At 40.3% G+C, this 144179-nt stretch overlaps 2 protein-coding genes across 10 annotated transcripts in view; one reads left to right on the top strand and one right to left on the bottom strand.

The window, feature by feature from the left end:
• Positions 1-33352: 33352 nt before the first annotated feature.
• Positions 33353-103059, top strand: KCTD3 (potassium channel tetramerization domain containing 3). Of its 9 annotated transcripts, none has more exons than XM_044943201.2 (18): positions 33353-33384; positions 40362-40415; positions 40652-40697; positions 42846-42919; positions 48635-48693; positions 48965-49045; positions 50012-50152; positions 50596-50686; positions 64822-65012; positions 75321-75436; positions 87145-87232; positions 87351-87467; positions 89331-89501; positions 93368-93523; positions 97290-97386; positions 100231-100415; positions 100496-100634; positions 101362-103059. In XM_044943201.2, exons 1-18 carry the CDS (start codon positions 33368-33370, stop codon positions 101921-101923), a joined length of 2385 nt encoding a protein of 794 aa, XP_044799136.2. In that variant the 5' UTR covers positions 33353-33367; the 3' UTR covers positions 101924-103059. The 9 variants fall into 9 exon arrangements, with proteins under 9 accessions (XP_044799136.2, XP_044799135.2, XP_044799133.2 ...); XM_044943200.2 differs by lacking the exon at positions 33353-33384 and adding an exon at positions 34689-34892 and having other exon boundaries at positions 100231-100403; positions 100502-100634; XM_044943198.2 differs by lacking the exon at positions 33353-33384 and adding an exon at positions 34689-34892 and having other exon boundaries at positions 100231-100403.
• Positions 103060-107720: 4661 nt separating this feature from the next.
• USH2A (usherin) overlaps positions 107721-144179 on the bottom strand; it is a 940802-nt gene continuing 904343 nt past the window's right edge. The window contains exons 70-75 of the mRNA XM_044943197.2: positions 137483-137659; positions 135862-135945; positions 130554-130798; positions 110323-110544; positions 108823-108925; positions 107721-107858 (exon numbers count right to left, since the gene is read on the bottom strand). Of these exons, the coding sequence (XP_044799132.2) occupies positions 108836-108925; positions 110323-110544; positions 130554-130798; positions 135862-135945; positions 137483-137659 (818 nt within the window). The 3' untranslated portion in view covers positions 107721-107858; positions 108823-108835. The remainder of the gene's footprint in view (positions 107859-108822; positions 108926-110322; positions 110545-130553; positions 130799-135861; positions 135946-137482; positions 137660-144179) is intronic.

Below are 144179 nucleotides of genomic sequence, written 5' to 3'. Positions count from 1 at the left end.
GGGCAGCAGGGTCCTCCAGGCCTGTGAAGCTGGGTCCGGGCTCCAAACTCCAGCAAAGCCTCCATGGTGAAGGGCCCCAGCACCCCCAAAATCATTCTGAGACTGCAGCTGCAAACCACCATCGACCGACAGTTTTCCTGTGAACTTTCTGTGGGATCAGCGCGCCAGCTTCTCTAGAAACCAGGGCTCCCAGGAGTCTCTTACCCGGCAAACTTTGGTTAGCTTGTGGGACCCAGGCCTGAAAAGGTAGTGGAGTAGCCTTGTATTTTGCCAGGAGGGTAAATAGTCTCCACTGAGTAAGTGAAAATTAATCAAAGGCATGGGATACAAACTGATAGCCTTTAGTCTCATTTGAACCTCCTGCCAGGTCTGGCCCTGGGCTTCTCCAGCAGCCAGTGTTCTGCTGCCAGCTCCCAGCAGCCTCTGCGGCACCCGGCCAGGTGTTCTCCATCAAGACAGTGCAGCCCCCACCTGCTCTGCCTTAAGGATGAATATGCTCACCAGGGTTTGGAAATTCCGCAGAAACCTCGTTACCCTCAATCCTCTTGCTCCTGTGAGCCAGCCTGGGCAGCAGTAGCCCCCCAGGTCTGTGGAACAGCAGCTCGGCCCCAACTACAGGCATAGCTACCAGGTGGAGGGCACTCAGGGCGTAAAAATCACTCTGACGCGGCAGTGGTAGACTGGCCACCGTCAGTCCCCATTTGGACTTACTTCTGGTCGGGTGCTGGGCTTCCTCCAGGACTTAAGGCTTCCAGGTGTTTCTTTCTTTTTTTTTTTTTTTTAATTTAAATTTATTTATTTTAATTGGAGGCTAATTACTTTACAATATTGTATTGGTTTTGCCATACATCAACATGAATCCGCCACGGGTGCATACATGTTCCCCATCCTGAACACCCCTCCCACCTCCTTCCCCGTACCATCCCTCTGGGTCATCCCAGTGCACCAGCCCCAAACATCCTGTATCCTGCATCGAACCTGGACTGGCAATTCATTTCATATATGATATTTTACATGTTTCAATGCCATTCTCCCAAATCATCCCACCCTCTTCCTCTCCCACAGAGTCCAAAAGACTGTTCTATACATCTGTGTCTCTTTTGCTGTCTCACATACAGGGTTATCGTTACCATCTTTCTAAATTCCATATATATGCGTTATATATTGGTGTTTTTCTTTCTGGCTTACTTCACTCTGTATAAGAGGCTCCAGTTTCATCCACCTCATTAGAACTGATTCAAATGTATTCTTTTTAATGGCTGAGTAATACTCCATTGTGTATATGTACCACTGCTTTCTTATCCATTCATCTGCTGATGGACATCTAGGTTGCTTCCATGTCCTGGCTATTACAAACAGTGCTGCGATGAACACTGGGGTACACGTGTCTCTTTCCCTTCTGGTTTCCTCGGTGTGTATGCCCAGCAGTGGGATTGCTGGGTTGTATGGCAGTTCTATTTCCAGTTTTTTAAGGAATCTCCACACTGTTCTCCATAGTGGCTGTACTAGTTTGCATTCTCACCAACAGTGTAGGAGGGTTCCCTTTTCTCCACACCCTCTACAGCATTTATTGCTTGTAGACTTTTGGATAGCAGCCATTCTGACTGGAATGAAATGGTACCTCATTGTGGTTTTGATTTGCATTTCTCTGATAATGAGTGATGTTGAGCATCTTTTCATGTGTTTGTTAGCCATCTGTATGTCTTCTTTGGAGAAATGTCTATTTAGTTCTTTGGCTCAATTTTTGATTGGGTCATTTATTTTTCTGAAATTGAGCTGCAGGATTCTGGGTGTTTCTTATTGGGGAATATTCGTCTGCCAAGACAGTCAAGTAAACCTTGCATTTCCGTCTTTAGCAGGGATAGTGCCCACTGGATAATTCAAGCCTGTGATTAGGCTTAACCCTGTGAACCCCCTAATGCTCCCTACTGTGGCCAGGCTTCTGTTCATTTATGCTGAATTCCAGGCCCCGGTTCCCCACTGCTGCACAGCAGGCCGATGTGCATTTCCCATCCCTTCAGCCGTCCTGGGGCCTGCCCACCTCTAGGTCCCCAACACGGAAGTGGCGCCATGCTAGAGGGTGCCCACCTACTAAAATAACTCATTAGGTGGCAGGTGCAAATTGGCTACCACTGCCTTTTCCAACAGACAAAGTTCCTGAGTGTCTCTTATTGGAAAATGTACTGGCCAGGCGGCTAGGCCCCACCCTGGCCAAGCAGTTTAGTGACCTTTCGTTTTGCCTTCAGGAGGAATATCCTTCATAAGGGAGCTTAGACCTTCACATAAAGGAGATTGGTCCTGGCTGTTCATTCAGTTCAGTTCAGTTCAGTTCAGTTGCTCAGTCGTGTCCAACTCTTTGCGACCCCATGAATTGCAGCACACCAGGACTCCATGTCCATCACCAACTCCCGGAGTTCACTCAAACTCATATCCATCAAGTCGGTGATGCCATCCAGTCATCTCATCCTCTGTCATCCCCTTTTCCTCTTGCCCCCAATCCCTCCCAGCATCAGAGTCTTTTCCAATGAGTCAACTCTTCGCATGAGGTGGCCAAAGTACTGGAGCTTCAGCTTCAGCATCATTCCTTCCACAGAAATCCCAGGGCTGATCTACTTCAGAATGGACTGGTTGGCTCTCCTTGTAGTCTAAGGAACTCTCAAGAGTCTTCTCCAACACCACAGTTCAAAAGCATCAATTCTTCAGTGCTCAGCTTTCTTCACAGTCCAACTCTCACATCCATACATGACCAATGGAAAAACCATAGCCTTGACTAGACGGAACTTGTTGGCAAAGTAATGTCTCTGCTTTTCAATATGCTATCTAGATTGGTCATAACTTTTCTTTCAAGGAGTAAGTGTCTTTTAATTTCATGGCTGCAGTCACCATCTGCAGTGATTTTGGAGCCCCAAAAAATGAAGTCTGACACTGTTTCCCCATCTATTTCCCATGAAGTGATGGGACCAGATGCCATGATCTTCGTTTTCTGAATGTTGAGCTTTAAGCCAACTTTTTCACTCTCCTCTTTCACTTTCATCAAGAGGCTTTTGAGTTCCTCTTCACTTTCTGCCATAAGGGTGGTGTCATCTGCATATCTGAGGTTATTGAGATTTCTCCTGGCAATCTTGATTCCAGCTTGTGCTTCTTCCAGCCCAGTGTTTCTCATAATGTACTCTGCATATAAGTTAAATAAGCAGGGTGACAATATGCAGCCTTGACATACTCCTTTTCCTATTTGGAACCAGTCTGTTGTTCCATGTCCAGTTCTAACTGTTGCTTCCTGAACTGCATACAGGTTTCTCAAGAGGCAGGTCAGGTGGTCTGGTATTCCCATCTCTTTCAGAATTTTCCACAGTTTATTGTGATCCAAACAGTCAAAGGCTTTGGCATAGTCAATAAAGCAGAAATAGAAGTTTTTCTGGAACTCTCTTGCTTTTTCCATGATCCAGCAGATGTTGGCAATTTGATCTCTGCTTTCATTGCCTTTTCTAAAACCATCTTCAACATCTGGAAGTTCACGGTTCAAGTACTGCTGAAGCCTGGCTACTTTACTAGCGTGTGAGATGAGTGCAATTGTGTGGTAGTTTGAGCATTCTTTGACATTGCCTTTCTTTGGGATTGGAATGAAAACTGACCTTTTCCAGTCCTGTGGCCACTGCTGAGTTTCCCAAATTTGCTGGCATATTGAGTGCAGCACTTTCACAGCATCATCTTCCAGGATTTGAAATAGCTCAACTGGAATTCCATCACCTCCACTAGCTGTGTTTGTAGTGATGCTTTCTAAGGCCCACTTGACTTCACATTCCAGGATGTCGGCCTCTAGGTGAGTGATCACACCATCGTGATTATCTTGGTCATGAAGATCTTTTTTGTACAGTTCTTCTGTGTATTCTTGCCACCTCTTCTTAATATCTTCTGCTTCTGTTAGGTCCATACCATTTCTGTCCTTTATTGTTCCCATCTTTGCATGAAATATTCCCTTTGTATCTCTAATTTTCTTGAAGAGATCTCTAGTCTTTCCCATTCTGTTGTTTTCCTCTATTTCTTAGCACTGATCGCTAAGGAAGGCTTTCTTATGTCTCCTTGCTATTCTTTGGAACTCTGCATTCAGATGCTTATATCTTTCCTTTTCTTCTTTGCTTTTCGCTTCTCTTCTCTTCACAGCTATTTGTAAGGCCTCCCCAGACAGCCATTTTGCTTTTTTGCATTTCTTTTCCATGGGGATGGTCTTGATCCCTGTCTCCTGTACAATGTCATGAACCTCATTCCGTAGTTCATCAGGCACTCTAGCTATCAGAACTAGTCCCTTAAATATATTTCTCACTTCCACTGTATAATCATAGGGGATTTGATTTAGGTCATACCTGAATGTTCTAGTGGTTTTCCCTACTTTCTTCAATTTAAGTCTGAATTTGGCAATAGAGAGCTCATGATCTGAGCCACAGTCAACTCCCGGTCTTGTTTTTGCTGACTGTATAGAGCTTCTCCATCTTTGCCTGCAAAGAATATAATCAATCTGGTTTCGGTGTTGACCATCGAGTGATGTCCATGTGTAGAGTCTTTTCTTGTGTTGTTGGAAGAGGGTGTTTGCTATGACCAATGTGTTCTCTTGGCAAAACTGCTTTGCCCTGCTTCATTCCATATTCCAAGGCCAAATTTGCCTGTTACTCCAGGTGTTTCTTGACTTCCTACTTTTGCATTCCAGTCCCCTACAATGAAAAGGACATCTTTTTTGGGTTCAAAGCATAGCTCCTGTCTAGCTCTAGGTGAGTGATCACACCATCGTGATTATCTGGGTCATGAAGATCATTTTTGTGCAGTTCTTCTGTGTATTCTTGCCACCTCTTCTTAGTATCTTCTGTTTCTGTTAGGTTCATACCATTTCCTTCCTATTTTTGAGCCCATCTTTGCATGATATATTCCCGTGGTATCTCTAATTTTCTTGAAGAGATCTCTAGTTTTTCCCATTCTATTAGTTTCCTCTATTTCTTTGCATCTGTTGCTGAGGAAGGCTTTCTTATCTCTCCTTGCTATTCTTTGGAACTCTCCATTCAAATGGGTGTATCTGTCCTTTTGCCCTTTGCTTTTTGCTTCCCTTCTTTTCATAGCTATTTGTAAGGCCTCCTCAGACAGCCATTTTGCTTTTTTGCATTTCTTTTTCTTGGCATGGTCTTGATTCCTGTCTCCTGTACAATGTCATGAACCTCCGGCCATAGTTCTTCAGGCACTCTGTCTATCAGATCTAGTCCATTAAATCTATTTCTCACTTCCACTGTATAATCATAGGGATTTGATTTAGGTCATGCCTGAATGGTCTAGTGGTTTTCTCCACTTTCTTCAATTTCAGTCTGAATTTGGCAATAAGGAGTTCATGATCTGAGCCACAGTCAGCTCCTGGTCTTGTTTTTGCTGACTGTATAGAGCTTCTCCATATTTGGCTGCAAAGAATATAATCAATCTGATCTCGGTGTCGACCATCTGGTGATGTCCATGTGTAGAGTCTTCTCTTGTGTTGTTGGAAGAGGGTGTTTGCTATGACCAGTGTGTTCTCTTGGCAGAACTCTATTAGCCTTTGCCCTGCTTCATTTTGTACTCCAAGGCCAAATTTGCCTGTTACTCCAGGTGTTTCTTGACTTCCTATTTTTGCATCACAGTCCCCTATAATGAAAAGGACATCTTTCTTGGGTGTTAGTTGTAGAATTTCTCATAGGTCTTCATAAAACTGTTCAACTTCAGCTTCTTCAGCATTACTGATAGGGGCATAGACTTGGATTACCATGATATTGAATGGTTTGCCTTGGAAACAAACAGAGATCATTCTGTCATTTTTGAGATTGCATCCAAGTACTGCATTTCGGACTCTTTTGTTGACTATGATGGCTACTCCATGTCTTCTAAGGGATTCCTGCCCACAGTAGTAGATAAAATGGTCATCTGAGTTAAATTCACCCATTCTAGTCCATCTTAGTTTGCTGATTCCTAGAATGTCGATGTTCACTCTTATCATCTCCTGTTTGATCACTTCCAATTTGCCTTGATTCATGGAACTAACATTCCAGGTTCTTATGCAATATTGCTCTTTACAGCATAGGACCTTTCTTCTGTCACCAGTCAAATCCACAGCTGGGTATTGTTTTTGCTTTGGCTCCATCCCTTCATTCTTTCTGGAGTTATTTTCCACTGATCTCCAGCAGCATACTGGGCACCTACTGACCTGGGGAGTTCATCTTTCAGTGTCCTATCTTTTTGCCTTTTCATACTGTTCATGGGGTTCTTAAGGAAAGACTACTGAAGTGGTTTGCCATTCCCTTCTCCAGTGGACCACATTCTGTAAGACCTCTCTACCATGACCCGTTGGTCTTGGGTGGCCCCACACAGCATGGCTCTTTTCATTGAGTTAGACATGGCTGCAGTCCATGTGATCAGATTGGCTAGTTTTCTGTGATTGTGCTTTCAGTCTGTCTGCCCTCTCATGCCCTCTCTCAATGCCTACCGTCTTACTTGTGTTTCTCTTACCTTGGACGTGGGGTATCTCTTGGGTAACTTAGAGCTTTAAATTAGGCAGATGCTTTGTTCCCTAATACCCTGCTCAGTTGACCCGGCCTCTCCTTACTAGTGACCAGAACCCTGGCTTCACTAACATGCAGAGTATGACCCTCTCTCCATGCCTTGGGCAGCTGGGATCTGCCCACCCACCCACTCAAGTCCTGTGGGGCCATGGCCAGGTGTCACCATGAGGATATCTTCCTGGGTGGAGGTTATGGTCCAATGCTTTGGCTGCAGAGGTGGTGAGAGTCCCCCTTCGATTTTCCTACTTGATGAGCCCTGGCTCTCTCTAAGAATCAGGTCTCCAAGGTGTCTCTCATCCAGGATGCCACAGTTCAACCATGCGAGGTTTTGGAGTTCCCAAGTGATCTGTCTTAAAACTGATATCTCCCTGCCTCCTGCCCCAAGTCTCATAAAACTTCAGGAGTCTTTTGCTTGGGGTGTGGTGTGTGGGTGGGGGGTTTCCTTAGCTGGGAAACTACTCTCTCCAGAGCTGTGCTAATTCACTTACCCTATGCTGGCTCCATTTCAGTGGGGGGAATGGAAACTAGAGTCAGTTTTTTCTCTGGTTTAGCCTTTTGCTCATGCTATCACAGTAAGTGATTAAAGGCTTGATTACTGTGTTCATTTTGGTTCATTTTTGTAGGCAGGGGGCACATAACAGCTCCACTCAGCTGAACCCTTCACACCTGTTTTTTCATTGGTGTGTGCATGCATGCTCAGTCGAGTCTGACTCCTTGTGATTGCATGGACTCTAGCCCGCCAGGTTTGTCTGTTCCTGGGATTATCTCAGCAAGAATACTGGAGTCGGTTGCCATTTCCTCCTCCAGAGAATCTTCCTGACCCAAGGGTTCAAACCACATCTCCTGCGGCTCCTGGGTTGGTAGGCGGATTCTTTAACATTTGAGTCAGGTAACATCTCAGCATGGCCCACAGGGCTATGTGGTCTGAGCCCTGCCTGTCCCTTCAGTCTTAGTTTGTAAAACACTTTCCCCCAATCAGTACTCCAGCCATGGACTTCCCTGGCTGTCCAGTGGTTGAGGGCATGGGTTCGACCCCAGAACAGGGAACTAAGATCACACATGCTTTTCAGTGCAGCCAGAAAAAAATAAAAAAATCCAGGCACACTAGCTGTCTCTCAGTTCCCTGATTATACAATACAAAGCTCTTTCCAAATGCTTAATGTAAGTTTGAAAAGTAGAGCTTTAGGCTGAGGTTGGAAAAGCCTTGGAATGGAAGCAGAACATGGTTGGGCCAGGCTGGAGGTTGAGGGGGAGTAAGAAGTTTGCCTCCTGACCTAATAGAGTAGCCTCTACTCATGAGAACTTTAAGACAAGTGGTGTAAGGTGGGTGGGGGGGCGTGGAAAGGGCAGAACCAGGCATCATTTAGGGCAAATTGGTAGACTCAATTAAAAAGTTACAGGATTGGCCTGTGTATTTTCAATGGAATGCAGGTATAGGAAGAACTATGGCAAGGACTTTAATGGAAAAATTGACTGGTGGCGTGAAAGTTCAGAGTGTATTGATAATAGAGTATCTTATGTTTCTTTTTTTTTAAATTAATTTATTTTACTTTACAATATTGTATTGGTTTTGCCATATATTGACATGAATCCACCACGGGTGTACATGTGTTCCCCATCCTGACCCCACCCCCCACCTCCCTCCCCATCCCATCTCTCTGGGTCATCCCAGTGAACCAGCCCTGAGCACCTTGTATCATGCATCGAACCTGGACTGGCGATTCGTTTCACATGTGATATTTTATATGTTTCAATGCCATTCTTCCATATCATCCCTCCCTGGCCCTCTCCCAAAGAGTCCAAAAGACTGTTCTATACATCTGTGTCTCTTTTGCTGTCTCGCATACAGGGGTATTGTTACCATCTTTCTAAATTCCATATATATGCGTTAGTATACTGTATTGATGTTTTTCTTTCTGGCTTACTTCACTCTGTATAAGAGGCTCCAGTTTCATCCACCTCATTAGAACTGATTCAAATGTATTCTTTTTAATGGCTGAGTAATACTCCATTGTGTATATGTACCACTGCTTTCTTATCCATTCATCTGCTGATGGACATCTAGGTTGCTTCCATGTCCTGGCTATTATAAACAGTGCTGCGATGAACACTGGGGTACACGTGTCTCTTTCAATTCTGGTTTCCTTGGTGTGTATGCCCAGCAGTGGGATTGCTGGGTCGTATGGCAGTTCTGTTTCCAGTTTTTTAAGGAATCTCCACACTGTTCTCCATAGTGGCTGTACTAGTTTGCATTCTCACCAACAGTGTAGGAGGGTTCCCTTTTCTCCACACCCTCTGCAGCATTTATTGCTTGTAGACTTTTGGATAGCAGCCATTCTGACTGGAATGAAATGGTACCTCATTGTGGTTTTGATTTGCATTTCTCTGATAATGAGTGATGTTGAGCATCTTATCATGTGTTTGTTAGCTATCTGTATGTCTTCTTTGGAGAAATGTCTGTTTAGTTCTTTGGTCCACTTTTTGATTGAGTCCTTATGTTTCTTTAAGCACTTACACAACTGAAATTCTATAGTTCTATGTAATTATTTGGTGGTTAGTTTTTTCACCTACCCCTTTACCAAAGTTATACATTCACAGAGACAGGAAACATGTTGTCCTTATCATTTTATGTCCCTCCAAGCTATATGCTAGGCACATAGCAAATGCTCTGTAATTTTCTCTCTTTTTTATTTTTTGGCTGCTCTGTGTGTAGGATCTTAGTTACCCAAACAGGGATTGAACTTGGGCCCTCAGCAGTGAAAACACGCAGTCCTAACCACTGGAGCACCAGGGAATTTTCTCTATAAATATTTTTTGAATGAGAAAGAGTAATAGAGAAGAAGATAGGTCCCTAGGGTCACAAATTTCCAGAAGGCTGAGAATCATTGGAATGCATATTGGCCTTCACAGGCCTCACCCAAGTTTTGGGGCCAGAGATGTTTGCCTCTCAAGAACTTAAGAGACCAGCAAGAGGGATAGTGTACAATGATGACAGAACGTAGTACAGATATACACAATATATAAAATAAGCCTAAAACTCAATGGATATTCAGCTGAGGAATTAATCTCATCTTTGCTCTATCAGGAGTAGTGGATAGAGAATCAGGAAGTCTCCATGAAAGGGGATTCCCAGGTGGCTCAGTGGTGAAGAATTCACCTGCTAATGCAGGAGACACAAGTGACACAAGCTCGATCCCTGGTTCGGAAAGATCCCCTGCAGAAGGAAATGGCAATCCACTCCAGGATTCTTGCTGAGATAATCCCATGGACAGAGGAGCCTTGCGGGCTACAGTCCATGTGATGGCAAAGAGTCAGACACGACTGAACAAACACTCACACTATGTCAAAGAGCTGGAATTCAGATGAAGGTAGGACTTTGCAAGTGGACACAGGATGCTGTGTGAGGTCCAAGTATGGTGAATAAAAGCATCAGTATATACAAATACAGGGTATTTTCAGAGAATGTGCTTTGGTGGACACATGTGTTGAAAAGTAATAGCATTTGGGCTTGAAGGAATACCAAACTCCCAAAGAACATTAGAAACAAATTTCCAGGTTAAGGAGTTTAAACCTAATTTATTAAGGATTACACTAAGGATCATGGTCAGAGGACCTTCTACATATATTTGGATAGCAGTATGAGGAATTAATTGGCAGGGAAAGAAGACAAACAGCGTGAAGACCTTAGTAAACCATTATAATCAACCTGCAGAACACCAAGGATGCCCAGTTTTGGACGGCAGTAGGGGACCATAAAGAGGACATCTGTGATAGATTTGATACAACAGCAGAACAAATATATTTGATAAAATGGATGGGTATCCTTTGTTAATGATTTACAGTAAGCAGTGATACTTCACCATCACTCCTTTGGCATAATCAGTTGCTGTGATATATTTCGTATCTTCTATGTATATTCAGAATGTTATTGGGCAGTATAACCCTCATGGGAGCCATGCTTAGTTAAAGAAGAGAAAGCAAGAAAGAAACTGAAAAAAGTCCTATAGTCTTTATTATGCATGACTCTCTTGGAGTGAAAGTTAACATTTAATAGTTTCTCAAATGTTCTATGACTTCTTTCATAGCTCAGTTGGTAAAGAATCTGCCTGAAGTGCAGGAGCTCGCCTGCAATGCAAGAGACCAGGGTTCAATCCCTGGGTCAGGAAGATCCCCTGGAGAAGGAAATGGCAACCCACTTCAGTATTCTTGCCCTGGGAAATCCCATGGATGGAGGAGCCTGGTGGGCTGTAGTCCTGGGGGTTGCAAGAGTTGGACATGACTTAGCTACTAAACCACTACCACCAAATATTCTACAGGTACTCTTGGCTCTGAGCCTTGAGATATTCTCTTCTCTCTGCCTAATATATCCTGTATCACACCCACAGTCTGGCTGAATCCTGGTCTCTCTCAAGTCTGTTCAAATTACACTTTTGGGGGGAAGTAGTATCTAAGCCTCTCACATTGAATTAGATGCTCATTTGATGTCTAACCTGGATTTTTTTCAACAGTATTCTCACACTTCTCTTCAAGCCACCTCTCCCAAACCAAATTCTATAAAAGAGGGGTCCTCAACCTCCAGGATGTGGATGGGTACCTCCTGTCAGATCAGAGGTGGCATTAGATTAGAAATAAAGTGCACGATAAATGTAATGCTCTTGAATCATCCCCTGAAACCACCCCCTCAGCCCCAGTCTATAGAAAAATTGTCTTCTATGAAATTGGCCACTGGTGCCAAAAAAGTTGAGAACGCTGCTGTAAAATATTAGTGAATAATGCTAGATTAACTGGAGACTTCATAGGAGAGACAGAAAAGATGGTGTTTGCTGCATAACCATCCCCAAACAACCTACACCTACTAACTGTTCTATCTTATCAACTCTAAAATGGATATACTATGACCTACCTCCTCGCCTTGTTGGCAACCTGATTTATTTGAAGAGTACTCAGCACCATAGCTTGGCACAATAAATAGCTCAGTGAAAGAAATCCTGTTATATACTTTGCTGCTTCTCCTTCTTGCTGTCTCCTCCTATCTTCTACCTCTGGCAGGTCTGATCTCTCCCTCCTGCCTTAGCTCCCCTCTCCACCTCTCTTGTGGAGAGCAATTCCACTCTTCTTCAAACTGCCTGCTGCATTAGCCCCAGGGCTCAACAAACACAAGGCCCTGCAGTTTACAGACCCACCTGACTATAAGTCTGTGTGGCAACCATATACTACAGATGGAAAGTGTCTTTTGAGCTTCCCCTTCCACATCAAGTGGTTTACCCAAGTATAGCTTTCAAGTGCGTGTTGTAAGATACCCAGAGGAATTTTCATACCAGCATCTAAAATGATAAATAACATCTTTGCATTAATCCTCATGAGTTCTCATGGTGTCCTAGGCTAATAGGACTGCCTGTTTGTTTACTTGTCTAGCCTCCCAACTGGCCCATAAATCTCTTGAGAGCAGAGACTGTCCTTGTTTTTCATTAGCTTCTCAGTGCTCTACACAGAGTAGGTGATCTATAAATAGTTTTGAATGAATACATTTTGCCCTCCAACCATATTGGCATGAAAAGTGACATACTGTTATCATCTTTTTATTTTTTAAAAAACTGGAGACTCCAAAAATTACAGAGCTAATAATATGACAAAGTCAGAATCAGAACCCACATTGGAACTTAGGAAGCTTGTTTGGTAAACTTTAGCCCTTTTCCTTAGGTGGGATAATGTGAGTTATTTTTCTGTACTGATGATTCTGATTTTTATGAAGTAGTATATAGGCAAAGCAATATATTTCTTTAAAGAAAGGTATTATTTGAACACAAATGTAATCCTTACATTTGAACACATGTAAGAAGAGAAATTATTCTACTCTGTCATTCAGTCACTGAACAACTCATATGGACAAATATACATGGTATGTAATTTCATGACAGAAGCTGACATAGGGGCAGTTTCTGAAGTTTGTATATTATATATTGGAAAATAACAAGTGTTACAATCCAGTATTTTATGTTTTAATACTGAAGCTTCTCAAAATGATTGATTCATCAATTTTTCAAGGTGTTAGTTCAATATGGTGACATAATCCTAGTATCAGAAGGGATTTCTTACAAATATATTTTGACTGAAGGTGGTAATAATACAATACTGCATTTTAGAACCAAGAGAAGGTTTCTGTGTATAGATGTTTGTGTGTGTGTAAATGCTGCATGAATTTGTGTGTAATGTATTCATGAAGAAGTTGTTCAGTTGCCGCATTGTGTCCCACTCTTTGTAAACTCATGGACTGCAATACGCCAGACTCCTCTGTCCTTCACTGTCTCCTGAAGTTTGCTCAAGTTCACGTCCTTTGAGTCAGTAATGCTATCTAACCATCTCATCTCCTGCTGCCCCCTTCTCCTTTTCCCTTCAGTCTTTCTGAACATCAGGGCCTTTTCCAATGAGTTGGCTTTTCACATCAAGTGACCAAAGTATTGAAGCTTCATCATGTTTTTCCAATGAATATTCAGGGTTGATTTCCTTTAGAATTGACTGGTTTGATCTTCTTGCAGTCCAAGGAACTTCCCAAAGTTTTCTATGTTATGCTATGCTAAGTCACTTCAGTCGTGTCCGACTCTGTGCGACCCCATAGACGGCAGACCACCAGGCTCCCCCGTCCCTGGGATTCTCCAGGCAAGAACACTGGAGTGGGTTGCCATTTCCTTCTCCAATGCATGAAAGTGAAAAGTGAAAGTGAAGTTGCTCAGTCATGTCTGACTCTTAACAACCCCACGGACTGCAGCCCACCAGGCTCCTCCATCCATGGGATTTTCCAAGCAAGTGTACTGGAGTGGGGTGCCATTGCCTGCAGCACCACAATTTGAAAGCATCAATTCTTTAGCTTTCAGCCTTGTTTATGGCCAATTCTCATATCCACACATGATTACTGGAAAACCATAGCTTTGACTATTCAGACCTTTGTCAGCAAAGTGCTTTGGATAATGTTTTGAAATGCGAAGTCAAGTAGGCCTTAGGAAGCATCACTATGAACAAAGCAAGTGAAGGTGATGGAATTCCAGTTGAGCTATTTCAAATCCTAAAAGATGATGTGAAAGTGCTGCACTCAATATGCCAACAAATTTGGAAAACTCAGCAGTGGCCACAGGACTGGAAAAGGTCAGTTTTCATTCCAATCCCAAAGAAAGGCAATGCCAAAGAATGTTCAAATTACTGCACAATTGCACTCATCTCACACGCTAGTAAAGTAATGCTCAAAATTCTCCAAGCCAGGCTTCAGCAATACGTGAACCGTGAACTTCCAGATGTTCAAGCTGGATTTAGAAAAGGCAGAGGAAAGTGAAAGTGAAGTTGCTCAGTCATGCCTGACTCTTTGTGACCCCATGGACAGTAGCCTGCACCAACCTCCTCCATCCATTGGATTTTCTAGGCAAGAGTACTGGAGTGGGTTGCCATTTCCTTCTCCAGGGAATCTTCCCTACCCAGGGATCGAACCCAGCTCTCCAGCATTGTAGACAGACACTTTACTGTCTGAGCCATCAGGGAAAATCTAAGGCAGAAGAACCAGAGATCAAATTGCCAACATCAGTTGGATCATTGAGGAAGCAAAAGAGTTCCAGAAAAACATCTACTTCTGCTTTATTAACTACACCAAAGCCTTTGACTGTGTGGGTCACAACAAACTGTAGAAAATACTTAAAGACATGGGAATACCAGATCACCTGACCTGCCTCCTGAGAAATCTGTATGCAGGTCAGGAAGAAACAGTTAGAACTGGACATGGAACAACAGAGTACGTCAAGGCTGTATACAGTCACCCTGTTTATTTAACTTATATGTAGAGTACATCGTGAGAAATGCCAGAGTTGGTGAAGCACAAGCTGGAATCAAGATTTCTGGGAGAAATATCAATAACCTCTGATATGCAGATGATACCACCCCTATGGCAGAAAGCAAAGAAGAACTAAATAGCCTCTTGATGAAAGAGGAGTGAAAAAGTTGGCTTAAAACTTGACATTCAGAAAACTAAGATCATGGCATCTGGTCCCATCACTTCATGGCAAATAGATGGGGAAATAGTGGAAACAGTGACAGACTTTATTTTGGGGGGCTCCAAAATCACTGCAGATGGTGACTGCAGTCATGAAATTAAAAGACTCTTGCTCCTTGGAAGAAGAGTTATGACCACCCTAGGCAACATGTTAAAAAGCAGAGACATTACTTTGCCAACAAAGGTCCATCTAGTCAAGGCTATGGTTTTCCAGTAGTCATGTATGGATGTGAGAGCTGGACTATAAAGAAAGCTGAGCGCTGATGAATTGATGCTTTTGAACTGTGGTGTTGGAGAAGACTCTTGAGAGTCCCTTGGACTGCAAGGCGATCCAGCCAGTACATGCTAAAGGAAATAAGTCCTGAATATTCATTGGAAGGACTAATGTTGAAGCTGAAACTCCAATACTTTGGCCACCTGATACGAAGAGCTGACTCACTTGAAAAGACCGTAATGCTGGGAAAGATTGAAGGCTGAAGGAGAAGGGGATGACAGAGGATGAGATGGTTGGATGGCATCACCGACTCAGTGGACACGAGTTTGAGTAAACTCCGGGAGCTGGTGCTGGACAGGGAGTCCTGGCATGTTACAGTCCATAGGGTCATAAAGAGTTGGACACGACTGAGCAACTGAACTGAACAGCTAAGTGATGAAGAAGATATGCTGTTTATTGTGATTAGTGGCTTATTGTGTTTACTAATCAATTTCCAGATTTTTAATAAACTATGCTGTTGTGGTACTTATGTACATTTCAAGGAAAATTTGAGACATATAGTTCTGACTTGCTTAATCTTAATTCATTAAAATATTGTTTCATAAAAGCTGTTCCAATTTTAAACTGCTTTGAAGATCCTTTTTTGGTTTTTATTCTCTCAACTAATAGTTTTCTAAGAGAAATAAAATTCAAAAAAATCTCATCCAAAATGTGGTAACCACAAAACTCTCCAACGTGGCTTACAAGATCCTTTATGATATGCATCCTACGTGTTTCACTATTTTTCCTTTTTACTCTACCCATCTATTCCCTTTGTTCTTACCCTAAGTACCACACTACCTAAGACAATCACCATGTGTGTAATAATAGAAATATATATATATATATAAAAATACACACACACATATACGTTTCTGCTCCAAGTTCCTGGCAGAGAACTCCTGAAACCCTTGTAATTTCCTGAGTAATAGGAGTGTCTTTTGTTCTAATGAGGTGACTCTCATAGGCCCTTGAATAGCTCCCAAATGAGCGGTGGTCACCAAGAAGACCAAGCTATGATTGTGTTAGTCACTTAGTTGTGTCTGACTCTCTGAGACCCCATGGACTATAGCCCAACAGGCTCCTCTGTCCATGGGATTCTCCAGGCAAGAATACTGCAGTGGGTTGCCATGCCCTTCTCCAGGGGATCTTCCCAACCCAGGGCTTAACCCAGTTTTCCTGCATTGCAGGCAGATTCTTCACCATCTGAGCCACCAGGGAAACAAGCTATGATTAAAAGCTTGAAATTTTCAGCCTTGCCCCTCATTCTCCTAAAAAGAGAGAAGGGCCAGTAATGGAGTTGATTGATCATGTCTCTGAGATGAAGCCTCTGTAAAAATCTCAACAGTATGAGTTCAGAGAGCTTCTGGATCTGTGAACACATTCATGAATCCAGATTCATGTACCCCAACTTCACAGGGACAGAAGCTCCTGCTCTCAGGAGCCTCACCCTCTATATCCTTTCATCTGGCACTCTATGGACTTTACCACTGCTGCTGCTAAGTCACTTCAGTCGTGTCCGACTCTGTGCGACCCCATAGATGGTAGCCTACCAGGCTCCCCCGTCCCTGGGATTCTCCAGGCAAGAACACTGGAGTGGGTTGCCATTTCCTTCTCCAATGCAGGAAAGTGAAAAGTGAAAGTGAAGTCATTCAGTCGTGTCTGACTCTTCGTGACCCCATGGACTGCAGCCCACCAGGCTCCTCCGTCCATGGAATTTTCCAGGCAAGAGTACTGGAGTGGGGTGCCATTGCCTTCTCCAGACTTTACCACAACCTTTAATAAACTGGTAAACTCAAGTAAGTGTTTCCCTGAGTTCTGTTAGCCAATCTAGCAAATTAATTAGACCACAGGAGGGGGTTATGGGAATCTCAGATTCATAGCCCAGTCAAATAGAAGTTGTGAGTGACCAGGTGTGTGGTCACGCCATATAAGATGGCTGTTCTCTTGCTTTTTATGCAGCCCCCCTGCTCAGCCAAGCCCTGCTTCACTCACACGACTACCCAATCCTCTTAATTATAAGACTTAATTAGTCCCTGGTAACTGATGAGCCCTTGCCAGGCTGTGCCAAGTTGCTTCAGTTGTAACTGACTCTATGCGACGCTATGGTCTGTAGCCTGCCAGGCTCCTCTGTCCATAAGATTCTCCAGGCAAGAATACCAGAGTGTGTTGCCATGCCCTCCTCCAGGGGATTGATGAGCCCATGTGACGTCAATTTCCATGTAAATGGTAGCCTTTTCTCCCTCAAGTAGTGAAGGCTGTTGATCAATTTACAAATTATCGATTACAGATATTACTCCATTCACAATGTGTAGACCATGTTACCACCTGGTTATTTTCTTTATTTAGTTTTTATTGGAGTATGGTTGATTTACAATATTGTGTTAGCTTCAGGTGTACAGCAAAGTGAATCAGTTATACATATACCTGCTCTTTTTTAGCTTCTTTTCCCATACAGGTTATTACAGAGTATTGAACAGAGTTCTCTGAGCAGTAGGCCCTTCTTAGTTATCTACTTTATAAAAGGCTGTGCGTGTCAATCCCAATGTTGCATTTAAATGGCATGAGAGAATTACTACCAATGTATCAGATAAGGGAGATGATGCTGAACAGCAGAGGTTTTCATTCTTTGTGACCATAAATCAAGATGATATGTTGCTAAAACAGCTGTCTGGGTGATGGAAAGCAGATTGTGACTGCAGAAAGCAGCCAGCTTCTACTCAGAAGTTGTCTGTGTCTAGTGAAGTTGCTCAGTCGTGTCCAACTCTTTGCGACCCCATGGACTGTAGCTTATCAGGCTCCTCCGTCCATGGGATTTTCCAGGCAAGAGTGTTGGAGCGGATTGCCTTTTCCTTCTCTCCAGGGGATCTTCCCGACCCAGGAATCGAACCCGGATCTCCTGCATTACAGGCAGACGCTTTACCATCTGAGCCACCAAGGAAGCCCTTTGAGAAGACAACAAATCTGTAACTGAAGGGTAAAGTTAACAATGACTCTAACAGAGTACCATTCCCTTCAGTAATGAGCTTATCACCCACTCTCCCAGGAAAGACTATTGGACATTCTAGTCACTAGTGGATCTTCTGTCTTTAAAGACCAGTTACCAGGTTTGATAGAATTCAAGGTAAATAAGTGGGCTTGTGTGTAAACTGTGCATCTGTAAGCGTTCTCAGTCGTGTCTGACTCTTTTGCAAACCCATGGACTATAGACTGCCAGACTCCTCTGTCCATGGAATTCTCCAGGCAAGAATACTGGAGTGGGTTGCCATTCTCTTCTCCAGGGGATCTTCCCGACCCAGGGATTAAACCTAGATGTGTAACCCATGATGAACACTAAATGTGGCAGAATATATGACTGGAAGCTGAGGCCTTCAGCAATGTTCTCTAATGAACTAACTAGTTCTCTAATGAGCCAAATATAAAACATAAAAAAAGAATGATTGTCCCTGAGGTGTGAACGGACAGATTAAAAACAATATGACACCCCAAGGGAAGTAGATGGAGAGTATTATATGATGACACCAGGAACTTGATGTGTGCAAAACCTTTACTCCAATATCTGGATACGGTCTTTCCACAAACCAGATGTGATACGGAATTCAGTGAACAATGGCCACCCAGTCAATAGAGATATGTGCTATCTGAAAAAGATCATCTCTGTTGAGAAGGAATGGCAACTCACAGTATAATTTAAACTACAGTGTGTTTGATGCGTCATTTATTATTTTAATCTTTGCCAAAGCCGTATGGTGAACAGAGAACTTTTAATTCATTCAGTTCAGTTCAGTCTCTCAGTTGTGTCTGACTCTTTGCGACCCCATGGACTGCAGCCAGGCCTCCCTGTCCATCACCAACTCCTGGAGTTCACTCAAACTCATGCCCATCGAGTTAATGATGCCATCCAGCCATCTCATCCTCTGTCGTCCCCTTCTCCTTCAGCCTTCAATCTTTCCCAGCATCAGGGTCTTTTCAAATGAGTCAGTTCTTCTCATCAGGTGGCCAAAGGATTGGAGTTTCAGCTTCAGCATCAGTCCTTCCAATGAATATTCAGGACTGATTTCCTTTAGCATGTACTGGCTGGATCTCCTTGCTGCGCAAGGGACTCTCAAGAGTCTTCTCCAACACCACAGTTCAAAAGCATCAATTCTTCTGCACTCAGCTTTCTTTATAGTCCAACTCTCACATCCATATGTGACTACTGGAAAAACCATAGCTTTGACTAGATGGACCTTTGTTGGCCAAGTAATGTCTCTGCTTTTTAATATTTTGTCTAGGTTGGTCATAACTTTCCTTCCAAAGAGTAAGCATCTTTTAATTTCATGGCTGCAATCACCATCTGCAGTGATTTTGGAGCCCCCAAAAATAAAGTCTGACACTGTTCCCACTGTTTCCCCATCTATTTGCCATGAAGTGATGGGACCAGATGCCATGATCTTCGTTTTCTGAATGTTGAGTTTTAAGCCAACTTTGTCACTCTCCTCTTCCACTTTCATCAAGAGGCTCGTTAGTTCTTTGCTTTCTGCCGTAAGGGTGGTATCATCTACATATCTGAGGTTATTGATATTTCTCTTGGTAATCTTGATTCCAGCTTGGGCTTCCTCCAGCCCAGTGTTTCTCATGATGTACTCTGCATATGAGTTAAATAAGCAGGGTGACAATATACAGCCTTGACATACTCCTATTACTATTTGGAACCAGTCTGTTGTTCCATGTCCAGTTCTAACTGTTTCTTCCTGACCTGCATACAGATTTCTCAGGAGGCAGGTAAGGTGGTCTGGTATTCCCCATCTCTTGAAGAATTTTCCACAATTGGTTGTGATCCACACAGTCAAAGGCTTTGGCATAGTCAATAAAACAGAGGTAGATGTTTTTCTGGAACTCTCTTGCTTTTTTTGATGATTATTTCATTGGTAGAACTCAATAAATATCACTTAGGTAAACAATGGTCCCCATGAAAAAAAAATACTATTCAGATTGAAATCTAGCACTTATTAACAGAAAAAAAACTAAGAAAATTTTCTTTATATGTTTTCTGCAATATGGCTCTTTAATAGCCTTTAGAAACCTCAAAAAAAAGGAACCTTTAGTGCTTATATTATAATAAATTGTTATAAAATGATATTAAGCCTGAGCAATTTGGTCAACCAGGAAAGAATAACTAGGATGTGCTGAATGGAGATAATCAAATTATATTTAGCATTGATGTATTTATTCATTTAAGTAGCCTAATATTTTGGTTACATGTTAACAGAAATCTTATTTGTTTTACTCACTTCTGTTCATCATATGAACTCATTCTGAGACTTGATGAATATTTCTGATTTTTAAAAAGGAGATCACAATTTCAAGCTACAGTGATATGATTTCTTATTTAAACCATAGCATTAGGAAGTGCTTTCTCAAAATTTCATGTATATTGTGTATATTTCTTGGTCCAAGTTTTTTCCTACTAAATTAAGTATAAGATGATAGCTACTTTTTAAGAAAGCAATCTTCATCACAGAAACCAGTTTTACTTAAAAATCTTATTGAAATGAATTTCACCCCCACTTCAGTTATTCTGTATTCTTTTAAATTAAGAAGTCTACTATTCTTAGATTCTTAGACTTTGAGCAAACCTATCAAGAAAAATGCCATGCCTTTGAAATAATGAAATTTGTAAACATTTCTTCCAAGAATGTGAGGCAGAACTAATGCTCTCTTTAATGATATAAAGGAAATAGTATCAATTATAGAGGAAGTGTTTCTATATTTTGTGCTTTTATGGGAACAAACCAGATCACAGGGCATAATGTCACAATTTGAACACTTGAAGAATTCTTCTGATTTCTTCCCTTTTCCCCAAATCTTGCAATAATAGAATGGGATTTGGATTTACAGTTTTCAAAGTATTTTTATATAATAATTTATTAATCTTTAATGAAAATTCAACAGATATTGACTAATGGTTACAAGAAACTTTTAAAAAGTACTTGACTGAATATATTAATCAATAACATAATCTGAGAAATTGTTCCAAAATAGACATATTATTATAGCCAAAGTAGTTCAAGTTTTAGTTCTTTTTACACTTTAAGGAATTGTTGGTGCTGAATTTTGTATAAATACAAACCTTGTATTTATATCTGGTTGTATTTAAGACTTAAAACTTTATGGGATGTCCCAATCTACTGTATCCTATTTCAATAGCTAACCCACATTCCTGTAAATCAGAAATTTAAATATGCTGCACAACATCTGGGGGAAATGGGAAGAATGATCACAACCATGGGAGTTTCCTCTGCACAAAGTGAAAGAAAATCATTATATTGTTTTCTTTTTATCTATGATGACAATGTGGGGAGAAAATCCAGCCTAAGAATTTGACTGACGGTTCCCTGGGGGCTTGGCAGTAAAGAACTCTCCTGCCAATGCAGGAGAAGCGGATTTGATCCCTGGGTTGGGAAGTTCCCCTGGAGAAGGAAATGGCAACTCACTCCAGTATTCTTGCCTGGGAAATCCCAAGAACAGAGGAGCCTGGCGGGCTACAATCTATGGAGTCACAGAGTCAGATCTGACTTAGCAACTAAACAACAACAAAAAGAGTGGTTTCAGTCTGGGTCTCCCTCCTAAACTTCTGACCCCAAAATATAGCTGCCTACTCAACATCTCACTTCAATATCTGATACAATTCTGCCTTAATTGTGGCCCTCTGACTGGAGCCCATCCACAAATCATTTGTTATCTGCAACAGACTAAGTACAAAAATGAGAATGAGTTTAACAACTTTTATAGCAGTTTCACTTCACCTCATTCAAGTCCATCAGCAATGTTCTTATCTCGTTGCACAAGGTGTAGACCAGTTTGGATGTTGTCATATTTGCTTGATAAGTTGTACTTGGCATGGGGTGAGTTCCAATCACATGCAGTAAGAACAAACATTGATCTGCAATGAATTGGAAATAAAACAAAATTGTTCGTAGCCTAAGACAGTTTGAGAAGTACTGGTCTAGTAGACATTCAAATTCAACACGTCCACTAAAAAAAAAAAAAAAAAAGCTTATTTAGAAAACATTTAATTTATATTTTTACATGTATAAATCTTTAAATGATACAAAATTTTAACACTGTCATTCGGACAGCTTAAATCTATTCTTTTTTTTTTTTTTTTTAAGAATACATACATACAGCCTGATAGCTCACTTGGTAAAGAATCTGCCTGCAATGCAGGAGACCCCAGTTCGATTCCTGGATCAGGAAGATCTGCTGGAGAAGGGATAGGATGCCCACTCCAGTATTCTTGGGCTTCCCTTGTGGCTCAGCTGGTAAAGAATCTGCCTGTAATGTGGGAGACCTGGGTTGATCCCTGGGTTGGGAAGATCCCCTGGAGAAGGGAAAGGCTACCCACTCCAGTATTCTGGCCTGGGTCGCAAAGAGTAGGACAAGTGAAAGTCTGAGCGACTTCTCCTGTGGCTCAGAAGAAAAGGAATCTGCCTTCAGTGCAGGAGCTGCAGGAGATGTGGGTTGGATCCCTGGGCCACCCACTCCAATATTCTTGTCTAGAGAATTCCATGGACAGTGGAGCCTGGTGGGCTACAGTCCCTGGCCTACAGAATTTCATGGACAGTGGAACCTGGTGGGCTACAGTCCCTGGCCTACAGAATTTCATGGACAGTGGAACCTGGTGGGCTACAGTCCCTGGCCTACAGAATTTCATGGACAGTGGAACCTGGTGGGTTACAGTCCCTGGGGTCCCAAAGAGCCAGACACAACTGAAGCAACTTAGCATGCAAACGTGAGGGACTCCCATTTTCACTTTTCTTTTCCATGTACATACATACAAGTAATACATGAATGAAAACTCATGGTAAACACTTTAAACAATGTGAAAGTCCAGAGTTAAAAAGTTCTACCTCTGTTCCTCACTAAGGCCTTCCTCACCTTGATTCTAATGTTCTAGTGTTAACATTTCTTCCAAGTTTAATATGTACACTTTTATATAGAAATTAGTAGACACAGACAACTTTAGTTTTGCTTTTTTAAAATAAATGACATTGCACTCAATGTATTATTCTGTGACCTGATTTTTTTCCCCACCAATTTATTTGGAGAACTTTTCTGGTCATTTCATAATGATTTGCTCCATAATAATCATAATATGCAGCAATTCAAAAAAGCATTCCCCTATTGTTGAACAGTCTCACTTCAGTTCAGTTCAGTTCAGTCGCTCAGTCGTGTCCAACTCTTTGCGACCCCATGAATCGCAGCACACCAGGCCTCCCTGTCCATCACCAACTCCCGGAGTTCACTCAGACTCATGTCCATCAAGTCAGTGATGCCATCCAGCCATTTCATCCTCTGTCGTCCCCTTCTCCTCCTGCCCCCAATCCCTCCCAGCATCAGAGTCTTTTCCAATGAGTCAACTCTTCGCATGAGGTGGCCAAAGTATTGGAGTTTCAGCTTCAACATCATTCCCTCCAAAGAAATCCCAGGGCTGATCTTCAGAATGGACTGGTTGGATCTCTTTGCAGTCCAAGGGACTCTCAAGAGTCTTCTCCAACACCACAGTTCAAAAGCATCAATTCTTCAGCACTCAGCTTTCTTCACAGTCCAACTCTCACATCCATACATGACCACAGGAAAAACCATAGCCTTGACTAGATGGACCTTTGTTGGCAAAGTAATGTCTCTGGTTTTGAATATGCTGTCTAGGTTGGTCATAACTTTCCTTCCAAGGAGTAAGCATCTTTTAATTTCATGGCTGCAATCACTATCTGCAGTGATTTTGGAGCCCCCCCAAAATAAAGTTAGCCACTGTTTCCACTGTTTCCCCATCTATTTGCCATGAAGTGATGGGACCAGATGCCATGATCTTCGTTTTCTGAATGTAGAGCTTTAAGCCAACTTTTTCACTCTCCTCTTTCACTTTCATCAAGAGGCTTTTGAGTTCCTCTTCACTTTCTGCCATAAGGGTGGTGTCATCTGCATATCTGAGGTTATTGATATTTCTCCCGGCTATCTTGATTCCAGCTTGTGCTTCTTCCAGCCCAGCGTTTCTCATGATGTACTCTGCATATAAGTTAAATAAGCAGGGTGACAATATACAGCCTTGACGGACTCCTTTGAACAGTCTAATTTATACTAAATACTGCTACAATAAATGTAGCAGTATCCAGATCACTTCTTGATCTGCACCTTGTGCATTTCTACAATAATTCTGCAGGATCTATTCCTAGAAGATAAGAGCTGGGTCAAGGGTGTATACACTTCAAATGTTGATACTCTCGAGTTGTCTTCCCAAAACTGTACCCTTTAAATTCCAGCCAACAGTGCATGTATGTGACCATTTCAATACTAGATATTTACCAAACCTCTTAATTTTTTCCAATCTCATAAGTGAAAATTACATCTTTCTCTGTTGTTTGAGAAAACATTTCAGTGTTTTTGGTAGTTATCATTCCATCCCTTGCCTGTTGATATACTTTCCATATTTTTCACATTTTGTCTTCTCAGTTGATTTGTCAAATGATACATGTAATCATGTGCCTTGGATTTTTAATCATTTGTCTGGTAGTATAAATATTTTTTTTCCATTCTGCTACTTATCTTTGTTAATAATGTTCTGATTTGTTCAAGTGAAAGTGTTAGTGTCAGACTCTTTGTGATCCCATGGATTATAGCCCACCAAGCTCCTCTATCCATGAGATTTCCCAGACAGGAATACTGGAGTGGGTAACCATTCCCTTCTCCAGAGGATCTTCTTGACCCAGGGATTGAACATTGACAGATGGATTCTTTACCACTGAGCCACCAGGGCCGCCTCATTTATTTTTAAGGAATAAATCATATCCTAACTTTAAGTTTTATGAGCAAGAAATCCCTTCAGACTCACATTGATCTGGACACATCAAGAAGCCCTGACCATTTTGTTTTATAAAATAGTGGGTCTTTCCTTTTCTGATGAGACGTCTTACTGATAGTTAATAATTACTATGCATGAGATGAATATAGTTTCATTTATTTATTTCAGGAAAGATAAGCCTTGTCACAAATAATTTTACAGGTTTTTTTCTTTTTAATTTACAAGGCTTTATTTCAATCTGTGTTGGCTCTTAAGTTTATTAAAGAGAAAAATCTGTTAATAAATGCTCTTTTACTTTCTTCCAGTGGAAAAATTAAACACCCAGTGATATTAAATGGTCTTTTTTAATCATCTAATTCTATCCTTCAAATTTGAAAGCAAAGGTTTAGAACAAAGACAGTTAACACTATTTAAAGTTGAAAGGGCTTCCTGGGTAGCTCAGCTGGTAAAGAATCTGCCTGCAATGCAGGAGACCCTGATTCAATTCCTGGGTAGGGAAGTTCCCCTAGAGAAGGGATAGGCTACCGACTCCAGCATTGCCTGGAGAATTCCCACAGACTGAGGAGCCTGGCGGGCTGCAGTCCATGGGATCGCAAACAGTCAGACACGACTGAGCTACTAAGCTGCTACTGCTGCTGATGCTAAGTCGCTTCAGTCATGTCCGACTCTGTGCGACCCCATAGACTGCAGCCCACCAGGCTCCCCCGTCCCTGGGATTCCCCAGGCAAGAACACTGGAGTGGGTTACCATTTCCTTCTTGAAAAATAATTAGTTTGCTGCTCCCTTATTTTCTCAGTATAAAGTGAAGGACTCAGTATATTCGTTGGAAGGACTGATACTGAAGCGGAAGTTCTAATACTCTGGCCACTTGATGTGAAAAGCTGATGCGCTGGAAAAGATCCTGATGCTGGCAAAGACTGAGGGCAAGAGGAAAATGGGCAACGGAGGATGAGATGATTGCACGGCATTATTGACTCAATGGACTTGAGTTTGAGCAAACTCCGGAGACAGTGAAGGACAGGGAAGCCTGGCATGCTGCAGTCCATGGGGTCCCAAAGAGTTGGACACGACTGAGAGACTGAACAACAATAATAAAGTGAAGATGTGAGATGCTGTGCCCTGGTTTCAAACTTCCTGTCTTCAAATTCCTGCTATGCCACATGCCAGCTACATAATTTTGAACAAGTTTTCTGATCATTTTAAGTCCTACTTTTCTTTTTTTGAAATAGTGAAACAATATTTGTGATTTAAAAATGACAGAAAATAGCTGTATCACTTAGCATATGATAAATCCTTAAAAAATACAGATTAGCTGTCATTACCATCATTCAGTTCAGTTCAGTTCAGTCGCTCAGTAGTGTCTGACTCTTTTTGACCCCATGAATCCCAGCACGCCAGGCCTCCCAGGTCATCACCAACTCCCAGAGTTCACTCAAACTCATGTCCATAGAGTCGGTGATGCCATCCAGCCATCTCATCCTCTGTCGTCACCTTTTTCTCTTGCCCCCAATTGCTCCCAGCATCAGGGTCTTTTCCAATGAGTCAGCTCTTCACATCAGGTGGCCAAAGTATTGGAGTTTCAGCTTCAGCATCGGTCCTTCCAATGAACACCCGGGACTGATCTCCTTTAGGATGGACTGGTTGGATATCCTTGCAGTCCAAGGGACTCTCAAGAGTCTTCTCCAACACCACAGTTCAAAAGCATCAGTTCTTCGGTGCTCAGCTTTCTTCACAGTCCAACTCTCATATCCATATATGACCACTGGAAAAACCATAGCCTTGACTAGATGGACCTTTGTTGGCAAAGTAATGTCTCTGCTTTTGAATATGCTATCTAGGTTGGTCATAACTTTCCTTCCAAGGAGTAAGTGTCTTTTAATTTCATGGCTGCAATCACCATCTGCAGTGATTTTGGAGCCCCCCAAAATAAAGTCTGACACTGTTTCCACTGTTTCCCCATCTATTTGCCATGAAGTGATGGGACCAGATGCCACGATCTTCGTTTTCTGAATGTTGAGCTTTAAGTCAACTTTCACTCTCCTCTTCCACTTTCATCAAGAGGCTTTTAAGTTCCTCTTTGATTTCTGCCATAAGGGTGGTGTCATCTGCATATCTGCTAAGTCTCTTCAGTCGTGTCTGACTCTGTGTGACCCCATAGACGGCAGCCCACCAGGCTCCCTCGTCCCTGGGATTCTCCAGGCAAGAACACTGGAGTGGATTGCCATCTCCTTCTCCAATGCATGAAAGTGAAAAGTGAAAGTGAATTCGCTCAGTCGTGCCCGACTCCTAGCGACCCCATGGACTGCAGCCTATCAGGCTCCTCCATCCATGGGATTTTCCAGGCAAGAGTACTGGAGTGGGGTGCCATTGCCTTCTCCATCTGCATATCTGAGGTTATTGATATTTCTCCTGGCAATCTTGATTCCAGCCTGTGCTTCCTCTAGCCCAGCGTTTCTCATGATGTCCTCCGCATATAAGCTAAATAAGCAGGGTGACAATATACAGCCTTGACATACTCCTTTTCCTATTTGGAAAAAGTCTGTTGTTCCACATCCAGTTCTAAGTGTTGCTTCCTGACCTGCATACAGGTTTTATCAAGAGACAGGTTGGGTGGTCTGGTATTCCCATCTCTTTCAGAATTTTCCACAGTTTATTGTGATCCACACAGTCAAAGTCTTTGGCATAGTCAATTAAGCAGAAATAGATGTTTTTCTGGAACTCTCTCTTTTTTTTTTTTTTTTTTTTTTAGTGTGGAAGAAGTTTTATTATGGTAAAAAAGACAGAGAAAGCTTCTGACATAGACATCAGAAGGGGGACAGGTGCCCCACTCACTAGTCTTCTTTTTTTTTTAATTTAATTTTATTTTTAAACTTTACATAATTGTATTAGTTTTGCCAAATATCAAAATGAATCCGCCACAGGTATACATGTGTTCCCCATCCGGAACCCTCCTCCCTCCTCCCTCCCCATTCCATCCCTCTGGGTCGTCCCAGTGCACCAGCCCCAAGCATCCAGTATCGTGCATCGAACCTGGACTGGCATCTCGTTTCATACATGATATTTTACATGTTTCAATGCCATTCTCCCAAATCTTCCCACCCTCTCCCTCTCCCACAGAGTCCATAAGACTGTTCTATACATCAGTGTCTCTTTTGCTGTCTCGTACACAGGGTTATTGTTACCATCTTTCTAAATTCCATATATATGCGTTAGTATACTGTATTGGTGTTTTTCTTTCTGGCTTACTTCACTATTTATAATAGGCTCCAGTTTCATCCACCTCATTAGAACTGATTCAAATGTATTCTTTTTAATGGCTGAGTAATACTCCATTGTGTATGTGTACGACTGTTTTCTTATCCATTCATCTGCTGATGGACATCTAGGTTGCTTCCATGTCCTGGCTATTATAAACAGTGCTGCGATGAACATTGGGGTACACGTGTCTCTTTCCCTTCTGGTTTCCTCAGTGTGTATGCCCAGCAGTGGGATTGCTGGATCATAAGGCAGGTCTATTTCCAGTTTTTTAAGGAATCTCCACACTGTTCTCCATAGTGGCTGTACTAGTTTGCATTCCCACCAACAGTGTAAGAGGGTTCCCTTTTCTCCACACCCTCTACAGCATTTATTGCTTGTAGACTTTTGGATCGCAGCCATTCTCACTGGCGTGAAATGGTACCTCATAGTGGTTTTGATTTGCATTTCTCTGATAATGAGTGATGTTGAGCATCTTTTCATGTGTTTGTTAGCCATCTGTATGTCTTCTTTGGAGAAATGTCTATTTAGTTCTTTGGCCCATTTTTTGATTGGGTCATTTATTTTTCTGGAGTTGAGCTGTAGGAGTTGCTTGTATATTCTCGAGATTAGTTGTTTGTCAGTTGCTTCATTTGCTATTATCTTCTCCCATTCTGAAGGCTGTCTTTTCACCTTGCTAATAGTTTCCTTTGATGTGCAGAAGCTTTTAAGGTTAATTAGGTCCCATTTGTTTATTTTTGCTTTTATTTCCAATATTCTAGGAGGTGGGTCATAGAGGATCCTGCTGTGATGTATGTCAGAGAGTGTTTTGCCTATGTTCTCCTCTAGGAGTTTTATAGTTTCTGGTCTTACGTTTAGATCTTTAATCCATTTTGAGTTTATTTTTGTGTATGGTGTTAGAAAGTGTTCTAGTTTCATTCTTTTACAAGTGGTTGACCAGAGTTCCCAGCACCACTTGTTAAAGAGATTGTCTTTAATCCATTGTATATTCTTGCCTCCTTTGTCAAAGATAAGGTGTCCATATGTGCGTGGATTTATCTCTGGGCTTTCTGTTTTGTTCCATTGATCTATATTTCTGTCTTTGTGCCAGTACCATACTGTCTTGATAACTGTGGCTTTGTAGTAGAGCCTGAAGTCAGGTAGGTTGATTCCTCCAGTTCCATTCTTCTTTCTCAAGATTGCTTTGGCTATTCGAGGTTTTTTGTATTTCCATACAAATTGTGAAATTATTTGTTCTAGCTCTGTGAAGAATACTGTTGGTAGCTTGATAGGGATTGCATTGAATCTATAAATTGCTTTGGGTAGTATACTCATTTTCACTATATTGATTCTTCCAATCCATGAACATGGTATATTTTTCCATCTGTTAGTGTCCTCTTTGATTTCTTTCACCAGTGTTTTATAGTTTTCTATATATAGGTCTTTAGTTTCTTTAGGTAGATATATTCCTAAGTATTTTATTCTTTCCGTTGCAATGGTGAATGGAATTGTTTCCTTAATTTCTCTTTCTGTTTTCTCATTATTAGTGTATAGGAATGCAAGGGATTGCTGTGTGTTGATTTTATATCCTGCAACTTTACTATAGTCATTGATTAGTTCTAGTAATTTTCTGGTGGAGTCTTTAGGGTTTTCTATGTAGAGGATCATGTCATCTGCAAACAGTGAGAGCTTTACTTCTTCTTTTCCAATTTGGATTCCTTTTATTTCTTTTTCTGCTCTGATTGCTGTGGCCAAAACTTCCAAAACTATGTTGAATAGTAATGGTGAAAGTGGGCACCCTTGTCTTGTTCCTGATTTTAGAGGAAATGCTTTCAATTTTTCACCATTGAGGATAATGTTTGCTGTGGGTTTGTCATATATAGCTTTGATTATGTTGAGGTATGTTCCTTCTATTCCTGCTTTCTGGAGAGTTTTTATCATAAATGGATGTTGAATTTTGTCAAAGGCTTTCTCTGCATCTATTGAGATAATCATATGGTTTTTATTTTTCAATTTGTTAATGTGGTGTATTACATTGATTGATTTGTGGATATTGAAGAATCCTTGCATCCCTGGGATAAAGCCTACTTGGTCATGGTGTATGATCTTTTTAATGTGTTGTTGGATTCTGATTGCTAGAATTTTGTTAAGGATTTTTGCATCTATGTTCATCAGTGATATCGGCCTGTAGTTTTCTTTTTTTGTGGGATCTTTGTCAGGTTTTGGTGTTAGGGTGATGGTGGCCTCATAGAATGAGTTTGGAAGTTTACCTTCCTCTGCAATTTTCTGGAAGAGTTTGAGCAGGATAGGTGTTAGCTCTTCTCTAAATTTTTGGTAGAATTCAGCTGTGAAGCCGTCTGGACCTGGGCTTTTGTTTGCTGGAAGATTTTTGATTACAGTTTCCATTTCCGTGTTTGTGATGGGTCTGTTAAGATTTTCTATTTCTTCCTGGTCAAGTTTTGGAAAGTTGTACTTTTCTAAGAATTTGTCCATTTCTTCCACGTTGTCCATTTTATTGGCATATAATTGTTGATAGTAGTCTCTTATGATCCTTTGTATTTCTGTGTTGTCTGTTGTGATCTCTCCATTTTCATTTCTAATTTTATTGATTTGATTTTTCTCCCTTTGTTTCTTGATGAGTCTGGCTAATGGTTTGTCAATTTTATTTATCCTTTCAAAAAACCAGCTTTTGGTTTTGTTGATTTTTGCTATGATCTCTTTTGTTTCTTTTGCATTTATTTCTGCTCTAAGTTTTAAGATTTCTTTCCTTCTACTAACCCTGGGGTTCTTCATTTCTTCCTTTTCTAGTTGCTTTAGGTGTAGAGTTAGGTTATTTATTTGACTTTTTTCTTGTTTCTTGAGGTATGCCTGAATTGCTATGAACTTTCCCCTTAGGACTGCTTTTACAGTGTCCCACAGGTTTTGGGTTGTTGTGTTTTCATTTTCATTCGTTTCTATGCAAATTTTGATTTATTTTTTGATTTCTTCGGTGATTTGTTGGTTATTCAGCAGCGTGTTGTTCAGCCTCCATATGTTGGAATTTTTAATAGTTTTTCTCCTGTAATTGAGATCTAATCTTACTGCATTGTGGTCAGAAAAGATGCTTGGAATGATTTCTATTTTTTTGAATTTACCAAGGCTAGCTTTATGGCCCAATACTCATATCAGATAAAATAGACTTTAAAACAAAGGCTGTGAAAAGAGACAAAGAAGGTCACTACATAATGATCAAAGGATCAATCCAAGAAGAAGATATAACAATTATAAATATATATGCACCCAACATGGGAGCACCACAGTATGTAAGACAAATGCTAACAAGTATGAAAGGAGAAATTAACAATAACACAATAATAGTGGGAGACTTTAATACCCCACTCACACCTATGGATAGATCAACTAAACAGAAAATTAACAAGGAAACACAAACTTTAAATGATACAATAGACCAGTTAGACCTAATTGATATCTATAGGACATTTCATCCCCAAACAATGAATTTCACCTTTTTCTCAAGCGCACATGGAACCTTCTCCAGGATAGATCACATCCTAGAACTCTCTTGCTTTTTAATGATCCAGCAGATGTTGGCAATTTGATCCCTGGTTCCTCTGCCTTTTCTAAAATCAGCTTGAACATCTGCAAGTTCACAGTTCAAGTACTGCTGAAGCCTGGCTTGGAGAATTTTGAGCATTACTTTATTAGCGTGTGAGATGAGTGCAATTGTGCGGTAGTTTGAGCATCATTAACTGGAAGTAAATAATATTTATCTTATATCTGTAAATACTGCTATCCTCTTTTAAGTCAAATTTGGATAAGGTCATCTTGTGTGTGTTAAGTCACTTCAGTCGTGCCCGACTCTTTGCTACCCCTTGGACTGTTGCCCACCAGGCTCCTCTGTCTATGGGATTCTCCAGGTAAGAACACGGAGTGGGTTGCCATGCCTTTTCTTCCAGGGGACATTTCCAACCCAGAGATCAAAACTGAGTCTCTTGCAACTCCTGTATTGCAGGTGGATTTTTTTCACCCCTGAGCCACCAAGGAAGCCCAAGGTCATCATATCACTGTCATATTTGCCAGCAGAGGACTAAAAAATTATTATAATAATGAAAATTAAAAACAATATCATGTAGGTCTTCACTTTGAATTCCAATGGTGAAACTATACAAAACACGATTCATGCTAAGGATTTAGAACCACAAACAACTTCTGAAACATCAGATGCCATCTTTGCTAGCTTGAGGGGAATCAGGTTGTTAACAAAAGCAATTACTCAGTAGATCAAAGAAAGAAATGAAAACATCAACTACACTTCAGTAAAAAAAATATATATATATATAATATAAGAAAGAACTTAGAAAATCTCCAAAGATTAAAAAAGAAATAGAAAATTTCTGCCCACAAGAGGTCAAAGCACAGCTATACAAGTGTTTGAGACAGAGGGCTGTACACTAAATGCTATGTTACTGGTGGCTTACACAATTCAGATCTACAGGTATAAAGTGAGTGGCCTCAAGATTAAGAAGGAAGGTTATCTCCTATGGAGGTCTGGGGAAGGCAGATGCTCCTTGTATTGATCTTAAAACTTTCCCCCTCTTGCTGTAAAATATGAATTTTACTTCACAAGCTATTATAGTGTTTAATAGTATTTAAAGTATAGTATTTAAATATATATTTTAGTAGCCATTAGAGCTTTAGTTTCCAATATGTACTACTTAAAGCAAAAACATATATATTTACAAAAATTGTATCTGTGTGTGTAACATTAGTTGACCGCTTACTATAGTCCAGGAACATGGGGCCCTACACAGCCTAGGGTTTTACCTTTTTTTGCTTGTCTTTTGTTTCCTTCCCTGCTTAAAAAAATCAAACTTCTTTGGGGATGAGTAGGGATGAGATGGAAGAGGATAAGGTAAGGAGTTTGCTAATGTAAGCGCTATAAACTTTTAAAATCCTCAAATTTTCACCGCATTCCCACAGTAAATAGTATACGTTTAGGCACAACTTCAACCTCTAAGAAAATTTCATCTCCCACATCCACGTGGAGAAGGTGTTCCTGAGTCCAAGCTCAGTCTAGTCACCGCAGGATAGGCCAATAAATGCAAGAGACAGGTGTTTGAGGCAAGGAATATGACTTTATTCAGACAGCTGGCTAGCTGGCAGACAGAAAAGACGGAAGAGTAGCGTCTGGAAATAACCGTCCCGTTGGGGCCTGGATGCCAGGTTCTTTTATGGCTCAGAGGTTCGGGGAGTTGAGAGAATAAAGTAAAAAGGCTATTTAATTCTCGCAACTATCTCCTAGAAGGGCAAGCCTCAGGCAGGGTGGATGTGTTAGTTTCATTTCTTTACAGTCAGCTCGCAGGTGGTGTGAAACTATCTCCTGCCATATCAATAAATAAAGATGCCACAAGCTATCTGGGATTCTGGCCCCCCAAAAGTGAATGTCTCAGTCCTACAGGTAAGCAGGCGCCACTTCCCACACAAATAACTCAAGACTGTCAGAGTCCTTCACAGGTGGGCAGGGTCAGGTTATCTCTCAGCGGAGCCAAAGTCAGTTGGGGGGGGTGCGTGTATGTGTGTCTCTCTCTCAGTGCAGCCAGTCACCCTAGCCCAAGGGTCAGGTCGTGTGTGTGTGTGTGTGTGTGTGTGTGTGTGGTTCTCTCTCAGTGGAGTCAAACAAAGTCACCCTAGCCCAGGGGTCAGGTGGGGAGTGTGTGTGTGTGCTGTTATCTCTCACTGGAGCCAAACAAAGTCACCCTAGCCCAGGGGTCAGGTGGGGAGTGTGTGTGTGTGTGTGTGTGTGTGTGTGTGTGTGCTGTTATCTCTCACTGGAGCCAAACAAAGTCACCCTAGCCCAGGGGCCAGGTGGGGAGTGTTTGTGTGTGTGTGTGTGTGTGTGTGTGTGTGTGTGTGGTTATCTCTCACTGGAGCCAAACAAAGTCACCCTAGCCCAGGGGTCAGGTGGGGAGTGTGTGTGTGTGTGTGGTTATCTCTCACTGGAGCCAAACAAAGTCACCCTAGCCCAGGGGCCAGGTGGGGAGTGTGTGTGTGTGTGTGTGGTTATCTCTCTGTGGAGCCAAAGTCACCCTAGCCCAAGGGTCGGGTGGAAGGTGTGTGGGGGAGGGAAAGGGAAGGGGGGGGTAGGGATTCCCTGGGCAGGCCATTCTGTAAACCCATAATAACAAAAGAGGCAAACTAAGAGTTAAAGTCACAGAAGCAGATCCAATGAGGGGTCAACATTAACCCTTCCTGGTTACAAAGGGAGACTGTAAAGATGTTTAGGACAGTTTGCCCAGACTTGCCCTCAACGTGAGAAATCTCGAGTCCCAGGGCTGGAAAATCTGAAACCTAAAAGGCAGAGGCGATTGTAACCGGGAGGAGGAAAGAAACACGATCCCGGGGGCGGTGCTGGGCCCGGAGCACCTTCCTCCCGCCCTCCCGGCGCGCCGGCCGCGGGGCTGGGGAGCCCCACCCCGCCGCTCCTCTCCCCTCCTTGAGGTTCGCGGGCCTCGGCGAGCGAAGGGCCCGGCGCCGCCGTATTTTGTCCCGCGCGGCGATCCCTCGCGCGGACGCCGTGGCCGCGGCGGTGGCGACGGGGCCCGCGGCGCGCTGACGGCAGGCCCCCCGGCCCGGCGGCCTGGAGGCCACGAGAGGCGGAGGCCCGGCCGCCCTCCCGCTCTGCGGGAGCCGAGGGGACGAGGCGGACGCCGGGGAGCCCCGCCCGGCCGGCGAGAAGGTGGGGGAGGCTCCGCGCGCCGCCGGCCCTCCGGCCGCCGCCGCCCTGCTGGCCCTGCAGCCCCCGCCGCCTCCGCCGCCTCGGGCTCCCGCCGCGGGCTCGGCGGCCCCGGCCTGGGAGGGAGGGCGGCGAGTGCCGCCGCCGGACATGGCTGGAGGGCACTGCGGCAGCTTCGCCGCGGCGGCGGCCGGCAGCGGCGAGATCGTGCAGCTGAACGTGGGGGGGACCAGGTGAGCTCGGGGCCGGGATGCGGCGGGCAGGGGTCCTCCTGTGCAGGCATCGCAGGCGAGCGGGGTGGGGAGCACAGGGCCCTCCGGGCGGGTGTGGGGGGCGGCAGGCGGCCTTGAGTCTCTGAGAGCCGGGCCCTTGGCCTCGCTGCAGCCTTCCTAGGACGCCGGCCACGATCCTCCCCCTCTTTTTAGGAGATCTGGCCGGGGAACCTTCTGTAACCTTCCTTTACCTAACCTGACGTGTACTTTTGAGTTTATTTTGTCGAAGCCCGGCCTTATGGTCTGGCTGTTGCAGGTGAACCTGCCTCCCTTTCTATTTGGTCAACAAGGTAACATCGGTTTGCTTGGGCGAGAACGCCTCGTTGAGGGCTGTTTTTAATCGCCAATAATTTTGGTGGAGGGAGCATTGTAGATTTGCGGTGCGCTCTTATTTATTTCCAGAGTTTCTTGGTTCATGGCTCTGAAGGGTCTGTTGTACTTGTAGCGCAGTGTGTCTGGAAGCTGCAGTTTTGAAGAGTTGGTTCTGGGAATCCTTGGTAGTGGCACCGTATGGCGCCCTCCTAGTAAACAGAGCGAAAGCTCTCCGCTCATCTCTTTGGTCTTCCGTTCCCTTACTGTGTCTTTTAATAAGCTTGTTGGGGTAAAAAAAATAGTATGCTTTTGGATTTGGTATGGTTTATGAGTCACTCCTTTCGGAAATGCGAGTTTGGCAGCTCTGTTTGAAGGAAGGGGTGGTTGCCGTTTTAGGCTAGGTAAGAGATAAGCCATGAAGCGCCGTGAAATTCAGTGTATTTTGCTGTGCTGGAGAAGATACAAGGTTTTCAACGCTTGGGAGTTTTTAACCAGTGCTTTTAAAAATGCAGAGCGGCAGCACTATGAACCTTTGTGATAACAATGTGCAGTGTTTTAAAAGTTTTCAAAGTGTGCTGGAGAATTTAACACAGGAAACAGTAATTCCTCACTCTTACTCTGCTCACTCTGCACCTCCCCGCCCCCCCCATGCAAAACTGTTAGTTTAAGAATTTACAGCTTTATTGCTGCTACATAGCTTTCGGTTTCATGGAGTAGAAGATTGGTGTTTCCTAATGTAAGACACGGATGGTTTCCTAAAATTAAATGAAAGTTTTGCAGGTTTGGTAACTTCAGGTCAGCTCAGTCGTGTCTGACTCTTTGCAACCCCATGGATTGCAGCATGCCAGGCGTCCCTGTCCATCCCCAACTCCCGGAGTTTGAGTAAACTCATGTCCATTGAGTGATGATGCCATCCAACCACCTCTTACTCCGTCGTCCCCTTCCCCCGCCTTCAGTCTTTCCCAGCATCAGGGTCTTTTCAAATGAGTCAGTTCTTCTCATCACGTGGCCAAAGGATTGGAGTTTCAGCTTCAGCATCAGTCCTTCCAATGAATATTCAGGACTGATTTCCTTTAGAATTGACTGGTTGTATCTCCTTGCAGTCCAAGGGACTCTCAAGGGTCTTCTTCAACACCACAGTTCAAAAGCATCAGTTCTTCTGCACTCAGCTTTCTTTATAGTCCAACTCTCACATCCATACATGACCACTGGAAAAACCATAGCTTTGACTAGATGGCCCTTTGTTGGCAAAGTAATGTCTCTGTTTTTTAATATGCTGTCTAGGTTGGTCATAACTTTCCTTCCAAGGAGTAAGCGTCTTTTAATTTCATGGTTGCAGTCACCATCTGCAGTGATTTTGGAGCCCCCAAAAGTAAAGTCTGACCCTGTTTCCCCATCTATTTCCCATGAAGTGATGGGACCAGATGCCATGATCTTTGTTTTCTGCATGTTGAGTTTTAAGCCAACTTTTTCACTCTCCTCTTCCACTTTCATCAAGAGGCTCTTTAGTTCTTCTTTGCTTTCTGCCTTAAGGGTGGTGTCATCTGCATATCTGAGGTTATTGATATTTCTTCCGACAGTCTTGATTCCAGCTTGTGCTTCCTCCATCCCAGCATTTCTCATGATGTACTCTGCATATGAGTTAAATAAGCAGGGTGACAGTATACAGCCTTGACGTACTCCTTTCTCCATTTGAAACCAATCCGTTTTTCCATGTCCAGTTCTAACTGTGGCTTCCTGACCTGCATACAGATTTCTCAGGAGGCAGGTCAGGTGATCTGGTTTTCCCATCTCTTGAAGAATTTGCCAGAGTTTGTTGTGGTGCACACAGTCAAAGGCTTTGGCATAGTCAATATAGCAGAAGTAGATATTTTTCTGGAACTTACGGATGCAAAAATGAAATACCCTGCAAGGGCTGGCCTTCGAGAGTAGCACTATAGTCATCCCTAGTTTCTAATTTCTGCTGATTGTTCATATACTTTTTGAATGCTATCGACATTCTAATTTGATTCTAAAAGTGTTGTTCACTGTGTTTGAAAGTAAATGGCTTAAAAATGAATGAACTCTTGCTAAGGATTGTAGAATTGAGTTTAAAATTTTAAATTGTATAAGACAGTTATCTTGGAGCTGAACATTTTATTTTTCATTACGTATGAAATTTGATTTTATCAGGTTTTAAATTTTTCAACGTGATTTAAAAAATACAAAATAAGATAAATATATTATCAGATTGGACAGTTTAGAAGGCAGACGAGAGTTGTTACATAGGAATGAGAAAGTTTAAAAAGCCCAAACTTGAGATTTGCTAGGATAAATTTATAAAATAAGTGATGACATGGTGTATAGAAAACAGAACATCCAGTTCCAAGTTTCCTGCAGATATTTTTGAGTTACTTTGGATCATAGACACTTGCAGCATTTTAGAGGTAGAAAGGATCTAGAAATTATCTTGAGTAAAACACAGGTTAATAGTCACTTAAGGCATTGTAAAAGAAAAAAAAAAATCCTCTTGTGATTGTCTTTGAAGTTGAGGAATTGCCCCCAGGAGAACCACCTGTGGCATAGAATTGATGTCAGCTGTGCAGTGATAGCGTGAAACTCAAAAGGAGCGTTTCTTTTGAGCAGAGTAGGGAGCATCTCCCCCCTCCCTCCAAGAGAGGACAGGAAGATGGATCTATTCAAAGGATTTATAGAAATGACTGATTTTTATGATTTATTTAACACTTCATGGATGGTTCAGAAAGAAGATGAGGTTTCATTTAGAATTAATATTATTACTTACCCAAAAAAAGCCTAATGAGGTGAAAGAAAGACAGTTTGGCTCAATTTGTGATTACTTCTGCTTTGATTGAGTATGATTTGAGGCCTCATGAGAGAAGTCTGGGACCAGTCAGTGGAAGTCTAGTGCAGCAACCTTGGGCAAATTACTTTTTAGAGCTTTGTTTCCTAAAATATTTAATGACATTAAATAGTATCAGCCTTCTAAACGAATTTGAAGCATTAAGTGGGAAATACAAGCGTTTAGTGGCATTAGCTATCAATAGTAACTTTACAGAATAATTTTAACTCGATTGCTTCCAAGTAAATTTAGTAGGGAGTTAGTAGCATAAAGTATAAATGTGGATAAGGACCAGATTGCACATGACCTTTTTCTTGACATACTGTGGGTATGAAATAAAAACAGAAAAGGCTTTTCATATGCATTTCAGAAAGTTATGCTTGTGTGTAATTTAAATGTTGTAGTTTTCATGAAATCATATTTGGAAATAGTTTTAGAAAACAGGAGGGTTTTTTTCCCCTCCTGTCTTTTAAAGTTTGGGGGGGGGAATAAATTGGTGGGGTGAGAGTCCAATCCCTTTTGCCTAAAAATTCCAGATTGCTAAACTCAGCTGAATTGTTGATTTTAATTTAAATTGATAATACGAGGCTTCCCTGGTGGCTTAGATGGTAAAGACTGCCTGCAATGCAGGAAACCCAGGTTCAATCCCTGGGTTGGGAAGATCCCCTGGAGAAGGAAATGGCAATCCACTCTAGTATTCTTGCCTGGAAAATCCCATGGACAGAGGATCCTGGCGGGCTACAGTCCATGGGGTCGCAGAGTCAGACAGGACTGAGCGACTAACACTTTCACTTTCATACCCATCTGAATTACTGATTTTAATTTAAATTGCTAATATGACCTTAGGCAGACCGGTGTAATTTTCTAAGTAACAAAATTTGAGTTATTTGGCAGACAATTTGCTGAATAAGCAGTGAACATGAAAGGTCACAAGTTAGAAACCATCCTTATTTGGAAATGAATTTGTTGGCTTCCAAAATACAGTGATTCATTTTTTGCAGTGGATCCTTGGATCTTTCAGTTTACTGGGTTTGCTTCTATTTGACCAAGTCAGTTTCCTCTACTTAGTTGTAATCTACTTTTCATTTTTTCTTAAAGATCGTGCTAAGAAATACACTTGGGAAAATTCGCCATGTTTTCTTGGGTAAAACTGGCAGCTTTCTCAGTCTGACTAATGGGCATAGGAACTGCTTTAAAACAGTCATGATGCTGGAAAATGAATGTGGAGAAAAAATAAAGGTCTGTAAGGCTCTCTTCTGTGAGAGGACACATGATGTTGGGGCAACGAGTCAGGAATACGTAGTGCAGTGTGATGAGTCTTAAAATGAAAATATTCAGACATCAGCTGAACCCTGTATCAGATCCTTTGCCGTGCTAGTTTATGTCACTTTATTGTTCTGCCTCGGTCTGTTACAGTAGGCTTTGATAAAGCATGCCCCCCCCCCCCCCCACCATTTGTGGTAATAAGTAGGCTTGATCAAATGGAGTTAACCTCAAAACAGTGTTTACTGAGTGATTTTTTGAATGAATGAATTCAATGGTTGTGAATAGCCCAAGACTGTAACTGCTGCTGCTGCTGCTGGGTCACTTCAGTTGTGTCTAACTCTGTGCGACCCATAGATGGCAGCACACCAGGCTCTGCTGTCCCTGGGATTCTCCAGGCAAGAGTACTGGAGTGGGTTGCCATTTCCTTCTCCAAAGTGTTAAATGTACTATGTGCAGTGGAATTAATATGAGCTCAAAAAGCTAGTATAGGATAGACTATTTGGAAAAGCCAATTAAGGAGAAGGTAAAACCTTCGTGGTATCAAGAAAGATGGGTAGAACTCGGATAATTGAACATGAGGTTGATACAGCTGCGATGAAGATTCTGAAATGTTCTAAAATGGTGTAAGCATGGATTGTTTGGGGATGTTAAGTGCTATCTTATTAGAGGCCAGTAGTTTGTGTTGGAGAGGTGAAATGGTGACCAGAAGATAATTTCATATGTTATGTTGAGAAGTTTAGACTTAGTGTGATGGGCATGTTAGAAAGTAGTGTTTTAGGAAGTTTTATATGTAAGCGAATTAATTATTTGATTTTGTTGAGAGTTCTTGGAATAATCTTAACTCTGAAATGAAAGCAGAATTTTACAATGTTAGATGTTAATGAATATAATTGATGCAGCTATAGCTGTGCAACAACTTGTAAGTCATTAGCCAGCGGTTTAAAGCAAGTTAACTAACATTGACATTTCAAATCTTGTCCTCCCTTGTAATACCAGATACTTTTTAATTGCAGATTTAGTACCTCAAGACAAACACTTATGTGGATTCCAGATTCTTTTTTTTCCAGGTATTTCATATAATTCTTTAGTACTTTTAAAAAATAGAGTTATTTATTAAAACAATAAAAAATTCTCTTGCCTTAATATTTTTATTAGATAAAATCTTAACTCTTTGAATATTTAAGTTGTTGTTTACTTTGGAGATACAATGATTCATTTTTACTGGTCTTTGAGCTTTGAAAGAATTAGGGCATTTTATTCCTACTCAGATTTTAAAAACTAATCCTGTCTTAATGATTTTTAGTTTGCTGAGTGGAAGAATTTCAACACTTCGAGATGAAACTGGTGCTGTGAGTATAACAGTGTTGATGTATATTTCTAAATTAGATCAAATAATGCTCTAATGTTTGGTCCTTATACTCTTAGAAGATAGGGGAACTACTCTTTTAATAATTACTAAATGAAATATATGTTCTTAGGTTTTTATTTCTTGTCATGAATTATTTCTGTAATTATAAATGAGAACTCAAAACAGAGAGTACTGCATATACTATTTTAAATAATCATTAGAAATTGTAGGATCTGAGCTTACATTGTCTAGAGGAAAACATTTCTTTTAATCAATAATTGAAACTAACAGTGAATGCTGCTGCTGCTGCTAAGTCGCTTCCGTCGTGTCCGACTCTGTGCGACCCCATAGACGGCAGCCCACCAGGCTCCCCCATCCCTGGGATTCTCCAGGCAAGAACACTGGAGTGGGTTGCCATTGCTACAGTAAATAGATAGGTGTAAACACGAAAACATTCTGATATTAGAGTGGTAAAATGTTGCAAATTTGTGAAGCTCTACAATTTTTTGTTCTGGAGAATAACCTTATGAACTTGTGCAGCAGTGGTGGAGTGACGGAAGTAAAGAATTACTAAGTTTCAGCACACGAAAAAGGATATCTGTATTTAAAAGGCAGTTTTAATATGCACAGTAGCAGGTCAAGTAATTGTGAAAAGCAAATAAGACTTTCAGTTTGGAGGCAGCAAAATGACCACAGGCGTTTCTTTGCTGTGGTGAGATTTGCAGATCAAATAAAGTAGCACGAGCAAATATGGCCATGTGAGGTTATAGAAATGACATCAGTAGTAAGACCCACAAATCTATGGTGTTTCTTCAACTTCAGGTTGATTCTAATAAAAAGCAAGAATGTATGAAGCCAGAAGAACCTCATTCACTGTATAGAACACTGTATATAATACTGATCATAGTATAAGGAGGTATATTTTTTGCTTCATTCTGCTGTCTGATTGACTTATATAAATCTTAAAAGGTATTCAGTTTTATAGTTAGAACTTTTGTAATTGGTTCAAAATAGTATTGGCATACATTCCTGTAAAGAGCTATCAATTATATATTTCCTATTTTCTAAACATTTTCCCCATAAGTATTTCGTGGTGGGTGGGTGCTCAGTTGCTTCAGCCATGTCCAACTCTGTGACCTTATTCTGTGGTACTTGTATTTGTTATTTAAAAAAAAATTTGTTCTTGTCACTTTTTCTTTCACCCCACCCTCAGTCCTTGAGAAAACAGATAGTGGTATGTGAAAGTGTACTTTTATAATACAATCAAGGGGGGACAATCAAGAAAAGCAAAACTGTCAAAACTGAAAAACAGTGTGAAAATGTTGTTCAGTTTTAACTTTTCTTGATTGCCCCATATATATTATAAAAGTACACAGTTGTTTTAGTGATTTGTTTAAGTCACAGATTATGTAAATCATAATCACTATCCCCAGTAATTACGGATCAGATGATATAAAAAGTATTATTTATGCATATTATTTTCAAAGTGTTAAATTCTAGAATATTTCAGATAAAAATTTTCCTTTTAGCGTCCCTTTGCCTAAAGATGTTAGTTGAATAGAAATAAGGGCTTCCCTGGTGGTCCAGTGATTAAGAATCCACCCACCAATACAGGAGACACGGTTGGATCCCTGATCTGGGAAGATTCCACATGTCACGGAGCGACTAAACCCATGCACCGCAATTACTGAAGTCCGAGTGCCCTGGAGCCCATGCTCTAGAGAAGCATATACTAGTGAGAAGCCTGCACATCTCAGCCAGAGAGTAGGCACCGCTCATTTCAGCTAGAGAAAACCTGTGCATAGCAATGAAGACCCAGTGCTGCCAAAAATAAATAAATAGAAATTTAAAAAAATTAGAAATGAGAAAATGGACTAATTTGATACCATTTTTTCCCCTGCATATTAAAATATCAGTCTAATGATAGCTTTTCAGGGAGAGAAAAGACACCGTTTCTACTGTACATGTATACAGTATACAGTAGTGGTTATAACTGCATTTCCATTTTAGAAGCATTAATATTTAAGAGTATAATCAAGGAAATAGAGTTTTTACGTAATGCAGTAAGTGTTCTCTAAGTTAGTGTTACAGATGTTAAAGTTAAAAGTTTATAATTTGAAAATATAATTTGTAATTCTTTTATTTACAGATATTTATTGATAGAGATCCAGCAGCATTTGCACCCATTTTAAATTTTCTTCGGACAAAAGAACTAGACTTAAGGTAAGAAATGTATCTTTTTTTTTTTAAGCTTTTATTTCTTTACATATGTACTTTTGGCGGTGCCTCACAGCTTGCAGGATCTTAGTTCCCCTACCAGGGATTGATGGAGAAGGCAATGGCACTCCACTCCAGTACTCTTGCCTGGAAAATCCCATGGATGGAGGAGCCTAGTAGACTGTAGTCCATAGGGTCTCTAAGAGTCGGACACGACTGATCGACTTCACTTTCACTTTTCACTTTCATGCATTGGAGAAGGAAATGGCAACCCACTCCAGTGTTCTTGCCTGGAGAATCCCAGGGACGGGGGAGCCTGGTGGGCTGCCGTCTATGGGGTCGCACAGAGTCGGACAGGACTGAAGTGTCTTAGCAGCAGGGATTGAACCCTGGCTCCCTGCACTGGAAGTGGGGAGTCTGTTCACTGGACCACTAGGCAAGTCCCAAGAAATGTATCTTTTTAAAGTAAATTTTTGTTGGTAGGCATGGTTTTGGTCTTAGTTTATGAAGGAAAGTTTTTTTCCCTGCCTCAAGATTATTTTTGTTTAAAGTTCCCTCAGAATTTCTCTCATAGATACAGGCCACAATCATCTCTTAATGGATTACTCTCAAAGCTTCCTAGCCAGTTTCCCTGCCTTCAGTCTTATCCCTTCAATTCATTTTTCACACTGTAGCCAAAATTATATCCTGAAAATATAAATCTAATCTAGTTATTCAGTCAGTTCAGTTGCTCAGTCATGTTCAACTCTTTGCAACCCCATGAACTGCAACATGCCAGGCTTTCCTGTTCATCCACCAACACCCAGAGCTTGCTCAAACTCATGTCCATTGAGTCAGTGATGCCATCCAGCCGTCTCATCCTCTGTCATTCCCTTCTCTACTTGCCTTCAATTTTTCCCAGCATCAGAGTCTTTTCTAATGAGTCAGTTCTTTTTCGCATCAGGTGGGCAAAGTATTAGAGCTTCAGCATCAGTCCTTCCAATGAATATTCAGGACTGATTTCCTTTATGATCGACTGGTTTGATGTCCTTGCAGTCCAAAGGACTCTCAAGAGGCTTCTCCAACACCACAGTTCAAAATCTAGTTAGTTATTACTTTGCATAAAACTCTTATTTAATCAGCTGCTGGATTAATGGTGAAGGATTTTGAACTCCTGTTAATCTAGCCCCTGCTTAGTTTCTCTTGCTTGAACACTTTCAACCCTTTCTGCTCTTGGCTTGATCTTTCTGATGACTCTGCTGTGTCACCTAATTCAGACAGATGTTCAGAGCTTCCTGTGCTGCCGCACTCCAGAAGTCTTTCTTACATGAGATTCTAAAAGGGCTTGCATTGTTTCCTCTATACCTGCAGGATCAAGCACTATGCTTGATATATGGCCATACATTTTTTTGTATGACACATAGCCATGCAGTTTTACTTGACACAATTTAAACTATTTCTGAACTCTGCCATAGTCTGGATTCCTAGTAGGAAGCTACAATCTAATTTGTATTTTATTGTTGTTTTATTTTTTATATGCCTAATGAACTTTTACTAGGACCTATTAATACTTTTTTAGATACAGGTTTTAGAATTCTAAATATTTGTTTAAGCCACTTCTGTATAATATTACATAATTTTTTTTGACATATTCACTAGAATATGAGCTTCTTGAAAGCAAAGATTTTTTTTGTTTGGTTTGTTCCTTGCTGTGTTCAGAGTATTGTTTAAAAAAAAGCAAAAATTATGTATAGTAAACTGCTTAATGGATATTTATTAAATGAATAAAACAGTTTGGTGGGGCTTTTTGTTTATCTATTTTTTGGCCTGGGGTGGTAGGTGGGAAGTTTATTATTAACTGTTTACTTCTGGGGTAAAATTATTTTTAGCATTTGATGAAAATCTAAGTTTACTTCTTAGTCAGTGTCCTTCTGACTCATTTACAACTAAATTACCCATAAAAGACAGCAGTAGTTTAAATATCTGTATTCATTGCTTTTCTTACAACTTGCTTCTTTACGTCAGTTAATGGAAGTCTAGCAAACTTAAATTCTATGAGTAGTATCTTCTAAAAGAAGGTGGGAAGGAATTGATAAAAGAACACTATATTCTACTTCCATTTTTTATATAAAATTCTTCCATTGCCTTTATCACTCTGTATTATTATCCTATTTATTTGTCCTCTCCAAAACTGTTATTTGTGTCCTGAGCTATTGTACTGTTAATAGAGGTAGTTTTGAAATAGAATAAGAAAGTTTTAACTTTTCTTATGTTAAACTAGTAACAACCACTTTCTCAAATAAAAGCAATTTAATATTTCCATCACATGTGTCTGTTAGGCCTATCAAATTTTTTTTTTTTTAAGAGCAGTTTTATGTTTACAACAAAATTGAGAGGAAGGTACAGAGGTTTCCCATGTGCCCCCTGTTATCAACCTCCTACCTGAATGATACATTTTTTCTTTTTTTCAGTTGATGAACTTGCATTGACGTCATAAGCACCCAAAGTTCGTAGTTTATCTTCAGTTCACTCTTGGTGTTGTACATTTTAGGAGTTAGCACAAACATATAATGACATGTGGAACTCTTTATAATACCATACACAGAACTTACACTGCCCTAAAAATTTTTCTTCTCTGCCTGTTGCTGTCTCCTCAAGCCACTGATCTTTCAAAAATGTGCATAATTTGACTTTTTCCTCAATGTCATAGTTGGATTCACATAATATGGAGCCTTTTCTGATTGGCTTCATTCACTTAGTAATATGCAATTAAATGTCTTTCATGTTACTTCTTTTTAGTGCTAATACTATTTCATTACCTGGATGCCAATTTGTTTTTCCATTCACTTACTGAAGAGAACATTTTAGTTGCTTCCAAGTCTTATCTGTTATAAATAAAGCCTCTATAAATATCCATGTGGAGGTTTTTGCATGGACATTAAGTTTTCAGCTCCTTAGGGTAAATGTCAAGGAGTACAGTTGCTGGATCGTATGGTAAGTTTTATAAGAAACCTGCAGACTGTTTTTGACAGTGACTGTCATTTTCCTTTTCCACCGGCAGTGAATTAGGGTTGCTATCGCTTCACATCCTTGACAGCATTTTGGGTTTTGGCCATAGTAATTGATGTGTGGTAGTGACTTGTTGTCTTAATTAACATTTGCTTAATGACATATGATGTGGAGCATCTTATTTCATATGTTTGCTGCTTGTATGGCTTTGGATGAGGTCTTTGGCCCATGTTTTGATTGGATTAGTTTCTTTATTGTTGAATTTTAAGAGTTCTCTGTATACGTGGGATGACACTCCCTTATCAAATCTGTCATTTGCAAATATTTTGTCTCATTTGGTGCCTTTTCATTTTCTTGACATTGTCTTCTGTAGAGCAGAATGTTTTAATTTTAATGAAATCTAGCTTGTTCTTATTCCTCTCATGGATTGTGTCTTTGGGTTGTATCTAAACAAGTATGACCACACCCAGTGTCATTTAGGTTTTCTCCTAAATGTTATCTTTTTTTTTTGGCATGCTGATGTCTGGTTGTTTCAGCACTATTTGCTTCTTTGTTATAGATCGGTTGACTGTATGTATGGGATTTATTTCTGGGCTTTCTGTTCTACTCCATGATTTGTTTCTTACCAGTACCACACTATCTTGGTTTTTCTAAGTTTACAGTTTTGGTGTTGTGAAATGGCAGTGCTCCAACTTTGTTCTTCTTCAGTATTATATTGGCTGTTTTGGCTCTTGGGCCTTTTCATGTAAACTTTAGAATCAACTTGTTGATATTGGTAAAATAATTTGCTACATTTTGATTGGAATTCATTGAATCAAATCAAGTAGGGAAGAACTGATGTCTTAACAGTACTGCATCTTCCTGTCCATGAACTAGAAATATCTCTCCATTTTTCTCATTCTTTGATTTTCAGCCATCAGCGTTTTGTAGTTTTCTTTCTTGTATTTTTTGTATATATATATATTGTGTGTCTGTGTGTGTATTTAGTTAGATTTGTACTTGACTACTTTTTAGGGGAGTATTAGTGTAAATAGTGTTGTTTCTAACTTCAAGTTTCTCTTGTTCACTGTTGGTATATTGAAAAGCAATAGACTTTGGTACATTAACATTATATGGTACAACCTTGGTTTACTTGCTTATTAACTCCAAGAGTTTTGGGTTCATTCCTTTGGATTTTCTATTTTGACAGTCATATCATCTGTGATCATCAGTTTTATATCTTTCTTCCCAATCTGTATGCCTTTTCTTTTCTTGTTTTATTGTGTTAATGAGGATTTTGGTATGAAATTGAAAAGAGTGGTGACGGAATCTTTGTCTTGTAACCAGATGTTCAAAGTTCTCACATTAAATATGATGCTTGATATAGGATATTTTTTTAAAGTCTCATCAAGTTGAAAAACTTCCCCTCAGTTCTTGGTTTACTGAGAGTTTTTATTATGAATAGGTGTTGGATTTTGTCAGATGTTTTCTTTGCACCTGTTGATGTGGTCATGTGAGTCTGTTGATGTGAAAGATTACATTAATTGACTTCAGAATATTTAAACAGCTTTCTTACCTGAGATAAATCCTGCTTGGTTGTGGTATATATTTCTTTTTAGACATTGTTGGATTTGGTTTGCTGATATTTTGTTGAGAATTATTGTGTCTATGTTCATGAGTGATATTGGTCTATAATTTTCTTGTAATGCATTTTTCTGGTTTTGGTGTTAAAGTAATGTGGGCCTTGCCCTATAAAATAAATTAGGTTTCTCTCTGCTTCTTTCTCTGAGATTGTGGATAATTGGTATAATTTCTTCCTTAAGTATTTGGTAGCATTCACCAGTGAATCCTGGGCCTAGTGCTTTCTGTTTTGGAGGTTATTATTGATCTGTTTTTTTTTTTTTTAATACGTATAGACTGAGGTAGTTTCTTTTTGGTGTGAGTTTTAGTAGATCATGTATTTCAAGGAATTGTCCATTTCATTTGGGTTCTCAAATTTGCAGGCACAGAGTTGTTCACAGTATTCCTTTATTATCATTTTAATTTTCATGGAATCCTTAGTGATGCCCCCTCTTCTTTCTGCCCAGGCAGTGTTTTTAAAATAAGGACAATTGTAACTGAAACCTAAAATGAATGCTTTTAAACTCTTAAGTTTCCTTTTTTTTTTTTTTACTTCTTATTTTCTTATTACTTAATTGTAACATCTCTATCTGGATAACATAGCCATTCTTAAGGCTGATCTTTTTTCCCCCCTACTTTATGTTTTGTTTTTGGTTTTGGTTTTTGATGAGAGGAGTCATGCTGATTGTTACATACAAGCACTGTGGTAGGCACTGCGTGATGTATACAGACATGGATCAGAGGTGGATCATGCTTGCAGGGAGCTTGTAGATTAATTGGGGAGGTTAGAATATGTATAGAAATTACAGTCAGAAGCAATTAATACCATATAAATGATTTCTGCTCTTGTTCGCCTCTTAGATACTTATAATTACTTGTATTAACCCTGTAAAGCCCTCATCTCTAATTTAGTCATCCAGTTCATCTATATATGAGTGGTTTTTTCATAAGAAAAAGTTCATGGTGGTGTGCAGTTTTGTTTATACTTCTTCAAATGATTAAGGATCTTAGGGACAAGTAAGTTTTAAAACCCATGATTTTGTTCATGTTAAGAGCCTAATACTTTTTCTGCTTCAGATGATCATCCAGGCTGCCATTGTTAATGATTTACATCATTAATTTGTTTCTTTGTAGGGGAGTGAGTATTAATGTTCTCCGACATGAAGCTGAATTTTATGGAATCACTCCACTAGGTATGTATCTTTACTATTTTTTATTTATGATTCGACCCTTTGAGCACTCAACTTGCCCAAATGAAGTGTGTTTTATATCAGGTCCTAATTTTTGATGGACTAGTCAGTGCTTGCTTTTTGTGGATTTTCATAGAAAAAAGATATTGTCAGCTGATTTAACTTAAACATTTTCCCTTTTCTTTCCTTATCCTCTTTAACTAGAGAAAATAAGTGGAGTACTATTTTTCTGTTTGCATGTACTCTTGACAAGTTTGCTTTGAAATGTTTTTAGTAAGAAGGCTTCTCTTATGTGAAGAGCTGGAGCGTTCATCTTGCGGCAGTGTCCTTTTCCATGGTTACTTGCCTCCACCAGGTACTTCTGCTTTTTCATTGAGTTGTTCAAGTCTTTTTATCATTACGTTAAGTACAAATGTGTGAACAGGAAAATCTGTTTCTTGATTATCTCATTTGTAAATCTACTAGAAAAGATGAGAACTTTAATTTAACAGAAGTTAGGTCAGACTATAAGGTAGGGTAGGAGTTTGCCAAACTTTTTCTGTAGAGGGCCAGTTAGGCTTGTGAGCTAGAAGATCTCTGTGGCAGTTAACTGAACTCCACTGTAAACACTGCAGAAATGGGTGGGTGTGACGGTGTCTAATACAACTTTACTTACGTAAACAGCCATCGGACTGGACTTGGCTTTGGTCAGATTTGCTGATTCCTGTGTTTGAGAACTGGTTGTCCATCTCCTTTGTGGAACCCTAGGAGCTTTGCAGAGATTTGTCAGTGTATAGGGGAGAGGAGGGTGAGGTGCATGCCATTTCTGCCCCTCTTCAGTTAGTACAGTTCGATCTGTGCCTGTGTTGTAGCAGGGTTTTGAACAAGAGTTCATTTCAAAATGATTTCAAAAAGGCTCCTCTGCCAAATAAGGGATGCTTAGAAGTATAGGGCAATTCAGCTCTAAAGCTGAATAAAATTTAAATTAGTAAATAAAGTTTAAAGTTAAAATGTAAACTTAATAGAATAGTACCTATCTCATAGTAACTGTTCCGTAAATGTAAAGAGTTAGTGACAGAACGAATGAATTAGTGGTGATTGATTTGGTATTATACATATGATAAATCTCAGTCTTACTTATTAACTATATAACATGGAAAATATCAGAAATCTTTTTTAAAAATTTCATCTTATTTGTTATGGTACTTATTTGCGGTAAATCACTATAAGATAAATTTCAGCTATAATGTTTAGTTTTTTTGTTTTTTAGGCATAAGAACATATGAAATTTTCAAATTTTGGTAGGTGAACTTAAAACAATTTATCTTCTTTGCTTTCATAGGTATTCCTAGTCGTAAAATAAACAACACTACTAGATCCTCAGCTGATTCTAGAAATGGACTAAATTTTACAGAAGGTGAAGCTCGAGGAAATGGTACTCAGCCTATTCTTTCTGGAACTGGAGAAGAAACTGTTAGGCTAGGTAAGCATAGCTTACATAAATAAAAAAGGCAAAGTAGGTACATTTTTAGCTCTAGATATTGAGTAATTATTTTTAAAGTTGTAGCTTTTGCTGTATCTCTTTCGATCTCCCGTTTATATCTTGAAAAGTCTCACCTAATATTTTTATTTAAAAAGCTTGTGATTTTCTGTTTGCTGTAAACCTTTAGAATAGAGGTTGACAAACTTTTTCTGGGCCAGATGGTGGACATAGTGGGTTTCATGAGCCTGAAGGTCTCTGTTGGAACTGCTCCTTTCTCTTTGTAGCGCACAAGCAGCTTTGATGTGTGGACAGATGTGCTTGGCTGTGTTCCAACAAAGCTTTCTTTCTCAAAACAGACAGAGGACTGAAATTGGCCTCTTGGCCATAGTTTGCAAACCCCTTTTTTAGAACACAAAAAACATTTCTTTTTCTAATGTCAACAGGGTTTCCTGTGGATCCACGAAAGGTGCTAATAGTAGCTGGCCATCACAACTGGATCGTAGCTGCGTATGCCCATTTTGCTGTGTGTTACAGGTATTATATAATTAATAATGGTTTGCTTTTTACTTTGGGGAGTATTTTTTAATAGCTGCAATTTTATGCTTATAGATTTAAGAGCTTAATTTTAGTCATCAGATTTTTTTTCCTTCTGATTTTGCCTCCTGATTAAATTCAGGTTACTTTTATTTTTACAACTAATTTCATAAATACTGATAGCCTCAGTATATTTAAATATTGCCCATACAGTATAAACTGTGAAATAAATGAGATATATTAAAGTTACACCTTCTTGCTTAGTGTATCCAGCTTCCAAGTCATTTAACTGTTGTGTTAAATGAGGCAGGCTTGTCTGTAATGATTAAATATTGTACTCTTAGAGAAGAATAAGATTCTACATTGGTCATGAGTACTGTACACTTGGGAGTGAGGTAGTTAAGCAGGACCATTGTGAACAGAAGTGATGTAGTTTAGTATCTAATGTGCAAGGTAGTTTTGTTTTATCTACTTCTTGCATTCTCAGAAACCAGCGGGAACAAGGAAAAGTATATACTAGGGATTTCTCTTTTTTATTTGGATGAAAGGTAGGATTCTTAGTTCAGAATTACTGTATGAAGTGAGAATTGTTGATGACAGGGGAACGGTGGTGGTGTTCAGTCACCAAGTCGTGTACTACTCTTTGCAACCCCATGGACTGCAGCATGCCAGGCTTCCCTGTCCATTACCAGCTCCCGGAGATTGCTCAAACTCATGAGTTGGTGATAACATCCAACCGTCTCATATTCTGTCATCCCCTTCTCCTTCCTTCAGTCTTTCCCAGCATCAGGGTCTTTTCCAATGAGTCAGTTCTTCACATCAGGTGACCAAAGTATTGGAGCTTCAGCATCAATCCTTCCAATGAATATTTAGGACTGATTTCCTTTAGGATTGACTGGTTTGATCTCCTTGCAGACCAAGGGACTCTCAATAGTCTTCTCCAACACTATGGTTCAAAAGCATCAATTCTTTGGTGCTCAGCTTTCTTTACGGTCCAACTCTCACATCCGTACATGACTACTGGAAAAACCATACCTTGGATTAAATGGACCTTTGTCGGCAGAGTGATGTCTCTGCTTTTTAATATGCTGTCTAGGTTTGTCATCGCTTTCCTTCCAAGGAGCAAACATCTTTTAATCTCATGGCTGCAGTCACAGTTCTCAGTCATTTCGGAACCCGGACGAAGAGAATCTGCCCATATTTTCACTTTTCCCCCTTCTATTTGCCATGAAGTGATGGGACCAGATGCCATGATGTTAGTTTTTTGAATGTTGAGTTTTAAGCTTTTTCACTGTCCTCTTTCACCTTCATCAAGATGCTCCTTAGTTACTCTTCACTTTCTGCCACTGAAGTGGGATCATCTGCATATCTGCAGAGGTTGTTGGTATTTCTCCTGGCAATCTTGATTCCAGTCTGGTATTTCACACAATGTGCTCTGCATAGAAGTTAAATACACAGTATGACATTATATGGCCTTGATGCACTCCTTTCCCAGTTTGGAACCAGTCCGTTGTTCCATGTCCAGTTCTGTTGCTTCTGGACCCATACACAGGTTTCTCAGGGGAAAGGTAAGGTTGTCTAATATTCCCAACTCTTTAAGAATTTTCCACAGTTTTTTTTGATCCACACAGTTAGAGGCTTCCAAGTAGTCAGTGAAGCAGTAGGTATTTTTCTGGAGTTTGCTAGTTTTCTCTCTGATCCAACAAATATTGGCAATTTGATTTCTGGTTCCTCTGCCTTCTCTAAATCCAGCTTGTACATCTGAAATTTCTCAATTCTTGTACTGCTGAAGACTAGCTTGAAGGATTTTGAGCATAATGAGCTCAAAATGCTAGCATATGGAGTGAGTGCAATTGTATGGTAGTTTTCAACATTCTTTGACATTTCCCTTCTATGGGACTGGAATGAAAACTGACCTTTGCTAGTCCTGTGGTCATGCGGAGTTTTCCAAATACGCTGGCATTGAGTGCAGCACTTTAACAGCATCGTCTCTTAGGATTTTAAATAGCTCAGCTGGAATTCTGTCGCCTGCACTTGGTGCTTTGTGGTAATTCTTCCTAAGAGCCACTTGACTTCATGTTCCAGGATGTCTGCCGCTGGGTGAGTTACCACACCATTGTGATTGTCCAAGTCATTAAGACTGTTCTGTGTAGTTCTATGTATTGCCACCTCTTCTTAATTTCTTCTGCTTCTCTTAGGTCCTTACTGTTTCTGTCCTTTATCACGCCCATCCTTGTATGAAATGTTCTCTGGATACCTCCAGTTTTCTTGAAGAGATCTCTAGTCTTTCCCCTTCTATTGTTTTCCTCTATTTCTTTTCATTGTTCAGTCAAGAAGGCCTTATCTCTTCTTGCTATTCTCTGTAACTCTGCATTCAGTTGGGTATATCTTTATGCTTCTCCCTTGCCTTTCCCTTCTTTTCTTTCCTTAGTATTTGTAAGCCTCCTCAGACAACCGCTTTGCCTTCTTGCTTTTCTTTCTCTTAGGGATGGCTTTGGTCCTTGCCTCCTATACAGCATTACAAACCTCTGTCCATAGTTCTTTGGGCATTTTGTCTGCATTGTCATGCTTCACTTTTATATTTTTTTTCTTGCTCAGTTTACCACGTTACTTGAATTATTGAAAGAGTATTTGTAGATTATTACCCTTTTGGAATTTATATTCTTCTTTAGATTTTTAAAAATATAACTGTGTTTGTTTATTTATCTGGGCTGTGCTGGGTCTTCATTCCTGTGCTTGCTTTTCTCTAACTGTGGTGAGTGCGGGCTGCTCCCTGCTTGTGGCGCACTGACTTCTCCATGCCAGTGGCTTCTCTTGCTTCAGAACCCAGGCTCCAGGCTGAGCAGGCTTCCGTGGCTGCAGCCCATGGGCTTACTAGTTGTGGCACAGGGGCTTAATTGCTCCATTCTGTGTGAGATCTTCCCAAATCAGGGATCAAATCTATTTCTCCTGCTTGGGCCAGGGGGTTCTTTACCACCAAGCCACCAGGGAAGCCCTCCACTTTAGAGTTTTAATGCATGTAAAATTTACTTTTTGTATAAGATAATAGATTTGGGAATCTATTTTCTTCCACACTAGTGGCTAATTATGTTCTGCTTATTACATAAACCATCCTTTCTCATTGAATTTGAAAACCTTCATCTTGCTTTATATTTATTTTTATATCAGTTCAGTTCAGTTCAGTCGCTCAGTCGTGTCCGACTCTTTGCGACCCCATGAATCGCAGCACGCCAGGCCTCCCTGTCCATCACCAACTCCCGGAGTTTACTCAAACTCACGTCCATCGAGTTGGTGATGCCATCCAGGCATCTCATCCTCTGTCGTCCCCTTTTCCTCCTGCCCCCAATCCCTCCCAGCATCAGAGTCTTTTCCAATGAGTCAACTCTTCGCATGAGGTGGCCAAAGTACTGGAGTTTCAGCTTCAGCATCATTCTCTCCAAAGAAATCCCAGGGCTGATCTCCTTTAGAATGGACTGGTTGGATCTCCTTGCAGTCCAAGGGACTCTCAAGAGTCTTCTCCAACACCACAGTTCAAAAGCATCAATTCTTCGGCACTCAGCTGTCTTCACAGTCCAACTCTCACATCCATACATGACCACTGGAAAAACCATAGCCTTGACTAGATGGACCTTTGTTGGCAAAGTAATGTCTCTGCTTTTCAATGTGCTATCTAGGTCGGTCATAACTTTTCTTCCAAGGAATAAGCGTCTTTTAATTTCCTGGCTGCAGTCACTATCTGCAGTGATTTTGGAGCCCCCAAAAATAAAGTCTGACACTGTTTCCACTGTTTTCCCATCTATTTGCCATAAAGTGATGGGACCAGATGCCATGATCTTAGTTTTCTGAATGTTGAGCTTTAAGCCAACTTTTTCACTCTCCTCTTTCACTTTAATCAAGAGGCTTTTTAGTTCCTCTTCACTTTCTGCCATAAGGGTATACTTGCATCTAATTTCAAACTTTTTCCCCCCTATTGTTGGACACTTGGCTATTGATGCTGCTGTGAGCATGGGAGTGCAGAACTTTTCAAGCTAGTGTTTCTGTTTTCTTTGAATATATTCCCAGAATTGAAATTGCATTATCATAGGGTAGGTTTGTACTTAATTTTTTTGAGCAAACACCATATTGTTTTCCATAGTGGCTATACCAATTTACAGTCCCTCCAACAGTGACAAAGTTTCCCTTTTCTCCACTTCCACACCAGCATTTATTGTCATTTTTTCAGAATTTTTATTTTGTTTTGAAATACAGCTAATTGACAATGTTGTGATAGTTTCGCGTGGACAGCAAAGAGATTCAGCCATGCATACATGTATCCATCTCTTGTCTTTTCATGATGGCCATTGCAACAGGTATGAAGTGATACCTTACTGTGGTTGTAATTTGCATTTCCCTATTGACAATTGATGCAGAGGATCTTTTCTTGTACATTGGCTGTTTCTATATCTTCTTTGGGAAAATGTCTATTCAAGTCTTTGGCCCATTTTTTAGTTGGATTATTTGTTTTTTTGCTGTTGAGTTGTTTGAGTTCTTTATATATTTGCATATTGACACCTTATCAGATATATGGTTTGCAAATATTTTTTCCTATTCCATTGGTTGCTTTTTTCACTTTGATAGTTTCTTTTTCTGTGCAGATGCTTTTTACTGTGATGTAGTCCCATTTGTTTATTTCTGATTTTATGTGCTTTATGTGTGATTTTGAAAACAGTCATTATCATGACTCATGTCAAGGAGCTTTTTCCCTATGTTTTCTTCTAGGAGCCTCATGGTTTTAGGTCTTCAATCAATTTTGAGTTTATTTTAGTGAGTAGTATAAAGTGAAAGTGAAAGTGTTAGTCACTTAGTTGTGTCTGACTTTTTGCGACCCCATGAACTGTAGCCTGCCAGGCTTCTCTGTCCATAGGATTTCCCAGGCAAGAATACTGGAGTGGTTTACCATTCCCTTCTCCAGGGGAACTTCTGACCTGGGGATTGAACCTGCATCACTTACATTGCAGATTCTATACTATCTGAGCCGCTAGGGAAGCCAGTAAGGGTCAAATTTAATTCTTTTCTGTTTAAATATCCAATTTTCCAGGTACCATTTATTGAAGAAGCTCCCTTTTCTTCATTTAGTATTCTTGGCTACCTTATCAAACATTAGTTGACTATATATGCTTGGACTTATTTCTGGGCTCTTAAACCTGTTCCATAGGCCTATTTGTGTGTGGATCTTCTTAATCATTCCTTTCATTAGCTGGTGAGAATTTGAAATAGGAGATTGGAGGATTTTTGTGTGTTGTGTTAGATAGAAGAGAAATAAGATGAAATATTCTTATGTGTTAAAGAGAAAAACTTGTGTATGTGTTTGGCTTCATAATTTAACCTTTGAGAGGTAGAATCAGCTTCCTTTCTGATTAGCCTGGTAGTGAGGTGTTGGAAAGGAAACAGTGAAAGTTATATTGAGAAAAGTCCAGTAGAAAACAAGCAATGAGGGATTTTGTGCTGATATATAGTGTTAAAAAAAAAAAAGAACTTAGGCAACACATGTTGCCTAACACACGTAGCTCCTCCACCTGGACCTTTAGGAAAGAATCATTGTGTGCTTGTATTTCTGCCTTCCTGTGGTACCCTCCCCAAACCACATTTGTGTTTTTAGTTGCAGAGTCTCCTTAACAACCTCTAGAACCCTTTTTCTGTCTGGAGTCCATCTCTTGAAGAAAAATAGGCAAAGGGAAATCTGACTGAGTCTGGTTTGGCAAAACATTTCAGCACTGAGCAGAAATTATGTATTTGGGAGTTGGAAAAGGAATGGGGAAATGTGGGAAGAAGGGAGAGCTCTTCAAAATAAGATGACTCAACTCTAGAGGCTCCTGATTATTAAATATTGGGAAAACATCCAGTTCCATAAAAATAGCTTCTGAATATTGAGAAATGAATTGGACTTTCCAGTTAGGAACTTATTCAGCTGTTATTTTATGCCAGGCATATAACCCTGAAGTCTCTTGTATACATGTTCTCATTTAATTATCACAACAACCTGTGGCATGAATCTCATCATCCCTATTTTACTAATGAGGAAACCAAGTTGGAGAAATTCCCTAGATCATCCTGGGGAAAGAAATGACAGAATTCTCAACTCTCTCCATCCCAGTGCTTCTCATGTCTCGGGCACATAGTAGATTCCTGAGAATGCATCAGAATAAACACCGTGTTCCTGGTCTCTGGTATAAGTGAGTAGTGTTAGTTTTGACAACATTAGTAATTCTTTGATTCCGTGGGACGGGCAGTGGGCTGGGCTCAGTCTGAGAGCTACCCCTCCTCACTTTGTGGTTTCTCCTCCTAAGGGAGTGGAGTGGTGTGGAAGCAACTAACAAATTAACTGAACAACTGAACAAAACAAAGTTTTGGCTGAGGAGGAGTATAAAATGAAAATAATGTAGGTGCCTTGGTGTATTAGTTTCTTCCTGCTGCTATAACAAATTACCATACATTTAGTATGAAAAAACAATACAATTTTTCATCACTTGGTTCTGGAGTTCAGAAAACTCCAAATTGGATCTTGCTGAGCTAAAGTCAAGATATTGGCAGGTCTGTGTTCCTTCTGGAGGCTCCAGCAAGTTTCTTTGTCCTTCCCAACTTCTAAAGGCCATCTGAGGCCTTTAATCACGTTTCCTTTTTTACATTTCAAAACCAGCAGTGCAGCATCTTCAGATCTCTTCCTTGTCCCCCACTCGTCTACCTCTGCTTATGAGGACCTCAGTATTACATTCTAGGCACCTGGATAGTCCCTCCATCTCTTTAACTTAATCACATCTGCAAAGCCCCTTTGCCATGTAAGATAACACTTTTACCATTTTCAGGAATTTAGATGAGGACATGTTTGGGGAGCCATTATTCTGCCTAGCACACTTGGTGAGGAGTTTCATAGTTCAGATAGAAAGGACAGACGTGAACTTGGAGGCAAATATTACTCTTCCAGTGTGGATTTTAGTTGCTATAAGGCTCCTATCGAGACAGGGAAGAAAGTGAAAGTGAAGTTGCTCAGTCGTGTCCAACTGTTTGCGACCCCACGGACTGTAGCCTACCGGACTCCTCAGTCCATGGAATTTTCCAGGCAAGAATCCTGGAGTGGGTAGCCATTCCCTTCTCCAAGGGATCTTCCCATCCCAGGGATCACCGAGGTCTCCCACATTGCAGGCAGACACTCTACCATCTGAGCCACCTGGGAAGCCATCGAGGAAGGACTTTTATGAGTTTTAAACTGGAGTATACAGTTGATTTACAATGTTGTGTTAGATTTAGGTGTATGGCAAAGTGATTCAGTCATAAATATACATATATCCATTCTTTTTTAGATTCTTTTCACATGTAGGTCTTTGCAGAATACTGAGTAGATTTCCCTGTGCTTTACAGTAGATCCTTGTTAATTATCTATTTTATATGTAGCAGTGTGTATATGTTAAACTCCTAATTTATCTCTGCACCCTGCATTTCCCCTTTGGTAACCATAAGTTTGTTTTCAAAGTCTGTGAGTCTGTTTCTGTTTTGTAATGAGTTTGTTTGTATCTTTTTTTAAAAATTCTATATATGTGATATATGATATTTGTCTTTGTTTTACTTCAGTTAGTATGATTATCTCTAGGTACATCTGTGTTGCTGCTACTGGCCTTATTTCATTTTTTTTAATGCCCAAGTAATATTCCATTCTATATATGTACCACATCTGCTGCAAATGAACATTGAGGTGGATATATCTTTTCAAAGTATGGTTTTCTTCAGATACATGCCTAGACGTGGAATTGGTGAATCCTATGGTAGTACGACATTTAGGTTTTTAAGGAATCTCCATACTGTTCTCTGTGCAATATACCAATTTATATTCCCACCAACAAATGTAGGAGAGTTCCCTTTTTTCCACATCTTCTCCAGCATTTATTGTTTGTAGATTTTTTGATGATGGCTATTCTGACTAGTGTGAGGTGATAACTCATTGTAGTTTTTGCATTTCTCTAGTAATTAATGATGTTGAGCCTCTTTTCACGGGTCTCTTGGTCATCTGTGTGTCTCTTTGGAGAAATGTTTGTTTAGACCACCCACCCATTTTTTGATTGCTTTTTTTTTAATATTGAGCTACATGAGTTGTTTGTATATGTGGAGATTAATCCCTTATCAATGTCTTTGTTTGCATATATTCTCTCATTCTGTGGGGTTTTTTGTTTTGTGGATGGTTTCCATTGCTGTGCAAAAGCTTTTAAGTTTAATTTGGCTTCCCTGTGGCTCAGATGGTGTAAAATCTGCCTGAAATGCTGCAACTCTGGTTCTATACCTGGGTCGGGAAGATCTCCTGGAGAAGGAAATGTCAAACCACCCCAGTATTCTTTCCTGGAGAATTTCATGGATAGAGAAGCCTGGCAGGCTGCAGTCCTTGGGGTCCCAAAGAGTAGGACATGACTGAGCGACTAACACACACAGACAGGTCCCATGTATTGCTTTTTAATTGCTGTAGGAGGTGATTCAAAAAAGATCTTGCTGCAATGCATATCACAGTATACTGCCTATGTTTTCATCTAAGACTTTCATAGGATCTGGTCTTACATTTAGGTTTTTAATCCATTTTGAGTTTATTTTTTATAATTTTATGTATTTATTTATGACCGTGATGGGTCTTCGTTGCTGTACAGACTTTTCTCTAGTTGCTGCAAGTGGGGCCTACTCTCTAGCTTCAGTGCACAGGCTTCTCACTGTGGTGGCATCTCTTTGTTGCAGAGAGTAGTCTACAGGGCATGTGGGCTTCAGTAGCTGTAGCATGTGGACTCAGTAGTAGTTATAGCTCCCGGGCTCTAGCGCACAGGCTCAACAGTTGGGACACATAGACCAAGTTGTTCTGCGCCATGTGGGGTCTTCCCGGATCAAGGATCAAATCTGTGTCTCCTGCATTGGCAGGCGGATTCTTTACCAGTAAGCCACCAAGGAAGCCCGATCCATTTTGAGTTTGTTTGTGATACTAGAAAATGTTCTAATTTCATTCTGTTGTAGGTAACTGTCTAGTTTTCCCAGCACCATTTATTAAAGAGACTGTCTTTTCTCCCTGACCATCACCAACTCCTGGAGCTTGCTCAAACTCATTTCCATCTAGTCAGTGATGCCATCCAACCAATCTCATCCTCTGTCGTCCCCTTCTCCTCTCACCTTCAATCTTTCCCAGCATCAGGGTCTTTTCCAAGGAGTCAGTTCATATCAGGTGGCCAAAGTATTGGAGTTTCAGCTTCAACATCAGTCCTTCCAATGAATATTTAGGACTGATTTCCTTTAAGGATTGCCTGGTTGGATCTCCTTGCAGGCCAAGGGACTCTCAAGAGTCTTCTCCAACACCACAGTTCAAAAGCATCAATTCTTTGGTGCTCAGCTTTCTTTATAGTCCAACTCTCACATCCATACATGACCACTCAAAAAACCATAGCTTTGACCAGATGGACCTTTGTTGCAAAGTGATGTCTCTGCTTTTTAATATGCTGTCTAGGTTGGTCATAACTTTCCTTCCAAGGAACAAGTGTCTTTTAATTTCATGGCTGCAGTCATCATCTGCAGTGATTCTGGAACCCCAAAAAATGAAGTGTATCACTATTTCCATTGTTTCCCCATCTATTTGCCATGAAGTGATGGGACTGGATGACATGATCTTAGTTTTTTCAATGTTGAGTTTTAAGAGAACTTTTTCACTCTCCTCTTTCACTTTCATCAAGGAGCTCTTTAGTTCTTCACTTTCTGCCATAAGGGTGGTATCATCTGTGTATCTGACATATTGTTATTTCCCCTGGCAATCTTGATTCCAGCTTGTGCTTCATCCAGCCCAGAGTTTTTCATGATGTACTCTGCATATAAGTTAAATAAGCAGGGTGACAATATACAGCCTTGACATGCTCCTTTCCTAATTTGGAACCAGTCTGTTGTTTCATGTCTGGTTCTAATTGTTCCATCTTGACAATTTCTCATACAGATTTCTCAGGAGGCAGTTAAGGTGGTCTGGTATTCCCATCTGTTTAAGAATTTTCCACAATTTTTTGTGATCCACACAGTCAAAGGCTTTGGCATAGTCAATAAAGCAGAAGTAGGTGTTTTTCTGGAACTCGCTTGCTTTTTTGATGATCCAGCAGATGTTGGCAATTTGATATCTGGTTCCTCTGCCTTTTCTAAATCCAGCTTGAACATCTGGAAGTTCACGGTTCACAGACTGTTGAAGCCTGGTTTCATCATTCGTGATACTGCTTTGTAATTTTCTTTTTGTGTGTTACTTTTGTCTGGTTTTAGTATTAGGGTGATGGTGGCCCCATAGAATGTGTTTGTGAGTATTCCTTTCTCTGCAGTTTTTGGGAATGATTTTAGACAGATTGGTAATAACGTAATAACTTTTCTCTAAATGTTTGATAGAATTTACCTGTGAAGCCATCTGGTCCTGGACTTTTGTTTGTTGGAAGTTTTTAAATTTCAGTTTCAGTGTTTGTGATTGGTCTGTTCATATTTTTCATTTCTTTCTGGTTTAGCCTTGGAAGGTGGTGCCTTTCTAAGAACTTAAACATTTCTACTAGTTTTATTGGCATATAGTTGCTTCTGGTAGTCCATTATCCTTTGTATTTCTGTGCTGTCCCTTGTAACATTTTCATTTCTCATTTTATCCATTTGAGCTCTCTTTTTTGCTTGAGTCTGGCTAAAGGTTTATCAATTTTATCTTCTCAAAGAATCAGCTTTTAGTTTCATTGATCCTTTCTATTGTTTTGTCTCTGTTTCATTCATTTCTGCTGATATTTATGATTTCTTTTCTTCCAGTAATTTTGGGTTTTGTTTTCTTCTTTAGTTGTTTAGGTGTAAGGTTATGGTGTGTATTTGAGATTTTCTTGTTTTCTGAGGTAAGATTGTATTGCTGGAAGCTTCTCTCTTAAAAGTGCTTTTCTGTGTCCTGTAGGTTTCAGATTGTTGTGTTTTTGTTATCATTCGTTTCTAGGTACGTTTTGATTTCCTCTTTGATTTCTTCAGTGATTCATTTAGCCTCTATTTTTTTTTAACAGCTTTTTGTTTGTAATTAATTTCTAATCTCATAGCATTGGTCAAAATGATGCTTGATAGGATTTAAATTTCCTTAAATTTACCAAAGCTTTCTTTATGGCCTGCTTGTGATCTGTCCTGGAAAATCTTCTATGTGCACTTGAGAAAAATGTGTATTCTGCTGCTTTTGGATGGAGTGTTCTATAAATATCTTTTAAAGAACATCTAGTCTAATGATCTAATGTGTCATGTAAGACCTGTGTTTCCTTACTAATTTTCTGTCTGATGACCTGTCCATTGATACAGTTGGGGTGGTAAAGTTTTCCTATTACTGTGTTACTGTTAATTTCTCCTTTCATGGCTGTTAACATTTGCTTTATTTATTGAGTTGCTCCTATATTGGGTGCATATATATTTACACTTGTATCTTCTTGGTTTGATCCTTTGTTCATTATGTAGTGTCCTTCTTTATCTCTTGTAACAGTCTTTATTTTAGTCTATTTTGTCTGATATGAGTACTACTCTGCAGCTTTCTTTTGATTGCCATTTTCATTGAAAACCCTTTTCCATTTCACTTTCAGTCTGTTTGTGTCACTGGATACGAAGTGGAACTCTTATAAACAGCACACATATATATAGGTCTTTTTTTTTTTTTAATCCATTCTGGGAGTCTATGCCATTTGGTTGAAGCATTTAGTCCATTTACATTTAAGGTAATTATCTGTACATATGTTTTTATTGGACTTTCCTGCTGGCTCAGTGATAAAGAATCTGCCTGCCAGTGCAGGAGACATGGGTACGATCCCTGGATCAGGAAGATACCCTGGAGAAGGAAATGGCAATTCATTCCAGAATTCCTGCCTGGGAAATCTCATGGACAGAGGAGGCTAGCAGGCTATAGGCCATGTGGTCGCAAAAGATTCGGACACGACTTAGTGTCTAATAACATGTTAGACAATAATAACGTGCTCGTATTGTCATTTTAGACTCTTATGTTCTTTTGACATATTTATCAATTCTCATACAATATAGTTAAAGTATATTTACAGCAAGTTTCAAAAATTTGAGAGCATATACCCTCCACTATATCTTTCATGATCTTAATTTGAAAGTTAACCATAGTCTTTGCATAGCTGTCGCGATTTCAGAGTGTTGTTTAATTATGCAGGAATAAAGAGGTGGGTTGTTGGAATATCAGAGCTTATTCTGTGTTTTTACACATTTAAAATTGTATATTTATGTGTATGGAAAAATGTAAAGCAAATATTGCTTCTTTGTAGTTAATTTTAACTTAAAAAGTAGTAAATGCACATACCTCATTGAGTTAAATTATGTAATTGTTATCAGATCAGATGAGTCGCTCAGTCATGTCCGACTCTTTGCGACCCCATGAATCGCAGCACGCCAGGCCTCCCTGTCCATCACCAACTCCCGGAGTTCACTTAAACTCACGTCCATCGAGTCGGTGATGCCATCCAGCCATCTCATCCTCTGTCGTCCCCTTCTCCTCCTGCCCCCAATCCCTCCCAGCATCAGAGTCTTTTCCAATGAGTCAACTCTCAAATGTGCCGTCCTGATTCTTTTACTGTTGTCATCTTTTTGTTTTACAATACCCTAATTTCTCCAGAGAAAAATGACTTAGAAGTAGTTTTTGTAAAAGATTAGATCATATTTAGTTTTATTGTTTTATTAGTGGTCATAAGATTACACCATTCACCTCATTAAGTCAGTACAGCCTCCCTTTTTTGAAGGTGAGCCTAGTGCCTAGTGTGTCTGCATGCACGTATTGGCATATTGTTTTTATTCTTGAAGCGCTGGCAGTGCCTGCTTTGTGTCCAGTCTGCCAGTCCTTAAGAGCATCTAGGTTTAATTTCTCAGTGTTTTGTCAGTATTAAGGGTTTATTGGATAATTATTTTGATTTTTGTATTTTGACACATGAATCCCACCTAGTGGCTGAAGTGGGTAATTACAGATCATGTATTGCCTAGGAAAACCATGTGAGATTTTTCTATATATTGCCTTTAAGTTTAAGGAAATCATTAATTCTTGGAATTAATAAGGTTGAATTGCATATTTCTGTGGATTATAGCTGTATTTTGCATACATTTTAAACAAAAATAAAGCTAAAGTGTTTTTATATAGGTTGTTGGTCATCATTTATGAATACTTAAGTTTGATTTTTGTGGTTTTATATCAGGAAGTAGTGTTTAAAGGAGCACATACTCATATTTATTGTCTTTGGGTAAGGCAAAGAGATTCTTTACAATTTTATTTCTGTCACTTGTTTTGTGTAACTTTAAAAATAAATATTCCATCATTAAAGTTCAGGTTGTTTATTGTCATGATTGCTTAACTGTGTAGTTTTTAAATGTTTGAAGGCTTAAAGTGTAGCCCTGCAAAATAATGCGTGTCTGAAAGACTTCAATTCAGTTAGGACAGCAAAAGTTATTAAAAATTTACAAATATGTTTATCAACAATTATATATTAAAGCATTTTTATTCAGTCAACTAAATCTAAATCATGATAAGACACCTTTACTTATGGATAAGGAATAGGCTCATGAGATTTTTTTTTCATTTTTTTCATTTCATTTTCATTAAAATCCAGTCCTCGGTGAGTGGTTCCCAAAGGTCATATTTCACTGATTTGATTATGCCAAGCTATCACATACCAGATCGCTCCTTTATCTTAGTTTGTCGTAATAAACTATCATCTGAAGTATCCAGAAATGATTCTCAGTTAATCATAATAACTTAGTAACTGATTAGTAACTGACAGGAATATTAATTCTCCTGAAACTGATTTTTGTTGACTTTCTATTCACAAATAATGACAAAGTACCACTTTTTTGTGTAAAATGTACAAAGATACTACCGGTTTGTTTTTTTTTTTTTTTAAGTTTCTAAGTCTTTATAGTTTGGAGAACTTTGCTAAATTATTCTTTGGAGGAGTATAGACCTTTAGTCTGTTTTTAAGTGGTTATGTGTATTTTATTTTTTAGTAAATACATAGATAAATAGCTGTGATTAAATTTATTTTGGTACATTCATTCATGTTCTCTTTGCTAAGTACTGCTGAGTCTTATTTATGTTGTCTGTTTATATTCAACAGAATCAAAGAATCATCAGGATGGCAACAAGTGTTTACAAGCCCATATTTGGATTGGACTATTGAACGAGTAGCTTTAAATGCAAAAGTGGTCGGGGGTCCACACGGAGACAAGGACAAAATGGTGGCTGTTGCCTCAGAGAGTAGCATCATCTTATGGAGTGTCCAAGACGGAGGAAGTGGAAGCGAAATTGGTAGGAAAATGTTGTTTATGCTGTTGCATGTGATATTCTGAAGTTTAAGAGGGATTGCTCATAAATATCGAAATTAACTTGGACTAGTTATTAGTTAGCTAGAGCTAGTGCATCTTCTGTTTGGTGTCCAGTAACAGTAAGACTGCTCGATGTGTGAGGAATGGTCTGGTAAAGAGGCACAAAACCCGACTGGACTGCTCCGTAAGAATGTGCCCTTCCTGAATCCTATTTAGTGGTGGCTGCATTCTCTCCACCTCTTTCATAGCACTGGGCTGAAGGTGGGGCAAATAACTTTCTTCGTCCTCCCCACTTGTTGCTTCTAGACCCGAAGTTCTCAAGCTTTTCAATCTCCTCTAAATCTACTTTACTTTCCTAAGTCATTCAGGATTGTTAATTGTTTTTGTTTGTATAGGTTATATCTACTGCTGTTTACCATAATAGGAGTTAATACTGCAATTCTGATAACTTAATTTAAAAAATAATGATAAAAACCCATTACATGGTAACATGAATAATTTTAGTAAAAAATAACTGTCTCCAAAATGGGAAGAGTAGCAGTGGTGTCCTGTTTTGTAAACCTCCTTTATGTTTAATTGAATTCTGAAACCTATTTCTGCATTCAGTCTCCTGTGTGTGATTTGTTATTCTGGTTGAACTTGGTGAAGAGTTTGGCCTCACACAGATATATAGTTGGAAAAAACATTTTTATACAGTCTTTTTAGATAATTGCGGATATTGTTTGCTCCTGTCCCCAAATTTTGAAATCATATTGATGAACTCTGTTCATATAGATCATACTGTGTTAAATTAAAATCAGTCTGTTTTGTACTTTGAATGGGTCTTTTTGTCCTTATATAATTTTGTATAACATCATACATTGGTCATTTGTGAAGTGTTGGTGTACTGAGTCATGTAAAATCTTCAAAATATTGATACCTTTCATTGTACAGTACATTAAAAAAAATCACATTTATTACTATAACCACTGATCACATCTGTGAACTCCAGAATGTTAGGAAGTTTTCATACTTACCGTGGCAGAAAACATTTTCCAGATTCCTGATATTCACTTGAAGCATTGAGCTTGTGTCACTGAAATAACAGATTTGCTCAGTTCCACTTTTTGGGGGAAGTCTACCAGTTACCCCAAACTGAATTACATAGTTGTAAGTCATCTGTCCAGTGAAAATGGTCCTGTGTGAAAGGAGCAGCTGGTTTCCTCTCAGCCCCAGCAGTTGGGAAGGTGCTTCTCGACACAGGAGGACTCAGTCACACAGAACGTTAAGCAGACATACCCTCAAAATTGAGACTCAGTCAGTAAAAATTCTTAACACAGGTTGCTTCATCTAGGAAATTCTTAAGTTAAACTGTTTTCTTTCCTTGAAAATGTGGCAGAGAAGGATTTAATCACTACAGGATAGCTTACTGGCACTCCTCTGGTTCGTGCTGAGGTGTGCTCTGTGTTTACCCAACATTGCTTTGCATCGTTAGTGCAAAGATCAACACAGGTGTTCTAGGATAAAGCATGAGATTCTTAAGTTTTCAACGCTTTGGATATTCCAATGCCATGTGTATTTGTAATCAAATATTCATGTAAAAGATCTTTAATGACTGGTTGAGGCTGATACTAGAGGAAGAGAAACAGGACACGAGATGCAGCTACATTTGTGTATTTGTAAGACAAAAATGCAGTTCTGCAGACAAAGTACTATCTGCGACAGTCTTTAATTTGAGGATTTACTGTGTCATTGAAAAGGGCCAGCATTGTGGTTTCCTTTACTGACGTTCATCTCGCAGGCGTTCAGCATCGCCGTCTGTCTGGGCTTTCCTAGTCTCCCAGGGATGGTGTGCCCTCCTCTCGCTAGAGCAGTGCCGTACCTTACCCAGAAGGATGGTTCAGTGACTTTTTTATTTCTAGTTTGAAGTTCTGTAACAGATTACCGCTTTTCAAAAGTTTTTCCTATCTTCATTTAAAATACTTCTTTAAACTCTCGAGTATTTGGTTTGAAAGAACCCACAACTGGCTTTATAATACTGTTCAAAAAGGTTTTGTTGCTTAGGCACAATAAGGCAAGTTATTAACATCTATAAATTGGGGGGAAAGTTGTTATTTCAAATTTTTATATGCAGTTTTGTCCAGTTTCTTTAGAGTCTTTGTTTCCATGAATCAAAGAACTCTGCTAGTCATATTTATCTTTGTCAGCTCTGTTGGATTTATATGGATTGAGCAGGCAAGTTAAGTAAGTACAATAAAAATGTATTAAAAATAAATTTGTTTCAGAATAAATTATTTAACAGTTGTAGGTAAAATTTAAAAATGTAGAAAGATTTTTATAACATTTTAAAAACGATCATTGCAGAATAGCAAAGTGTACCTTTTTCTTGTGCTTCTTTGTGGGCTCAAGGAAAACTTGTATTCTAAAATAATTACAGCAGTTATAACTGAAGACAGCTATTAAAGATAGTGGACGTATGTAGGCCAAATTAAGTTAGTCTTGGGAAACTTGGTTGTAGCCCCAGCCTGCCACCACAAACCATTCTAGAGAACAGAAGAATGCATGGGCAGGTGCCGTTGTCTCGGTGGTGACCTCACGTCATGTAGCCTCTGCAAAACTCCTTGTCTGTACATTCTTGAGAGAATGAGAGGTTTTTATTTTTAAAGGCAGTGAAAATAGTCTTGACTTGAGACTTCCGAGGGTTTCCACAGCCCCATGAGGATTCCCAGACCATGCTTGGGGAGTCGTTATTCTAGACCGTGTCTCTTCCCTTCTCTCTCGGTGCCCCATCCTCCCCATCCCCGCACCGCCGCACCTGCCCAGATTTGGAATTTGATTCCATCTGGACTTACACTTGCTGTAGTGCTCCGCTGCCTTTGGATTACTCCCCTTCATTCCTCTGAAATTACTAACTCTAATTTTCTAACTCAAAAATTCTTTAACTTCCCTGGGATCTTGACTCACTGCTTCCCATGCCATCAGGCTTGGATTCTGTGTTTACAGTCACTCTAGCATAGAGCCTCCATTTTCTTCCATCTCTCCCTTTGCCTTACCTACCTGAAGAAACCACAGCCCAGGCCAAATCGGCATTTCCCTCCTGAATAGCCAAGTGTAGTGTGGAGAAAGAAATGTGTGCACACCCAGAACAGTAGTCTTAACTTGTGACCTCTCTCTGGTGGACCTTTAAAGGCTTCCCAGAAATCCTACATTATCCTTATCTGGTCTTGTTTCTATGTCTTCCTCGTCTCCTCTTCATGATTTGAAGTTGCTCTAATCATGTCCCTAAGCGCTGTCTGCAGCTACTCCTGTTAGTGCTGCCCACGGGTCTGCACTCTGCTAAAGCCTAGGATCTAGTTCATAGTCTTCATCTGATTAGAACTGGCGCTGATACAGTTGATTACTCTTTTCCTTTTGAAGACTTTCTTCCTTCGGCTTCCAGAGCACTTCATTGATTTTTATCCTCGCTCTTTGTTTTTTCTCAGTTCCTTTTGATAGTTCTTCCTTATTTGCCAAACTTCAAAATGTTGGCATGCCCCAGGGCTTAGTCTTTGGGCTTCATTCCTCTATATCTGTGTCTGTTCCTCAAGATATTCCCAGGTTCAGTGGTTTGCTAGAAGGACCCAGAGGACTCAGCACATAGATACTTGGAGCCATGGTGTCTTATAGTGAAAGCATGCAAAGCAGAATTGACAAAAGACCCATGGTGGCATCTGGGAGAAGTTCAGTGGAAACCAGGGACAAGCTTTCAGGAGTTCCCTTCCAATGGTATTTGCTTAAAAATCCCCCAGCAGTGAATTGTGACTAACTTGTGAGATGTCTCAGGGAAGTTCGTTAGAGACTTGGTACCCAAGTTTATTACTAGAGGCTAGGCACTGAAGTACCCTCTGCTTAGCCTGTACCAAGACTCCAGATTCTTGAAAGAAAAGCAGATGTTCAGCAGAAACCCCACTGTTTACACAGCCGTTTAGGCTTTTTGTCAGCATGGATTACATTTCTTTTGTCTGTAATTTCATGTGAGTGAAATTATGTAGTATGTCTTCTTTTGTGCTGGCTTCTTTCATTCAGCATAATGCTTTTGAGATTCATCCATGTTGTTGAGTGTTTTAGTGGTGCATCCTTTTTTATTGCTGCGTAGTATTCCATTGAATTGATATGCCAGAATTTGTTTATCTATTCATCTGTTGATAGACATTTGGTTTACTTTCAATTTGGGGATGCTAAGAATAAAGCTACCATAAACATTTAAGTAGAACTTTTTTTTAATGGACATTTTATAAATTAAATATTTAGATGTGGAATTTCTGGGATGTAGGAAAAGTGTATGCTTAATGTTATGAGAAAATGTACAAGTGTCTTGCACGTGGTTAAATCATTTTACATTTGTATAGCAGTGTATGAGAGTTCTGGTGCTCCATACCCTTTTCAACACTTTTTTATTATCTTAATTTGAGCCATTCTAGTGGACATACAGTGATCTTAATGTTGGGTTTAATTGTATTTCCCTAATGACTAATGGTATTAAACATCTTTTCATGTCTTTATTGACCATTTGTACTATTTCTTTTGAGACATGTCTTTTAAAAACCATTACCCTGTTTTTATGAGATTGTCATCCTATTACTGATTTGCCATAGATTAGGTTACGTAGATCTAATCTAATCTGTACGTAGATTGGATTAGTGGTTTGCAACCAGGGATAATGTCCCTCCGGGCCTGTGGGAATGTCTGGAGACATTTTTGGTTGACACCATTGAGGAAGGAGGCTTCTGTCTTCCTCCCCCACTTCCCCTCATCCATTTCTCTTTCCCTGTTATCCCTCCCTCATTCCCTCTTCTCTCTTCCTCTTTTTGAGATTCAGTTTCATGTTAGGCTACTTTATATTTGCCTAGAGACCATTGGGCTTCCCTGGTGGCTCAGACAGTAAAGTGTCTGCCTGCAACGCAGGAGACCCAGGTTCGATCCCTGGGTGGGGAAGATCCCCTGGAGAAGGAAATGGCAATCCACTCCAGTACTCTTGCCTGGAAAATCCCATGGACGGAGGAGCCTGATAGGCTACAGTCCATGGGGTCGAAAAGAGTCGGACAGGACTGAGCGACTTCACTTCACTTCAGAGACCATTGGAGCACTAGTTTTTTTCCAGTTTCTTTTCTCCCCATCCTTCAGTATAGATCAGTATCCTACTGTCTCAATAGTGCTGTCTTCTTTTAAGATGTGAGTTTTGTTCCAGCAGGCAGTTAAATTACCAGAGGATGTTTATTCTGCTAGGCTTGTTGTTTGTTTGCTTTAGTCTTTCTCAGCTTTATATTTTATTTTAGGGCATGGCTTCTACTCAGGGTGTGTTAAGTATTGTCATTTTGGAATCTTAACAGAATGCCTGAAGAGTGAGACTCTTCACACGTACTGAGCTGGAACTATTGAATTCCCCCGCAAGTGACCTCTGCTGTCTCCACTCAGCTCCCAGACCTGCTGCAGCCCCTCGTTTTTATTCCTTGTGGATTCTTAGGCCAGCCCAGTGCAGCCTGGCCTCAGCCAAGGCATAGGGAAACCCCTCTAAAATTCTGTGCCATCCCCACACCCACCATGGTGCGTTTCCCTTCTTTCTTATATCTTATTCATAAATTCTAGCTTCCTCAACAGCTCTGGCCTCTGATCTCAGCTTTCTCAGTTGAGAAAAATTGTCGTTTGGTTTTCCCTTGAGTTTCACTTCCCTGTTGTCAGGAAGGCTTATACAGAAAGCCAGTTTGATCATGGGGCTTATCTTGTGTATTTACTGGCTTTCAAGTCTCCTGCTGCCTGTTGGCCAGTGTCTAAAAACAGCTGTCTCATGTATTTTGGCCAGTCTTTTGTTATTGTTGTTTATAGTGAGAAATAGTCTGATGTCATGTATCCATCATGACTGGTAGTAAAAGTCCTCCTTAAAACTTTAGGGAAAAAACTTAAAATGTTTTGAAATTATAATATACTTGTAATTATGTAGAAAGGAGATCAATTGTGATTTTTGTTTGTTTTTACAAGTTGCCAGTTGTAACATGCCAGTAAGTGAAGATTTTATGCCTTGCCTTTTTTTTCCCCCAAAGGCTGACTTGCTAGCTACTTACTGAGATAATACATAGTAATTTGTTCACACCCTGTAAAAGAGATCATTTGTTGTTACAAATATTCTTCAGAACTTGACAAAACTATCCAAAGAAAATTTGAGAGCTGGTGTATCCATGATAGAGCTCACTTAGAGGCTGAATTCCTTCGTTGTAACTTGTATCAGACAGTACTGCTGGCTTGCTGCTATAAGCGGTGTTTTACCAGGAGGCTCCCTTAAGACGAGAGCTTGTCATTACTTACAGTGTCGTCTTTGTGGATAGCAGTCAGGATTGTTGAGTCTAAGAAAGGGTCAGGGATGACACTTTAAATTTCTTGAGATCGTTCAGAATGTCTTCCTTGATTTCCCAGAATCTCACTCTTCTCTCAAGTAATCCGTGTTTGTTAGTTTTCCAGTTTTTATTTCTACCTTTCACATAGCCTATATTATTGAATATAGGTATCTTAACATGTTCTGAAAAATTGTCTAGCATCAAAACTAAAGTACTCATGCATGAGAACCCCTGCAATTCCATGTGAGATGGTTACACTGTGCTCTGAAGTGGCAAGTTTGTTTCTCAACCAGTTTTGATGAAAGAGCTTAGCTTTGTGTGGAGGCTTTGTTTTATTTTGCTCTGGTTTTTCTGGTTGACGGGTTGGGCTGAGGTGATCTATTCACGTGTATAAATATGTATTTATAAGTACATAAAAGTTAAGCTGTGTATATGGAAGACATTCTTGGCTATACTTTCCGGATTTGTTTTTCATTTTTGTCAAGTTTATATCATTTTTATTCCTTGCGAGATGCCTGGCTTTTTCAAGATTGGTTGAGAATTTTCAAGGTGTTGTTTATTGCCACTGGCCTGGTCTCATATGTAGTACAGTTCTGAACAGAAAGAGAAATACCCCTCATTGATATAAAATTCAAAAGAAATCAGTTACCTTTTCTGGCTTATGCTTTTAACACATTGCAGTTACATTTAATTGTTTTGTTTCTTCCCATGAGTTCTTCAAAGCCTTGTGAATCCTTGTTTTTCTCAGCTACATGCTGAGAAAATTGTTCTTGTTGTCACATATTCTCTCTGCTAAGTTATTTCAGTCGTTTCTGACTCTGTGCGACCCCATAGACGGCAGCCCACCAGGCTCCCCCGTCCCTGGGATTCTCCAGGCAAGAACACTGGAGTGGGTTGCCATTTCCTTCTCCAATGCATGAAAATGAAAAGTGAAAGTGAAGTCGCTCAGTCGTGTCAGACTCTTAGCGACCCCATGGACTGCAGCCCACCAGGTTCCTCCATCCATGGGATTTTCCAGGCAAGAGTACTGGAGTGGGTGCCATTGCCTTCTCCGTGTCACATATTAGTTACCTTTTTAAAAATAAAAAAAATCTGATACTCGAAACAGCTAAAGAGCCATATAAAATGGTATTCTATAATGAGACTTATTTAGACTTATTTTATAATGAGACTTATGGTTAGATAAAAAGATACTTTTCATAAGATGCTTTTCAAATAATTAAGATAATACTATTTAAATGTCAAAATTGAATTATAGCATTTTTAAAGTAAAAGTGAGCCTTGAGACATTGAGCATAGACCCTGTTTTATCGATCAGATAAGTAACCCGAAAAGTGGCAAAGGTACTTTCAGAGCCAGGATTCCAATACATAATCATCTGACTGTAGGTGTTCACTTCAGTTCAGTTGCTCAGTCATGTCTGACTCTTTGCGACTCCATGAATTGCAGCATGCCAGGCCTCCCTGTCCATCACCAACTCCCGGAGTTCACTCAGACTCACGTCCATCGAGTCAGTGATGCCATCCAGCCATCTCATACTCTGTCCTCCCCTTCTCCTCCTGCCCCAAATCCCTCCCAGCATCAGAGTCTTTTCCAATGAGTCAACTCTTTGCATGAGGTGGCCAAAGTACTGGAGTTTCAGCTTTAGCATTATTCCTTCCAAAGAAATCCCAGGGCTGATCTCCTTCAGAATGCACTGGTTGGATCCCCTTGCAGTCCAAGGGACTCTCAAGAGTCTTCTCCAACACCACAGTTCAAAAGCATCAATTCTTTGGTGCTCAGCCTTCTTCACAGTCCAACTCTTACATCCATACATGACCACAGGAAAAACCATAGCCTTGACTAGACGGACCTTTGTTGGCAAAGTAATGTCTCTGCTTTTGAATACGCTATGCAGGTGTAGTGCTCAGCTAAAGAGAGACAGCTGTGCAGTGCCACACATAGGAGACCAAGGTTAGCCGGGGCAGTTGTGGTTCTTTTGCTATTAATGTGAGCTCTCCTTACAAAGTCCTTCCTCACCTGTATCTCCTCTCCCCCTTTCTCACATTCCCTGGGCTTACCCATTCCAAATCCCCCGGTTTGAGGAACTTGTTTTCACCTTTTTATTTTTTTTTATTTTTTATTTATTTATTATTTTTTTAATTTTATTTTATTTTTAAACTTTACATAACTGTATTAGTTTTGCCAAATATCAAAATGAATCCGCCACAGGTTTTCACCTTTTTAAAAACCCAACTCAGAGGGCTTCTTTTCTAAGAAATATTCTGAAAACTTTTTTCCTAGGAACTCTCTTTTATTCTTCTGGTTATTACTCTGTGCATCCTTTTGTTGCATTATGTCATAATTGGTTGTTGGTTTTTTGTTTGTTTGTTTTTTTCTCTTTTAAATCACAAGTACCTAGTAAGATATTATTTTCTCATATTTATTTGCTTTTTTATTGAAGTATAGTTGATTTGCAATATTGTGTTAGCTTCAGTTCTACAGCAAAGTAATTCGGAGATAGATAATATGTATATATTCTTTTTAAAAAAATTATTTTTGGCTATGCTGGGTCTTTGTTGCTGCATGCTGTCTTTCTCTAGCTGCGGTGAGCAGGGGCTACTTTTTCTTGTGATGTGTGGGCTTATTTTTGGTGGTTTCTCTTGTTGCAGAGCATGGGCTCTAGGGTGGTTGGGCTCAGTAGTTGTGGTGTGTGGTTTAGTTGCTCCAGCATGCTGAATCCTCCCAGACCAGTGATCCAGCCTATATCCCCTGCATTGGCAGGTGGATTCTTAACCACTGGACTATTGGGGCAGTCCTCTATATGTATTTTTTTGTTTTTGATTATTTTCCATTACAGGTTACTGCCAAGATATTGAATATAGTTCCTTGTACTATACAGCAAATCCTTGTTGTTTATCCATCATTTCATGTATTTTAATCCCATGGCCTAGTATAGTGTCTTTGGAGTGAATTAAATTGAAATCTGCAGTATTGGCAGATGAGAGGTTTAAAATAAGCTCTGATAAAGGCCTGAATGTTTACTTTGCACACAGCATGACTACTTGCTGTTTCTTTTTTCTTGTTTGCTTATTTTCAGATTTCTAGATACATTGTGGATAGTTGGGTTGCCAAGTCTGTGTCTTCAGATCAGTGATTCTCAAATATCAGGTCTGTGAGCGGGCTGCAGCTAAAGCTTCTATGGATTTTATACAAAGGCAGTGGGTTTTCTCATTTAGTGTGTCTAGCATGAATCCCAGGATCCTTGCTATTTTATTGTGTTCACTTTAAATCTACCCAGTTGTTTTGATGGTCAGCTAGTCATGTATGGATATGAGAGCGGGACAATAAAAAAGGCTGAGCACTGAAGAATTGATGCCTTTGAACTATGGTGCTGGCGAAGACTTTTGAGAGTCCCTTGGACAGCAAGGAGATCAAACCAGTTAATCCTAAGGGGAATCAACCCTGAATACTCACTGGAAAGACTGATACTGAAGCTCCATTACTTTGGCCACTTGGTGTAAAGAGCCAACTCATTAGAAAAGACCCTGATTCTGGGAAAGATTGAAGGCAGGAGAAGGGGGTGACAGACGATGAGATTGGTGGATGGCATCACTGACTCAGTAGACATGAGCTTTTGCAAGCTCTGGGAGATGGTGAAAGACAGGGAAACCTGGCGTGCTGCAGCCCATGAGGTTGTAGAGTTGGACACGCTAGAGCCACTGAACAACAACAGCTAGGTTTGGGAGCCACAGCTTCAGATAACAAGCTGTTCAATCAGAGTGAGATTACTTGGGGCAAACTTTTACCTGCTGTTTAAGAGCTTAAAGTTTCTTATTTCTGGTTCCCAGAATGTCTGGCACATAATTTGTAGAAATGAGATACCTTTAAGATGTTTTTAGGCTGAGTTTTGATTAATTGAAAGATGGTGATTGATTAACCTCTCTTTTTTATTATCATTTAAGGAGTATTCAGCCTTGGTGTTCCTGTCGATGCTCTCTTCTTTATCGGTAACCAGTTGGTGGCCACGAGTCATACAGGGAAAGTGGGAGTGTGGAATGCCGTCACCCAGCACTGGCAGGTTAGTTTTGACTAATGCGTGTCACAGAAATGAGATTACTTCTGAAGCTTGTGCTGATTGTGCACGTGCTTTGTTCTGGTGGAATTCGTATTGTCTCTGTTTTGATTATATAGTATATTGAATATATTTAGTGGTAAATTAGCTTCTGGATACAAGTCTGACTATATATTCAAGAATCTTAAGTCACTTTGGAAAATGAGTGGGTTTTTATACTGTGACTTGATATTTCTTTATTGCCTTGAAATGTTTTAAGTGTTATGCCTTGGGAATAGTAGTAGTTCAGATAAACTTCATCTCCTGAGTAGAAGCACAGTTCTGTAGAAAAATAGAGGACAATTAGCTAAATGGTCTCAGGTACTTGAGAGGAACAAAAAGGATGTAAGACTAAAGAAAAGTTAATACCTTATTCTGAAGGAGAGGAGAAAATTAAAGAACTTTAAGCAGAGAGTGATTTGATCAGATCCATAGTTTAGAAAGATAACAGTAATAGCTAATACGAAAAGTGGACTGGAGATCAGGGAAGGTATCTAGCAAAGGAAACAGAGATTCAGCCAGAGTGAGTAGACTGTAAAGATGAGACTATTTGGAAAACATTTTGTAAGCCATCCTAAAACAGTAAGGATTGGTATCTGATTAGATGTAGAAAATTAAAGAAGAGAGATGGCTTTCTAATTTTGACAGTTGGGTGGCTGGTAATATTTTAAACTGAAAGGGAATGGAGTGAGAGAAGCATATATGCTGGTGCATAGTGTGAGGAATAATTAGAATGATTAAATATGTTTCTTTTGAGATTCCTGTAGGTATCCGAATATAGGAGCTCAGGAAACAGTTGGTAGTACCCTTTGGAATTTAGGAAAGAAGAAAGGGCTAGAAAAAAACATTTAGAAACCGCAACCTGTGGTAACTGAAAGATAAGAATTGATAAGATTTTCCATTGAAAGGGTATCTGTAAAGAAAAGCCAGAACTAAAATCCTGGGGAACATTAGCTTTTTAAGGGAACAGGATAGGAAATGAAGAGCTAAAGGGACACATATGGTGCAATTGAGAAATGGCGTTGGTTTTGGTGGTAGAATATCATTTGCAAAGTTAGGTTGTGGTGGGGAGACAGATTGCAGGAATTGAGAAATTAAAAGATCAGAGATTAGAGACAGCCAATTTAGCATGTCTTTTAAAAGTTTGATGGTGAAGTAGAGCAGGGAAATGAAGTGATAGTTTAAGGATCAAGGCTAGATGGAGGAAAAGATATTCAGTGCTTTATTTTTTTCTCTAGGGTTTTAGAAACTTGAGCATGCTTGTTAGAGAAGGGAGTTGGCAGAGAAAGCATTTAAAGATGGAAAGAATGGAGATGTTGCTAGTCCCGTAGAAGTCAGGAGTATATGTACATAGTGTCTAGGACATAGTAGACCCAATAGAGAAGAGAGGCTTCTTTCTCTGTGACAGAAGAGTCAGGAAGGGGTTCTGTGGAGGAGAAAGACATGGAGGTATGTTTCAGGGATTGTAGAGATTATAAATCCTTATAAGGGACCTGGTTGGTACAGTTATATGAGTTTCCTCCTTAATCCTCAGAACTGGGAGGGAACAAGAGCAAGAGAAAACAGTGTTGGCTTGATTCAGGATTGAAGATGTAATTAAATAGGTATGACACACAAAGGGGAGAGAAAACATAAAATGGCAAAGCAGTTGGAATTGTAAAATTGTAATGGAGTACCAGGTAAGCAAAGGAGGGTGCAAGGATTCTAGGGACTAGAGGGAAGGTAGAGCAGGTTGATGACTTGAAAGGAGTGGAAATGGTACAGACAGGAAGTTGTTGTCAAAGGCTGAAGTAAAGATTTTGGAGTTGGAGCAGTTCTCGGTGATGTAGTCATTTAAATCATATGTTGGACTGACTTAAAGGTGAAAGTAGTTGAAATAGGGGTCAGAGAACTGTGAAGGTCATCAGGGTGGACATGTAGGTACCAGGATAGTGATAGAGAGTGGGACAAAAAGCCAGCTGATCAGATGCCCAGCTCCTTAGCAAAGGTGATAGGTTGATCTGGAAGCTGCAGTTGGGGCAGAGAGAGGGTAATTGAAGGTCATGCTTGGGTTGAGCTTGTGCAGGGATGTCCTTGAGATCTTATGGCAGGGCCTAACAAGTGCCAATACTTTGGCCACCTGATGAGAAAAGCCAGCTCATCAGAAAAGATCCTGGTGCTGGGAAAGATTGAGGGCAGGAGAAGAAGGGGACGACAGAGGATGAGATGGTTAGATAACATCACCATCTCAGTGGGCATGAGTTTTGAGCAAACTCTGGGAGATAGGGAAGGACAGGGAATCCTGGCGTGTGCTGCTGTTCATGGGGTCGCAAAGAGTCAGACACTATTTAGCCACTGAATAGCAACAAAAGATGGCGGGGAAGTGGTGAGAGAATGAGTGACTTCCAATGAAAGAGATTACCATCAGGGAAAATTAAATTTCATTCTAGGTGAAGACATGGAAATCATGGTTGTAGAAAAAAGATACTAGCTAAGATTAGGTGGGGCTAGTGTCAGCTGATTTAGCGTTGTTACTGTAAATCATCTGCCTGCAATGGAGGAGACGCAGGTTCGATCCCTGGGTTGGGAAGGTCCCCTGGAGGAGGAAACGGCAACCCACTCCAGGATTCTTGCCTGGAAAATCCCAAGGACAAAGGAGCCTGCTGCTGCTGCTAAGTCGCTTCAGTTATGTCCGACTCTGTGTGACCCCAGAGACGGCAGCCCACCAGGCTTCCCCGTCCCTGGGATTCTCCAGGCAAGAACACTGGAGTGGGTTGCCATTTCCTTCTCCAATGCATGAACGTGAAAAATGAAAGTGAAGTCGCTCAGTTGTGTCCGACTCTAGCGACCCCATGGACTGCAGCCCACCAGACTCCTCCGTCCACGGGATTTTCCAGGCAAAAGTACTGGAGTGGGGTGCCATTGCCTTCTCCGACAAAGGAGCCTAGTGTACAATCAACAGAGTCACAAAGCGTGATACGACTGAGCACACACACATGCACTGAAAATCCTAAGCAAGCGAATATGACATACTCAGGGCAGTTAGTGGTCAGTACACAAGAGGCGTCAAGTCTCCTCGCTAGTGACTGAGCTGATTCATATAGGACCTTCCATATAGGCACAGAAAAGGCATCATAAAGGTGTTACCATAAAAGTGATGGGCCAGGGAGTGTGGGAAAGGACTGATCTAGGTTGATCTAAAATTGAGGAGGAGGGATTCTTCAGCTGGTGCTATTCCTGTAAAGAGGAACATGGATTTTAACGATTTATGGAAGGTCTGCTCTCAGGTGGGTTACTTGGCTAATATGTCAAGTCTGAGCTTTCAATGGCTCGGAGAAGTGGTGCTATCTGTGCCATAAAAGTGGTGAGGTGCATTTCAGTTCCTAAAGGAACATGTGTTTTTATCACCTTTTTTGTTTTTTCTAATGTCACAACTGCATATAAAATTTTTCATATTTTTGAGATCCCTGAAACTATACTGGTGTCCTCAACGTGGATACTTGTTAAGCTTTTAGTCCCATGGGTATAACCTGTTGCTTCTTGTTTGGTACATGCATGAGTTGAAAACCATAGCTGACAAAGTAGGTTTGTTATCACATTTCAGGAAGACCTGGGGTAAGTTGAACATTCATGCAGCAAACAAGCCTTGTAACTTATAACCTAGATAGATGATTTATTTTTATTTTGGTGTGCAGGACCGAGCTAATATGTCGTGAAATCTCAGTGTCTGATCTGAGAATCTCAACAGACAGTTCTGACCTGGGCTGACTGCTGTGGCAAGGATGAGCAGGCTCTCATCTGGCCTAGAGCCACAGTGCTGCCCAGGACTAACACAGAAGTGCACAGGACAACCGGTGTAGTTCCTGACGCCAGCTGTATAATCAAGATTGATTTGAAATATTTGAGTCAGATGAGCAAGCCTGAGAGCAAGCGTTTTTAAGCCTGAAAGCCATGGTGGTATTTAGGTGTAGCAGTTTCTTACTGTAGCTCTTCCCTGGTGGCTCAGACGGTAAAGAATCTGCCTGCCAGTGCAGGAGACATAAGAGACTTGAGATCCCTGGGTCAGGAAGACCCCCTGGAGAAGGAAATGGTAACCCACTCAAGTATTCTTGCCTGGAGAATTCCATGGACAGCAAGACTGGCGGGCTACAGTCCATGGGGTCGCAAAGAGTTGGGCACGACTGAGCGACTAAACACACAAAACATACAAACGCGTGCGCGAGGAGAGCTTCAGTAAAATGCTAATGAAAGTGTTACGTGCGCATTGTATCTGGCTTGAGTAAGAAAAAGGGAAATTATATTTTAAAAGAAACATTTCAATTTTCTCCTTAATTCCTCTTTAAATTAAAGAAGGTTAGTAATAAGGAGTGTTTCAAATAGGTAGCCTAGGCTGAGTTACATGGCAGAATAGCAGTTTTAGGACTTATTTCCCCAGTCATTCAAGTTTAAATGTAGATGCATATTAGAAACGTATTACATGTTTCACTCTCATATTGAAAGACAGTTTTGGAAGTCAGTCCTGGAAAGTCATTGTGTATCCTGATTCCTAAAGGATCAGAAAACTCTGTTCATTCTGAAAGACTAGACTCATCAGCCGAAGTCACCTAGGTCATCTGAGTCATAACCTAACTGAACAGTGGAGGGCAAACTTGAGGAGGAAATGTTGGCTTACTGGAGAATGAAAGTGAATTGCTGTGGTCTGAGGGCTGTGCTGGACTAGAGTTCGGGAGGCTTGCTTGATTTCGCTTCTCTTCTTGTGGTCTGATGCACTTGCAGCACTCATGTCGCAAGTACAGTTTGCTTACTTGGGTTGGCTGTCTTGTTTTTTTGTATTTGTAACAGGTTTGTGAGCCCTCCGGAGAAGGCAATGGCACCCCACTCCAGTACTCTTGCCTGGAAAATCCCATGGGCAGAGGGGCCTGGTGGGCTGCAGTCCATGAGGTTGCTAGGAGTCGGACACAACTGAGCGACTTCCCTTTCACTTTTCACGTTCATGCATTGGAGAAGGAAATGGCAACCCACTCCAGAGTTCTTGTCTGGAGAATCCCAGGGACGGGGGAGCCTGGTGGGCTGCTGTCTCTGGGGTTGCAGAGTCGGACACGACTGAAGCGACTTAGCAGCAGCAGCAAGTTAGGAATAAGGTGGGAATTGGCATCTTAGGGCCAGAATTCATTGGCGAGAGGACTGGCATTTGGGTGCCTATTGTGTCCTGAACACTATCCCAAGTAGGTTGTATTTCTGACTTGGGATTTACAGCAACACAGCTGAATTAGCTGTCACTGGCGAGGAGACTTGCCACCTGGATGTCTGTTGTGTACTGATCACTACCCTGAGTCTGTCTGTCTTGCTTGCTTAGGATTTTCATTGCATGTGTGTGTGCTCAGTTGTGTCAGGCTCTCTGTGACTCTGTGGACTGTAGTCCATCAGGCTCCTTTGTCCTTGGGATTTTTCCAGGCAAGAATACTGGAGTGGGTTGCTGTTTCCTCCTCCAGGGGACCTTCCCAACTCAGGGATCGAACCTGCATCTCTTGCATTGCAGGCAGATTCTTTACTTGCTGAACCATGGGGATTTACAGTAACAATGCTAAATCAGCTGACACTAGCCCCCCCAATACTGACATACAGAAATATTGGGTAAAAATACTAAAATAGTATATATTCTATTAATATCAGGTATTGAATTATATTTGTTATTTGTTTCTTTATACATATTTGCATACCCCATATCAAAGTCAAGGCTCTGGATTCTGGGATTCCACCAGGACCAGGAGGCATTGCTTCAGGGGAGCATGTAAATCCAGCCTCCTGCAAAAAGCTGAAGCTTTAATAATCTGCCTCAGTCCCTGAGAAGAAGACTGGGAACATTTTGCTTAATAATTTTGGAATAAGAAATCTTGATATATGTTCCATATCTTGGATTGGGAAAGGTAGTGCAGGAGAAAACCATCAATGAGAAATTGAGGCCACAATCATATTAGGAGTACAAATACATGACTTGAAAGCACAAAGATAAGTCTTTGTGCTTTGGGAATTCCAATTTGAGAAATTTATAGAACTGGTCTAGGGTCATTTACATTTCTAGGGATGGACATGAAACCAAACAAGATATGGCACACAGGGCTTCACGAAATAAATATTTCTACTGAAAGTGAGCCCATACTAAGTCACTTCAGTCGTGTCTGACTCTGTGCGACCCCATAGACGGCAGCCCACCAGGCTCCCCTATCCCTGGGATTCTCCAGGCAAGAACACTGGAGTGGGTTGCCATTTCCTTCTCCAGTGCATGAAAGTGAAAAGTGAAAGTGAAGTCGCTCAGTCGTGCCCGACTCTTAGCGACCCCATGGACTGCAGCCTACCAGGCTTCTCCATCCATGGGATTTTGCAGGCAAGAGTACTGGAGTGGGGTGCCATTGCCTTTTCCAAGTGAGCCCATAACCTCCCCAAATTTGTAAACTACACATGAAAGCAAATGAGGGGAAGTCATAAAATGTAGGCAGTTGGAGTACAATTGTACCTTAGAGCTGAAAATAATTGAACAATTAGGTACTTCTGAATAAATTTCAAGTTATTTAATGAGAAAGACGAAGGACTAGACTACAATAAATAGGAACAGTCAGAAAAGAAACAAAATAAAACAGTAGAAATTTGAAAGCCATTGAAAATTCAAAACAAAACTCATACTCAGTGCAGGGGTCCCCAGTGTCCAGGCTGCAGACCCATACCTCTTGTCAGATCAGTGGCGCGTTTGGATTAGGAGTAACGTGCACATTTGCTTGAATCATCCCAAAGCCGTCTCTCTCCATCCCTCCCGCCAGCCCTAGTCTGTGGAAGAATTGTCTTCCACAAAACTGGTCCCTGATGCCAGAAAGGTTGGGGACTGCTGACTTAATGTGTTAAACAGAAGGACAAATAAAAAGACAGTGGATTGCTGGACGCATCTGAGAGAATCATTCACAGTGAAGCAGAAAGTTAGTAGAAAATATGAAAAGAAGAAATGAAGGGAATAGTGGATGGGATTTAGAAAAGATAATTGCTAACAATTTTGGAGAATGAAAGAAAGGCTTGATCGTGTTGATTAAAGAAATACATCAAGGCTGAGTAAAATCAAATATATACATTGTGATGTAATAGAAGATAAAAATATCAAAAGGTGTCCATAGATGACTGACAGGTACGTTGTGTGTGTGTGTGTGAGAGAGAGAGAATGAATCGCTCAGTCGTGTCTGACTCTTTGCAACCCCTTGGACTGTAACCCACTAGGCTCCTCTGTCCATGGAATTCTCCAGGCAAGAATACGGTAGTCGGTTGCCATTTAACCTTCAGGGGATCTTCCCAATCCAGGGATTGAACCTGTGTCTCCTGCCTTGCAGGCAATTATTTACTGTCTGAGCCATCAGGGAAGCTCCCAGATACACTCTCAGTTCAGTTCAGTAGCTCAGTCGTGTCCGACTCTTTGTGACCCCATGAATTGCAGCACTCCAGGCCTCCCTGTCCATCACCAACTCCCGGAGTTCACTCAAACTCATGTCCGTCGAGTCGGGGATGCCATCCTCCCATCTCATCCTCTGTCGTCCCCTTTTCCTCCTGCCCCCAATCCCTCCCAGCATCAGAGTCTTTTCCAATGAGTCAGCTCTTCGCATGAGGTGGCTAAAGTACTGGAGTTTCAGCTTTAGCATCATTCCTTCCAAAGAACACCCAGGACTGATCTCCTTTAGAATGGACTGGTTGGATCTCCTTGCTGTGCAAGGGACTCTCAAGAGTCTTCTCCAACACCACAGTTCAAAAGCATCAATTCTTTAGCACTCAGCTTTCTTCACAGTCCAACTCTCATATCCATACATGACTACTGGAAAAACCATAGCCTTGACTAGATGGACCTTTGTTGGCAAAGTAATGTCTCTGCTTTTGAATATGTTATCTAGGTTGGTCATAACTTTTCTTCCAAGGAGTAAGCATCTTTTAATTTCATGGCTGCAATCTCCATCTGCAGTGATTTTGGAGCCCAGAAAAATAAAGTCTGACACTATTTCCACTGTTTCCCCATCTATTTGCCCTGAAGTGATGGGACCAGATGCCATGATCTTCATTTTCTGAATGTTGAGCTTTAAGCCAACTTTTTCACTCTCCTCTTTCACTTTCATCAAGAGGCTTTTTAGTTCCTCTTCACTTTCTGCCATAAGGGTAATGTCATCTGCATATCTGAGGTTATTGAATATTTCTCCCGGCAATCTTGATTCCAGCTTGTGCTTCTTCCAGCCCAGCGTTTCTCATGATGTATTCTGCATATAAGTTAAATAAGCAGGGTGACAATATGCAGCCTTGACGTACTCCTTTTCCTATTTGGAACCAGTCTGTTGTTCCATGTCCAGTTCTAACTGTTGCTTCCTGACCTGCATACAGATTTCTCAAGAGGCAGATCAGGTGGTCTGGTATTCCCATCTCTTTCAGAATTTTCCACAGTTTATTGTGATCCACACAGTCAAAGGCTTTAGCATATAAAGCATAAAGCATAAAGCAGAAGTAGATGTTTTTCTGGAACTCTCTTGCTTTTTCCATGATCCAGCAGATGTTGGCAATTTGATCTCTGGTTCCTCTGCCTTTTAAAACCAGCTTGAACATCTGGAAGTTCACTGTTCATGTATTGCTGAAGCATGGCTTGGAGAATTTTGAGCATTACTCTCTAGCTAGATGTAAAACAGGTTCTTTGTTGAGCAACAGTAGAAGCCAGAAGACAGTAGGCTATTCTCGAGTTAGTTGAGGAAATAAGTTTCAACTTAGAACTTTACATTCAGCAAAACTGTCATTCAGACATGAATGAGGGATGTTTTCATATAATACAGAAAGAGTTTGTCACTTACAACCCTCAGTGGAAGGACTGCTGAAGAAATGCCCTTTGATAAGGTTATTTTATTTAGAAGAGGAAGGAGTGGAATACTGCAAACATTACTAGCAAAGGCATTTCTCGATATGTTGGTGAATCTAAGTATTTAAAAAGTAATGGAGGAGAGTTAAAACATTTTGTTAACAAATGATTATCCAGGTAGAGATTGTGGTTACAAGATTTAAGGGGCCTTGTATTGCTTGGGAAGATAGACTGATTATTTTCAAAATGTAAATCATTTAAATTTTTACATAGACATTAATGATAATCACTGAACTACCTTAGGAGAGAAAACTCACTTCTACCTTAGGTTTGTGATCACCATGATGGGATCACATGTACTGATCAGTGTGGTTTCTCAGGTTCTTGCCATGAAGTTATTGGGGTAAAGAAGAGAAGGCCGCAAAATGACTGCCTCCTTGCTTACGCTGGGAGAGATCTTGGTACCACCTCCTCTGTAACCTAACTTCACATGTCCTCTGCTTTCTCTGTTCTCCTTGTGCTGAGAGGTGGACATGAGAAGAGCAGGACTTGGTCGGGGTGCAGGGAAGGAGGTGGTGGTGGTGTTCAGACACCAAGTCATGTGATTTTTTGCAACCTCAGGGACTGTAGCATGCCAGGCTTCCCTGTCCCTCACTGCCTCCTGGAGTTTGCCCAGGTTCATGTCGCTTGAATCAGTGATGCCATCCAACCATCTCATCTTCTATTGCCCTCTTCGCCTCTTCCCCTCAGTCTTTCTCAGCATCAGGGTCTTTTCCAATGAATCAGCTGTTCCCATCAGGTGGCCAAAGTTATTGGAGCTTCAGCTTCAGCATCAGTCATTCCAAAGGGTATTCAGGGTTGATTTCCTTTAAGATTGATTGGTTTGATCTCTTTGCTTTCCAAAGGACTCTCAAGAGTCTTCTCTAACACCGCAGTTCAAAACCATCAATTCTTTGGTGCTCAGCTTTCTTTATTGTCCAGCTCTCACATCTGTACATGACTACTAGAAAGACCGTAGCCTTGACTATATGAACCTTTGTCAGCAAAGTGATGTCTTTGCTTTTTAACACACTGTCTAGGTTTGTCATAGCTTTCCTGTCAAGAAGCAGTTTTCTTCTAATTTCATGGCTGCAGTCAGCATCAGCAGTGATTTTAGAGCTTAAGGGGAAATCCGTCACTGCTCCAGGATTAGGAAGGCTCTAATCCTGGTGCCCACCCTTCCAGAGAAAAGTAGGTCAAGTGTCTGTCTGGGATGTGCCGGGGAAAGCTCCAGGCTGCTGCCAGCCTTTCATTGAAAAATGGTCTAGAGAGAGAGAAATTTCATGGCCTTACCTACCCCTATCCTCTGACTGTGAAGACTTTGGGGTAGAACTGAAGCACTTTCTGAAGTATGTGAACTAAAAAGATACAATTGATATAAGAAAATACATCAGTGAAACAGCCTCCCCTCCTTTCTTCAGACCTCTTGACTCATCACCAAAGAGTTCTCAGTGACTACCTGCCTCTGAAGCTTTTGGCTCTGATGAAACAGAAACCTGACCTGGGGTTGAGAGTGGCCATCAAATCTCTGCAGAGATAGTGCTAGTGTGACTTATAACCAAGCATGACACCAGAAAGTACACACAGAATTTAGGGCTGTGAACATGAACAGCTTATAGGAGTCATTATTTCCAAGATGTAGCTGTTTTTAAATTTGGTTTTTAGTTAGAATTGGCATAAATTCTATGCTGTATTTGCTGTTCTTCAGATGTGTGTTTTTCCCTTTCTCTGCCTAACTCCTAGTTATTTATTTGTTTTGTTTTCAAGTGTTACTTCCTTTTTGAACTTTTCCTTGATCTTTGTCCTTCTCTCTGGACTAGAGTTGAAACAGGAATCCTTTCTTTCTCCAGGGTTGTATTGCACATCCTATTTTAGTGCCTGTCACATTGTAATTGTCTTTTTTCTTTCTTGCCCATGAGTTTCAAAGCGCCTGTGGTGCAGAAGTAGCATTTCACATCCCTTATCCATTCCAGTACCTGTTCACCTGGATAATATCTAGTACATAAAAAGTGTATAATGTGAATGTTGAGTGTGTAAGGTTTCACATGCATGCCTAGTCTGGCTGTACATAAGGATGATTCAATTTGATCTTACTGCCAGTACTCAGACTTTCTGGTTTTCGTTTTGTTTTATAGTAAAAATCATGCCCTTTGCTTTTCTCTTAGCACAAACATAAGCATTCATTAATTTGTAATTAGCCTGATTTGCTTGGAAAACTGATTTTTTTATTCTAGTGCTTGAAAAAACAAAAGCATCTGAGAACTTGATTGGCCGTTTCCTAGGATGTAGAGGTGAAGTCTTCAGGGGGAGATAGAGAATGCTGCCTTTTCGAAGAAATGACGGTGTATCAAGGGAGCAAGTACTGTCTTGAAGTTGGCTGATCTGTTTTATGATTCTAACTGGGCAGGTCATTTCATCTCTTACTTGAGAGAGAGAAGGGAGAAAGGGGCCTGGGTCAGACTTAGTTTTCCAGTCCTAATATGTGCTCTAACCTCATGGTCATGTGCAGAAAATGGAGATTACCCAGCTGAATTCTGAAAGGAAAGTGCTGCTGTTGGAAATACGTTTTTTGTTTGTTTGTTTGTTTGTTTTTTTTTTTTAGAAAAAAGCTTTAAAGGGGACTATATTGGTGGTTCTTCAGAATTCCGCATGGATGTGTGTGTGTGTAAAGAAAGTCCATGTTCTAAGACCTAATTAAGTATCTTCTTTACTGAATAAAAAATTTGAGGAAATTGAGCAGAAAACACAGATTGTAATTAACATCTGACATCTAACAGTATTCTCACTACATCAGGTTCAAGACGTTGTTCCTATAACCAGTTACGACACGGCTGGCTCGTTCCTTCTGCTGGGATGCAGCAATGGGTCAATATACTATATAGGTAAGTGGTCGGGCACTTAGCATGGCTCTGTTTAGAATGACTTTTTAAATGAAAACAAGAAGATACTAACTTAAGTTTTAGATTTACCATTTATTTTCATACTGTTTTTACTTTTTAGATATGCAGAAGTTCCCATTGCGAATGAAGGATAATGATCTTCTTGTAACTGAACTTTATCATGATTCCTCAAATGATGCTATTACTGCTCTGAGTGTTTACCTCACACCCAAAACAAGTTAGTGCATATCAAAATTATTATGAACTATGGATGTTATTTTATGTATGTTTATTCATTGGTTTATTCTAATACGGATCTGGTCCTTTGTTTTGGTAAGCTGCAGTGCTAGGATTTCGTCTCTTTTAGTCTGAAGTTGATGTTTGGTTTTAGATTGAGGTCAAACATGACCAATAAACATACTCTGGGGTAGAGAATTAGAACTTTCCTTCTTCTGAATTGTATTGTTAATTTTTATGATAATAATAACTAAAATTATTTTTAAAACTTACCTGCACATTTACCTTCCTATGATCGCTGATTTCATTTTGAAATTAAGAGCTTTATCTTTTTAACAACAACAACAACAGAAGCTTTTAGACTATTAATCTCTATTGGAAAATGAGCTTATTTCTCTGGGAAATTTCAAATTTAAGTTTTGGAAAATATCAGTACCCATAACTTCTCTTTCAGAGGCCATTACAGTGAAATTAACAAACTACTTCTGTGAATTATTAAGAATTTTTGTATTCTACAGTGAAGGATAAACATAAATGGGGAACTGAAAATTTATCTGTAATGAAAGGAATTCTAGGAAATATTTACATGTGGCCAGTAATATTAATAGGTTGAATATATTACTTGTGTAGAATCATATTATTGAATGATTTAAGAAATCATTATCTTCTGTATGAAAGAAAAATATTCCGGCATACACAGATGATTTTTATTGAAATTATGGTAGAATTTAAACTATATTGCTCCAGAACAGAAGTCAGCAAACCATGTTCTTTTCATTGATAGTTTTATGTATTGTCTTTGGCTGCTTTTGTGCACCTGTGTCAGAATTGAGTGGTTGTCACAGAGACAGTTTGGCATGCAAAGTTTAAACTGTTTGCTATTCAGCCTTTTACAGAAAGTTTGCTGACCCCTGCTCTAGAATGAAGTATGCTCCCCCTGCCCCCGCAAATTAAAAGGGAGAAAAAAATTTCTTTTGTGGTGGCAGTATCTTCTTTTAAGACATGAGGGTGTAGTTGCCTTAAATTTTGAGAAGTGTTTTCTATAGCCTGCCCTTTCTCCCTTGATTCAAATATTTTTGGGTTGATCAGAAACAATAGCTATTAAGAGGTTCTCTGTGAAGCTTTGAAAGGCTATCTATCCCTGAACTCCATTCTGTCTTTAAATATGTGATGGAATCTGGGCACCTGTTTGAGAAAAAATCCACACACGAACCTAACATGATGCACTACTTGTACATAATTAAAAGAGACAGCATAGGTAAGTGTGATGTCAGCAGTGTGATGGGTATATTTGTTCCCTAGTTAACAGTTTTGAAACTGCTGAAGAGCATATTACTTGTATATGTACAAATAATTACAGTACTTGATTACTCAAAGAGAAGGTTTAATGTTGTAGCAGAAGTAACACAGGTGGTCATTCTAAGCTAGAAGTCATATGGAGCATTACTTTTGGAATCCTGTGCTGTATCAGTGGTGTTCTTAGCATATCAGATTTATTCTTTAAGCAGTTAATGAGTACCTACTGTCTCAGGCAAGGCACTCTGTAAGGTGTTTTAAATCTAAAATGATTATGATTCAGTCTCATCAATAAAGAGTAGCGGTAGATAGAGAACTGGGGGGTTACAGTTGCTGTGGTAGAATCTAACACTTAGTACAGTGGAGTGAGTGTTAGGAAGCGATTTATAAAGGAAGTAAGGCATTAAGACGGTCAGAGAAGTCTTCAGATTTCTGCGCCGAGCGGGATTTGGGCTGATACAAGTGCTGAATCCAGCTCTGCCTCTTCTGTCACAGAGAACACTTGCAAGGGCAGCTTTCTGTTGATCATCTTCTATCATTTCACCTTTCCACTTTTGATTTTGTGTAGGTGTCAGTGGTAACTGGATCGAGATTGCCTATGGTACGAGTTCTGGCGCAGTACGCGTCATTGTGCAGCACCCAGAGACGGTTGGGTCAGGCCCTCAGCTTTTTCAGACATTCACTGTTCATCGAAGTCCTGTCACAAAAATCATGCTGTCAGAGAAGCATCTGGTATCAGGTGAAATGATTTTATTGGTATTGGTAAGGTGGGCTGCCTCATATGAAACCTTGCCTGGGGTATAATTTTCTAGACTCCTATAAATTAAAAGAATACAAAAGCAGTGTTTTATGTATAGGCATACCAAAAAAATGGTAGAAAAGTTTAATAAGAAATACTGTGATTATCTCTTAATACTGTGAAAATATCATGATTTTCTTTGATCTTGTCTGGCTGTAGTATACATAAATTTAGAAGGTATTGTATCCTTTATTTACTCTCTATTTTAATAGTTTGTTCTTATGGCATGTTTTACTTCAGAAAATTTCTCAGTCCTGTTAAGAAGAATTTTTTTATTAGAGAAATTTATATGAATTTAATATAAATTTGGTTGTATTGTCTTAAGGTTTAATGCTAAAGTTAGTAGAATGTTGGTAGTCTAACATCAACTACTAATGTTAAAAATTAGAAAATGTGTAAAAAAGTGTGAAGAAAATAACATTTGTGGGTTTATTGTTTTTCATAGTCATAGAGGGCTTCCCCCATGGCTTAGTTGGTAAAGTTGGTAAAGAGTCTGGCTGCAATGTGGGAGACTTGGGTTCGATCCCTGGGTTGGGGAGATCCCCTGGAGAAAGGGAAAGGCTCCCCATTCCAGTGTTCTGGCCTGGAGAGTTCCATGGACTGTATAGTCCATGGGGTCGCAAAGAGTTGGACATGATTGAGGGACTTTCTATTCTATATAGTCATAGATTTTTAAAAATTTTAGATACAAATTTAATATTTAAAAAAATAGTTACAGATTTTAAAGCAAAATTAGGATGACACAACATAAAATGATCAAAAAGTAAAATTCCACTGTGAAATTACTGTATATGATAGACAATTTCTGAAAGACCTTACAAAAATTGAATTGTCAGGTATATCAGTAGCGTTTGCATTTATAAAACAATTTTGCATTAAATCTTTTGTAGATCAGTTCCTGCCTAATTTAAATTTTTATAAACATTATTTTCATATATCAACTTTTGTTTATATGAAGACTACCTAATATAAAAAGGTGATGCATCTTTCTCTAATTAAACATCAAATGGAGCTGAAATACCTTGTCCATATATGGATGGATGATGGGTAGAAGGGCAGATGGATGGATGACTGCTTTTATCGAATGTCTCACTGTTTTGGATGTAATGATGCGTTCCCGCAACAATCTCTTTTTTAAATCTTTTATAAAGCAGTACTCATCTAACATCTGCCTCACTGAGGAGTCTTTCTTGCTCTGTATGGCTGGGTCTTCCTCTTTTGCCCAGTTACGAAGTGTTGGTTTGCCTTAAATCTTTTTCTAGATTCTCTATTCTTATTTGTCTGTACTTTCTTTCCCTGGTGATTTGAATGCTGTCATCTATATGCCAGTGACTTCCAGACTTTCCTTCCACCTGTGACCATCCACAGACTTCCAGACTTGTGTATACAGTGCTTGTCCTTAGGATTTGGTTGTAGGTTTAAGAGGCATCTCTAAATTAAGCTGGTGGATAAAATGGTACTTTTGATTTCTCTCTCAAAAGCCATCTTATTACACAGTATCACGAATCATTTATACCCAAGCTGAAAATCTAGGAATCAGGCTTGATTGCTCCCTTTCTGTCACCTCCCTGCCTCCTATGTGGAATCCATCAGTAACTCCCGTTTCTTTGCTGTAGCATATATCATACGTCTGAGTACTTCACTGTGTGTCCATTGCTGCCAACCTGGTAGCTCAAGTCAGCATTTCTCCCCTGGGTTGCTGAGCTTCTCAGTTTTTTCTCTGTTTCTGTCTTGCCTCTCTATGGTTCACGTTCCACACAACAGGCAGAAATATCTTTAGAAATGCAAACCAGATCTGACTTGCCGATGGCTTCCTGTTGTATGTAGAATAAATAACTTAATATGGCGCTTCCTATTCTGGATCCTGCTTAGCTTTCGGGTCTCTTCTCTCAGCCTCCCTTGTCACTTTTCTTATTGCGCATGGTACCCTAGCTCATTGGCTCTTCTATTTCTTGAAAATGCCTTAGAACCTCTGACCTTCTTCTTTTCATTTGAAAAGAAAATTTCCTAGAAATTTGTTTGGCTGCCTCTCCTTGACATTCAAGTCCCACTTCAAACTCCTCCTTATGAGGCCTCCTTGGCCACTCGGTCTAACCTATCCAGACCTCTGTCCAGTCAGCTTTTGCTGTCAGTATCCATTTGTTTTCTTCACAGACTGTTGCTTTCTTCTCTCTCTCTCTCTCCCTCTTTTAGAATACAGGTTTCTACAGCAGCAGAAACTTTTGTTCTCCACCCTGTCCTCAGCACTTAGCGTATTTCTTGTGAATAAACGAATGAAACGACACAATATGACCCTGTGAGAAAAATAGACTATTCCTTGCTAGACCATTTTGATATTTAAATGACAGTATGCACTAAAGAGCAGTTAATACTGTTTTGATGGTAATGATGTTAGTGTTGGATGTGATGTCTAAGAATTACTTGGTGAAGTTTGCTTTGTAACAAATACCTGTATAGGTTTGAAATTTAAATTTGTCAAGAAGAATATCCAGTTTAGCCAAAAATCTGGGGTATTTTATATGTACTCAACTGTATTACTCTGCCACCTGGTGGATATGCACGTATATGTAATGACATTCTGTTTCTCTTAGTGTTAGTTTCAATGTTGTAAATGATTACTTTACAACATTGTAAATGATTAGTTTCAATGTTATAAATGTATGATGATTATTCATACTAACAAATTTCATAATTGCATTTTTGAATCAGCTAAAAATAATTCAGTTATTTATCTGAATCCCCTTAAGTTTAATAATGAAATCAGGAAATTATTTCCCATGAAGTTGATTATAGCCTAGAACTAAATGTCTTCTTTTTCACTAGAAAACTAGTATTCCGAGAATTGAGAATTTTGCTGTATAATATGTACACTTTTTATTCTTATTGCTGTTTGCTAAAATTAAATTTCTAAACTTCTGTTTAAAATGTGCAACTGTGACACCTATCCAGGAGGAAATGTGTGTATAAAAGAAATTTTGGATGATTTGATAGTATATACTGATGCTATATATAATGCTATATATATAATAAAAGACAAGTTAGTAAATTTTTTAATTAAAGCATGCCACAAAAGTACAGTTCTTGCATTAATATTATAGTTGTTTATATATTTTAATAAGGTATCTATTCTGACAAAACCAACAGAAACAGATTACTTATTCAGAGATATCTTAGTATATACCTGCTTAATATTATTACTATGGAAAAATAAATTAAGCTAATTGGAATAAGTTTCTTAAATACAGCCTCATATATAAAAATAATTTTCAACTTTAGTATTGAAATCTTAGTTTTCCGTGATGTAACTAAATGAGCAGCAAGTTTTGGAACAAATGTCATTTGTGCTAGTAAATTTTCAGTAACTCCTGGTCTTAATTGTTTGATATTTGAGTAACATAAGCAGAAACCGTTTATATGGTTGGAAAAAATAAAGTAGGCAACTTGTCTACAGTGTAGTTTACCAACAGAACAGAAAATATTCAACATTTTTTTTACATACACTTTTTTTTTTAACCTTTTCTAAATCTATACCCTATAGGCTACTTTTATAAGGATCTGTAGATTAACTTATATACCTTATATTTGCAGCAAGGTAAACCATATTCTGTTATCTCATTTTTGTTGGCTAGGTACAAATTTAAGTATGATTTTTAAGATAAGTAAGTTGTTTTGTCACTCAGAATGTGCTGTGATCTACTTATTGTAGATCATAGTGAAAAAAGTTAAAATGAATTCATAAAAGTGATGTTGTTGGTGCTCTTACAATCTGTATTTAAAAGCTCTTGTGTGTTCTCTTTCTCTCCTAGTTTGTGCAGATAATAATCATGTCCGGACATGGACAGTAACACGATTCAGAGGAATGATCTCTACTCAGCCGGGTTCTACTCCTTTAGCATCGTTCAAGATCCTGTCTCTGGAGGAGACGGAAAGCCACGGAAGCTACTCCTCTGGGAACGACATAGGTGGTCATTCTCAAGTACTATGAAGGCAGTGCTGAAGAAGTGTATTATTGGTAGTAGGAACCTAAAAAAGAGTTGTAAATATAAATTCTTCATTTTCACTTTTAAACTTATTTAAAACAGAAGCTTAGTGTGTTTTTCTGATTAAGTTCTCTAAAGTCAAAAAATTATACAGATGATATTTTTTGACTTTATGATGGTACAAAAGTGTGACAGTCATTCAGTAGAACCAGTACTTTGAAGTTTGATCTTTTCCCGGGCTAGGGATGTGTGGTACCATATTCCTCCGTGATGCTGGGCAGCAGCAGCAGGCCTGGTAAGTTCCCAGTCAGCCCCATGACCACAAGGGTAAACAAGTGATATGCTTGGAATCAGTCTGCATGCACACAGCCATTCTCTTTCTCACTTTCAGTATTCAGTAAATTACATGAGGTGTTCAACACTTTATCATAAAATAGGTTTTGTGTTAGATGGCTTTGCCCACCTGAAGGCTAATGTAAGTGTTCTGAGCACATTTACTGTAGGCTAGGCTAAGCTGTGATGTTTAGTACTAAATGCAGTTTTGACTTAATGGTATTTTCAGTATTGTAAGTCATAACCCCATCATAAGCTCAGCAAGATATGTATTATGGAATTATTTTTAGTTGTTAAAAAGTTGAGAGCAGATTTTTCATCTTTATTAGCATTTCCCAAGCAGCCAAATATGGAGAAGCTCTATACAGTCAGCAAAAACAAGACCGGGAGCTGACTGTGGCTCAGATCATGAACTCCTTATTCCCAAATTCAGACTGAAATTGAAGGAAGTAGGGAAAACTACTAGACCATTTAGGTATGACCTAAATCAAATCCTTTATGATTATACAGTGGAAGTGAGAAATAGATTTAAGGGCCTAGATCTGATAGATAGAGTGCCTGATGAACTATGGAATGAGGTTCGTGACATTGTACAGGAGACAGGGATCAAGACCATCCCCATGGAAAAGAAATGCAAAAAAGCAAAATGGTTGTCTGGGGAGGCCTTACAAATAGCTGTGAAAAGAAGAGAAGTGAAAAGCAAAGGAGAAAAGGAAAGATATAAGCATCTGAATGCAGAGTTCCAAAGAATAGCAAGAAGAGATAAGAAAGCCTTCCTCAGCGATCAATGCTAAGAAATAGAGGAAAACAACAGAATGGGAAAGACTAGAGATTTCTTCAAGAAAATTAGAGATACCAAGGGAACATTTCATGTAAAGATGGGCTCGATAAAGGACAGAAATAGTATGGACCTAACAGAAGCAGAAGATATTAAGAAGAGATGGCAAGAATACACAGAAGAACTGTACAAAAAAGATCTTCATGACCCAGATAATCATGATGGTGTGATCAGTGACCTAGAGCCAGACATCCTGGAATGTGAAGTCAAGTGGGCCTTAGAAAGCATCACTATGAACAAAGCTAGTGGAGGTGATGGAATTCCAGTTGAGCTCTTTCAAATCCTGAAAGATGATGCTGTGAAAGTGCTGCACTCAATATGCCAGCAAATTTGGAACACTCAGCAGTGGCCACAGGACTGGAAAAGGTCAGTTTTCATTCCAATCCCAAAGAAAGGCAATGCCAAAGAATGCTCAAACTACTGCACAATTGCACTAATCTCACAAGCTAGTAAAGTAATGCTCAAAATTCTCCAAGCCAGGCTTCAGCAATATGTGAACCGTGAACTTCCTGATGTTCAAGCTGGTTTTAGAAAAGGCAGAGGAACCAGAAATCAAATTGCCAACATCTGCTGGATCATCGAAAAAGCAAGAGAGTTCCAGAAAAACATCTATTTCTGCTTTATTGACTATGCCAAAGCCTTTGACTGTGTGGATCACAATAAACTGTGGAAAATTCTGAAAGAGATGGGAATACCAGACCACCTGATCTGCCTCTTGAGAAATCTGTATGCAGGTCAGGAAACAACAGTTAGAACTGGACATGGAACAACAGACTGGTTCCAAATAGGAAAAGGAGTACATCAAGGCTGTATACTGTCACCCTGCTTATTTAACTTCTATGCAGAGTACATCATGAGAAACACTGGACTGGAAGAAACACAAGCTGGAATCAAGATTGCCGGGAGAAATATCAATAACCTCAGATATTCAGATGACACCACCCTTATGGCAGAAAGTGAAGAGGAACTAAAAAGCCTCTTGATGAAAGTGAAAGAGGAGAGTGAAAAAGTTGGCTTAAAGCTCAACATTCAGAAAACGAAGTTCATGGCATCCAGTCCCATCACTTCATGGGAAATAGATGGGGAAACAGTGGAAACAGTGTCAAACTTTTATCTTTTTGGGCTCCAAAATCACTGCAGATGGTGACTGCAGCCATGAAATTAAAAGATGCTTACTCCTTGGAAGGAAAGTTATGACCAACCTAGACAGAATATTAAAAAGCAGAGATATTACTTTGCCAACAAAGGTCCATCTAGTCAAGGCTATGGTTTTTCCAGTGGTCATGTATGGATGTGAGAGTTGGACTGTGAAGAAAGCTGAGCGCCGAAGAATTGATGCTTTTGAACTGTGGTGTTGGAGAAGACTCTTGAGAGTCCCTTGGATTGCAAGGAGATCCAACCAGTCCATTCTGAAGGAGATCAGCCCTGGGATTTCTTTGGAAGGAATGAAGCTGAAACTCCAGTACTTGGGCCGCCTCATGCGAAGAATAGACTCATTGGAAAAAACTCTGATGCTGGGAGGGATTGGGGGCAGGAGGAGAAGGGGACGACAGAGGATGAAATGGCTGGATGGCATCACTGACTCAATGGACGTGAGTCTGGGTGAACTCCGGGAGTTGGTGATGGACAGGGAGGCCTGGTGTGCTGCGATTCATGGGGTCGCAAAGAGTCGGACACGACTGAGTGACTGAACTGAACTGACATGACTGAGTGACTGAACTGAACTGAACTGAAGTGATACCATCTCCAAATACCACTTTTTTTAAAAATTAGAAGCCATGATGGCTATACACATTTGAAACTTGAAATACTTTTTTTCCATAGTTGCTAATAATCAACCTGAAAATAACTTTGAAGCTGGAAAGGGGCTGATGTTCTTAGATTCTGAGAGTGGTTTTGATGGCATTCGTCAGGAAATAGTATAGCATGTTTCTACCGAAAGGCTCTGATTTTAGCAAAAGGTATATAAAGTTATATCAGTTTCTCCATACACCATAACACACCATATATACACACACAGAATCTTCACAGAAGTAGATTCTTTTCCGTAAAGATCCATTTGAAACAATCTGTAATGTATATGTGTTATACCCACCATACTTTTAATAGTTCTATAGGACCTGTTCATTAATGTGCCTTCTAGATCACCTGTATAGGCAGAACTGGTGGAATGTAAGGAGTACATGAGAATTGTTTATGCATGAAACTATTAAATGAATATGCACCCACAGTAAAGACTTCAAAATAGTTATCTTTAAAAAATGTAAGCTGCTTATGAGAATTGTACAACCGGTCTTAGTATTTTTAGAGCGAGAACTGCTCAGTGTTGTCAGTTTTAACAGTTGCCCTGTGAACCCACTTCCCACTGTGATGATAGACACTGAAAGTTTACAGTTTTGACAACAAAGTTTTTTTTTCCAACTTTATTGAGACATAATTGACACATAACATTGTGTAACTGAAAGGTGTAGCATTGACATATTTATTGAGTGCTTTTGTTCCAGGCATTAGAAATCTAAAAAATTGGAAAAAACATCAACTTAAACTTATATCAGTGTTTTCTGTTTTCTGATCAAGGACCTTTTGGAGAGCGAGATGATCAACAGGTGTTTATCCAGAAAGTTGTTCCCATCACTAATAAACTGTTTGTAAGACTGTCATCTACTGGGAAAAGGTAACACTTTACTTTATTCTATGTTCAGAAGTCAACATTTGTCTTACAAAAGGGGAAGTAATTGACAGTGGTAAAAGTGAGCAGGGAGAAGAACCTGTAAAATCTTTTAAAGGAGGAGGTAATTCTAAGGACTCTATCCTACAGGAAAAATTAAAAGAGCCAGATCATATGTTTATTTTCACACATTTAGGCTTTCTGTACTTTTTAAAATTTTTATTTTTTTGAAATACGATTGCTTTACACTGTTGTATTTATTTCTATTCTACAGCAAAGTGACTGTTTTTTATACATACACACACACACAGCTTTTTCATATTCTTTACCACTATGGTTTGTCACAGGATTTTGTATATAGTTCCCTGTAGTTAATGGCACCCCACTCCACTATTCTTGCCTAGAAAATCTCATGGACAGAGGAGCCTGGTGGACTACAGTCCATGGGGTCGCAAAGAGTCAGACACCACTGAGCGACTAATAAACACAGTTTGCGTCTACTAAGGTCAAACTAACCATCCATCCATCCTCTCCCTTGGCAGCGACAAGTCTATTGTCTGTCTGCGAGTCTGTTTCTATTTCATAAATAAGTTCATTTGTGTCATATTTTAGATTTCTACACATAAGTGATATCATGTGGTATTTGTTTTTCTCTGACTTCTTAGTATGATAATCTCTAGGGCTATCCCTGTTGCTGCAAAAGACATCATTTCATTCTTTTTTAAGGCTGAGTAATAGTTCATTGCGTGTAACTACATTATCTTGTTTATCCATCGATCTGTCACTGGATATTTAGGTTATTTCCATGTGTTGACTATTGTAAACAGTGTGGCTGTGTATGTAGGGGTGCATGTATCTTTTTGAATTATAGTTTTGTCTGGATATATATGCCCAGGAGTGGGATTGCTGGATCCTATGGCAACTCTTGTTGTAGTTTAAGGAACCTCCATACTGTTCTCCATACTGGCTTTACCAGTTTACATTCCTGCCAACAGTGCATGAAGGTTCTCGTTTCTGCACATCCTCTCCAGCATTTTGTTATTTGTAGATATTTTTAATGATGGCGATTCTAACCTGTGTGAGCTGGTACCTCATTGTAGTTTTGATTTGCATTTCTCTAATAAGCAGCAATAATGAGCATCTTTCCACATGCCTGTTGGCCATCTGTATGTCTTTGGAGAAATGTCTATTTACGTATTCCTGCTTTTGATTGGGTTGGTTTTTTTTAGTTTTATGAGCTGTTTGTATATTCTGGAAATTAAGCCCTTGTGGGTCAAATCACTTGCAAATATTTTTTCTCAGTCTGTAGGTTTTGTTTCCATTTTGTTTATGGTTTCTTTTGCTGTACAAAGGCTTGTGAGTTTGATTAGATCCAGTTTGTTTGTTTTTATTTCTATTGTCTTGGGCAACTGACATCAAAAAACATTTTATTAGATGTTTGTACAATTTGTCAGTAGGTTTGGCCTGCGTTCTCTTCTAGTTTTATGGTATCGTGTATTTTACATTGAGTCTTTAAGCCATTTGAGTGTATTTTTGTGCATGGTGTGAAGGTGTGCGCTGACTGCACGTGACTGTCCTGCTGCACATGCTGTGTGCAGTTCACTGACTGCACGTGACTGTCCCTGTTTTCTTAATTCTGTTGACAGTGGGCCCTCTGTGTCCAGAACCTCCCCCTGCAGGCAGATACCAAAATCCCACCATACTCAGGTCCCATATATAAAATGATACAGTGCACTCAGCCCTCTGTCTGTGTGGGTTCCACATCACGGAGAGCTGACTGTAGTTGTTCTAAACAGGAATCAAGATTTTAAAAAATATTTTGTCAGTTCATACGTAATATTGAAAAATGATCATCTTGATAAACAGAAAAAAAATTCAATAGTTTAGCAGCCATTTGATTAAAAAAAAAAGAATCCTAGCACTTAATAAAGGCACATTCTTTAACCTGATGAATAATATCTGCAAAAGTAATTATACAAACGTCACACTCAGCTGTAAAATGTTACAAGCTTTTCCCTTGAGGTTGGGAATGAGACTGGGATAGCTTCTATCACTCTATGTGGGCACTGCAGGAATCAACTCTCCCCCTCCCTCTCTGTTTCCCTGCCTGCTGGGAAGCTCAACTAAGCTTCATATTCTGTGCCTGTGTCTCTCTTACTAATATGAATTGTGTTTCCTCTTCATTTTTTGACCTTGCATTTGCCTGGCATTAATTGTTCTTAATCTTTTTTTCTTTTTTTTAAAGTGGGCTGGGATAAATATTTCAATCAAGTACAATTTTGTTAACCTTTCTGTGACTTTCGCACATCATTTACTGACATTATTTATTGGTCTTCTCATTTGTCAAATGTGGATTACTATTTATCTTTTATGGGAAAAAATCAATGAAAATAACTTCAAAGCATTTTAATAACTAACAATATTAATTTATTGGAGGATACTGTTTAGACATCTCCATATAGCTGTACATTTCTGGTTTTAGATTTTTAAAATTTTCACAGAAATGTTAAATGATTTCAAGATTTTTTTTTTCTAGTATCATGCCTGCTTGCTTTCTTTATGCCTTTTTAGTTTAGTAACTTCCTTTTGAATAATTGCTTAATTCTCATCAAGGCTCTTTTAAATTTTCTTTTAAGATTGATTTATTTGTCTTATTTCAGTTACTTAATACATTGTTTTATAAGAGCCTTTTCTCTAGGTTCAAAGAAACAAGCCTTGAATTTTACGGACTTTCTTTGATCCCTTTAAATCTGTTTTATATATGTGGAATATTTGACTATAACTTTGCAAAGAGGCAATTAATTTCAAAAGTCTGAACTATAGTTAACAACTGCACAATATGTTTTGCAGAATCTGCGAAATCCAAGCTGTTGACTGTACTACAATATCCTCATTTACAGTAAGAGAATGTGAAGGTTCTAGCAGGATGGGCTCCAGGCCAAGGCGGTACTTGTTCACAGGCCACACCAACGGCAGCATTCAGATGTGGGACCTGACCACTGCCATGGATATGGTCAACAAAAGTGAGGATAAGGGTATGTTCCTTAAGGAACAGTGTTCGTCAACAGGGTAGGCTTTTGATGCAAATGATTACAGTGGTGTATGTTTTCCTAAGATGTAGGTGGTCCAACTGAAGAAGAACTACTCAAATTACTGGATCAGTGTGACCTGAGCACGTCTCGCTGCGCCACTCCTAATATCAGTCCAGCAACTTCTGTGGTTCAGCATAGCCGTCTTCGCGAATCAAGTTCTAGGTAGGTTCATGCACTGAATTGATTGCTTTTTGGAAAATTGGCTAAAATACTGTAATTACATAACCTTTTAAAGCCAAATTTTTCAAAGTACATTTTAAATTCATACTTTGTCACTATTCAATTTTTAAAAAAATTTTTTTTACTAAATTTCTCGTCTACATGCATGTTTCCTTTCATAGGAAAACATCTTTTGCCCTTTGACTTATTTGTGAATTACTGCCAATTTAGATGTCTGTTAACATGATCAAGAATTCATTCAAAGGAAATTAGAAAAATCACATGTCCCCTTAGATGCTATGTGGAACTTTTGTTCCTATTGTCTCAGGGACATATTAACCAAAATTACACCTTTAAACAGTATGTAGTTTTAATACAATGACATGTATGCTTTTAGTTAAGCATATTTTTGAAATATTCCAAAATGTGAACTAAGGGCCACATACTGAAACTATATTAGTTCCACATTGATTTTAAAGGTGTTTTTCCCCTAGCTTTTTTCAGCTATTCAGGAATCTAGCTTCATTGTGAATATATGTATGGTATTATTTGCACTGTTAATTTTATACACATAGTATATAGAGTGCTTAAGATATATTTTTATATAGCATGCTAAGATACATTTTTATGTATAATATTCTTTATATATATTTACATTTTAACTGGTAGTTTAATTAATTAGATGTGCCCCTGAAAATTCCCAAGAAGACATGTGACTTTTGTATTTCAGTCTTCAGCTCCAGCACCATGAAACCATCCACGAAGCAGCTACTTATGGTTCCATTAGGCCTTACAGAGAAAGTCCTTTGTTAGCAAGAGCAAGGAGGACTGAGAGCTTTCACAGTTATAGGGACTTCCAGACTGTGAACTTGAACAGAAATATAGAAAGAGCTGTCCCTGAAAATGGTAACTTGGGTCCAATACAAGCTGAAGTTAAGAGGGCAGCGGGGGAATGTAATGTGTCTGAAAGGAAGTCTCCTGGAACAGAAGTTAAAAGCATGAGAGAATCAGATAGTGTAGTGGAAGTTCATAGACTAGCCGAAGGTTTTCTGGAATCCAAGAAAAGGTCATCAGAAGATGAAAATGAAAATAAAGTGGAGTCACGGAAGAAAGGAGGGTTTGAAGGAGGAGGATTCCTGGGAAGAAAGAAAGTCCCTCACTTGGCATCTTCACCAAGTACGTCTGATGGAGGAACTGACTCACCTGGTACTGCATCCCCGTCTCCTACAAAGACTGCGCCCTCTCCTCGGCACAAGAAAAGTGATTCTTCAGGTCAAGAGTACAGCTTGTGACAACTCAGCAAAGTGAGTAGTAGTTCCGTTATTCAGAAGAGAGTTAAACTCTACTGGATTTCAATTAGCTTTTACACCAAAACTTTACACATTAAGATTGGACTTCATTTAGTATCATCTTTTTGACAGAATTACCTGGGTTAAAGAGATAAAATAACCATATCTCATCTGATCTTTTGGAAAATTTTTTTAGTTTTACAGGCACATTTAATAGATCATTTGTAAAGAAGGAGTCCATTTCCATGTTTATCTACTCTGGATTTTGGAAGCATAGTATTAATACCATGTCTCAATAAGATGGTGCCCATTATAGATGACCATCCCCTTAGAGTGTGAGAATCAACAGACTGCATTCCTTATGCTGATTTTGCCTGAGCTTTGTCTTGCAATGTTCTGTTTAACGAATTCCATAATTCTCTTTGGAACTTAATCTCCCAACCCTTACTGTGACTGCAGAGTGGTTTACCAGGTATTTAATGAGGTGCTATGTTTGTGGAAAAATATGTAATTCAAAAACACTATTGAATACCAGATTGCTCTGTGTAGTACTAAGTCCTTTAGGATAATTTTAATTGTGGTCATTTTCTGATTCTCATTGTTGGAGTACTTAAGTTTTGGCAAGCATCACCAATATTAAATGTCAAAAATCCATTTAAACTTTCTTTAAAGTTGGAGCAACTGTTTGAACAGATGAAAATAAAGACAGTTTCGAGTGTCCAGAAAAGAAAACTACCAATTACTAATTTGCCTTGTTTGAGGAGCCACCATATTTTTTTCTTGTGTTAATAATGAAGATAATTAAATTAGAATGTGGCCATTTTGTTAAACTTAAGAGACTGCACTTCTGAATTTTTGGTTAAAGGTTTTGGCTGCTATAGAAATTTTATTTTAAATATAAGAACAAAAAAATCTTTTGTACTTTGATTTAATTGATTTCCAAATTTCTGCAAGTAAGGTAATTGTAAATTTAAAGCATTAAGCATTTATTGATGAATAATGTATATATTCCCATTCTGAGAAATATAAGTGGGTCAAGTCAAAATAAATTCTTTAAAGTTTATTATATTGCCAGTGGTTTCATAGACACTTTCTTATATTTATTTGTCAAGTAAGGCAAATAAAAATGATTAAAACTAGATGTTTTCAGTTATTTAAGGAATAGTAATCCTGTTTAAAGTGTACTTAGGTTTTGTTCATGCTTTGCTTCCTCCCATAATAAAGGAAAGAGGGAGGATCTTATATGTATGAAAACTTAACTTGTATTGTCAGGGAAAAGGTTACACAAAGCATAATTTCAGTATTACCAAGGATTGTATTTATCTCCTAAACCCTTTTTCTCATTATTATACTCATGTAAAAAGTTGGGTGGGCAAGTAAGAAAACTAAAAATTAAATATTTACCCAGTCTTTTCCAAGAGTAAAAGGGCTCTTTATGGGATTTTAGTGTAATTCTGAAAAACAAAAAACAACTGCAGTGGCAACTCACTCTAGTTATTCTATCAATATTTGCATTACAGTCAGATTGTTTTTCTTTCCTGTAGAGCTTGCACCTTGATGGTACAGCAGAAATTTGATTCTATTCTGGCACGTAACTTTGTAAACTTCAGCAGATTATAATGAAAAATCTTAGGCCTAGCAGGGATAGTTTCCTTATTAGGGTTTTTGAGTCCAAAAAAGGGGGAAAAAACCTCCAGAACCACCTGCACCGTGTGAACTTCTCTCACTTCTTAGGAGAACAGGAACACTGTCCATTGTGTACGGAAGAATAAGATTTCAGAAAAAAGGCTACGTGAGGACTTTTGAAGGAAGATAGCCATCTACAAGAGAGCGCTCACCAGAAACCAACCTCCATGGCACCTTGATGCCAGGCTCACAGCCTCCAGAACCATGAACAGAGATTTTTCAGCCAAGGTGCTGGAGTAGCATTCCTCAGTCTCCTCTCTTGAGCACACCAAAAAATAGTCTACATCCATAGGCATGAAGACGAAATCAAGAGGCGAAAGGATAGGTGCACTCATGGTGTAATCAGATCCCGTACCACCAGCTGGACAACCCTCAGACTGGAGAATAATTAAATCAATCACAGAACTTCGCCCACAGGAGTGGAAGCTGAGGCCCATGCCAGGCTCCCCAGCGCAGGGGTCAGTCTTTCTTTGGGAGGAGGAGCCTCCAGAGCACTGGGGTTTGCAGGCCAGCAGGGCTTAACTGCAGGAGCCCCCCAGGATGGGGGGAACTGCCTCCACCCTCAGAGGACACACACAGGTGCTCAGGGCGAAAGCTGAGACTCCACACAAACCTGGGCCAGACCTACTTCCTGGTCTTGGAGGGTCTCCTTGGGAGGTGGGGGTGGCTGTGGCTCTCGGCCATCATAAAAGCTGGTGGCTGACACATTGGGGACCTATGTGAATGCTGGGTGGAGTCGTCAGACATTTTGAGTCCTTAGCACTGAGACCCCACCCAACAGCCTATAAGCTCCAATGCTGGATGCCTCAGGCCAGACAACCAGAGGGGTAGGAAATGGCCCTGTCCATCAGCAGACAGGCTGCCTAGACTTCTTGACTCCCAGCCGCCCCTAGACACATCCCTTGACAGAGCTTGGCCCACCAAAGGGCCAAGACCCTGCTGCACACACCAGTAAGGAGGCACGAGCCCCTCCCACCCAGAAAACCTACACAGAGCCTCACCCACCAGGGAGCAGATGCCAGAAGCAAGGAAAGTACGGTTCTGCAGAACTGAGTTTATAACACAGATCAGAGTCTACGCTAGGACCAACTGGTTCCTGATCCTCTGCTGGGACACAAAGGACATCCCCTACAGAGGGCCCCTTCTCTAAGATGGAGAAGCATAACTAAGCTCCTACACACATAAAAATACAAACAGAAATGTAAACAATGAGCAGAGGAATATGTCCCAAAGGAACAAGATAAAACCCCCATAGAATAGCTAAGTGAAGTGGAGATAGCCAACCTATCTGTGAAAGAGCGCAGAGTAATCACCCTAGAGAGGATCCAAGAACCTGGAGAAAGAATAAAGACAGAAAAATTTTAATGAGCTAGAAGATCTAAAGTGCAAACAGATGAACTATAATTGAAACATACACTAGAAGGAATCAATAGCAGAATAAGTGAGACAAAGAATGGAAGAAACCCCTGGGATAACGTTAAATGCACCAATGTTTGCATTATAGGTGGGTCACAGAAGGAAAAGAGGGAGAGAAAGGGCCTGAGAAAATATTTGAAGTGGTAACAGCTGAAACATGGGAAAGGAAATAGTCACCCAGCATAGCCAGTCCCATACAGGATAAGCCCAAGGAGGAACACGCTGAGACACACAGTAGTCAGATTGACCAAAAAAAAAGACGAAAATATTAAAAGCAACAAGGGGAAGAGCAACAAATAACATACATGGGAATCCCCTAAGACTGTCAGCTGCATTTTCAGCAGAAACTGCAATCCAGAAGGCATGATATATTTAAAGTGATGAAAGCGAGAATCCTACAACCAAGAATACTCTACCTAGCAAGGCTCTTGTTCAGATTTGACAGAGAAATAGAAGGCTTTATACACAAGCAAAAAGCTAAGAATTCAGTACCATCAACCAGCTTTACAGCAAAAGCCAAAGGAAGTGGAAAAGCCCAAAACACTAGAAACAAAATTACCCCTGGGAAGGCTCACTGGTAAAGGCAAACTCAAAATACAGAGCAAATATTAACGGACATAAAAGGAGAAATGGACAGTAACACAGTAATCCTGGGGGGCTTGAACACTCCACTTACCTAAATGGGCAGATCGTCCATCCAGACAGAAAATTAGTAAGGAAACAGGCCTTAAACGACACAATAGCTTAGATAGGCTTAATTGATATTTATAGGACATTCCATCCGAAAGCAGGAGAATACACTTTCTTCTCAAGTGCACACAAAACATTGTTCACGATAGATTACATCTTGGATCACAAATCAAGCCTCGGTAAATTTAAGAAAACTGAAATCGTAATCAAGTATCTTTCCCAGCCTCAGTGCTATGAGATTAGAAATCAGCTACAAGAAAAAAACTGCAAAACACACAAAAAACGTGGAGGAAAAAAATGAATCTATGTATATACTTTGTGTGACAGATGAAAAACAACAGAATTATAATTCTCATGGTGTCAAGTTTTCCCAGTAATTATGAAATAAGTATTTTCATGTCAACTGGATAAGTATTGTTATCCTCTTTAAGATGAGATTACCAAGGCCCTCTGAGGATCAATAGCTTCACCACAAAGCTCCTTAGCTACTGAGCCACCTCATGAACCCACGTCTGTCTCTGCAGCCTGTGGTCTTTTCCTGGCTTTCTCATCCAGGCTTACATATCAGAGCCACCTGAGGTTATCTGCTAAATATATATCTCTGCTGGTTGGGACTCACGTCTTACAAAATGTGTTACATTGATTCTAATGTACATCGATTATTCAGAATATCCTGTTTTCTTAAATGGGCTCACCTTTATCATTATGTGTAAACTGTAAATACAACCCAGAGCTGTTAAGAGTATTTTTTCATAAATATATTAAATCAAACTTGGTTCACAGTTAAATATTTATTAAGCAAACCACCTTTTGATTAATTTACATGATATCTGTGCATTGGAAATAAACTACTATTCATGTGTGACATAATTAAGCTCCTACTCACTGAATTATTCCACCTGGACTATGTTTTATTTACAGGTTGTTCAGGTTGAATTATATTGATGCCAAGATGATTTTTAGGTCAGCATAAGGTACCAATACAGATCTCACATTCAGGTAGCAATGACAATAGATCATCGGTAAGTGCAGTTCTTAGTTGAGCTTACACAAGCATAGCTGTGCGCTCTCATCAGTTACTGTTAGACACCATACAGCAGATCTTGAAACTGAAGCTGAGTATGTGATGGGACCAGAGCCAGGAGGTTTACAGAGAGCTGTCTGCTGTCACCTCTGCAAAGGAGAAGTGGGTGAGGACTGGAGTCCCAGTGCACAGCATATGTTCTTTCAGGTTCTTCACAAAACCGGGTCTCCACATTAGGAACATGTGGAGGCTTTTAGAAGTACTGACACCTCAGCGCCACCCCAGACCAGCTGAATCAGAATATCTAGGGGTGAGTCTGACTGTTGAGTGGAGGCTTGGCACCAGGTACCACCTAAAGCAGGAAGACAACATCGCGTGCTTCTCTGAAATCGATACAAGTCATGTTCAGAGTGTTGCGGGGGTGGTGTGGGTGGAAGCCATGCAGGCTCTGTCCACTGTGAGCCAGGGGATCAAAACGTGAACGAGTCAGCTAATGAATTCATGGAACGAGTCAGCTAATGAATTCATGGATTTGTTTGTAGCAGTTCTAACGAGGGGGCAGAACTTGGGCTTAACACTGGTCTGCGCTTTTGACACTTACTGTTGGCAAGGCTTGTCCAGGAGTTGGTCATTCTGAGGAGCTGCTCTTCCGCAAATTTGGATAAAGTCTCAGTGCCCTCAAAGTCCATGGTCTTTCTTTGACTGCTGGACAGTTAGTGTGATTCCTCATTTTCAAGCAGAATAAGCAAAGTTATTCCTTGTGCTCCAAGTTTTGCCAGCTCAGCTTTGGGGACATCTACTTATCTCTGAATGTAATTCACAAAATATGTCCAACAATTGTGTTTGAGATATACAGACTCAAAAGTAAATTTCCCAGAATCATTAAGACCTCTAAAAATGAAGAAGAGGTTTTCTTACATTGTTTTCTGTGAAGAATAAACTTAAATACTTTTCATTTTATGTTTACTTGGGGAGGAAAATGTTTCTTGAGGTAGGACTTACCAATAACTTTCTAATCCAAATAAAGTATATAACAAAAACTTTTTGACTCATGGAAATTGGTCATTAGTCACTTTAACAGTTAAAGTACCCATTTCTCTTCTTAATGATTCTAGTAGTTCTCTGAAATGAAGGAATATAGGACAGATATATTAAACATGTATATTTCTATATTTATATATGTGTTATTTAAAAAATTTTCAAAGCTGGAAGGAACACATAAATTTTTTTCTTTAATTCCACGTAGGCTAGTTAAAAATGCAAATAAAACAGTAGTTTCCATATAGAATGTGCCAAGGTGAAGGTATTCCTGGGTATTCAGTGAATTGACAGAATTCTATAAAAAGTAATGACTGGAGTTTCAAAACTATGTAAAATATCAAAACAGTTCATTTTTCTCTTTGAAATATATAAGTTAGCTGCTTGTTCCTTAGATTTTTAGAAGATTCATACATGTAGGAACAGACATTTATAAGTGTATGTGGTTTGGTAAATACTTACCCCTAAACATCATAATCAAATAGAAACCTACACAGTCAAATGTGTAGCCTCAATGCAGAGTTTGTTTTTCTCTGAGTGTTTCGGCTTGATCTGACGTTGGGATTTGATTTTGCAGCTGTTACTAGAATGGTTCCTCACAGGTTTGTTTCAACTTCCATGAACATGGGGCTGAGAGCAGAAGCAGTGCTCTGCTGTGCAAAGCAGCAGCAATGACATCCTCTCAGGAGACCCCCTTAGCTTTTAAATTAGTAACTTACCTGTAGCAACTGTGGGCCAACCTGAAATCGCCACTGATTATTCATTTAAATAGCGGTGTCACTGCCAACATAGCCAAGTGACAGTTACGTGCTTAGTGTCCTCAAAATAAGGAGAGCAAAACAAGCATTTTCACTTGGACATAAAATTTCAGAAACCCCTCATTTTAGACTGCCAGAAAAACAACTTAGACCTCGATTAGGGAGAAATAATTTCAAAAACACTCATCTCTAAAGGATTATAGCATAACAAACAATGGCTTTTTAGCATTTATGATATCTGATAACCCATGGGGATGGAGTGTGGGGCCTGCATCCAGCTTATGTCTTACAGGTTTCCATCCTTCACAGGTGGGTGTCGGTGAATGTGGTGTGTTCCTTAGTCACAGAGCTGAAACCCTTGATGGCATTCATCAGGTCCTCTTCATCCACATACTGAAAAGACACCAATCGTCACTGGTTAGGATATTTGCTAGCAACAGTGTTACACAAAATGTATATCTTTTGAGCATTAAAAGGTTAAGACATGGCACAGTGTAAGCCTCAGTCTTCTCATCCGAAAGTGGGGAGGTTTCATATGATTCAGTTCAGAATTTAAGCAGAAGAGCCAGAATGCAAGCTGTTGTGCTTCATTGTGTCCCATCTCCTTACTGTGGGTTTTTGGGTTTTTTTTAATTGAATAGGGCTAGGAATACTGATTATAATGTTATAGGGAACAGATAATTTGCCACATATGGGTATCTTAAAAAGCTTTCACTGAATTGCTTTGCATACTGCCAGTTACTAGTATGGTCAAAAGTAAGCAAAAATGTCAGTACAATAGTGAAAAATGGGGGTGCTGTAATCAGTGCTTTTAAGATTCCCAGTTCCAAAAAAAAATTACGATTAGATGTGTGTCCTTGGGTAAGAGCACACATGCATCTAGCCTTCAATGTAATATATTGAACTATATGAAATTGCCATTTTGTATGTCAAAAATGATCAATTAACAAATTCTTTGTTTCAACCTAATATAATTATTCCTGACATAGAAACGTCACATCTGAAATGGAGTCATAGAATTCAGTAGTCATCATAACTTCAAACAGGCCCATGATTTTAAAGTCCTTATTATATATCATCATCCTAACCAACCAGAAGGACTATCAATTTTATTTTGTGTGTGTGTGACTGAAATCTGGAGCCATGAAAGTTTATTTCTTGCCATTAGTTAAGGAAGTCTTTATGAAAATCATCAACATTTCAGTGAAGCAAAAGTAAGAATTAGTGGGGGAGATAGTGAGTGAGAGTCAAATGTAGAACCAGAGCTAGGGACTCAAAAAAGTATTAGATAATGATGAGGTTAACTTTTTGTATCCCCTGGGCTGAAATTATGAAACGTGAGGTTTATACATACCAATGCTCTTACATTTATGATTTTCTGAGTTTTTTTGAAAGGAAACTATAGATCCTATTGAGAGACTCTCTTTCTCCTCTAACCATAAACCAGAAGGAAACTACGTATCTTTTTTTTTTCCTTTAGTAAAATAGGAGCTTGTACTTCATGTCTCAATTAGGCATGTTCCAGTGTTTTCAGTCATGTCCTGCCCAAGTTAATGAAGTAGAACCTGTTCATCTCTTCACTTACACATGAATGTATTTTTTAAGCCTCTATTGTGCGCCAAAAGAATAAGACAGTTTCTACCCCACTACTCAGGCAGGTAAGCATGTCGTTACAAAATAATTGGGTCAGTGGGCAGAGGGATGGAGTGAGCTATCTGGAGATGATTGCTCTGTGGGGCACAGGAAGCCATGCCACCTGCTAACAGGCTCCAGATTAGGGAACGACTCACCAGTCCGCTGTCATGGCCCACGATGGTTTCCCACAGCGAGTCGTCGATCAAGACCTTCTTGTCTTGAATGTCCATGAGTTGGCTGACACTCCGGTGGAGAGAGCCTTGGGAATAGGTCTGACTGCCGTGACTCTGACTTGGGATGCGCAGAACAGACAGGCTTCGGTGGCTCCTAATGCTCACAGGTGTCCCAGACTGGGGGATTTTGGTATCGGCTAAGCCCTGAAGAGAAAGTTGCTGTTGGTGAGTAAGGTCTAAAGAAAATGGGCTTTAAGCAAGATAGAAAATCATGTGTCACACATTGTCAGTGAAGGGAACATTGTCCCCATATCCTACAAAATTGAGTACATCAGGAATACTATAGCTCACAACTTCCTGGTAAAGTGAGCTAATAAGCTAATGGTCTCATTAGACAGCTGGTGTCCTTGGTGCCTCCAAGAGCTCATGTACTGGCTGGGGCACTGGCTGTGTTTCCCTGTGGACAGGGCTGCTGCATAGCAAAGCAGTAGAGTGAGGGTGAGGGGTAGCACGGTAAGCTCTTCATGGCCGTCAGCACAAAGCCTCCTTGACAACTTCCCTTCCCCAAAGGAAAGAGCAGTATTTTCTCATGGTCACTCACTAAGTGAGTAGTTGTATTTCACTTTAAAATTCCTAGATTTATCTACAGAACTTGACTCCTCCCTCCCTCTTTTCTCATCCCACCTTGTTCCCCTTGTTGCAAAGCCTCCAAAATAAAGAGGACCCAAAACACATCAGAAAGAAAAGCACTCTAGGATTAGGTTCTAGAATGTGCCATTAAGAAATGTAGCCGCTCTAAACATCAGGGTTCTGATTGAGCTGATTTAACCAAACTGTTTGGCTTATCATCATGCAGTTGACACACCATGCAGAGACCATGCATTATGTAGCACACAGGTACCTCCAAGTGCACAGTGTAACTTTTTAGGGTAACATTGCTTGACACATCAGATACATCAGCCACAGAGTCAAACTGAAAACAAAAGTGGAGTATCAGTCTGTGGAACATTTAAAAACAAATTCTATGGCAGGAAGAATCAAGATGGGGGAATAAAAAGGACTTTGGGTCTCACCTCCTCCCACAAATGCATCAGAAATACATCTACACGTGGATGGATTCTCACGTGATACCTTACTGAATGATGGCTGTAGATATCAGATACCCAGAAGTGCAAGAAAGAACTCCATATAACCAAGGGAAAAAGGAATCTGGATGGGACCTGGCCCCAGGGAAGGAGCCGTGGAAGAGGAAACTGTTCCTGCGCCCTGGGAAGCCCCTTCACTGGCCACGAGGTCAGTCTGGACAGAAAGTGAGCTTCAGAGACTTGGAAGAGAGTATACTGACTGGTGCTCTGGTTATGGTGGGAGCAGGCAGAAGACAGAGATCAGCAAAGAGGATTGGTGCTATCTTGCTGCAGTATGCGGCCGAAGATGCACACCTGCCTGTACACGCAGGGGCTGGATGCTGAAACTCGGGGTTCAGGACGGGCCCAGGGAGAGCACAGGTTGGCTACACAGAGACAGCCTGAAGGGGCTAAAGTGTGATTGCAGAAAAAGCCCAGGCCCACCCCAGCAGCAAAGTGCCATTGCTAAAGGGCATGTGAAGGGGTGGGCGTGGCCTGCCATAATAGCCTCTTTCATCAAGCTGCCTCTAAGGGATCTGGGAGCAGGACAGTAGGTGTTTCCACACCTGACACTAGTCTGGCCTCGGCAGCTATGGGCTTTGTGGCATGTACATGCAGAGGTGGGGCTGGGGGGCTTCCACAGCTCCTATGATGGCTCCAGGTACATGACCACTGCAGTCCCGACTTCAGGCACCTAAGGATCTGTGCTGGTGGCCTTGTAACCACAGCGCCTGAGGGACACCAAATGACTGCATTCCCAGTGGAGACGGTGCCAGGGGTATTGCCAACAGTTCATTCTGTGAGCCTGTGCAGGTGACACCACAGGATGCACCCCACAGTAGACAGCTCCGGGGAGGGAATACCCCAGCCAAAGCACCTCTCCCAGCAGGAGCTCTCCAGTTCTGGCTGCCTCTCACTGAAGCTCAGCAGTGGAACCGAGGGCTTCTACTCCAACAACTCAGGAGCAGGCCCTGACAGGCAGCGACAACACAGAGCGAAGAAGAGGCCCACTAAATGTGTGAAGGCGGGATTAGAACAAAAATGTTTACAGGTTGTAAAGAAATACAAAAGATGCTGAATAGCCAAAGCAATCTTGAGAAAGAAAAATGAAGCTGGAGGAATCAGACTCCCTGACTTCAGACTATACTACAGAACTACAGTAATCAAGAGTATGGCACTAAACAAAAACAAATATAGATCAATGGAACAGCATAGAAAGTTCAGAAATAACACCCAGGCACCTGTGGTCACCTAGTCTATGGCAAAGGAGGCAAGAATATACAGTGGAGAAAAGAGTTTCTTCAATAAGTGGTGCTGGGAAAACTGGACAGCTTCAAGTAAAAGGATGTGGACTCTGTGGGAGAGGGAGAGGGTGGGAAGATTTGGGAGAAGGGCATTGAAACATGTAAAATATCATGTATGAAACGAGTTGCCAGTCCAGGTTCGATGCACGATACTGGATGCTTGGGGCTGGTGCACTGGGACGACCCAGAGGGATGGTATGGGGAGGGAGGAGGGAGGAGGGTTCAGGATGGGGAACACATGTATACCTGTGGCGGATTCATTTTGATATTTGGCAAAACTAATACAATTATGTAAAATTTAAAAATAAAATTAAAAAAAAAAAAAAAGAACACTCTCCTAAGACCATACCCTAAAATAAACTCAAATGGATTAAAGACCTAAATGTAAGACCAGACACCATAAAGGAAAACAGGAAAAACACTTGCTGACATAAAGCACAGGAAGATCTTTTCTGACCCACCTCTTAGAGTGATGAAAACAAAAAGAGTAGGTAATAAAAGATACTCCTTACAAATGGCTTTACAGGCAAATTCTACCAAACATACAAAGAAAAATTTTAAACACTGATCCTTCTCTAACTCGTCCAAAAGACTGAAGAGAAGGGAACACTCCCAGGGACATTCAATTAAGCCACCATCACCCTGATACCAAAACCAGACAAAGACACCACCAAAAAGAAAATTACAGGCCAATATCATTGGTGAATATAGATGCAAAAATTCTCAACAAAATATTAGCAAACAGAATCCAACAATACATAAAAAAGATCAAACACCATGAACAACTTGGATTCATACTAGGGTCACAAGGCTGGTTCAACATATGTAAATCAATCAAGATGATACACCACATCAGAAAAGACAAACACCACATGATCATGTTAATAGATATATAAAAATCATTTGATAAAAGTTATCATCCATTTATGATTTAAAAAACTCTAGAAAGTGGGCACAGAGGGAACCAATCTCAACATAATAGGGCTATAAATGACAAATCCACAACAAACATCATGCTCAGGGGTGAAAAACTGAAAGTATTTCCTCCAAGATCAGGAAAAGACAAGGATGTCAAATCTCACCACTATTATTGACTATATTTTTGAAAGTCCTGCTGCTGCTGCTGCTAAGTCGCTTCAGTCGTGTCCGACTCTGTGCAACCCCATAGATGGCAGCCTACCAGGCTCCCCAGTCCCTGGGATTCTCCAGGCAAGAACACTGGAGTTGGTTGCCATTTCCTTCTCCAATGCATGAAAGTGAAAAGGGAAAGTGAAGTCACTCAGTTGTGTCTGACTCTTAGCAACCCCATGGACTGCAGCCTACCAGGCTCCTCCATCCATGGGATTTTCCAGGCAAGAGTACTGGATTGGGGTGCCATTGCCTTCTCCCTTTGAAAGTCCTAGTCAGAGCAATCAGAAGAAAAATGAAGAGAATCCAAATTGGAAAAGAGGCAAAATTGTCACTGTTTGCAAATGACATCATACTATACATATCAAAAGGTGCCACCAGGAAACTTTTAGAAACTATCAATGAATTTGATAAAGTTGCAGGATACAAAATTAATACATAGAAATCTCTTGCATTCCTATACACTAACAATGAAAGATTGGAGAGAGAAATTCAAGAAACAATCCCATTTACAACTGCATCAAAAAAAGAATAAATCCAAGGAAGCAATGGACCTGTACTCGGAAAACTATAAGATAGTGATGAAAGAAAGATGACACAGATGGAGAGATACAGCATATCCTTGGCTTAGACGAATCAATATTGTGAAAATGACTGCACAACCCAAAGCGGTCTACAGATGTAATGCAATCCCTATCAAAGTACCAGTGGCATTTTTCAAAGAACTAGAACAAAAATTTTTAGAATTTATAAAAGATCCTGAATAGCCAAAGCATCTTGAGAAAGAAAGACGTGCTGGAGGAATCAGGGTCCCTGACTTGACTACAAAACTACAGTAATCAAAACTGTACAGTTTTGGCACAAAAACAGAAATATGGATCAATGGTACAGGATAGAGCCTATAAATAAACCCATGCACCTATCATCTACCTATGAAGAGAGGCAAGAATATACCAATGAGAAAAGATGGTTTCTTCAATAAGTGGTCCTGGGGAAAAATGGGCAGCTACAAGTAAAAGAATGAAATTAGGACAATTCCTAAGACCATACATGAAAATAACTCAAAATGGATTAAAGACCTAAATGTAAGTCCAGACACTATATAACTCTTGGTGGGAAGTATAGGCAGAACATTCTTTGAGATAAGCAAGAATCTTTTCATATATGCAGCAAGATATTTTCACATTTACCTCCTAGAGTATGGTAAATAAACAAGTAAGATGTAATTAAACTTAAAAAGTTTTGCACAGCAAAGGAAAACACTGAAATCAAAAAGACAAACCACAGAATGGGAAAAAAATATTTGCAAACCATGTGACCAGAAAGGGATTTATCACCAAAGGGTATGAACAGCTCATACAGCTCAATAAAAAAATGAAAGCACAATCAAAATATGGGCAGAAAATCCAGACATGTCTCTACAGGAGACATCTAGGTGACCAAAAAAAACAAAACAAAACAAAACAACAACAAAAAAAAAAACAGGTGAAGAGATGCTCAATATCACATTATTAGACAAATGCAAATAAAAACTGCAATGAAGTATCACCTCGCAGCTGTCAGAATGGCCATCATCAAAAAGTCTGAACAATAATTGCTTGTGGAGAAAGGGGAACCCTCCTATCCCTGTTGGTGGGAATGCAAATTGGTACAGCCACTATGGAGAACAGGATGGAGGCTCCTAAAGAAACTAAAACTACCATATGATCCAGCATTCACACACCTGGGCATATATTCAGAGAAAACCATAGCAGGAAAAAGTAAACGCAGACCAGTGTCCATTGCAGCACTATTTACAGCAGCCAGGACATGGAAGCAATCTGCATGTCCATCAGCAGATGTGGTATATACACATAATGGACTATTACCCCGCCATTAAAGAAGGAAACAATGCCATTTAAAGGAACATGGATGGACCTAGAAATCATACTAAGGGAAGTAAGCCCAACAGACAAAGGCAAATGTCATATGATACCACTTATATGTGAAATCTAAACATGATACAAATGAACTTAAAAAACAGAAACAGACTCACAGACTTAGAAAATAAACTTATGGTTACAAAGGGGAAAGTTACAGGTAGGAATAAATTAGAAGGTTATGATTAACATATATACACTACTGTGTATAAAACAGATAATCAACAAGGACCTAATATATATATAGCACAAGGAACTCAATGTAATACTCCGTAATAATCTATTTGGGAAAAGAATCTGAAACAGCATTAATGTATGTACTGTTGATTTTCAGTCATCCAGTCATAGCTGACTCTCTGTGACCCCATGGACTGTAGCACGCCAGGCATCCCTGTTCCTCACCATCTCCTGAAGTTTGCCCAGGTTCATTTCCATTGCATCAGTGATGCCATCCAGCCATCTCACTGACACCCTCTTCTGTCCTCAATGTTTCCCAACATCAGGGACTTTTCCAATGAGTTGGCTGTTCACATTAAGTGACCAAAATATCAGCTTCAGCATCAGTCCTTCCAATGAATATTCAGGGTTGACTTCCTTTAAAATTGACTGGTTTGATCTCCAAGGGACTCACAGGAGTCTTCTCCAGTCTTCTCTAGTTCAAAGGCATCAATTCTTTGGTGCTCTGCCCTCTTTACAGTCCAGCTCTCACAACTGTATGTGACCATCAGGAAGACCATAGTCTTGACTATACAGACCTTTGTCGCAGAGCGATGTCTCTGTTTTTCAACACACTCTCTAGGTTTGTCATAACTTTCTTGCCAAGAAGCAATCATCTGATTTCATGGCTGTAGTCACCATCTTCAGTGATTTTAGAGCCTAAGAAGAGGAAATCTGTCACTGCTTCCACCTTTTTCCCTTCTATTTGCCACGAAGGAATGGGATTGGATGTCATGATCTTAGTTTTTTTTTAATATTTATTTTTAAGTCAGCTTTTTCACTCCCCTCCTTCACCCTCATCAACAGATTCTTTAGTTCCTCTTTGCTTTCTGCCATTAGAGTGGTATCATCTGAGATTGTTAATGTTTCTCCGACCTATCTTGATTCCAGCTTGTAACTCATCCAGCCCGGCATTTCTCATGATGTGCTCAGTGTATAAGTTACACAGGGTGACAACAGATAGCCCTGTCATACTTCTTTCTCAATCCTGAACCAACCAGTTGTTACATACAGGGTTCTAACAGTTGCTTCTTGACTTGCATACAGGTTTCTCAGGAGACAAGTAAGATGGTCTGGTATTCCCATCTCTTTAAGAGCTTTCCACAGTTTGTTATGATCCACACAGTCAAAGGCTTTAGTGTAGTTGATGAAACAGAGGTAGATGTCTTTCTGGAATTCCCTTGCTTTCTCTATGATCCAGTGAATGTTGACAATATGTACTGCTGCTGCTGCTAAGTCACTTCAGTCATGTCCAACTCTGTGCGACCCCATAGACGGCAGCCCACCAGTCTCCCCCATCCATGGGATTCTCCAGGCAAGAACACTGGAGTGGGTTGCCATTTCCTTCTCCAATGCATGAAAGTGAAAAGTGAAAGTGAACTTGCTCAGACGTGTATGACTCTTCACGACCCCATGGACTGCAGCCTACTAGGCTCCTCTGCCCATGGGATTTTCCAGGCAGGAGTACTGGAGTAGGGTGCCATTGCCTTCTCCGACAATATGTACTATGTATAACTAAATCACTTTGCTGTATAGCTGAAACTAACACATCAATGTAAATCAACTATACTTCAGTATAAACTAAACTATTTTAAGATAAATAAGGAAAATAAAAACTTTTCTGTGAAAGACACAAAAAATAAATTAAAAATGCATTGAGGCAAATGACAATGAAAACACAACCATACAAAATCTGGGCAATGCAGCAAAAGTAGTTCTGGTGACTCAGAAGTTCACAGCTATATAGAATTTCTTTAAGAACAAGAAAAATTTCTAATAACACACCATCTAAAAGAGTTAGGAAAGGAAGAAACAAAACCTAAAGTCAGCAGAAACAAGCAGATAAAAAAGATCAGATAGGAAATAAATTAGAGATTTTAAAGTTATAGAAAAAGATGCAACCAAAGTAAAGAAGAAAAGGAAGAGGAGAATTGACAACTGATACTACAGAAATGAACAAAGAGAAAACTGTGAAGAATTATTTTGTCAACAAATTCAACAACGTACAGGAAACAGACAAGTTTTGAGAAACACAGTGTACCAAAACTAAGAAGAAATAAGATTACCTGAACAGTCCAATCACTACAAGTGGGACAGAATCTGTAATTTAAATAAAACTTACAAACAAAACTCCAGGGCCAGATGTTTTCTCAGGCAAATTCTGCCAAACATACAAAGAAAAACATCGATCCTTCCCAAACTCTTCCAAAAGACTAAAGAGGAGGGAACACTCCCTAAGGCATTCCATGAGCATACCAACCCTGATACCACAACCAGTGAAAGTGAAAGTTGCCCAGCCATGTCCGACTCTTTGTGACCCCACGGACTATGCAGTCCATGGAATTCTCCAGGCCAGAATACTGGAGTGGGGAGCCTTTCCCTTCTCCAGGGGATCTTCCCAACCCAGGGATCAAACTCAGGTCTCCTGCATTGTAGGCAGATTTTTTACCAGCTGAGCCACAAGGGAAGCCCAAGAATACTGAAGTGGATAATCTATCCCTTCTCCAGTGTATCTTCCTGAGCCAGGAATCGAACCAGGGTCTCCTGCATTGCCAATAGACTTACCAACTGAGCTATCATGAAAGCCCCACCACAACTAACGTCACTACCAAAAAAGATCCCAGGGACGGGGGAGCCTGGTGGGCTGCCATCTATGGGGTCGCAGAGGGACATGACTATGGGGACATGACTGAAGTGACGCAGCAGCAGCAGCATTGATGAATACAGATAGAAAAATTCTCAACAAAATATCAGCAAACCAAATCCAACAATACATAATGGATATCATATACCATGAATAACTTGGATTCATCCCAGGGTCACAAGTATGGTCCAACAAATGTAAATCAGTCAATGAACTATGACACATCAAAAAAGAAAAACACCACATGATCTTCTCAATAGAAATAGAAAAAGCATTTGATAAAATTCATCACCCATTTAGGATTTAAAAAAAAAAACCTCTCCAGAAAGTGGGCATAGAGGGAACCAATATCAACATAATAAGGCCATATTTGGCAAATGCTCAGCAAATACAATTTTCAATGGTGAAAAACTAAAAGCGTTTCCCCTAAGATCAGGAAAAGACAAGGATGTCCACTCTTGCCACTATTATTCAACATGCTTTTGAAAGTCCTAGCATGGCAATCAGAGAAGAAAAAGAAAAAGAATCGTAATTGGAAAAGAAGAAGTAAAACTGTCACTATTTGCAAATGATATGATACTATATGTACAGAATTCTAAAGATGCCATCAGAAACATTTTAGGGGCCATCAATGAATTTGGTAAAGTGACAGGATACAAAATTAATACACAGAAATCTCTTGCCTTCCTATACACTAACAGTGAATGATCAGAAAGAGAAATTCAGGAAACAATCCCATTTACCAGTACCTCAAAAAGAATAAAACAATTATGAATAAATTTATCTAAGGAAGCAAGAGACTCATACTCAGACAACTGTAAGATTTTGATGAAATCAAAGATGGCACAAAGAGATGGAGAGATATAGCATAGCATTGGATTAGAAGAATCAATATTATCAAAATGACTATACTACCCAAAGCAATCTATAGATGCAATGCATTTCTATCAAATTATCAATGGCATTTTTCACAGAATTAAAACCAAAAGACCCCAAATAGCCAAAGTAACATAAGAAAGAAAAATGGAATGGGAGAAATCAGGCTACCTGACTTGATACTACAAAAACTATGGTAAACAAAACAGTACCGTATTGGAACAAAAACAGAAATGTATATCCATGGTACAGGATTGAAAGTCCAGAAATAAACCCATGCACCTGCTATCACCTACTCTAAGACAAATAAGGCAAGGACATACAATGGAGAAAAGATAATTTCTTCAGTATGTGGTGCTGGGAAAAGTGGACAGCTACAAGTAAAAGGATGAAATTAGAATACTTTCTAACATCATACACAAAAATAATTCAAAATGGATTAAAAACCCCAATGTAATTCCAGACATTATAAAACTTAGAGGAAATACAGGCAGAACATTCTTTGACATAAACTGCAGTAAGATTTTTTCTGATATACCTTCTACAGTAAGGAAAATAAAAATAAAAACAAATGAATGAGACCTAATTAAACATAAAAAGATTTGCACAGCAAAGGAAACCACTGACAAAAAGGCAAACCATAGAATGGGGGAATAAAACATTTGCAAATGATGTGATCTACAAGGGGTTACTCTCCAAAGTGTATAACCAGCTCATGCAGCTCAATATTGAAAAAAAAAAACAAAACAAAAAAATGACAATCAGAATATGGGCAGAAGGTCCAAATAGACATTTCTCTACAGAATGTATACAGATGGCCAAAAAACACATGAAAAGATGCTCAATATCACTAATTATTAGAGAAATGTAAATCAAAACTACAATGAGGTATCACCTCACAGCAGTAAGGATGAGTGGAGTGAAGTCGCTCGGTCGTGTCCGACTCTTTGCCGACCCCATGGACTGTAGCCTACCAGATTCCTCCATCCATGGGATTTTCCAGGCAAGAATATTGGAGTGGGTTGCCATTTCCTTCTCCAGGAGATCTTCCCGACCCAGGGATTGAAGCCGGGTCTCCCACATTGTAGACAGACGCTTTACCATCTGAGCCACCAGGGAAGAAGCAGTAAGGATGGCCATCATCAAAAAGTCTATAAACAATAAATGCTTGAGAGGGTGTGGAGAAAAGGGAACCCTCCTACACTGTCAGTGGGAATATAAATTGTAAACAGTCTCTATCAAGAACAGCACGGAGTTTCCTTAAAAATCTTGAGCTACCATATAACACAGCATTCCCATACCTGGGCGTATATCCAGAGAAATTCCCATTTGGGAAAGGTACACGTGCCCCAATGTTAACTGCAGCACTGTTTACAATAGTGATGACATGGAAGAAACACAAACGTACATTAAAAGATGAATGGACAAACATGTGGTACATACACCTAATGGATTATTACTCAGTCATTAAAGGAGGAAATAATGCCATTTGAAGCAACACTGATGGACCTAGAAATCACCATACTAAGTGAAGTGAGTCAAACAGAGGAAGACAAATATCATATGATATCTCTTATATGTGGAGTCTAAACATGGTATAAATGAACTGACAAAAAAAGAAACAGACTCATAGACTTAGAAAACAAACATATAGTTACAAAGGGGAAGTTATGGGTAAGGATAAATTAGGAGGTTGTGAATAACATATACACACTACTATATATACAACAGATAATCAACAGGGACCTAATGTATGGCACAGAGAACTCTGCTTAATATTCTGTAATACGCTATATGGGGAAAGAATCTGAAACAGCATTAACGTATATATGTGTCTAGTCAAGGCTATGGTTTTTCCAGTGGTCATGTATGGATGTGAGAGTTGGACTGTGAAGAAGGCTGAGCACCGAAGAATTGATGCTTTTGAACTGTGGTGTTGGACAAGACTCTTGAGAGTCCCTTGGACTGCAAGGAGATCCAACCAGTCCATTCTGAAGGAGATCAGCCCTGCATTTTCTTTGGAAGGAATGATGCTAAAGCTGAAACTGCAGTACTTTGGCCACCTCATGCGAAGAGTTGACTCATTGGAAAAGACTCTGATGCTGGGAGGGATTGGGGGCAGGAGGAGAAGGGGACGACAGAGGATGAGATGGCTGGATGGCATCACTGACTCGATGGACGTGAGTCTGAGTGAATTCTGGGAGTTGGTGATGGACAGGGAGGCCTGGTGTGCTGCAATTCATGGGGTCGCAAAGAGTCGGACACGACTGAGCGACTGAACTGAACTGAACTGAACCGTCTCACACTGATCAGAAACAAATGTAAGAGTGGCTGTACAGAAAAGGGAACCCTCTTGTATTACTGGTGGGAATGTGAACTGGTGCAGCAACTGTGGAAAAAAAAGTATGGAGGGTCGTCAAAAAACTAAAAATAGAGCTACCATATGATCCAGCAATCCCACCCCAGGGCATATATCCAGAAAAAAAAATTAATTAAAAAAGATACATGTAACCAATGGAAATTTGCTGTATGACTCAGGCAGCTCAAACTGGAGCTCTGTAACAACCTAAAGGGGTGCAGAAAGGTGGGAGGTGGGAGGGAGGTTCATGAGTGAGGGGACATATGTATACTCATGGGTAATTCATGTTGATGTATGGCAGAAATCAAACCAATATTGTAAAGCAATTAGCCTCAATTAAAAATAAATTTAAAAAATATATGTACCCCAATGTTCACAGCAGGACTATTTACAAAGTCAAGATACGGAGACAACTTAAATGCCCATCAACAGAGCAATGGATAAAGAAGATGTAGTACATATATACAATGGAATATTACTCAGCCACAAAAAAGAATGAAATAATGCCATTTGGAGCAACATGGATGGGCCTAGAGATTATCACACTAAGTGAAATAAGTCAGAGAGAAAGACAAATACCATACAATATTACTTATGATGGAATCTAAAATACAAAACTAATGAACCCATATACAACAGGGACAGACTCACAAACATAGAGAACACACTTTTGTTTGCCAGTGGGGAGGTAAATGGGGGAGGAATGGATAGGGAGTTTTCGATTAGCAGATAACAAAGAATTTTATATACAATGAATAGACAAGGTCCTACTCTACAGCACACAGAACCATAATCAATATCCCCAGATAAGCCATAGTGGAAAAGAATACAAAAAAGCATGCATACATATATATGTATAACTGGATCACTTTGCTGTACAGCAGACATCAACACAACATTGTAAATCAACTCTACGTCAATAAAACAAGCAAACAAAACCCAAATTCTTTGTGCTTCTCCAAAGGCAGCATAAGCATATCCAAACATTAATACTATTTGGAGATGCATTTTCAGATATGTACAGAGTTCTACAATATAAAAGTTTTGGTGAGCAGAGACTTAGCGCCATGCTGACATTTGTTATTAAAGAATGAAAGGATCTTCAAATCAGTAATTACATTACAGTTGTCCTTCAATTTACAAGGGGAATGGGCCTCAGGACCCTGGCCTTGTACCAGAATTGGAGGATGCTCTAGTCCCACAGTCAGCCCTCTGTCTGTGGGTGTGGAACCTGTAGAGACTTGGGCTGACTGTGCAAGTGAAACCTGCACTTAAACTTAGCTGGACTCAATTTATGCTGTGTCATTTTGAAAATGTTAAAAAAAATTTCAGTATTAAACAATACAAACAATTCTCTCATTCTCTGGCACTACTGACCCATTTACCTCTGTTCAGGGTGGAGCTTTAAATTCTTTTGCCAATTTGTCTCTGACCTCAGAGAGTATCTTAGCTGTTCAGGGGACAGGAGTGCCTGGGACAGGATTACAGTAAGCGATCTAACTTCTCAACAACACTGCATTGCTCTTTGTAGGAGCATGTGGTGGAGAAGGCAATGGCACCCCAATCCAGTACTTTTGCCTGGAAAATCCCATGGACAGAGAAGCCTGGTAGACTGCAGTCCATGGGGTTGCTAGAGTCAGACATGACTGAGCGACTTCACTTTGACTTTTCACTTTCATGCATTGGAGAAGGAAATGGCAACCCACTCCAGTGTTCTTGCCTGGAGAATCCCAGGGACGGGGAAGCCTGGTGGGCTGCCGTCTATGGGGTCGCACAGAGTCGGACACGACTGAAGCGACTTAGCAGCAGCAGCAACAGCAGCAGGAGCATGTGGTAGAGCAGAGTTCTAGAACTGCATCATTCATCACTGAAACTTTCCACCTGATCATAGCAACTGCCCATTCCCCCCTCCCCCAGCCCCTGGCAATACCACTCTGGGCTTTGCTTCCCTGACTTTGACTATGTAAATACCTCACATAAATGGAATTGCAAAGTCACGTCCCTGTGCAGGTTCTACTGGCTATGGGACTGTATACACAGCTCACAGCAACTAAACCATCTTTTCATTCATTGAGGGCTGTCCTCAAACTTCACTGAGCTCAGACCTCCCGAGGCTGCTGGAAATGGTGGATTCTCCGGTTTACTCCTCAGAGACTCAGGACTGCCTCCAAGGTGATGCTGATACCAATATTTAGGACCTCACTTGGACAAAACCATGCTTAACAAGACTCAGGAAAACCCCATGCAAAGGAACCATCCTGATATTAACTTGCCCACAGAAATGACCTGCTTGCTTCTTGATCACTAACTCAACCCAAGAGGCAAAAGTAGATTCCTCCTCAGGACAGGCTACCAGACAGAGGAGTCTGTCTGGAGGGAGGGACAGAAATGATCCCTGAACCCAGTTCTGGATGCTACTGGCCTGTGGGTTTGTCTCCTGTAACTCACGTCATGTCATAGAGATGTACCTGAGCGACCACCCCATCCACCTTCTCCACACACTCGATGGGTCCCAGTGTGAGTCATCTCCCAGGTCAGCTAAACAGACGTTTCCAGCCTTCCTGGCTCCTCTCTCCATCAGCGCAGAGAACGTCACTGTCCAATACGGGAAAACTCTGCAGTGTCATCCCCTCAAGGAGAGTCTCCTCAGGACTCTCCCCTGAACAGAAGCACATGGCCCCGGCTCGAACTGATCACTCAGCAGCAATACCTTCAGCAGATGGCCTGCACAAGGACCCAGATGCTCAGGGAGGAGGGAAGCTTGGAGGAGGAGCCAGGAGAGAGGATCCGGTTGTCAAGGGAGCCAAGGGCTAGGGGATAGAGAGCATCTTTCTTGCTTTCCCACCACCCAGTCACTGTCCCCCAGCTGCTTCCTGCACCAGCCGCAGTCCACGGGTCTCTGAGAGACTGTGGCTGTCTTTTGCCCTCAAGGCTTCTGCTACTTGGCTGTGATCTCACTTTCTCGGGACTTTTTCGTCTGCTCATTGCTCTGTCTTTGAAAAGTGAACAGGTCTGGAAGGTGGGCAGTGCTATCATTCCTTCATTTCTATGTTGTTAAGTCTTGAAACTTCAGCACTTTGACCAGGTTTCTGTGCTCAATTTGGATATGCTGTGATAACTGATTTACAATGAGAAATACATATTTGATCTTTGTCTGGATTCTGGCACAGGACTTCTCAAATCATTTGTTGTCCAGTCACTAAGTCTTGTGTGACTCTTTGTGACCCCATGAACTGCAGCATGCCAGGCTTCCCTGTTCTTCATTATCTTCCAGGGCTTGCTAAAACTCATGTCCACTGGGTCGGTGATTCCATCCAAACATCTTATCCTCTGTTGCTCTCTTCTCTTCCTGCCCTCAATCTTTCCCAGCACCAAGGTCTTTTCCCATGAGTTGGCTCTTTGCATCAGGTGGCCGAAGTATTGGAGCTTCAGCTTCAGCATCAGTCCTTCCAATGAACACCCAGGACTGATTTCCTTTAGGATTGACTGGTGGGATGTCCTCGAAGTCCGAGGGACTCTCAAGAGTCTTCTCCAGCATCACAGTTCAAAGGCATCAGTTCTTTGGTTCTCAGCCTTCTTTATGGTCCAACTCTCACATCCATACATGACTACAGGAAAAAAACATAGCTTAGACTATACAGACCTTTTTTGGCAAAGTAATGTCTCTGCTTTTTAATACACTGTCTAGGTTTGTCATAGCTTTTCTCCCAAGGAGAAAGTGTCTTTTAATTTCATGGCTGCAGTCACCATCCACAGTAATTCTGGAGCTCCATAAAATAAAATAAAATCTGCCACTGTTTCCATTTTCCCCCATCTATTTGCCATGAAGTGATGGGACTGGATGCCATGATCTTCGTTTCTTGAATGTTGAGTTTTAAGCCAGCTTTTTCACTTTCCTCTTTCCCCTTAAACAAGAAGCTCTTTAGTTCCTCTTCACTTTCTGCCATTAGGGTTGTTTCATCTGCATATCTAAGGTTGCTGATATTTCTCCCAGCAATCTTGATTCCAGCTTGTGATTCATCCAGCCCAGCATTTCACATGATGTACTCTGCATATAAGTTAAATAAGCCAGGGTGACAATATACAGCCTTGATGTACTCCTTTCTCAATTTGGAACGTCTTTTGTTCCATGTCTGGTTCTAATTGTTGCTTCTTGACTTGCATACAGATTTCTCAGGAGGCAGGTAAGGTGGTTTGATATTCCCATCTCTTGAAGAATTTTCCACAGTTTGTTGTGATCCACACAGTCAAAGGCTTTAGTGTAGTCAATGAAGCCCATGTTTTTCTGGAACTCTCTTGCTTTTTCTACGATCCGGCAGATGTTGGCAATTTGATCTCTGGTCCCTCTGCCTTTTCTAAACCCAGCTTGTACGTTTGGAAGTTCTCAGTTCACATACTGTTGAAGCCTAACTTGAAGGATTTTGAGCATTATCTTGCTAGCATGTGAAATGAGTACAACTGTATGGTAGTTTAAACATTTGTTGGCATTGCACTTCTTTGAGATTAGGATGAAGTCTTGGAATGAGAAATACATATTTGATCTTTGTTTGGATTCTGGCACAGGGCTTCTCAAATACTTAGAATTTTCTAAATAATTAGCATGACAAATGTGTCTTTTGTTATGTTAATGAAGTGACTTTTGGTTGCACTTAATTTGGGGGCTGACTGCCAGGGAAACCAACGCCTTGATTAAAGGGTCAGATTTTTAGTCTCACCCTCTGCTCTCCAGAGAGGAGAGAAGGAATGGGGGTTGAATCAATCACCAATGGCCAATAACAATCAGTCACGCCTATATAAAGAAACCTCCATAACCACCACCCCTGCCCCCAACATGGGGCCCAGATAGCTTCTGAGTTGTTGTGCACATGGAGATTTGGGGAGAGTGGTGCATTTGGGGCATGGATGCCCTGGGTCCTTCCCCTAGACCTTGCCCTCTGCAAGGTCTCTTCCATTAGTTGTTACTGACATATATCCTTTTATAAGAAACTAGTGATGCAGTAAGTAAAATGTTTCTCTGGGTTTTGTGAGTTGTCCTAGCAAATTGTTTGAATGCAAAGAGTGGGTTGTGGGACATTATTACAAAACTACAGTAATCAAAGCAATATGGGACTGGCACAAAAAACATGTGGATCAATGGAACTGAATAAAGAGCCCAGAAATAAATACACACACGTATGGTCAATTAACAAAGGAGACAGCAAAATACAATGGGGAAGGAAAGTCTCTTCAACAGTGGTGTTGGGAAAGCTGGACAACCACACACATGTCAATGAAATTAGAACACACCCTCATACCATGCACAAAAATATACTCAAAATGGCTTAAAGTCTTAAATATAAGACACGACACTATCAAACTCTTAGAAGGGAACACAGATCAAACATTCTCTGACATAAATCGTACTAATGTTTTCTTAGGTCAGTCTCCCAAGGCAATAGAAATAAAAGCCAAAACTCATCAAATGGGGCCTAATCAAACTTATACACTTTTGCACAGCAAAGGAAACCATAAACCAAATGAAAAGGCAACTTATGGACTGGGAAAAAATATTTGCAGATATGTAAGCCCAACAAGGGATTAATTTCCAGAATATATAAATGGTTCATACAACTCAATAAAGAAAAACAAACAACCCATTTAAAAAATGAGCCAAAGACCTAAATAGACATTTCTCCAAAGAAGACACACAGATGGCCAATAAACACATGAAAAGATGCTCAATATTGCTAATTATTTGATGAATGCACATCAAAACTACAATGAGATACCACCACACACTCATCAGAATGGCTAGCAGAAACAAAGTCACAAACAATAAATGCTGGCAGAAGAGGGAACTCTCCTATACACGTGGTAGGAGTCTAAATTGGTATCACTATGGAAAACAACATGGAGGTTCCTCAAAAACCTAAAAATACAGTTGTCCTATGATCCAGTGATCATACCCCTTGGGCATATGTCCAGACAAAACTCTAGTTTGCAAAGATACATGCAGCCACAATGTTCGTAACAGCACTATTTACGATACCCAAGATATGGAAACAACTTAAATGTCTATCAACAGATGAATGGATAAAGAAGATGTGTTGTTTTACACAGTGGAATATTTACTCAGACATAACAAAGAATGAAATAATGCCATCAGTAGTAACATGGAAGGACCTAGAGATTATCATACTAAGTGAAGTAAGCCAAAGTCGAAGACAAGTGCTGTATGATAATACCTATGGTGGAATCTAGAATATGTCACAAATGAATTTATCTATGAAACAGAAACAGACCTAAGGGCACAGAGAACAGACTTGCGGTTGCCAAGGGGCAGGGATATGGAGGCGGTAAGGACTGGGAGTTTGGGATTAGTAGATGCAAACTATTGTATACAGGGTGGATAAGTAACTAGGTCCTACTGTACAGCAGGAGAATTATGCTCAATATCCTTTGATAATGCACAATAGAAAAAAATAAGAAAATGAATATATATATATATGTGTATGTATAACTGAATCTCTCTGTCCTTCAGCAAAATCAACACATTATAAATCAACTATATTTTAATAAAATTAAAATAAAAACAAATTCTTCGTGTTTCTCCAAGGACAGCATAATCATAGCCACACATTACTACTATCTGGAGATGCATTTTCATAACATAAAGAGTTCTGCAATTTAAATTGCAGAACTCAGTTAGTAGAAACTAATTGCTTAGTCCAAAGTGACACTACATTATTTTTTAGTATTTCAGAGAATGAAAGAATCGGCAAGCCAGTAAATACAATTGTTCCTCCATATCCAAGGGGAACTGGCTCCAGGAACCGCCCCCTCCATGGGTACCAAAATCCCAGAAAGCTCGTATCTTATGGTCAGCCCTGAGTGGGTGTCAGTGTGGAACTTGTAGATATGTAGGGCTGACTGTGGAAGTAAAACCTGAACTTAAACTAGCGGGACTAAACTCATGCTTTGTGATCTTGAAAATGACAATGAGTTGAAAATTTGTTACCATTTGTTAAATTCGTTAACACATTTAAAAACTAAAGGAGTGGGTCACTGGAACCTCCAGTCTGTAGCCAGTAGTCACAACCTGGACTTGTCTGAAGTTGGCAGGAAGGGGACACAGAGCAGGCAAGAGTCTCATAGGACTGAGACTCTGGTGGGATCTGAGGCTATTTCTGGGTAGATAGCAACAGAATTGAATTGAACTGGAAGACACCCAGCTGGTGTCAGAGAATTGTGTCCTGGTGTGGAAAACCTCCCCTACACACTGGAATTGGTGATCAGAATTTCAGTTACACACGGTGGCCACTAGCTCACACAGAGTCTAGTGCAAACTGGGGGAAGATGAGGCAGATGTGTTTTGGCACAGTTTGCGGAGCAGACTGGTGCCTGGGGGAGATTAGAAATTACAGCCTTTCCTGGCCCAGGCAGACACAGCCCCGCTGCAGAGTGCACCATGGGGATCAGTGTCCTTTACACCTTCAATTAGTGCTCTGTGGCGCAATGCCCCGGATCACCCTCTGTGTTACCTTTAGCCCCTGAATCTTTGCCCGACCTCTGTCTTGGCAGTGGGTGGTCTGGAGCCACAAAGAGCCATCCATCCGCCCTGGTGCAGGGTGTTGTGGCCAAGGACAGACCCGGCACTGCTAGGACTTAAATCCCTCCCCATCTTCCCTTTTATCTCTAATCTTCCAAGTTGCACAGTAACAATAACCTATAAATTCCCCAGCTGATTTCAACATATAACTCTCCTCTGCCATGCCCTGACATAACTACAGAGCAGACATATTCACCCCTAGGGCACATTAGAATCACTTTTGAAGTTTGAAAAAGAATACCAATCCCCAAGTCCCATCCAAGGCCAATGAAATCAGAATTTCTGGGATAAGGCCCAGGCATTGGTATTTTTCAGTTTCCCAGATGTCTTAGCCTGCGGCTGTAACAGAACACTATGGACTGGGTGGCCTAGAGACAACACTAATTTACTTCTTAAACTCTGGAGGTTGGGAAGTCCAATATCAAGGTGCCAACAGACTGAATGTGCCATGGGGGCACACTTCCTGGTCCCCACATGGTGGAAGGGACAGCAGAACTCCCTGGGGTCTCTATTATAAGGGCATTAATCCCAGTCATGAAGCTGCACCCTCATGACCTAATTGCCTCTCAAAGCCCTTCCCCCTAGATACCATCACATTTGGTACTAGGGTTTCAACATATGAATTTGGGGGGGACACACCAAGACTCTGTCTCTAGCATCAGGTGATTCTATTGTGCAACCAAGGGACTTCCTTGGTGGTCCAATGGCCAAGACTTCATTCTCCCAATGCAGGGGGCCTAGGTTCGATCCCTGGTTGGGGAACTAGATCCCATAGGCTGCCACTAAAGACCCCACATGCCTTAATGAAGATGGAAGATTCTGAGTGTCACAACTAAGACCCAGCACAGCCAAATAAACAAATAAAATATAAATATCTAATGAGCAGCCAAAGCTGAGAATGCTGTTCAAGGGTTAGCCTCCCTTGGCCCCACATTTAGCCAGACTGAACTGTCATCTAGCCCCTTGCTATTATGGTTCTGAGAATCTTTCCTCCTAAACAAAAACAAATATTCTAGTCCATTAGGAGAGAAGTGAGGCTGCCTTTAGGAACATACCACATGGGTTTCCACGGGTGGGTAGACATTCAATGGAGACATTCGTTTTGGAAGAGGCACTAGGGGAGGCCTCTCTCTGATATATGGTTCTTTGTGGATTTTTCTCTGTAGTATCAGGGACAGGAAAATGGCCAACAAAATCAAGCCCAGCACTGCCATTAACACTATGAACCACAACTCGCTGTAGAACTCCGTGCTTTTGCTTCCTGATCCTTTCTTTTCTCCAGGGGTTGTCAGCACCAGGCCTGCAAAACCCAAGGACAGAAAAGGGAAACGTTATTTCAAAAGGCAAATTTGTGACTTCTTGCTCTGTTGTTTGATAATAAACTAGACAGGAATTTATAGTGTTTGGGCGCACTTGTGCTCAGGCTGGGGAAATGGTACAGTGGGTCGGCGGGGTGTAAGGAGACCCTGACATCCCTCAGGAGACCCTGCTGACACTTCTCAGGTTGGAAATGGCAGCTGCCTTGGCACATTCCCTGGAAATACAGTTGGAGGCAGGATGAGGAGATTTTCAAGAGGGTTATCAAAGTAACCTTCTGTGGGGCTGCAAAGAATTGGACACAACTGAGCACATCGCATGCATGCAAAGTAACCCTGGGGAAAGCCTAAGTCACAGCTGTGTGCCCTGGGAGCAAAGTCCTTTCTGGGCTCATGTAAGGGGCTGGAACCAATACAAATATTGCTACAGACACCTCATCACACAACACACATAGCTGTGTGAATCCAGAGTTCCCTCACTTCCTGTAACTGCCCTGTTCCCGTGAAGTTCTGTGCAAACCTGATATTGAGACAGCAGATCCCATTTTTTGTTGGGTTGTTAATAGCCTGCACTCAATAACATATAGTTTCTTTACTTCTTGTGCTCTGGCCCCTCGGTTAAACAGCAAGAGCTCTGCAAGTCATCATTCAAATGCCCTTGGAGAACTGGAATGGGCCAGGCAGGTAGGAAAGGCTTCCAGATCCACTACAGGGCAGGGTAAGGTGGTGGAATCCTGCCATCAGCCTGCTGACCTGAGCAGGAGAGTCTAGAGATCGTCTCAATTCTAGCCCCTTGCTAGGGCCAACTTAGAGGCCTCAGGATCTGTGGCAGCTGCCATTAGACTGGCATAAAGCAGAGAGACAAGGAGCTGCTTTTCTAAAGCCAAGGCTCATGGCACAAACTGTGGAAAATTCTTCAAGAGATGGAAATACCAAACCACCTTGCCTGCCTCCTGAGAAACCTGTATGTAGGTCAAGAAGCAACAGTTAGAACTGGACTTGGAACAATGCTCTGGTTCAAAATTGGGAACAGAGCATGTCAAGGCTGTGTATTGTCACTCTGCTTATTTAACTTATATGCAGAGTACATCATGTGAAATGCTGGGCTGGATGAAGCTAAAGCTGGAATCAAGACCGCCAGAAGAATATCAATAACCTCAAATATGCAGATGACGCCACCCTAATGGCAGAAAGTGAAGAGATACTAAAGAGCCTCTTGATGAAAGTGAAAGAAGAGAATGAAAAAGCTGGCTTAAAACTCAACATTCAAGAAACAAAGATCATGCTACCCAGTCCCATCTCTTCATGGCAAGTAGATGGGGGAAAAATAGAAACAGTGACAGACTTTATTTTCTTGGGCTTCAAAATTACTGCAGATGGTGACTGAAGCCATGAAATTAAAAGACACTTTCTCCTTGGAAGAAAATCAATGACAAACCTAGACAGCGTATTAAAAAGCAGAGATATCACTTTGCTGACAAACGTCTGTACAGTCCAAGCTATGGTTTTTCCAGTAGTCATGTACAGATGTGAGAGTTAGACCACAGAGAAAGCTGAGTGCCAAAGAATTGATGCTTTTGAACTGTGGTGTTGGAGAAGACTCTTGAGAGTCCCTTGGCCTGCAAGGAGATCAAACCAGTCCATCCTAAAGGAGATCAACCCTGGATATTCACTGGAAGGACTGATGCTGAAGCTGATGTCCAATACTTTGGCCACCTCATATGAACAGCCAACTCATTGCAAAAGACCCTGATGCTGGGAAAGATTGAAGGCAGGAGGAGAAGGGGATGACAGAGGATGAGATGGCTGTATGGCATCACCGACTCGCTGGACATGAGTTTGGGTAAACTCTAGGAGTTGGTGATGGACAGGGAAGCCTGGTGTGCTGCAGTCCATGTGGTCACAAAGAATCAGACATGACTGTGCGACTGAATAACAACAAAAGGTCAAGAGGAAGAAGGACAGACAGACACAGCTGCAAATGCCCGTTCTGTGGACGGCCTTCTGCCTTCTCAGCACCTGAAGGACTGCTTGGACCTGCTTGGCCCTCACACCCACATTCTCAGGGGAAGTGGATCAAAGGGGAAGTGTTCAGTGCTGGGGTGAGGATGTTTCAAGGAGGCAGAGAGGGTGACTTAAAATTTGAATGCCATGAGGGATATACTTTGCTAACTCTAGCTCTTTCTGATAGCTCTGTCCTAAAAAAAGTCACTCTGCCTCTCTGGGCCTCATCTCTAAAATGAAGTGTTGGTGTCAAAATTCTGATCAAGCTCCAGCAGATTGGAATTCCTCTAATTAGGAACCAATGTGTGTTGTTTGATTAAAAAAACAACACAACAGTTTTTGCCTAGGCACTGAAGAGTTTCACCTTCTCCATGTGGAGTACAGGACTGTAACTCCAGAAGTGGATCTGATGGTCCCAGTGGACCCCTTGCTGAAGAGGACTCAGGGGGATGTAGGGCAGCCTGTCCAGGGGAAGCCTCAAAAGGGAAATAGCTCTCCCACCAGTTGGATGGAAATGAGGTCTATGTGAATTTCCTGCCTGAAGGTGCCTTCATGCAAGGGAACAGAAACATTTTTAAAGTTATATCATACAAATTAAATGTGACTATGGACGTTAGTTGGACAATACCTCTTGGAATCTTCCATAACTTCACATGGTTTTTGGTTTTCCTCCTTTCAGCAATGGGACCCCAATTTGTATTCATGAACCGAGAGGAGATTTCTCCTTTGTTATGAAGAGCTTGAAAATCCTGACCAGATTGTGTCTCTTCATCCCTGTTTCTCTTTGCAAAGTACCCTTTCATTTTAAGGGACTCCACTCATCAAGTGCAAAATTCATGGTCAGAGTAAGGAATTCCTGGGGGTAAGTCAATTCCTTTTGACTCCAAAGAAAAACGCAACCCAGAGCTGGAGTCAGAGTACATCCCATCCTGTTAATTGTCTCTAGGGAAGGCATACTTCCCACTGGCCAGGGAGACTAGACTGGTAAAATCACATGTGGTTTCACTCATCACATGGTCCTGCTCCCTGTGTCACTATCACTGGGCAGAACCTGTTTAAAAGAGCAGATTCCTAGGCCCATATGATTCAAAATCTCCACCAGGGCCCTGGAAAGGATATAATAAATAAAATCAGCAAGATGATTCTTATCTACACTTAAATTTGAGAACCACTGCTAAAGATAAATCATGGGACCAGGACTCTACAGAAAAACCATGTTTAACTTCTCAGTAATGAGCTTGCACAGAAAGTGAAGAAGAACTAAAGAGCCTCTTGATGAAAGTGAAAGAGGAGAGTGAAAAGAGTTAGCTTAAAGCTCAACATTCAGAAAACTAAGATCATGGCATCCAGTCCCATCGCTTCATGGCAAATAGATGGGGAAACAGTGGAAACAGTGTTTCCCCATCTATTTGGAAACAATGGCTGACTTTATTTTTTGGGCTCCAAAATCATTGCAGATGGTGACTGCGGCCATGGAATTAAAAGACACTTACTCCTTGGAAGGAAAGTTATGACCAACCTAGACAGTATGTTAAAAAGCAGAGACATCACTTCGTCAACAAAGGTCCGTCTATTCAAGGCTATGGTTTTTCCAGTGGTCATGTATGGATGTAAGAGTTGGACTATAAAGAAAGCTTAGCACCAAAGAATTGATGCTTTTGAACTGTGGTGTTGGAGAAGACTCTTGAGAGTCCCTTGGACTGCAAGGAGATCCAACCAGTTAATCCTAAAGGAGATCAGTCCTGGGTGTTCCTTGGAAGGACTGGTTTTGAAGCTGAAAGTCTAATCCTTTGGCCACCTGATGCAAATAACTGACTCATTTGAAAAGACCCTGATGCTGGGAAAGATTGAAGGCAGGAGGAGAAGGGGATGACAGAGGATGAGATGGTTGGATGGCATCACCGATTCAATGGACACGAGTTTGGGTAAACTCTGGGAGTTGGTGATGGACAGGGAGGCCTGGCATGCTGTGGTTCATGGGGTCACAAAGAGTTGGACAGGATTGAGCAACTGAACTGAATGATCTTGCAGGGGGCATTCTTGGATAAGTCCCCATGTCCCTCAGGTCTTAATCTTTCCACTTGTGGAAACACTGGGGTTCCTAAAAGAAGACCGGATGAGGTCTTCTCTGTCCCACAGCTGCTATTATGTAAGATGAAATACACTATGTGTTAGGTGTTACAAGAGATTTTACATGGCATCCAGACATGTAATGTCTGGGAACAGAATAATACTTCATTATTTTTATAGATTGAAGTTATCTTTAATAACAGTATGTATGTACACCTGTGTTTCAGAATTTTTGGATTTTTTTTTTAAGCAAACTAAATAAGCATCCAAAGTAGATAGAACATTACTTACTGGAATTTAAAATAGGGTAGTAGTCTCAATTCTACTTTAATGGAAAAGGTTTGGCATTTCTCTAACTTGTCCTTTGAAATTGTAAATTATTTTATCTTAGATGCAAAGATTATGTGGAAAACTCAATTTAAAAGCTGCTCCATAAAAACTGCAATTTCACCACTTTAACTAAATTACTTGGTATTAACAGTCAATCATAATCTTTTATAGAGGATACAAGACAGAAATTTCCCAAATTCATCATTTTAGTCTCTGAATCTGGAATATTATTATGATCAACACAAATTGGTATTAGAGTATTTTCTCTTTCCTCTGACTTCCTCTATAAATTCACTTTTTTTTGGTAAACAAATTCATAGGACTTTTTATTGACAGAATTTTTGATTAGGAGAGAAGTTTTGTCATATATCTCTGCATCTACAATTCAATGATTTGGCATTTTAAGAGCATACCCTAACCCCTTGCCTAATGTAAGTTTCATGAGGATTTAAAAACAAATTCTTACAACACTTAACACAATTTCTTCCATATAGTTTATGCTAAGATGCGTATATATTTATATATATACATACACACACATATATATATGCATAAACAAACAAGTACATACAAATAAACATGCATGTTTCTTTAGGAAAATGAGTAAATGCTACACTAAATATAATTTGAGTTAAATATTTACCAAATCCAGTGGAGGTATCATATTGGATCAAAGGCGTCTTAGCACTTCCTTCTTCTGTAATGCAGATGACCTGGAAAAAGAAAGCTAAACAAGAGGTAGATGACTTAGTTATTCAACATCAACAAATAGTGGGCACAGTTTCAGAAAAGCAATGTATTAGAACATGAAATAGTCTAAAAACAGGATTCCACAGCAAGTTTTGAGGTTTATCTACTACGTAAACTTTAATTTCAAAGTTAAAAACTATCAAGAAAACCAGCTATTATTAGTGTAGTAATAGCATATATATAAGTAACAGAATTAAAGAAGTTCAGAGGTTATCTAGCAAAGGAAAAGAATTATCAGAGGAGTAAAGGATAATATTGGGTTGGCCCAGAAGTTCATTTGGCTTTTTCCATTAGCTGTTATGGAAAAACCGAAACAAACTTTTGGGCCAACCCAATACATACAGTGTATCTTGTTCTGCATATGATCCGAACCTGTTTCTTTAAAACACACAGGTGTTCCTTCACTAGGGGACCCAGAGTTTCTTACTAAGCAGGAGAGCTCAAAAGGGATCCTGGAAATCCAATGGCCTAAATACTTCTTACAGTACTCAGGACCCCATGGGAAGTGAGCCTTTAAGGTCACACATATGGTTAAAAGCCCGGCCAGGGGTAGAACCTGAATCTCCCAACCGTGGGCCATCTCCGCATCACAACAAGCTGCCCAGGTGACCAAGAACTGTGACCACAAAAATGTGTAGCTGGATTGTTGTAAAAATGTTATTGATTAGTTTCAAGTGCTATAAATGCAATACTGGAGCTCATTGTTTACCTGCACCTTTTAGTCAAAATAAGTAGTACCTATTTTCAAGGAAACTAAAAACAAAACAAAACAAAAAACCCACCACTAATTAATTCATTGTATAAACCCAGATTGTTCAAAATGACCTCTCATCTATTGGTTCTATGGCCATGTTGATCCTCAGAAAATAGTATCTTGTAAAGCATTTTCTCATTTCAATTTAAAAACATGGCAAACAGAAGCAGCACATGTAATTAAATAGGGTGAAGGAATTCAGTGTTAGAGGGAAGAGGGTTGTCATTTCAAGAACAGATACGGAGGTTGGTTAAGAAAAGCCCTTATTCAGGGTCCTTAATATCTGGAGATGGTCATGGCCTAACTGTGCTGGGGGTGCCTCAAGAAAAACTCCAAAGTCCTTAAAAGTGTATTATTTCAGGCATTGCTCATGGCATCAGTGATTCAAGAAGGTGTGAGTTTGAGCAAATTCTGGAAGATAGTGAAGGCCAGGGAAGCCTGGCGTGCTGCAGTCCATGGTGTCCAGAGCTGGACATGACTTAGCAACTGAACAACCACGTGGCTAGTGAGTGCTATTTCTCTGGCACACACAACCTGCCCTCCTGTCTTGTTCCTGGGGACTCTCAGGTCAGCGGAAGCAGTGCTCCGAGGACTGCATCACAAACGCAGTGCACCAGGCAGGTCAACACAGAGCAGTCAGTTTTCCGTAAGTGGTCACTTAACCCAGGAACATCTGCGGGTCACCTTTTCAGATCGAACGTCTTGGAAAGCTGGGAAACCCAGCTCCTTACGCACTGAGAAATGGGGGCAGGAGACTCACTTTTGTCCGCGGTCCTCGGGATATAGAGGGTGGTGTCGAGGCCACTGTAGAGGCGCTGTCCTCCGTCGGTCAGGACGAACTCCTTCAGCCGCCCGTTCAGCAGGAAGGAGTTGCTCCAGTTCACACACACCACGGACAGGTTGCTGTCCACTGAGAACGGGGCGCAGTACTGCGGCACTGTGCGAGAGGGATGTCAGTTCTGAAAACAGCTGGCAGAAGGTGCTAAGTTCTAACAACAGCTGAGAGTAGGTTCTAAGTTCTAAAAATAGTGTGGTGTGTGTGTGTGTGCGTGCTTTTCATTTTCAAATATGAGCACACATTTTAAACTTTGCCCTTGCTAGAACCCTTCCTATTTACCTTATTGCTTAAAGGAAAAACCTGGCATTGGGGGGTGAAAAGAAAATCACTGGAACATGTGTGAAATGCTTTCTCAGCGATGTTGCACCTGCTTTCCAAAAAAAAAAAAAAAACAACAAGATCAATGAAGAATGGTGTTTTATGCAATACAACTATTAACATACAATGGTTCTGCTCATCAGCATAGCCCCAGAGCTCACATTTTGTTACATTTTCCTTCTTTTAACAGGTAAAGTATCCTTAACATTATTAACTCCAGCGGATAGCTATTTTTCATATCAAATCAATATTTATTGCTACAAAGCCCCAAGGACTAGATGAAGTTAATATATATATTTTTTCTCCCAACCAAACTGCTTAGATGGTGAATTATGTTCTTTTGGCACCCATTTATTTTTAAAGCTTTTTCTTGAACCGTTAGTTTGTTTTCTAAGATAGTTAAAAAGCCTTGCAAGTAGCAATTCGAGAATAATAATTCATTGCCCTGACTAATCAATCAATAACACAGTACATTAGTATATAATCAACCCCAGGTCTCGTAAGTATTATATCAGATAGAGAAGTGACTTTGTGTGCATTTAGCAGGAATGCTCCCTTTTCATTTTTCAGCTCCTTACTAAAATAAAGGAAGAACAAGCCTTAACGGAGGCTCATCTTCTAAATGAATCATTTCGGTGGCAACAAATGAAGGGATACCATATCATCTTGTCAACTCAGAAGAGATTTATTTCATGAGATCTCATTTGCTCCAAAATAATCAATACATTTGTAACAACAGTAAGATCCAGCTATATATGAAATTGGCTTTTAGGAAAAAAGTGAGTGGAAGAAATAAATTGGGTATCCTTTTTTCTTTTAAAATCAAATCCATGTGTTGCTAATGTGGGGAAATATAACAAAATAAGGAATCATTATGCTATTGTGATCATAGATTAAACTAGGAAGACAAATTTGGTTCTCATCTTTCAAAATAAGATGAGAGGAAAATGCTTGCATGAACAGAGGAAAATGTTTCTGCAAATACTGAAACAAGAAGTATCAAGTCATTTTTCAACACTGTTGAAAAATGTATTCATTTTTCATTTGAAAATGAAATGAAAGGCTCATCTGGCCTAATTGAGGCCAAATTGAGCCTAATGTCACAATGAAACATACTATTGTGTTTGTTGTGGTTTCACTCTTTCATTTAATTTCTGTAGATTTCTACTTCTCCCCTACATTGTAACAGTATAGATAAAGAGAAGGCTTGTAAATAGTATGAAAATAGAAAGATAGGGACTTTATTTGCCTTGTAGGATGTGGAGATCTTCCTGAAGAAAAAAAGAGTGATCAAACTATCAAAATAATCAGGAATAATGGATTTGGAGATTGAGAAAATGATAACTACCATGTCAATAAAGTAGTACAATGCTCGTACAATAGAGTACTTGATGTACTTTTTTCAGTTACCCCTTAAAACAATCTTGTAAGAATTAGCTCTTAATTTTTCAGAGGAAGGGACTAAGTTTCAGAGAGATTAAATAACTTGCAAAGGTCAACAGCTGGTAGGGGACCAAGGATCTGCACCCAGGCTTGCTTAACTCCAAAGGCTATGTTATTTTGTTGTAATCAACGTGCATTTATTTAAAGGAGCATGATTTACTAATTCACTTTATGGGGGCACTCCAGTTCTGATTTGGTTCATCCTGATTGTTAAATATTCAGGAATTTTGTGAGTTGGTTATTGAACCCAGTCACTATTAAAAATTAAATCATGTAAAACTAAATATATTAAAACAAAGGTAGTAAATATTAAAACTTTGCATTTTAATATTGTGTTCTTCAGGCTGTTCACATCTACTGTCTCTGGAGGGTGGAAATATCATATGACAATACACAACCTCTTCCCAACTCTGTGTTCAGTGCTGCCATATTGGCAACTTAAAATCAGTCAAGTGGGAGTATTTACACTGTGGAAATTGGCAAGTCCTTCAAGTCATGACATTTTTTTCTCAAGAAGGCCAGTTGTTAAACATTTGTACCTCACCTCTGCTCTCGCACTGAAGGTGTAATTTAGGAAGAGAGGGGAGAATATGCTGCTAATGCTTCTCCAGAGCTTTACTGAGTGTACACGTGATTCAGTTCAGTTCAGTCGCTCAGTCGTGTCCGACTCTTTGCGACCCCATGAACCGCAGCATGCCAGGGCTCCCTGTCCATCACCAACTCCCGGAGTTCACCCAAACCAATGTCCATCGAGTCGATGATGCCATCCAACCATCTCATCCTCTGCCGTCCCCTTCTCCTCCTGCCCTCACTCTTTCCCAGCATCAGTGTCTTTTCAAATGAGTCAGCTCTTTGCATCAGGTGGCCAAAGTATTGGAGTTTCAGCTTCAACATCAGTCCTTCCAGTGAATACCCAGGACTGATATCATTTAGGATGTACTGGTTGGATCTCCTTGCAGTCCAAGGGACTCTCAAGAGTCTTCTCCAACACCGCAGTTCAAAAGCATCAATTCTTTGGCGCTCAGCTTTCTTCACAGTCCAATTCTCACATCCATACATGACCACTGGAAAAACCAAAGCCTTGAATAGACGGACCTTTGTTGGCAAAGTAATGTCTCTGCTTTTAATTTTTTTTTCTTCCATTATTTTTATTTTATCAGGCCTAGAGCAGAATCAGATGTCTCTGCTTTATAATATGCTGTCTATGTTGGTCATAACTTTCCTTCCAAGGAGTAAGCGTCTTTTAATTTAATGGCTACAATCACCATCTGCACTGATTTTGGAGCCCAGAAAAATAAAGTCAGCCACTGTTTCTACTGTTTCCCCATCTATTTGCCATGAAGTGATGGGACCAGATGCCATGATCTTAGTTTTCTGAATGTTGAGCTTTAAGCCAGCTTTTTCACTCTCCTCTTTTACTTTCATCAAGAGGCTCTTTTGTTCTTCTTCACTTTCTGCCATAAGGGTAGTGTCATCTGCATATCTGAGGTTATTGATATTTCTCCTGGCACTCTTGATTCCAGCTTGTGCTTCCTCCAGCCCAGAGTTTCTCATGATATACTCTGCATATAAGTTAAATAAGCAGGGTGACAATATACAGCCTTAATGTACTCCTTTTCCTATTTGGAACCAGTCTGTTGTTCCATGTCCAGTTCTAACTGTTGCTTCCTGACCTGCATACAGTTTTCTCAAGAGGCAGGTCAGGTGGTCTGGTATTCCCATCTCTTTCAGAATTTTCCACAGTTTATTGTGATCCACACAGTCAAAGGCTTTGGCATAGTCAATAAAGCAGACATAGATGTTTTTTCTGGAACTCTCTTGCTTTTTCGATGATCCAGCAGATATTGGCAATTTGATCTCTGGTTCCTCTGCCTTTTCTAAAACCATGTACATGTGATTACATTTATATAAAACTGCAAATGCTATCTTCAAAGCATCTTGTGGTTTGTATTCTCTGATCCACATTTTCTCTCTGCTAGTTTGTATAATGAGTTAAAAGGAATATAAATAGTATTTAAGCCCCATATGACAGCCAGTTATTTGTCGTGTTTTTCCATGTCTGTGGATCCAGTAAGCAGATTAAGAAAACCCTTTCTCCTTCAGTACTAATGCAACCTTTAGCCACTTCTCCAATGTCAAGGAAGTTCTCATGCCTTCACTCACTCAATAAACAACACATTCTGGGTATCTAAAACACTCTGCCCAGTGCTAGAGATAAAATGCAGAGAATGAGGCTAAAGGAGGCACAGATTTAAGGGAGAAGATATAAGTTCTGTCAGGGAGTCTTCCAAACTCAAGCTGATTACGAAAAGCTCAAAGAGAGGTGTGGAAGCTGGGTATGGGGTTCTGGGTTTCAAGCCGAGGGCTCGGGGAGAAGGTGACCATTTGGGAGTCAGCCTTTGCAATGGAAGCCTTCGAAGAGATGAACTCACCCGAAGAGGGAAGAGGTGAGGCAGGAGAAGAAGGAAAAAAGAGCGAAGGGGGAGGAAGGGGAAAGTGTGGGCAGAGAAAGTTAGGGGTTGAAGCTTAAAGAACTTGACTGGTGGACGATCAACCAACAAAGTTGCCTAAAATGGAACAGGGACTCCCCTTGTGATCCAGAGGTTAAGAAGGTACGTGCATGCTCAGTGATTCCAGTTGTGTCCGACTCTTTGTGACCCTATGGCCTGTAGACCACCAGGCTCCTCTCAGGCCAGAATACTCGAGTGCCATTATTGCCATTTCCTCCTCCAGGGGATCTTCCTGACCCAGGGAATCCAACCCATTTTCCTGTGTCTCCTGCATTGGCAGGCGGATTCTTTACCACTGAATCTGCCTTGCAATATAGGGGATATGGGTTCAATTCCTGGTCAGGGAACTAAGATCCCACATGCTGCAGAGAAACTAAACCTGCACAGAGCCCATGCACCACAACAAGAGAGCCTGTGCCCGGCAACGGGAGATCCCGCCTGACGCAGTGAAGATCTTGACTGCCACAACTAGGACCTGATACAGCCAAATAAAGAAATAAAATTAAATAATAATATTAAATAATTAATAAAAAATAAAATAAATAAATTAAATAAATAATTAAATAAATAAAATTTAAAAATAAAAGAAATAAAATTGAACATCCAAAGAGGCAGGAGGAAAACTGGGAGTGACCTGCCATGCAAAGTATGGAGTGCCACTTTTTAACCAAGGATTGAGGGTTCGATCTCACTGAATGTTCCCAAGAAGTCCATGTGATTACTGGTGAAAAATGCCCAATGGATTATTGGTGTGGAGGTCAAGGGCAAATTTAGGAAGAGATTTTCATGCAGGGACGATGTGGAAATCAGTTGGGAGGAAGCTAAATAAAATGTGGGAAGAAAGAAAATGGGAAAGCACTTGAAGACCATTCTTTAGAAGAGTTGTGCCCTGGGGCGAGGAGCCTGGCCAGGAATCAAAAGGGAAATGGAGTCTGTTTGCTTTGAAATTAGAAGGGTAGAAGCAACAGTGATGTACTAAAGATTAGGGATAGAAAAACGGTGATCAGTAGTGATGGAAGTGGTGGTCAAAACACAAGAAAAGGGTCTATTTCAGATGGAAGGACCATCCCTTCCTGCCGTGTCCCTGATGGGGATCATGGAGATGTAGGGCATGTGGCTGTCTGGGGCAGGAAGGAAGCCAATTACTAATCGATGACTTTTCTTTTCCTGGTGAATTATGAGGAAGGAGTTCTGCAGGTGGGTGAGGTGGGTGAGGATGGTGAGGGCATGTGGGAATGGGGTGAGGAGCAGTGAAGGTTTGGAGAAGGGTGGAGAAGGTCTGAAATCTATTACAGACAGTAGGGGGCTAGTTGATCAGGTTAATACAGCAGTGCCGAGGCTGCTGCTGAGCAGAGTGATCCTGAACTTAGAGAAACACTTCCACTTTCTAAGTGTGGAAGATGGAAGGACTGAAGCGCTAGCTTTAGCTCCTCACAGAGCCCCAGGAGCCTCAGTTCAGATTCTAACAGACATGAACAGCATCCTGGAACTGTAATGCACAGTCCGTAGCCCTGCCTCAGCTTTCTCATCTGTAAATCTGGTTAGAAACAACTGGAATGGCTCAACTAATTCACATGATGGAATATTATACAGCCATCAACCTTGGTGTCTAAGAGTTTTTAATGTCATGGAAAATGCAAATAAAATAATATCAAGTATAAAAATCAGATATTAAATTTTCATTAGAGTATGATCTCAACCATGTAATAAAAGCTGCATAGAAAGGGATTAAAGGAATAAATTATGCCAACATATTAATGGTGGTTGCCTCAGGGTGGAGTGGGATAATAAGCAGGACTGTCTTCATGGGTGTGTAACCTGTGTAGCTGCCCAGGGCCCCTCATGTAGGAGAATTATAGACTTAGTCTGATGCTCTGCTGTCATTGTCTTTAAGTTCTTAATGATTTCTGAACAAGGGACCCCGTATTTTTATTTTCCAGTGGACCCCACAAACTACATAGCTGGTTCTGATTATAAGTACTTCTTAATACTTTTTGTATTTGCCAGTTTTAAAAAGTAGACATATAAACCTTATCAATTCTGAAAAGGTGTTATTTTATAGAAATATAAGGACACAATGAATTAGTTAATTGCCCTTTGCTGCACTCAGGAGCCCTTGTGTTCTTCCTGGAAGGGCCAGATTTCAGTGCTTACTGGCAATGTGAGCGATTATGTCATTTGTAAGGGAAAGGAGTGACAAACTTTTCCAGAAAGTTATCTCAAAGTAAATATATAAGGCTTCCCTGGTGGCCCCGCGGTAAAGAATCCACCTGCCAATGCAGGAGACATGGGTTCGATCTCTGATCCAGGGAGATCCCACATGCCGTGGAACAACTAAGCCTGCACCA

The sequence above is a fragment of the Bubalus bubalis genome, chromosome 5, assembly GCF_019923935.1.
Source record: "Bubalus bubalis isolate 160015118507 breed Murrah chromosome 5, NDDB_SH_1, whole genome shotgun sequence".
Taxonomy (NCBI): Eukaryota; Metazoa; Chordata; class Mammalia; order Artiodactyla; family Bovidae; genus Bubalus; species Bubalus bubalis.
Note: the sequence above shows the minus strand (reverse complement) of the source record. Positions and strands in the feature narration are given on the sequence as shown.

Coding starts and splice junctions, on each gene's coding strand:
- KCTD3 (XM_006076322.4), top strand. CDS start 34,810: ATGGCTGGAGGGCACTGCGGCAGCTTCGCCGCGGCGGCGGCCGGCAGC. Junction 34,893..40,361: donor CTGAACGTGGGGGGGACCAG/GTGAGCTCGGGG, acceptor TTTTAATTGCAG/ATTTAGTACCTCAAGACAAA. Junction 48,694..48,964: donor TTATGGAATCACTCCACTAG/GTATGTATCTTT, acceptor AAATGTTTTTAG/TAAGAAGGCTTCTCTTATGT.